This window comes from Brachyistius frenatus, unplaced genomic scaffold, assembly GCF_029030835.1.
Source record: "Brachyistius frenatus isolate BFR_SWC_R1_liver_20210118 unplaced genomic scaffold, ASM2903083v1 Contig_4, whole genome shotgun sequence".
NCBI lineage: Eukaryota > Metazoa > Chordata > Actinopteri > Embiotocidae > Brachyistius > Brachyistius frenatus.
The window spans coordinates 9,577,988-9,707,478 of record NW_027210603.1 but is presented as its reverse complement, the minus strand read 5'-3'; the positions used below and the strand labels follow the sequence as shown (position 1 = coordinate 9,707,478).

The 129,491-nt window shown below is 40.7% G+C and overlaps 1 protein-coding gene across 5 annotated transcripts; it reads right to left on the bottom strand.

Moving 5' to 3' along the window:
• Window positions 1-55,931: 55,931 nt before the first annotated feature.
• On the bottom strand, window positions 55,932-121,877 carry chl1b (cell adhesion molecule L1-like b). 5 transcript variants are annotated; one of them, XM_069714649.1, is made up of 28 exons: window positions 121,714-121,877; window positions 85,283-85,467; window positions 82,553-82,570; window positions 81,587-81,695; window positions 81,218-81,408; window positions 80,422-80,544; window positions 79,702-79,872; window positions 79,378-79,404; window positions 79,146-79,257; window positions 78,766-78,947; window positions 76,411-76,542; window positions 74,882-75,022; window positions 73,854-73,965; window positions 73,396-73,562; window positions 73,149-73,314; window positions 72,912-73,036; window positions 72,449-72,550; window positions 71,940-72,137; window positions 71,660-71,730; window positions 70,621-70,843; window positions 69,059-69,174; window positions 68,595-68,799; window positions 68,341-68,463; window positions 65,207-65,386; window positions 59,871-60,002; window positions 58,754-58,826; window positions 58,525-58,638; window positions 56,585-56,669 (listed from the first exon to the last, which is right to left on the bottom strand). In XM_069714649.1, the coding sequence occupies exons 2-27, from the start codon at window positions 85,383-85,385 to the stop codon at window positions 58,536-58,538; spliced, it is 3,405 nt and encodes a 1,134-aa protein (XP_069570750.1). In that variant the 5' UTR covers window positions 85,386-85,467; window positions 121,714-121,877; the 3' UTR covers window positions 56,585-56,669; window positions 58,525-58,535. The 5 variants fall into 5 exon arrangements, with proteins under 5 accessions (XP_069570721.1, XP_069570731.1, XP_069570741.1 ...); XM_069714658.1 differs by having other exon boundaries at window positions 58,525-58,604; XM_069714620.1 differs by lacking the exon at window positions 58,525-58,638 and having other exon boundaries at window positions 55,932-56,669; window positions 121,714-121,875.
• Window positions 121,878-129,491: the final 7,614 nt, after the last annotated feature.

Sequence of the window (129,491 nt, the reverse complement as noted above, 5' to 3'; positions counted from 1 at the left end):
TTTGAACATTGGCAGAGCAATGCATATATGTTTGGGGAGAGAGTTTCAGTGGGAGGGGGCAGTTATGGAGAAGACTCTGTCGCCAAAGATCTGGTACTTGGCTCTGAGTGGTTAGCATCAGAGGAGTTTTTTGAGTGAGGAGAAGGACTTTGAATTGGATCTGTCATAGGACTGGAAGCCAGTGGAGGTTCTGGAGGAAGGGATGTGGTCACGGGAGAGAGAATGTGTGAGCAGGTGAGCAGCAGAATTCTGGAATGTACCGCAGTTTGCTCAGGACTTTGTATGATGTGCCATAAAGAATGGTGCAGTACGCAAGTCTGGATGTTATGAAGGGATAGATCAAAGTTTCAGTAGCAGCAACAGAAAGTGAAGGGCAGGGAGAGGTAATTATTTTTGTGGTGAAAGAAGGCGGGTCTGGTGATCTGATTGATATGATGTTCAAAATGGTGTTGCTACTGAAACAAATGTTTGCAAATGTATGGGGAGTGTGTCAGAGAGGAGTTTTTCAGTGGTGAGGCAGAAGAGTGTTTTTAACGAGGGATTTGGAAACGATGATGATCATCTCTGATTGTCAGAGTTTGTTTAGTTTTATTTTAGTGAAGCAATTTGTCAGAGTAGAATGAGTTTCAGCAGTGATGGATTTGGTGGAGATCTAGAGCTGGATGTCATCGGCGTAGCAGTAGAAGTGGAGACTATAACGGCAAATGATGTTACCAAAAGGGAAGATGTGCAGTATAAACCAAATATTGAATGCTTTTGAGCATGTCTTGGGACAGAGAAGAGGGGAATGAGGTGCAGTTCTTAATGTTACAAAAGAATTGTCTGATTGTGAAAAATGACCTTAGCCAGGAGAGAGCACTGTTGGTGTTGTTGAACAAGGATTCAAGCCAGCAAGGAATAGCGTGGTTGATGTGTCGAAAGCTGCAGTGAGGCTTAAGGAGGATGAGAATGCTGGGGTGACCAGAATCTGAGGAGATGAAGAGATCCCCAGTGAGGGGGGCTGTCTCTGTGCTGTGAGCAGAAACCAGATTAAAATGGCTTTGAGTTGAGAGTTGACAACACAACAAGTGCTGTTTTTGGTTTCTGCCAACTTCTAAAGAAAACATCTATCTTCTCTATTTGCTAAATGCTGCATCAAAGACATTTTGGCAAGTCACAAAGTAGCACGAGTGTAATTGATAACAATAATAATGACTGCATTTCATTTGGGTGAGCCAGGGTCCTGGCATTTTGCCTGTCTGCCTAGAAAAAAGGTGTATTATGTTCACCAGCTACTCATTAACCTTTTAAGCCCTAGAGTCCCCCAATTGGGGGCCAGGGAGAAGAGTTAGCAAAACTATTATTAAAATATGGACATATATTCTGATATTTGCACATCTAAACAAATCTCACAAGTGTTCCCTTTATTATTACAAATATTTTTTTATGTCATTTTGTATTGCGGTTGCAGAGATATACTCTTTTTATTACAGGTATGCAATTTTCGAGCAAAAATATGTGTGTTTTTAAAAGGTTAACTGTGTCTGTCTGCTATTTGGGGTTGAGCAGGTTGTGTGCATGTTTTTTGTTGTTGTTTTTTTTTAGCTTTTTCTCTGAGAGCAGCTGCCAGATTAAGACAGAAATTAAACGTGTAACCAAAACTGTAAAATTTGGAGCCAAACAACTAAACAATGACCTCAAACTAACTATGAACCTCTTTCAAGCAGAGAAGAGCTGAAGATTAAAGTGTAATTGCCATTTGTTAGATTGTTATGATAAAAATGTCAGTTTGAGCTTTTTTTTTTTGTTCCAAAAGTTCATGCATAATTTCAGCTAACAAGCTCTAAAACTGGGTAAAATGTTTAAAGTAGGAGTTATTTTCTCACATCATTGCAAACAAAGTGTAATTGTTTTGCCAAACCACAACCAATTTTGTAAAATCAACTTTTGAGTTAAAAATGTGCAGTCGCTTCCGAAAATACTCAGGACCCTTTGCTTTTTTGAACATATCATTTTTTTTAAACTTAAAAAAATGTGTTTTTCTCTGATAAATCTACACCAATAATCTCAAAGTAAAAATATGCTTTTACAAATTCTTTGGTTCAACGTTGTGCTGAAAGGTGAACGATCACCTCAGTCTGAGGTTGCTGCATTCTGGAGCAGATTTTCTTTAAAGACCTCTCTGTATCTGGCTCCATTGATTCTTTCATTGATTGTGACTGGTCTCCCTTTTCCTGCAACAGAGAAACACCCAATTGCGTTACGCTACTACCACCATGTTTCACTGTAGGGATGTAGTAGCAGGACAAATATAGGGCTTGAAGTTCTGCCCAAATAGTTCTGGTTTAGACTCATTCAATCAGAATATATTTTTTTCCTCAGAGTCCTTTAAATACTGTTAACAAACTCCAGGAGAGCTCTTACACCATTTGGCTTCCATCTGCTCTACCATGAATGCCCGATTGATGGAGTGCTGCTCATCAAGTTTTCCTTTCAGTGGGAATGGGCAATACCAGGCTTTTTAAGTTCGACACGATACCGATACTTTTAGTGAGAATTTTACCGATACTGATACCGATACTTTCTTAAATGGGTATGTGATTTTTTTTTTTAAATAATAATAATGATAGTTTTCAGAAAAAAAGTTCATTACACTTACATTAATACATTAATTATTCTCATATTATACCTCAATTAACCAACTGTGGAAGTTTCACTGTGATATCTATTTGTTTATTCATTTATTTATACCTGCAGTGTCTGGCCTTAAAATGAAATTGCGATAAAGATGTTTTAGAATTTAGGGCAGATCCCTGGGTTGTTCTCAAATGCTTGAAAAGGTTACTGGTGTTGCAGCTGTGTGGCACCCTTTTGTCACAGATCGTGCATCTTGCTGTGTTTTTGTCGACCGATGAAAAGTAGCACCACACCACACATTTTCTCTCTGCCATTCTCTCCGGCGCTCATGTCGAATAAATTCAATATGCTGAAGAGAGGTATGCAGCTGGCACCTGCACAGTGCGCGCTCGCTCACTCTATCCTTGTGTCTCATTGGTTCCCATGGTCATGTGACCATGACAAAGTTACGAAAAGTAAAAACATTTGAAAGTGATGCAGCCACCCACGTTTTGTATTTATCGATATAATTTTTTTTTTTTTAAATGACGATACCAAATGAGTAGCTTGTAAGTATCCAAGTATCGATCCCGCAGAATCGATACGCCCACCCCTACCTTACAGCAGCTTCTGCCATCTGTGAAGAGAATTTCTGAAGCTCTGTTAAGAGTGACTGTTGAATGTTGGTCCCTTCCCTGACCGAAATGTTCCTTGTTTGATTTCGCCGGACAGCCAACTCGGCCCTGCTGGTTTTTAACTTCTTCCATTTTTCATTTATTAAAACACCTGTGCTTCTGGAAACACTGCGAGCTTCAGGATGATTTTATATCCCTGCCCTGATCTACAGTGTGTCATACCACTGTTTTATTGCAGAGGTATACAGAGAGTTGATTGAACTTGGTGGCTTGGTTTTGTCCTGACATGCAGTATGAATTGCAGGATTAGAAACACTAGTGTGTTTTTCTAAACTATGTCCAGTCCATTCAATTTGCTACAGACGGGTTTCAGAGTTTTTGACACATCTCAAGGATTAAGTAAGCAATCATGATTCAGCTGACCACATTTTGTGTGATTTTGGACTTTTAATAAATATGCTGTGAAAATAAATCCGTTGATTTGATAAATGCCAATTTTGTTCAATTCGAATTGATTTTGCAATACTATAAAAAGTCCAAAAATGTGAGATGTCTGAATACTTTCTGAAGTTACTGCACATGTAAATGGCAATTGAGAATTTCTTTTTACTTTTTCAAAAAGAAAAATAGGTAGGCTTTAGAGGAATTGTATAATCTATTATTTGTAATATATTTTGAAAAATAGAACATTCAGGTCATGTTTGACCTTCTTGGCATAGAAGGGTTAACCTCAAAAATCAATCAACCGTCAACAAGTGTGTCTCGCTACTTTTTATTCAAATAAATGTTATATTTTCTGTGTGTCCTTCCACTCTGCACTCAAAGCAAAATTAAAGTGCTGCTTTTTATCCACTGCTGCCACCACTTTTAGAGTTTCTTGCCTTCTGCTCAAATTTTATTAATTTATTTTTACTTCTCCTCTACTTAAGGAAGGTAATGACTTTGAGGTTCACCTGTTCTTTAATTGAGTTCTGGGCAAAAAAAAACTGTTTCTGACAAAACAACTTCATTTAGAAACAAAGATAAAACCAAGCAAATTAAAAGTGCTCAAGATAATTAAAAACATATAAAAGCTAAAAAAAAGATGCCCTTGAAGCCCTGTTTTAACATGAAAAATATGAGTTCTGAATGGTAAACAGCTACTAGATTAGGCTTTTCTGTACAATATAACAGAAAATAGACTGCATGGTTTGAATAATGTCTCTGCAGGTGTCTTGTTCAGGATGATAGTTAATCCAGAATGTTTTTCTCCAAAACATTAGAAGCTGTATTCTGAATGAAAATGTAACAGTGCTGCTCAACACTTTAAAGGACAATTCTGTTGGTACCAGAATGAGGGTTTTAAGAAGAAAATAATGAAAAATCCTGAGATATGATGGGTTTTTTTTTTGCAAGAGCTCCCTCTTTGTCCAGACAATGAAGGGGGAGGACCTTGGTTTCTGGCCTCATTCTGAGGACCGGGCCAGTAAAGCAGCAGAAAAAAAGAGTAGTCATTATCGTTACGGATAATAACTCCAGTGGCCATTCATGTAAGGACAAATCCCACAGGACGGTACGCCTGCAGTATGCACATCATTATCAATATAGTCAACTCCCTTGTGAAATTCCACCTCCCCCAAAATAGAAAGGAAGTGGCAAGGGTAGATTTCAATTTCATGATCTGTGGAGAATGTGCTCAGGATCCAGGAATACAAACTACACCAAGGGCAAATATGCAGTTATCAGAAGTGTCTATGTAATTAAAGTATTCATTTCATGTAATTACTGGCTAATCCGGTGGGACACCAAGTGTTACATTATGAACTTCCTGATTTTGAACAACCTGGACAAGTGTTGCAGAACTCCAGTAATATTAGATACTTTCAATCAGCTGATAAAAAGTGACTTTTAAATTTGTCATTGCCTGTCAGTTACTGTTTTCATGAAGCCGATTTAGTTTTCTTTCTTAACATAGGAGGACCTCCAGGAACAGAAACTAATTTTCATGCCGATTTATATTTAAACGTTTCCAATAAAGGTAAAGTAGGTATTGTAAAAACATCACAGGGAAGAAATTTAGGTGACAATGGGTGAAAACAAATTGATTGCAGTGTATTGTATGAGTGAACACAACTTGTATGTCTTTGCTACAATGTCCCTTTTTAATTTGACATAAAGCCAAAAGCGTATAGATAAAAAAAAAAAAGTCCAGTATGAGTATGACTGCAGATTTATTTTTGCCATCAGACAACATCATCTGCAGAATACCAACAAAATCTTACTTTGGGGGTATTATGTCTTGGCCTTTCACAACTTCCTGGAGTCCTGTTTTCACTGTGAGACAGTAAAGACCATGCCCTGCCAAAAAACAGTCTGGAACATAAGCCACCTGAAACCTTGAGTTATCCAATTTTCTCTCTCTTTTTTTTTTTTTTTTTTTTTTTACACATTAAACAAACAAGACATAACATGTACATTGACGTTATTTTTACTGTACCAATATAAGAGTGGCATTGACCTTTGTCTAACCCACAGCTAGAAAACAAACATGTCACACTATTTCAAAACAGTTCAATGGTTAAGCACAAACAACACAAAGTTTTTGGTTCAAGTCATTTTAGGAGTCAACAATAATGTCAGTGTTTTTTTTTTTTAAATGTATTTTGTTATGTGGATTTTATTATTGAAAGGAAGAAAAAGGTTTTCGGGTAAATATTAGAAATTCTCCTTTTCACATCAGCCTGAATTGGTGCGTCTATGTTCAATTGGCAGGCACAGCGTCAGTGCTACACTGTAGGGAACAAAAGACAAAGTAAACAAACTGGCATTGCAGCCAGCCATGTCAGACAGCATGTTATTGGTACTGTTGAGTGTGAGGACAACACTAGCATCAAATGTCATATGCAGGATAGCTGACATGTCCTGCAGCTAAATAGCTAATTAAAAATATAGCCTTCAAACTGACATTTAGCAGTGTGCTTTTCCCTGATGAAAGTTTTTATATTGTTTAATAAGCTAAAATGTCTGTGGTTTTGTGTTGTGTTGCAGGGCTCAGTGGTTCAGTGTGACTGTATGCTCTGCCCATGGACTCTAACGTTACAGCTTTATCCAAGATCTTTTTGTTTATATTGAAAAGAGAATAAATGATTTATATAGCAGGTATCCTGTGTAAAAAAAAAATATATATATATATATATATAAAAATACTTTTTTTTTTTCAAATTTGTTTGACTTGAGGAAATAAATGTTACCTTGCATATACTGAACAAAACACGGTATGTTGAATTACATAAATATTAAATGAAAACCTGAATCTTTCCCTAACGTCAATCAAAGTGTTATTGAAGCCTATGGACATTGACTAACAGTGACTAACATTGCCAGGGAGCAAAGTAGATCTTACAGTGACTGCAAAATCTATAAGGGAAAAAACATACAACAGTAATCATTGATTTTTAGGACACAGCACAACTATATTTATTTTGTTTTTGCTCTGAAAGAAGTCTGAGAATTTGATACAATGTATCAAATATAATGGATTTTTTTTTCCCAGAATGTTCTATTAAATGGTAGGATACCATTCTATTAAAAATATTTGTGTTATCATTCTTAAACTATATTTATAATGTTCACTAATTTGTTTTTGTTTTTCCGGAAGAAATGTTTATCTTTAATGTTCCCAGATGATTTCTAAACACTATACACATGTTTTCTTTCTTAAAATGTTTTTATAATTGTTTAGAATGTTTTTAAATGAACATTATCCTACCTTTAAGAAGAACATTATGAGAACAACAACAACAACAAGAAATCATTCTGCTGTAGACTTTACTAGAGCATAGCATCATATCTAGCTAAACGAGTTGTTGTCTAGTTAGAATGACTAAGTTCTCACATTACAAACTGCACCTGGGTTCTCCTGGAGGAAGACTGAGACTCATTTTCAGACATTTCTGTCTTTATTTGCTGCTGTATGAGCTCAAACATCACTGTTACCATCCATCAATCCAAAGGACAATTCCAAGTTTAAAGAATTTTCTCCCCAAGACATTCAAACCAAACACAGAAAGTTAGTTACTGACTAGTACCCTGAAACAACAAGTCAAAATTCCAAAAGCTCCAGTGTTACTACCTCGTATGTACCTGAAATTGCTGTAATTCTAACCATCATATTACAAGAGTGCTTAAATCGGTATGTATGTGTGTGTGCTGAGTAAGGTGTACGTGCGTTAAGACAGAAACACTCCAAGTCAGCTTTTCTTTCAGCATTGGCAGAGATCTATTATCCAAACAAAGACCAAGCTTGTCGTTGACTTGGCTGCTGTTATGATAGAGGGCGGTTTAGTCCTGAATTCCAACTACATCTCATTGATTGACTGTGAGGAGAAAATAAGTCAGCTGCCTTTTGAAATCCTATTGGCATTTGCATAATCACATTCGTTCAACAAGGGTTAAATTGAAAACATGAAGGGCAAAGACCTGTGCTCTCAACTACTTTAATGTTTGAGCCACAATACGAACGCACACCATTTCCCCCCTCCTATTCGATCACAAACAATCACGGAGCAATGTAATGTGTAATGTATTCGATTATTTTGTGGTGAAAACAGACTCTGTAAAGTGTAGACTCACCTATCCTCACTGCGTACACTCCACAGCAGATTTATAATTACAATTCATTGTGTTTTAATATCTGATAGAGTACAAAAGTCCTGTTGCATTGTATCATCATTGTGGTCTCTCAATGAACATCTGTTGTCCTTTGGGATATTCACTCCCAGTTTTTCGAATCATTGTTCATGTGAACAATGGGTCAAATGACTTGGCTACTTGTAGTGATAAACCCACAGGGAATAATAACCCAATTGGCATTTCTACACAACCATAAAGATTATTTCAGCACCTTTCCGTTTGTTTTGGGTATACATCCTGCAATTTAAGCATTTTGATTTGCTCTTATTTCTTTCTTTAGCAAAGATTTAAAAAAAAGAAAAGAACTGATAACTAAATAGTGGACAATATAGCTAATGAGCAAGACATTTTCTTGGTGTGCTAGTAAAGACTAAAAAACGATTTAAAAGAGAGTAAACAGGTAACGTAAACAAAAGGACAAACCCAAGACTCCCAATGTTGCTTTTTGGATCATCCTTGTACATGGCAACCGTTTGCTATCATCTTCTTTAACACAAGTACATAATGCTGTTGAAAATCCTCCTTCCTGTCCGGGCCCAGGGGGCAGAACTTTGCCTCTCCATATTTGGCCACACATGAACTGATAAGAGATCTGGATCAGGCCCTGCTCAGTCTCTCCCATTGTTTGCTGCAACATGCTAATCTCCATGTGGTGTTGCCCATTGTTTTCCAGTTGACTGGATGCATTAATTGAGTATACTAAGGATATTGGTTATTGTTATTACTGTTTCTATGTGTCTTAGTAAATGTATAGTGCTTTGAATTAATTAAGATATATTGGAGGATCTTTGTGTATTATTTATTGTTTCATCTGCCTTCCATCTCTAAAATCATCTATAAAAGTTGACATCAATGAAATGTGTTAATTTAACATTTTAAAGATTGCCATGTCAGTTATCTTACCAGAAGTTGAACAGTTGGCTATATTCATTTTTATCTCCATTTGTTCAATGGACAGATGTGTCCAGGATGTGTAAAATTGGCACAGGGGGTAGGGTTAGAGGCAGTAGATAGGGGAGAAATTTTCCTCCAAATTGATCTTTCTGCATTCTGTATCATCAGTAAGCTACCCACTGGCTACATTCAAGACTATAGTGTGTTTTCTTGGAGGGTGTGCTTTCCTATGACAACTGAACCTCTGGAATGATGTGTGCAGGCACTGGGGCCAAACATACCTATATCTCATTGGGAGCTGCAGAGCATTGCTGCAATGCATCAATGTGGCCCGAACATTGGTCCAGGGAAGCTGCGCTTTGATCCCAATGCATGTACATTAGGATAGGAGGTCTATCCACAATTTCAATAATCACATTGTAAAATTTTCCAACTTAACGGTTAACCTCAACTCTGATCATGAGTTCACTTCTGTTTTTTCTACAGTTAAATTGCCAATGTTGCATTTAACCAAAGAGCTCCCTTATTCCCGGTTGAGACAGGTCCTCAAATCTCCCCCCCTTCCTTTGTCCTTTAAGTAGTGACCGTAGTTTTTTTTTTCCAGTTCCCTTATCTCAGGTTGACAAGTGAAAAAATAACAAAATAATAAAAGAAAAATTCAAAGCCTTGTAAAAAACAACAACAGTGTGATGGAGTGTGATGAGATCTCAGTGGCTGAGTGAAGAGGATCTGTAGTGAAACCACTGTGTTTTCTCTGCTAATCTGCTGTATGTCCATCTGCTGTTTGTCCAACTAACAGTCATTTTCTTTCAAAAATCAACAAAAAACAACCCTTGCAAGTAGTGCAACATTAAATTATTCTTTATGAAAATGACCAGATTTGGAACTAATATCGACAATGAACTGTTTTGAATGGCTCATAAACAGTCACCCATCGGTTAGCGATCTGACGTTTCAAAGCCGTCTGGTATTATGACTGTCATATTTGGCAAAATAATTAACATTTTCCAATTTCGGAACCAAGAGTGACCATATTTGGGCGAGCAAGGGAAGAACGAGGGATGGATCTGACAGAACCTGAGGACGCAATGCCTGCTCACTTATAGCCTTCTGGAAACCTGAGTACACCCAGGCCTTTCAATCAAACCAGGTAAGCCCCCAAACATGCCTCTCTTTGAGGCCTAATATCTAATTCATTGTGGTATCATTTTTAGAATGATCATGAGAACACAAATTAGGAGTGAATTTAGCTGTAGTGGGAGTCTGTTCGGTGCAAGAGGTCTTTGGGAGCCAGCCCCTGGTGGCCCTTGGTTACATTGCACTTCAAAGAACGTCCACATTGGCCTCACTTTTTAGACCCAGAGGCTTTGTCCATGTTTACATACAGTTTATGACACAAGCGCAACACAGATTTTTTTTTTTCTTAGATGTCACACTAAGCAGCCTTATTTTTTAAAAACAGCACTGTAAAATGGCCACAATTACAAAACTTTATAAGTTTGTAAATAAATACCTAATTAATAAAATTAAAAAAAAAACTCCAACAAACACTATAGTTCAAAGATTTTGACAGGCTTCACAGTTCTGTCTTTAATTATGTATTTATTTATTTATTTGTATATATATATCTTCTATAGACCTTCTGTTGATCTTTAGTTTAACATAGTTTTGCATCCACAGTCCCTTTTATTCATTCGTTCAGGGAATAATTATTTACTATGGTATATCAAACTCACCATTGATAAATAATCTGTTCATGGCAGTAAATCCTTCAAGGCAATAAAATGTGAAATTATATTCCCCACCATTTTCTTTTGGCATTTCTTGCCTTTTGAATATCCAAAAGTTCACTGCTTGAACAGGCCAAAAGAGCCGTGGTTGCACAATCCAGCTCAGCAAATAAAACCAATCGTTTAGGCAGTTTTATATCTTGTATGTTTTCTAGTTTAGCATGGAGAAAACAGAAGATGTGAAGTGTGTGGCAGAAGGAGTTGAAAGGAACCTTCGACAGAGCTCCGCTGAGTCACAGTAAGCAATGTAACAAGGAATATAACTAAAAACGTTTGCTCTTAGATAATAAGTGCATTGATGTAATTATTTTTCAAAGAGCAAATGACATGTAATATATTCAAGATTTTCAGTAAACTGCCCAACACTGCAGGATGCACAGATGCAGTCAATTGACACATCTGCACTACAAATCCAAATATTGCCTCTTTCCTGTGGCATAACAACCACCCCCATATCTCAAATAGGCATTTGCCTGTAACTGTTCCAGATTTGGATTTTGATGTTCGTTTGACGTACTATTACTAGAGTCTTTCTTTTCTGATGTCACCGATGAGCTGCACACACCCATAGTCCTACATGCTGCACACCGATAATAATGATTCATGGCATTTCCTCCCACTCCGTGTGATTAACACTTCAGAGAAAATAGACAACTCAGAGATGCTTTTTATATCCAGACCTTTCAATCAGGTTTTGACCTGTCTGTAATAAGTGACATACAAGCCTGGCTGTGTAATGTATGTGCTGCCTCAACAAATTGCTTCACAGGGGACTAGAAGAGAGACTTTCTTTTTCTGGCAGATGAAACCCATGGAGACCGAGTCTTCTCCCACTTACTTTAACATCAAGCTGTTCCCAAACTCAAATATAAAAAAGCTACATTTAAACACATGAATCACATAACGGCTTTTTTTCTTTAAACAGCTGCGCAACTGCGAGGAAACATAAAGACACTGACTGTGTGAAACTCCGCTGCCATTTGTCACGTTATTATGGCTGTTGCAGCTTTAATCAGAAAACTACTCGGTAATGCGTCGGTTGTGGCTTTAAGTCGCACTTCTGTCTTATTACATCTCTGAAATTTGATTTGCCTGCTGAGGCAACACAGGTTTCTCCCTCTAATTGTCTCTTCAGGGAGAGAGGTCTTCATGTGTGAAGGAAGGGAGCAAACATGGGTTTTTGACCCACTTTTATCTGCCCACAGATGAGACATGGTGACAAACAGAAAATGCTCTTCTTTTTTGGAGTGGTCAGCTCTGTAATAAGGGACACTGAAATCATTGATAAAGCATTGCAAAACATTTCATCTGTTAAAGGGGACCTGCAAGATTTGTAATTTTGGGAATACAAATATTAAGCGGAATATATTATGAAGGGTAATATAAGTAGCACAAGCATAAATAATTTACCTTTAGTAGGGCAAGATGGAAGAATAGTTTGTGTTGTGATTATTTAGAAAAAGCTCAAGAGGTTTCTTATTTGTGTTGTAGTTGTACGGAGTACTTCTTTACATATAATCACACTGTTAATTAATGGGAAAATAGACTTCAAGCACTTTCTTCCCACTTTTAAGTGGTGCACATACATAATGGGTAAATTAGACATAAGCTTTATATATGGAAGCAGTGTCAAGTGGGACACAATATGCAGTCCCCCTTTTTGTGGGATTTTGCATTATGTGCTGTTCCAGATTCAAAGGTGATGGATAATGCATCTTTTTTTTTTCTTATGAAAAGCTATCTTTGTGACAGTGCCTCTGCTATCTTGTCTGACTTGCCTCCCTGGAGCATCCGTGAGGCATCTCTGGGCAGGAGAAAACGCACACTGGGAGAGGGAGATTTGCTCTATGTGTTCCCTCTGAAGCACTGCAGTAGATCCTCAGACTGATCTCCTCTCCTGTGTCCACATTGAACACCACAGATGACTGAGCACCTGTGAATAGGCCTTCTGACAATCTGCCACAGGGAAAAAACAAAACAATAAGCAACAACTTGAAACAATTTCATATGACCTTGAATTGAGTTGACAGCATGTTATTTCTTTAAATGTGCCGTAATAGTTATGCTGATTCTTCTTAATGGTTTCTAAATTTCACTGAGTGTGCTGTTACCTGTCAGCAGCATCAACTCTCCTTTTGTTTTGCACTTGAGGGTGTCCTTAGCAATTACTCCCGAGAACTGTTAAGCCTCTTTACTTTTAAGTGATTTTTCTTCTTTGTAATGACACTGATGATATTATCAATAAGTAATATGCCATTTTGGACAATTTAGTGTCACAACGCCAAACATCTACTTTTCATCTGTCAGGCTTAAGGACCACATCATCATGTAGTCTCTTGGCCAGTTAGAGCCAAGACAGTGTGTCTGTGCAATGTCTGATGCTGGGATCCCTGACCATGACACCAACATGACACAAGGATTTATGGCCATCCAAACGGGCAGAAATCCTCGCACACACATGAGGATAAAGGTGCCCTCTCGGCCCCCAGTATCCCCGGCAGACCTCTGCACTGCACTGTGAGATCCAGCTCTTCTCTCAAGCTGTGCCGGCCTCTTCAATCTCTTGCACCTATGAGAGAGGGAAAAGTGTTCTGCGCTTTACTCACTCTGGTAATAGCCTGTGGCAACAACATGGAGCTAAAGGGGAGCAGCTTATGGGCAGAAAGGTTAAAAGAAATCTTCCTCCTAACAACTTCCCCAGGCAACAGCTTGTAATGAATAGTGATGTTGTTAATGTTACTGTTACAGCTTGTTGTTATTAACATTAAAGCAGCGCTTAATCAATATGTTTTATATTAACATGATATGAAGTGACCATGTGGAATGTGAGAGGGTCACACATATCAATGAACCCACGGAGAAATATTTTTACAGTTTTTAAATAATATTTATAAGCTGTTGATATGGTGAATGTTGTGTTTTCAGTGTTTTTACGATCCAAATGTTAAAAACTGTCAAAAACAAAAGTATATGTGGAAGAAAACAACTTTTTAAGTGCTTAATGGGAGAATTTGACATTTCCTGACTTATTTCCTGGTACTATTACCCAAAAAAGAAGAACAAAAACCCAATATAACAAAGGACAGCATGCTCCTATTTATTTTTGCTATGATTGAGAAAAGCACAGAAAGCTGAATAATCTTCTTTTGGAAATAACTAAAAGCAAGGAGGAAATAATTTTGCCTAATAAGTAGAAATTTAGTTTGAATGGAATCAGCAGTAACAGTTTTCTGTCTTTGCTTGCTTAAATGTCCATCAATTAAATTATAATAATCTGTTTGTGTTTTCAGCATGAATACTAAAAGTAGTGCTGTGTATAGACACAACTGGGTTAGCATGTCAGCCATTGCTATCGCACACATGGACAGACTGATACTGCTGGTTTCAAGGGCCTAACCTGCTTCCCAATTCCCCGTCCGATCCCACGCAGAACCATGGGCAGATAAAACAGAAGCGAGGTATACAGCGAGCCAGAAAGCCCAGCATGACAGAGGAGGGAACACCGAGGCTCATTAAGAGCAGCCGCCTGGACCTATCCCAGTACTCAGTCTAGGGAGTAAGAGCCAACTCGCTCCATTACAGGGAAGAGAGAGACTTCTAAAGGGCATGACCATCTGGAGCAAGCCTCAATCATTTTTTCTGCACTGCATATGGGTGGGAGGCAGAGCCCAGACTCATCAAGCAGGTTGATAATCAGGTGCCACCAAAACTCATTCATGTTGCTCTGCATAGGGTCAATTGTGGCCGGTGGTGAAATGTAGCAACTGGATGGAATTGAAATGAAAAAAAAAAAAAAAAAAAAAAAAAGCTCTTAGATGATTGCTATGCAGGGTACGTGTTCTCTCAAAACCCCGGTGTGGGTGAAATATTTTTGTGAACTCAAAGCAGCCCCGTTGTTAAAAGCAACATGGCTATGCAAGATAGAACTTGCACAAGTTTTTAAGTAGGAATAAGTACAAGGAAGTGTTTTTTCTTCACGTCATTCAGTGTCCAGCAAATGCCAGTGGAATGCTGCAGGGTTAGGTGAAAACTCAGTATCCAGTGTTGGGATGACATTCATCCCCCGAGGACAAATGGCTGCATATGAAAAATTGATGCCAGGCAGAAAATAGAGTCCGATATAGAGTGAGGGTGACCATGAGACTGGTACAGTAGGAGTCCAAATTATAGTAGCACAATTTACCCAAATTAATTATTCACTGGGCAGGAGCCTGCTATCAGTAACAAGACACACAATTACAAAGATACAAGGTTGGGCTTGTTTAAGGGTGCATCCAGAAGAAAACTAATGAGGGCAGACACACTGATTGATGGCAGAGTCCAGGGGCTATTTGTCTGCCCTCTGTGTGAAGTTCTTTGCGGAGAATGCGTCCGGATTAGGCTTTTGCAACAAAACAAAAAGAACGAATGAGAATACTCACAGTCATAATGTTTTCCTGTGAAATTAAAGAATGAGATTCCTCAAGAAGAATCTCCCTCAAGAAGAATCTCCCTCAGTGACATATGTTACGCAGTGTAGTGTTGCTTGACTAAATCCTTGGAGTCTGAAAAATAATTACCTCTTCAGAGTTACACCACATTATGTATATACATGAAGTGCCCTCAAAGTGCTACTGCAGTAACCCCAACTGCTTCTCAACCCAGGGGAACTGTTCAACATGCTCACAAATGACAGCGAGCCTTAATAAGTCAGCTGGCAACCTGACTGCATGGAACACTGCTTCCGTGCTCAGGGCAGATACATAGATAATCAAAGCATGACAGTAGGTTTTACATTTCAAATAACCCACGGTGCATTACCAGCAGTTATTTACAGTGTAAGCACTGCTCATTAATTTTTAAACAGGCCCTTAAGGTCTGGTTGACAGACAAAGCTGGCAAGCAAAAGCAGGGCAACGAACTGTTGTTATTTTTCGACACACAATATGAAACATAGTAATGGCACTGAGCAAAGTGCTGGTGAATGCATTATTAATGCATTGATGATGCAATATGTTAAGGTCATGGCCATTGTCTCTGCACAGTCATTCATCAGATAGAGTGTCTCAATGTACAATGACACATAATATGGGTGTTCAATTTACTGTACATTTTAGATATTCTGCTGATCCCTGTATTCTGAAAGCCAGTATAAAAAGCAATTTGTCTTTTGTTGGATTATTATTGTTGTTGTTTATTTAAAAAAAAAAAATGGATACTGTTCTTGTCTTCCCACAGGAGAGACAGAATGGCAGCTGTCTTTTTTTTTTTTTTTTTTTTTACCATGAACCTGATGCTACTGGAAACAGACGCCGCAAATGAGATTGCACAGCTGCCATGTCTCCATCCATGCTGGTGTCATCGCGAATGTCAGCCGAGTTGCACGTACAGGTGCGTCCCTGCTCAGCTTTGCTCTGCTCTGCGGAAGTGAGGCTGTGACAGAGTGTACTTTGTAATCCTCTCTTTCTGGCTTTCCCCGCAGCAGCTTTGTGATCTCATTACCCATGCGTGTCTCATTATTTCCTGTCATGGCCAAGTGGCCCACCACTCCTGCTGTCGACACCTCAAAGATCCTCCAGCCACCGCACGCCAGCCCCAAGGCCTCTAAACAAAGCAGGGGCAAGGGGTGAGGAGGGAAGCTGGTGGCCTGTGCAGGAGCCACAAATCATTGATGAGGGTCAGACTGTCTCAAACTCTGAGAACTCACCTTGGTTTGGCTTCTTGCAGCCCTATAAATGAAGACTGTTTTGCTCTCTGATGGATGAACTGCAACAAAATAGAGGAGCATTGTGGCGTTATTTGGCCATGGTGAGGCCTGTTTTAAATGGCCGCAGGCTCACATTATATATGAGGAGATGTTTGCTATAAGTACCACAATCAGTGGATTTTTCACTTATCACTTGCAGCACTATACATGCGTAACAAGGTCAATCATACTAATTAAACTGGATGGAGCTACAGCTTGACTATGTTATGTGTTGTTTAATGAGGTTGCTAATGATGCTTTAAAAGTGCTCGCTACTAGTGCTTAGTTCACTCTTTAATCACATGGCTCTATGACTAACTTCAATACTAACAACATTTGTCATTCTAATTGCAAAGATGGAAGTCCATCGAGCGGTGCAAAGAACACAAAGGACTGTAGAGAGGATGAGACTGACTGGATACTGAGTGTTTAAAAATGCATCGTGCTGTGTGGTCTGAAAATGCTTTGTATAAACAGTCCAGATATCACAGCATTCCATGGAAACTTCAGAGGCTGTGAGCCTTTTGAGGAGAATTTTTCTTTTAATTTATGGGATATAACCTAATAGTCCTGTGTGGTTCAAGTTACAACCCACCCTGATGTCAGCCACTGGTTTGTAGTGTGACCAGGTGTCCCACTTAATGTGGGACGGCACAGCATTTTTTTGCCTTGCCCCACGTCCCACACATTGAGAGGATGCCAACATTTTAATTGGCTCTAGCTTTTGATGAAACTGATAGTTTATATTTTATACATCACGGAATTAAACGTACAAATACATGCACAGGTAAACCAGGACAGCACATTACTAAAATACATGTTCATTCAGCAGGAACCTATAGATACATACCAAAGAAAGCAAAAACAAACAAATTTGGATAATTCTTACTATATTTAATTTTCTCAAAAATGCACCAAAAGAAAAACCTTTTTAATAGTGAATGTGTTCTGCAGTTTTGTATTAAATTCAGTTTGATTTTTAGACACAGTCAGACATTGATATCTGGAGCGACCATGTAAGGCGCTCGTATACTCATCCATTAAGGTTCAGAGTTTCACACCAGGAAACTTTGACATGCTGTGGATAGGAGGAGATGGAAGCAGAACCACAGACACCCAACTGTCCAATCACGTGCAAACTTCCTGTATCTGTGAACGTGAGCATGGAGGGTTGTATGTTTTCTCTTGTCTCAGTGTTGCCATAATGTAAATACATTTGTAGCCACTGTGAAGTGCACGCAATCAGTTGTGTTATTCAAGTATTGGGAGAAACCCTGGAATTACAACTGATCTGAACAACATCTCACAACAGCAAGGTTCATTGTGAAGACAGCATGAAGAGCAATGCAACCAAACACGGCAGAAAGCTGCATCTAAGAAAAGATAGCTGCAGTTTGTGTGCACTGCACAAATTGCAGGTACGACGTATTGCCTTCTACCTCAGGATATTCAATTCAATGCTGCTAAACAGTGGGACATCTCAAGATACTGGAGCAGCCGTAATAAATGCAACAGGTGAGGCAAAATGTCCACTGATTAACTGCAACAGTTTTGACTTAGCAGATGAACACATTCTTCATGGGGCTGTTTGATGTCAGTCAAACTGTTTATACATGGGTCCAGTGCATTTTAGTCGGTCTCCATCTTTGCTGCCATCATTACGTGACCACAAAGTGACAAGCTGAGCTGCAGAATATGAAGAAAACTACTTCAAAGAAAAGGAAATACAGCAGCTGGAACACTATTTCTAACTGGGTGACGAAGGTAGAAGGACATTGTTTTATTCTTTTGACAGAATTATATCTCAAATTCACGTCGTGAAGCGACAAGTACAAGTGAAACAGTAGCTGAAATAAGTTCTGCTGACCACACTGTGCAGAATCCCAACCATACAGGTCAGCAGACTGTGGTGGTGAGCTGGCACCACATAAAACCATTTACTGTCAAACTTCACCTTCCTATTATTTTTACTGTAATTACCTCATGTGGGAGTTTGTAAAGTTACATTCAAATGAAATACATTTGTTTAGTCCTTCACATGCTAACAGACTGACCTGTAACCCTCAAAGTTTATTGTTTATTTATTTTAAGTTGGATTGACTAATACAAACTTCAGATTACCTCTCAGCATTGGTAACACGTCCCACTTTGTCCCACACAAACATACTCTTTGACCCACATTTGGTTTGTTAAGATCTGGTCACCCTACTGGCTTGTGAACTGCAGTTCAAAACCTATCCATTGCCATCTGATAGCACATCCCCAAATATTACTCTAGTTTGATTGTGATGCCATGGGATGCAGTCGGATTTCCAGTTTAGGCTTTAGGCTTTCAATTCTGGCTCCAAATAAATGGCGACAGTCAGGATGCCAGACTCTGTGCTTTAAAACAGCAGTTCACAAACCAAAGAGAGATGCCATAACGGGTTTCCACTTGCAGCAGCAGGTACAAGAAAGGACTTTGAGGCAATGTCAATATGCAAAGTTATGACCTTTAACTGTTATGTATCTATCAACCACACTTTTTGCACCCTCCTCCCCCCTCCATGTCAGAAATATTAGTTCGTTGCCTAAAGACAATGTTATGCGACAATGGTAACAAATCACAGAGCAATATATGTGTGACATGTATCTTGCCATCACCATGGGTTCTTTCAGCATGAACGAACAACAACCAGCCAAAGTATAGTTTCCGACGTGTTTATTCAAACACAAACAACCCCAATGACTGTCTGCTCTCCTGCCCAGCATCTGAGCACACGTCCCACGTCCTTTCAGCAGCCAACCTGCTGCTCAGTGTCCCCAGGAGACCCACTCCCCCCGAGAGCGGGAGAGGAAGTCGGCCACGGTCATCTGCACCCCCGGCTTATGGACCACCTTGAAATTAAAAGGCTGTAACGCCAGATACCACCAAGTGATCCGGGCGTTGGTATCTTTCATGCGGTGGAGCCACTGGTGCGGAGCGTGGTCTGAACAGAGGTTGAATGGGCATCCCAGGAGGTAATAACGCAGGGAGTTGACCGCCCACCGGATGGCCAGGCACTCCTCCACCGTGCTGTATCTGGCCTCCCTCTCCGAGAGCTTCCGGCTGATGTACAGAACAGTGCGGTCAACCCCCTGTACCTGCTGGGACTAAACGGCCCCCACCCCTTTGTTCAATGAATCAGTCTGCAGGGTAAATGGAAGAGAGAAGTTAGGTGTGTGGAGGAGTGGTTCCCCTCAGAGAACCAGTCTTGTCCACCTGAGGGCGCACCTGCCCACCGCCCAAGTGGTACCCCAGATACTGTACCTTCCTCTGTCCAACTGCACACTTCCCTGGGTTAGCGGTGAGCCCAGCCTGCCTCAGGGACTCCAGCACCGCGCCCACCTGCTGCGCCCCCAGGTGGTGCTGTGGACGATGACGTCATACGCAGTGTGCGGACGTAGCACCCAGTCCATGAGGCGTTGAAATGTGCCTGGGGCACCAAACAACCCAAAGGGAAGTGTGGTAAATTGGTATAACCCAAACGGAGTGGAGAAGGCCGTTTTTTCCTTGGACTCTGGTGAGAGTGGAATCTACCAGTAGCCCTTGGTTAAATCCAGTGTCGATAAGAAACGCGCAGTGCCCAGTCGGTCCAGGAGTTCGTTGACCCGGGGAATTGAGTACGCATCAAATCGTGACACATCATTCACCCTGCGATAGTCCACACAGAACCGTACAGATCCATCCTTCTTGACAACCAAAACAATGAGGCTAAACCAGGCACTGTTGGACTCTTCTATTACTCCCATCTCCAGCATAGCAGCGAATTCCCTCTGAACAACTTTTCTTTTGTGTGTTCAGATAACCTGTAGGGTCGCGACCACACCGTCACACCTGGAGAAGTCTCATGTAGTACCCTATGAGGTTTGTGCGTCCTTGGCAGCGGGGAGAACACATCAGCAAACTACTTTTGCAACTGGGCAATGTCTGTTCTCTGGGTCCCAGAGAGATGGGCTTCACAAGGGAGCGAGGCAGGACTGGTCGACTTTGGAACCACTGGCCACCAGCTCCTCTCTTTCGGATACTGCGGACACCAGAGAAACAGACTCCGCCTCTCTCCGTGCTTTTAGGAGGTTGAAGTGGTAGATCTGTGTAGCTCCCCCACTGTCAGAACGCACCACCTCATAGTTGAAATTCCCCTACTCGCCGTGTGAACACAAAGGGCACTTGCCACTTGGCGAGGAGTTTCGAGCTGGAAGAAGGAAGCGATACAAGTACCTTTTCTCCCGGTGTAAATTGCCTCAGCTTGGCCCCTCTGTTGTACAGCCGTTGTTGACGTTCCTGGGCCTGCAGCAAATTCTCGCGTGACATTCGACCCAGAGTGTGGAGTTTTGCTCGCAGGTCCAGGACGTATTGTATTTCACTTTTACCGGGGCTCGGACCCTCCTCCCAGTTTTCTTTAAGCAGGGGGAGCACCCCCCGTGGATTCCTGCCAAACAGCAGTTCAAAGGGAGAAAATCCCGTGGAGGCCTGGGGAACCTCCTGCACTGCAAACAACAGAGGATCAAGCCATTTATCCCAATTGCGTTCAACTTCGTGAATAAATTTAAGGATCATGGATTTTAAAGTCTTATTCAGACGCTCCACCAGACCGTCAGTCTGTGGGTGATACACACTGGTCTGAATAGATTTAACGTCCAGTAATCCGTACAGTTCTCTCAGTGTTTGTGACACGAACGAGGTGCCCTGGTCAGTCATAATCTCTTTCGGGATTCTGACTCGGGAGATGACCTGAAACAGAGCCTGCGCAACACTCCTTGCAGAAATGCTGCGCGATGGCACTGCCTCGGGATATCGTAATATGCGTAATCCACCAGAACTAACACAAAGCTATATCCGTGTGCACCCCTGTGAAATGGCCCGATGAGGTCCATGGCAATGCGTTCAAATGGGAATCCCATTAATGGCAGAGGATGCAAAGGCACCCTCGGAATGGCCAGCTGGTTTACCAGTTGACACTCCAGGCAGGATGCCCACCAACGGCACACATCCCCCCGGATCCCCGGCCAATAAAATTGGGTCATTATCCGTTGCAATGTTTTATAATATCCCATGTGGCCAGCCATTGGGTGAGCCACCTGGAAAATGATTTCCCGGCAGCTTTTCGGCACCAACAACTGGGTGTTTCCCTGTCCTCTTTGTGTGTCACGACTCACTCTACAGCCTGTCCCTAATCACCGAAAAGTGCGGATATAACTGCTGCATCAGAGCGCACCAACTGGCCATCAATTTTTATCACTTGGTCAAAGGCAAAGTGTCATCACGAGAATGCTCAAGTGGAAAATCCTCCATAGAGTGTAATTCAGGAGCCGGTGGAGTCTCCACGGGAGGCTCCCCTGGTTCCCCCTCCCCGTCTTCAGTGTCGGACAACCTTGTGCCACTGCTGAGCACAGCACACATATCACTCCTGCCGGCAGTGTCCGGGCCGCCCACACCTCCAACATTCCTGCCCTGACATCTGAGGGGCCCTCTGTAGGTTGGGAAAGATTCCTGTAGCTGCAGGGACCTGTTGAGACAAGATATGAGGGAGAGGGTGGGGCGGCGGAGATGGTAGTGGCCGAGCCAAGAGCTGTGGCTGGACCCTCCTCCGAGGGTCCGCCGTCTTCCTGACCACTGAGGTGGACATCAAGGTGGTCCTCTGCCAAAATGATGGCAGTCTTCAGTGATGCCGGACGGTGGCAGCGGACCTATGCTGCCATTTTGACTGGCAGACCATCCACGAACTGTTCGACCACCACCTTCTCCAGCAAGGCATGCTCCTCCACCAAGCTCCCCGGTTGCAACCACCTGGCTGTGGCATCCCTCAGCCGCTGGGCATGAGCGAAGGGCCGGTCCTTTGGCTCCAGCCTGGCTTTGCTCCTTTGGTGAAAGGCCCAGCCGGTCCAGGGTGACTTTCGTCACGTTGGCATAGACGTTTCTCGCATCTGGTGGAAGCCCCAGGAATGCAGTTTGTGCCTCCCCCGTCGGACCTTTCGAGGAATGACTGCGCGTCATTAGCTGCAGTCATTTTATGTAGAGCCAACCCCGCCACCGTAGAAGAGGCTGGCGGCAGCAGAGCTGCTGCTGACCGTGCTGCAAGCCCCTCGAGTGCCTGTGCCTGCCTCTCTGCCTGGGCCAGCAGCGCTCTCAGGAACTGCCTGTTGGCCTGGTCATGGGCCATGACCGGCTGCGCCTGCATGACCATCTGTTGTCTGTCCGTCTCCGTGCTGAGCCACACGTTGGGCGCCAGAATGACAGACATCTTGCCGTCCCTGTGGGTTTTTTCGGCACGAACGAACAACAACAAGCCAAAGTATAGTTTCTGACATGTTTATTTAAACACAAACAACCCCAATGACTGTGTGCTCCCCTGCCCAGCATCTGAGCACACGTCCCACGTCCTTTCCACAGCCAACCTGCTGCTCAGTGTCCCCAAGAGTCCCCCTGTCCGGTGTCCTACCAGGTGATTTTATGTGGAGAGAGAGACAACCAGTGATTCACTGCAGCTGTGCTAATTAAGCCTCTTCCAGGCACCATTCCCTGAACCACTCCCCCAATCAATCCCTCCTGCAGCTGAGCCCAACCATGCCCCACTACCACTATATATATATTTATAGATCATAAAACAATGGTCAGAGAGCTCAGCACAATCCCCAAATCTTTACAAACTGACAGTTTATAAAAAATAAAATAAAGTAATAACACTTGAAACATTTGCCCATACTGGATTTCATACAGACATGTGTTTGTATCACAGAGCAGGTCATGTCAAATAATGCACTTCATTGAAATTAAATTTCCCTCCATGTGAAACTTCAAAAAGTAGTTATTCTCTACTGTGAAACAGAGATGGACATTGCACGTATTGCACATCACTTCCTGTGCACCCAGGAACTGTCTATAAAAACATGGAAAAAGTAAGTTTCTAATGCTGACGAAAACACAACAAGAATAACTACAGTTCAATAAAGGAGAGGTTACATTAGGAGTGAATAAGAATGTATTTAAGTCAAGATAGTTTTACGTATACATGTTGATGGTTAAACTAAAGGCCACTACCAACAGCAATGTCCCAAATTGATTTAGGAGTTTGGACAGGACCAGGCAGCCTATTGGCTGGAGGGCTGGAGCAGAGTATTTTTTTTATGTAGCAACAACTCACAACGTAAAGCATCTCAGGGCACTTTAAACCAGAACACAACAATTTAACAATTCCCACATGACTGACAGCTGAAAGGAAAAACTCCCTTTTAACAGGAAGAAAACCTCAGACTGCTGGAAGGGAAACACACCCCTTAACAGAATAAAACCATAAACAGTTTGAAGGAAAAAAAAAACTCCCTTTTAACAGCAAGACACCTAAGACATAAAGAGGCTCAGAGCAGCAGGAAAAAGCTCAGACAGAGATACGAAGATAAAATGTGAGGGAAGAGATCTTCCATATTGAATTCAATAATACGTTCAGAGAACAATCTTACATACATTTTTCGGACAAAATTTTATAAAAGTTGATTTAAATTAATATAAACAAACAAAAACAAATATACGTATTGCATGTATTCTGTACAAATACATGTAATACTATGTGATAACTTCCAAACACATTGTCAGCAAAACCTTTGTTAAAAAGTACCCTTGTCGCACAACGTTGCCCTGGAGCAACGGAAAGAAAAACTGGATTTCTGAACATGCAAAATTAATAAAACTTCATAAAACCTGACAAAAGCCTTCTTTACACCTTCATACACGCAAATATATCTTTTTTTTATTTGGAGTTCATGTCATTTAAAATTAGATTACAAAAGCCCTGTATGTTACCTTCTTCTCACACTGTGTGCTCCTGTGACCATGTGTCAGAAAAGGATGTCCCGCCTTCAAATGATGCTTGATAATGACTCCTACACCTTGTTGGAACACTATTTAATACCTTTTGGACCATTCTGATTGGTTACAATCATGTAATGAAACATGTAGTGGACATGGGGCTTAAGAAGACTTTGCGTTGCCCAAGGGCAACACTGTGCAGTAGATTAAGCAGTCAGTTTTTTGGAATAAAGGTTTAGTTCAGCAAATACAGCAGTACTGAGTCAAATGAATGAGGTTGTATTGAATAATTTAGCCTCTGTGTGGAAACTGCTACAATGAGTCAAGAGAAGAAAAAAAACAGCAATTGTTATATCTAAACTTTGTCACAGAGGACACAAGTGAGTTTGTGGCTACAACTACAGCAATATAATGTATGTAAGCAGAATCCTGCTGAAACATCAGGTCACATTACTTGATCACGCAAGCTCAGTGCTTTTGGTTTTTCCTGCTCAGTGGTTCTTTGGGCACTATGGTCGGTCCAGGTAAAATGTGTGTCATCCTCTTGCATTAAATTTTGACTGCACAAGCAGCTACAAACTTGGAGCTTTCTAGCAAGAAAAAAGGAAAACGAGAGGCATCAATCTGAGAAAAACCGCAGGCATTTTTTTGACATCAAATCACTACCGGGTCTGTATTCACAAGAGCTCATTCTACCATTTCCAACGCTTTCATGATGCAATGGAAGCATATTCAAAACCTTTAACACAGAATTTCCATATATATCTCTTTGGGTGCCTGTTCTGGAGGAAAATGAGTTTTTCAGGCCATGTGCAGGAGTTCAGTCTACATGATGTGATAGTAAGTGGTATGTTTTGACAGCATGTCCCTGTACACACTCCAAAAGCTGAAAATAGTTTTTTTGTGCAATTCCAAACCCATGTCCCAAGTGACTTAAGTGTTGCCACAACTGGTGGAAGTGTGGATTTGACAGTTTCAATAACACAAATCCCTGAGAGAAATAAAATCTGCTTTTAAAGGTCTGCATGGCTTCGGTTAAATTGTTATTTGAAATTATAATATGCCAGATGCAATTGAATACTGTTTGCTGCTGAATGATGTAATGACACTTCATAACAACTAACTCATGCAATTAGCTCAGACTTGACATGAGTCAGTAAACCACTTATAAGTCCAACCCTAAATGTGGAATTTAAGACTATTCACTTACTTTTCATTTTGGTATACATTTTGTATAGCCTATTATGAATTAGGGTTGTCTTCACAATGCAAGCCGGCATGGTGACCACCCCTACCCCCTACCCTCGTCCACACCAACAGACATTTGCCTTCGAACAAATGCTCTACCTGCTAAATGCTAACTTTATACCATAGACTGTATATAAAAGTGGACGTAACTTCCGGCTCTGAAAAATTCGGACGATGCGGAAGTGCCTTAAGCTGTAACACCAATGGGTGCTGCTAGAGGTTGGCTCCAAAAAGTCTGTCTCCATAGACAGCCATTCAACTTCTCGTAAAATTCTCAGTCAAATTCTCCACAAGTTTTCTGTATGTCATTTGCCAAAATTCACTCTTCCAGATTTGTTTTCTGGCCGTCCATCTGAAAATAATCCTTTCATTAATTATAAAATCAGCTTCAAAAAGCTGGGTTTTGGGGGATGTGTCTGTTTGATTGACAGGCATGTGGTTCAATCAGATTACAGGTATCGGTGGGCGGGACATAGTATCGCAGAGTTCCCAATCAGATAGAGCCAAATCCCCCTCTCGCTCCCCCCAGCTCGCCCAGATATGGTCACTACCAGGTCCAAACCGCTCGGGACAAGCAAGATGGCGCTGGAAAAACTCACTAACTTGAGGCTTCATAATGGCCATTCACAAACCAGTGGGTGACGTCACTGCTGCTTGCCGCTTATCCTCTGTTTGATGTTAGCTTCTCTCAGCGCAGTGTTTTGGTCATGTGGGTTCATCACAATGAGCAAACTCCTGTCACCTAAAATATGTAGTAATTGAATCCATTTCCAATATAAAAAATATAAATGACCTGAAAAACTAACAAGAAATGACAATAACAAAGCCACACAATGGACTGTAGGACCCAGACGTTCTCCACCTAAACTAAACCAGGTGGTGAAACTAAGATAACAAACAAATAAAATGAAAAAAGGACAGCCTATGCTCCAAAGAAATAAAGCAACTTAGCAAAATATGTCACAGGCTGCTTCGTCTGGACGAGCAAAGTCCTTAGCCTTCAACATCAACATTCAACTAAGCTGGGTGGGCAGTGCACGCCACTCAGCATGCATCAGAAATACCTGGAGAGAGAGCACACAAGGTGGGAGCGTGTAACAGTGCACCTTTAAAAACAATCAGCTGACTATGCCAAGGATGCAAACAGCAACTAACAATTAACACTGCTTATGTAATTTGGATAACATCTTTATGTGCAAGATATTTAAGAATATACAGGGAGTGGGAGAGAAAATAAAGATTTACTGTGAGTGACACTGCAGCACCACCGGGGAGTGCGTGAAAAGAGATTTCTGACTGACATCATGAGCGATGAGCACATTTTTCAAAATGGGATCAAGGTCAGGGATGTTCAAGTTCCGTGCATACTTAACGGGAGGTCTGACACGTGTGCTCTGGGGCCATGCGATGCTTCTAGCTGTGGCTCTTTGCTTTTTTTTCCACTGCTGGATGATAAATCAGAGCAGTGATTCAGCATTGATGCTGATACATGTACCATTTTACACGTGAAATCTGTCCTGGAGAAAAGAAAAAAAAAATGCTATGGGGCATATTATGTGGAACATAAGTCCTAATCACTAAATGAGTAACATGTCATTTGATATAACTATTCCAGCAAAGGTGTGTTTGCTGCGAACTCTCCTTTAAATAAATGAGTCCTTTAAAAATATCTGACAATGTGTTGTCCTTTCTTATAAAAGACAAGTTAAAAATACATTTTCTCTGCATGCTAGACAGAGTGCACAGAGAATGGACTCATTGTGAATTCAGGTTAGATGTCTTTATTCTCTTTCTACCGTCTTTTAGCCTCCGCCATCTGATGGAGGGTCAGAGATGATACGTTCACATGCAGAAAGACAGTGGCTTTTACTAGACACAGCTGGACGATAGATGTTGCATTATACATCGAGTCTGGATAGAAAAAGTCACATATGATCTGGAGAAAGAGATTTTATAACATGCAACCTGCAGATATATGGAGTACATACTCCTATGAAACAGGCTGTGTTGTTCAACATACTTTAAGTTAAGAGACAGTGGATACGAAATAGCTGCCTATGTATCTCAAATCCTATTTTGCAGATGACAGTGGCAATTGCTTTTTCTGCTTTTATCGAGTGTTTCAGGCGTACTTAGATGCGCAAAACCCAAAACTGTGAAAATTGTCAGCAAAAGCAAAATCCCACCCCACAGCAAATAAGGCGTTTCCCATTTCCCCAGTGTCAGTTGCATAAAAACAGTGAAGATGCTCTGACAAATCTTTTTCTTCTTCATCCCCCCCCCCCCCTACTTCCTCAAATCGACTGTCAACGCATCCTGGAGAATATCAATTTTATGACATTTGTAGGCAATTCAAAACCTAGACGCTGTCTAGAAAAAGCATTGATATCCACAGAGATACTGAGAACTGTTCCCCACAACCCAAAACCCACAATTGGAAATTTCAGAGAAGAGGCAATTGCCTCAGACACAGCTCAAAGACATGGTTACTGGACTGTTCAATACTAAACGAAGACTTTTTCTCTGGAGACCACTGAAGCCTTCCCAGAGCGCAGCGCTGCAGACTTCTCCTCTATGGCAGCCTTCAAGGTGCAGAAGATAAGAAAAATGAAAAATGACACACTGGGAAAGCTGAGCAATCTTGTTGTGAAAAAGTCAACATTCTGACTCCAAAACATTGTTTATGTACATGTTTTGTTCTTAGGAACTATGCCTTTTTTACTTAATGATACCTCAAAAGGTTTTCCTTATGAATTCATGTCCCACCTTTTAAATCCTGTTAATATTAAAAAGGTGTTTCATTTTAAAGTTGTTGTGTATTGAAGATGTCTTACTAAACTGTGTTACAAAACATTTTAATGTCCTTTCATTTGCTTTTCAAAATATGTTTTGTAGAAATGCCACATCCATTGGGCCAATATTATTTGAAACTTAATTTCAGACCTATATTTCCAAGATCTGAGAATTTACTTGCAGAGGCAATGTAAATCCGTGTGAAACATGAACCTCTATGTGGGTTGTGTTTCATTAATTATGTTAATTTCACATTTAAGTACATTGTACATCCAATATGAAAATATTTAAAACTTTCCCATTTTTCATGGTAACTACAGTATGGTGAAGGTTATGAAAGTAGTTTGACAAAATTAGCACAATCGAGAGGTAGAGATAGGTTTGTTCAGAAAACAAAGATACATTTTAACGACTGTTTTTTAATTGGATTGAAACTCCAGTGTCCTCCATGGAACTCAAATGTCCTACACAGTCATACTACAACGCTAATTGTATTACCAAATTGAAATTGTACGTGGAAGTTGAACACAAAGTTTAATATGCAGAATTGTCCAATCTGGTGGCTGGGCATATAAAACATAAGTGTTGTTTATCATAGGCTAAATAAAATGTGATTAAAGTCAGGAAAATATATCGGTCTTAACATTATATGGTTGAGGTCTGGTCAATTTTAGGCGACGGTAACCACTTAGTTAAGGTTAGCCATATTAACCTTAACCCTGGTTATATTTTAATGCATTCTGGCAAAGGAATCAAGACACATGCTGTGTGTACCTAAGCATTATTTATTTTTTTATTGTTAAATTTAGGCAGTACTTGATTAAGGGTAAACAAAAAGACTGAAGTTACAGTTCAATAAAAGTAAAGACTGACCTGAAGCAAATCCCCGGGATGTTTTCAATACAGAGCCAAAGTGACAATCCTTCTCCAAGACCTGGCTTGCACATGAAACAATCAAACTGGCCTTACATGTTGTTCAACAAGTTGGAAATCAAAATGCTTTGTAGCTGTTTGGAATGGCCACACAGGAAGGAGTGCACAATATAGCCGGCTGTCACACAGACGAGGGAAGAGCAGACTGTATTTGAATATGGGTATAACAGGACACATCTAGAGACAGATTAGTCTAGTATAGACTGCCGTAGAAGATGTCTATAATGTTGAACTCTGTTGTTCACTGAAAAAGTTGTGTCAATAAGGAATAAAACAGCGCTTCACATCACAATAATGTTCCATAGCTGGGTACCATGCTGTACACAGTAAAAGTGTGCATTGTTCCTTTGGCTAACTTTACAATGGAGTTACAAAATATTACTGCTGCTTTTGTTTCGGCTTCACAAACAATGACGATACTCAACACATTGTCACCTGTCTTCAAATCACATCTGTAATTTAAGGATGCCAGTGTGACTGTTGAAAATTGCAGCTATACCTACAGTAGATCTCTGAGGAGAGAACCTTTTTATGTTTAAAAATGTGACATACAAAAGAGTAAAGCTGCCATTTCTGTCCTAACTTTGCTACATCTGGCTTTCACACATGATGTGTCCCATTGCCGTGTCTGCCTTGTTCGAATGGATCCAGGCTCAGATCGTTGTACCATACCCAAGTGCCATACGTAACATTCACACTTACCAAATATAATGGACTTTGGGCTCAAACCTATTGTAGTATGGCATCTAGTATGAGGTGTGAAACCACGCCTTACTGATAGGGCACTGAATAAGCAAAGAATGCCCGCTTCGGTCAACTTTGAAAAAGGACAAACTGATGTTGTCCTTTAAGTATGAGGAGCTGTTCAAAGGCAAAGAATGGCTTCTCACTCAGGCAGCAGGAGACCAATTTTATGCAACCAGCAAGTTAACGTGTCTGCTCACTCTGTTCAAGCCTACATCACATTTTTTCATCTCTGGTTTAATCGAGTCTAACAACAGACACAACCAGATTTCTGAATTCAATAGATCTCAAAAGTTAGTCTACTTGCTATAATTCCCAACTCTCACAACAAATCATGACTTCTCTCAAGTTCAGTTGTTTTATTATATTCCCAGCCTCCAGTGGCCTTCTAATTAACCTCATTTCATTCAACCTGCAGGCAGTGATTAACTGGTGAATACACCCGCTTAATAGCGTTTTATATAAGCATTATTTTTTATGCCCAATCTTGAGGCAATGATGCAATTATGCTCATAATTATGTGCTATTCTTGCAGATATATTCCACATGTTATTTGATTTGATGAATTTTGCTTTGTATCTTTACACAATGTTCCACTTCACAGCACAGAGGCACTGAAATACAAGTTGGGAAATGAACAGGATTACACCTTTGTTTCCAACCGATGAGCTTGGTTCAATTTGTGAAGGGCAACAATCAGGGCATCTCACCCATCGAGCAGGAACCTGAGCTGGAATCACAGCTCTCCATTTTGAAATTGGTTTCACAGAGGGCTTGGTGTTCCCTGCATTGGCAACCGTGTTAAAGGGAACGAACAGCATCTGCGCTACCAGCTGAGTTGACTTAAGCCTCCTGGCGGGCATTTTATTTGGAAAGCGACTGTGATGGAGACAACACAACACTTCCCCACATTTCCGTGTTTGTTTTTGTATTACATGGTTTGTTTGAGTCAAATTTCTGTCTGTCTGTTTGTCTCTTTTGGACAAGACGCACAATGGTGGAGGTCTTTGGAAACCTGTTGCTTAGCAACAATGGCAGTGGTCTAATGTATTTTTTTAAATGGTTTTATCAAAGTTTGTCCGAATGGTTTGTGGAGCAAACATGGAAAAAAGGTACAAGACAGAACCGTATTAGAGGGCAAATATGTTGGCACCCCTCTATTTTTTTGGAAGCATTTTACAATTTGGTCGCTTTGTTTCTTTAGGGCTTGAATAACTTGTGTTTTTCCAAGTAGGTCAACACTAATAGCAGCATTACCTATGTATGTGGCAATGCACATGCACTCAGTGCACAGAGTGGCAGAAGGTTTCTTCACAATTGCCAATTGGACATTGACAGCAAAGAACAACCCAAAAAATAATGGAAAAAAGAAATGTGCCAGCAGTACACTTCAATAGAAATATCCAGACGACTGCTATGAGTCATTGTAGTATAAGGCACATCACAATCTGAAAAAATGGAAATGTTAAGAATGTTGTAGGAAACAATCAGAGACAAATTCCTCATTTAGATTAATAAGAAAACAACTATTTCTAAATACAGTGAGCTCCACACAAAAATGTATCTGTTATTCATATATATAACAAGAATCACATCAAAATACCAGCTGGAATATATTGAATTCTGTTTATTTGCCTCAAACTCACATTTCATAATATGAACCCCCCCCCCCCATTGATCTAAGGCATAAACTGCTGTGCACAAAGGCTATATTTCAGAGACGAGGCAAAAAAGCAGTGTCTTCCAGCGTACAGTATGAAGTATAACGCCATCCTCGTTGTGAGCTCCCTACAGTTTCATCAACCCATGAAGGAGATGAATGATGTGTGAGGAAGCCCTGTGGAAAGCTATGCTGTGGTGGCAGCTCCGACTCTGTTTACTGTGTTTGTAGTCACCAGGCCCACAGCCATTTGTCACACTATTGGCGCATCGGCATACAGTGGAGCACACAGCCCGAGCTGCTCTCTCATTCATCAAATCGAATGCTGATAAAAGACTTTTGACTTAAATTAGACAGAACTAAATAGAGCCGTTGTGTGTTGTCCTGACGTGAGCGTCCTTTGCTATTTAAATGCCTTATTTCAAATGGCCCACTTTGTTGTCCCACAAAAAATACACAGTGACACAAAATTATCATTTAAATGAGACGTAGTTGTGTTATTTGTAACAATATCGTTATCTTCAAATATGCCAGGCATAAAATTGCAATATGATGATTTCTCCTCTAATTTGAACAAGTCAGCGTGACAGTGTGATTCAGTTTTAGTTGAGACTGGAGTTTGAGTAAGTAGTTTCAGAAAATAACAATACCGTACTACTGCAACTGCCAATATAATAAGCATCTGTGTTGGAAAATGCTCAGCGATCCTACCCTTAAGAAAAGCATTTTGGTGTCAACAAAAGAAAAATAACTTCTCGCTGAAATCATGATTAGAACATTGCACAATATTCTGAGAACAATTTAGGGTTACTGTGTTTGTTCAAAAAAACAAAATGTAGGCAACTCAGTACATGTAAAATTACAGAGATGAATATTTGCAGTGCTGCCTAACTTAAGAGACAGAAATATATATTTTAGGTATCTTTAATGCAGCCACAACATTTACAAGATTATTTCTTAAGGCAAATTAAATGATGCAAAGACTATCTTATTATTACACTTGGTGACTAAACAAGACAGTGATGTTTGTAATACTTGTCTAATTAATAAAAGCCAATTATTATTATGCTTCATTTGTCCTTGCAATTCAGAAATTCTGAAGCTGTATTCATTTATTTGATTATCTGTTTTTGTTTTTATTTTGGACATTGCGTGACTAGATTAGGTCTGTCTATACTCTGCTGAGGATTGTTTACAGCCTAATTTGACTACGGGTAATGCTGAAACTGAGGATTCCTGTCTGATCCTAGTGTGTTTCCCTCTATTTTGTGTCCCCGATCACCTCTCCTCATGTGTGCTGTCATTTCCATGTCTGTTTGTTATTGTATGCCACGTGCTTGTGTTTTGTTTTGTGTTCCTCACAGCATCCTCCTCCGAGCTCCGCCCACTGCCACGCCTCTCTCTCCGTCAGCACAGCTGTGCCTCATCGCCTGAGACTCCCGGTTCTGACTCCCCGTCTGACTCCCGTGTCCTGCCGTTCAGCGTCGAGCCAGGGGCATTCACCTGAGCGAGGAAGATTCCAGTTCGTTCCACGGAGATCAGCTGTTGAGATCTTGGCAATCCTGTGCAGAGCCTCGGGCGTCACACAGTCGACTCTGCTTTTCCGTCCAGGTCGAGCCTCGGGTATCACCTGTGCGATGAAGGCTTCCTGTCTGCTGCGCTTGTGGAGAAACCTCGGGATTCCCCCAGCGAAGCCACGCCCACGCTACGAACACGTCTGCCTGCCTGCCAGTCACGATCCGTGACGGAGCCAGCTTCCGGCTCAGGAGGAGAGAGGAGAGGAGAGGAGATTGGAGATTGATCTCCTCGCTGAACATTGGCCTCCGGCCTCCATACGGACTTGTATGCTGTGTTTTCTCTGCCTACTGTGTGTCAGTGTTTGGAGAGAATAAAGGACTTCCTGGTTCGTAAAAGACTTATTCCTACTGTGTCTGCGTCTGGGTCCGTTAGGACACCATATCGTAACAGAAACAATTGGATCAGGAGTTAAGTGAAGCCAGGCTGCAAAACTAAATCCTTATCATCAGCAAAACTGTGGGCCCAAGTGGATCTAATTTTGCTCAATGCTCCACTATGTTTTTTGATGCTGGGCAGGTAGCCCAGCACAGTTAGTTTAAAGAGATATTTTGATTAAAACAGATGCTGCCGTTAAACGGTTAACAACCCCCTCCCCCAAATAAAAGGGGCTGAAAGACAATAAAACACTGCATAGAGCTGAGAGTGCTTTGGAAAAGACTTGTAATTTTCGGTTATTTTGTGACAGCAAACCAAGCGGCAACCAGCAGTGACGTCACACATTGGTTTGCGAATGGCCGCTGTGAAGCCTCGAAGATGAATCCAATAGTGACCGTATTTGGACGAGCCTGTGGGGAGCAAGCAGGGGTGGGGGGAGGGGGTGGGGGGGTCTGACTCAATCTGATTGGAAACCAGGTGACAATAATACATCCTGTCCACCAATAGCTGTAACCTGAGTAGGTGACCTATTGGTGGACAGGATGTATTATTGTCCCCTGGTGCAGTCGCACCACAGGCCTGTCGATCAAACAGACGTGGCCCAAAAACGGTCTTTTTGAAGCTTATTTTATAATTAATGACAGGATTATTTTCAGATTGACTGCCAGAAAACTAAGAAGAAGGAGTGGCTCTAGCTAGCAAAACCAAAATAACTCGTGGAGAAATTTTATTGACTGAGAATTTTATGAGACTTGTTGAATGGGAGTCTATGGAGCCAGAGGCTTTTTGGGGCCAACCTCTAGCGGCACCCGGTCATATTACAGCTTAAGGCACTTACGCATCGGCCTCATTTTTTCAGAGCCGGAAGCTACTTCTACTTTTTTATACAGTCTATGCAGCAAACACACTATTTTAGCTTACCGTATCCATTGTTAACACAAACATATTTTTGTTGCAGCTTATAAATTCACAATAGGGGAAACATTAGCAGCTCCATCTGTAATGATTATCAGCAGTAGATTTTTTTTTTTTCAAACGCTTCAGTCTATCCTCTGCCTGTGGCTACAATTGTCATTGTTTATACGGAAATATTAATTAATTCAGCATTTAATTTCCAAATATTACTGGAGAAGTGTTATCTTGGGGAATATGAGTGACCTCCTCAGACAGAACCAAAACATGATTTTAAAAACAAAAAAACAATAATTTCAGCTTTCAACATTCCCTTTTGTCTGGGGTGCAGACTGTATGTGCATGAAAAGGCAGAATAACAAAAACTTACAATAAATTATACTTGTGTGCATTGAACATGACAGATACTGCATTAAACTTTTTTTTTTTTTTTTTTACAATGCAGGACTTTTGTTCTCGGCTGTGACATATTTAAATGTGCTAATCCATACACTGCAAACATTTTAAAAATTCATTGTAACTCCTGCCCCCCCCCCCCCCACACACACACACACACACACACACACACACACACACCACCAAGTTGATTTGTGGTTTCAAACAGTGTTCAGTCATCTAATCATATCTCTGGTTGCTGCCTGGTGATGCTCTTAATGACAGAAGAAGAGATCGTCATATAGAACAAACAAAGCTTTGATCCAACCAGACAGAATCAAGAAAAAGAAGAAAAAAAAAAAGTCGGACAAGTGACAAGTCTGTGAGCACACAAGAACGGGTTGCTAAACATACTGTGTAACCGTTCTTTTTTTACATTTCTCTAAATGTAAATTACTTTGTAGCAGTTTATTTAAAACTTACAGATAGGTATCATAAATATATTTTTATGTAGATGTAAAAGGTTTACTATCTTGACATTTAGTTCTGCATTTTTCTGTTTCGTACTGATTGGTTTCTGGATTCCGTGGTCGTGTGTTTAGTCTCAGGTCTCCCTTAGATTGACCTCTTACATTGATTGTCCTGATCTGTTACACCAGTCCCAGTTGTTATAAACACCTATCAGCTGACTGATGATAAAATCAGTTTGTTGAAACAGTGTCCAACTCTATGTCCAAAAAAAGCTTTTATTTTGTTGCTTCTTTGTTGCACTTTGTATATTTTCACATTTACACAACCCAAAAGCCTATTGCCTTATTCATTTACAACCATTTTATAAGCCTAAAACACTGAGGAGGACGACAAAGCTGCTATAGGACAGGACATGATACCTTAATAGCCCTCAAAGGGAGTCTAGTGCATTAGAGCAGCAAAGGAACATAGGACACTAATGAATGATAAACAATGTGCATAAAAGTAATAAAACATGAAAAGGATAAGATAATAGAATAAAAGAGCATACAACAGGCCCAAAACGGCATGAAAGTGACTGTATTTATCCTGTTTAATAGCAGCAGTATATAAGATTCCGCTTATTTATTGTTGACCACCTGCAAAGAATGCAAATAAAAAACTAAATCCAAAATATAATCAAACGGATATGATGTCATTGAAACACAGGTCCAGATCTCCCAGTAATGTGGATCTGAGACTGACCTTGATGTAATGCTCCGCAGCATTGTAAGCCTCATCATTTTTGGCAGATTTGTGACTTGCTTGTTGTTAATAAGCAGACTTCCGGCAAGTCCTGTTGAAGGATGCAGCTGTTCCGCCTCCGGATCGGACTTTGAATCATACCATGTTCCTCTTTTTTTAACCAATTACTCTAATGTTGGAACAGTGAAATTTTGGGGGTTCAATATTGTGGCTAAAGTCCAATCAGCATACTGCATGTGGTGATCTCAACAGGGGAATTCCAGTCATGGACACATACAATTGGTAGCAGAAACAGTCTGGGCATATTTATTAGACTTCTGAGAGGAAAGGCAGCGTGGATATTACACCAGCAAGACCTTTTATCTTCTTTGACAGTATACTATTTATATTTCAATGCTTTGTACATTGTGTTCAAGTTATAATACTTTTGATTTTAATGAATTCCTAACCTCCTCATCAAATTTTCGATAGAATATGCTTGGCAGTTTTCAGTAGGAGTTACCTCTGGAAAGAGTAGTTTTCATTGTTTACAACAAAGTTCACAACAAAGTTCACAATTTCCACACTGGATTGATACGTGTGTGGTATTCAGAGGAAACAATTCAGCATGGCATCAAGTATTACTGTGTGAATTCCATTAAATTAATATTGTAGCCTCACAGTTTACTGAGCACTGTCTTTGTACTATGTCAGAGCTGAATTAAGTTACTTCTAATGCAAAACAAACACTACCTTCTGCATCACATTAAAAGTTCAAAGCACTCATTGAAGCCAGCTGTAGTAGCACTATTAGTAGAATAAAAGTAGTAGTAGTAATATAGTAGTAGTACTAGGAATAGTAGTATAGTAGTAATGTAGGTCAAGTAGTATAGTAGTATTAGGATGAGTAGTAGTAATGTATTAGTAGTATAGTGGTAATAGTATAAAGGCAGTAATTGTAGTAGTAGCGGTAGTACAGAAATATTGGTAGTCATAGTTATAGTAATAGTAGTAGTGCGAGTGGTAGAATAAAAATATTAATAGTAATAGTGATAGTATAGAAGTAGTACAGAAGTAGAAGTCTTAGTCACAATTGTAGTTATGGTAGTAGTGGTACTGGTAGAAGAAGTACTAGTAGTAGTGGTAATGTAAAAAATAGTGGTTGTAGTAGTTGTAGTAATAGTTGTAGTGGTGGTATGGAAGTACTAGTAGTAGTTGTAGTAGTAGTATACTAAAGTTGTAGTTGTGGTTGACAGGTGCATAGTTTCTTTGACACATTATCAGCCTTAGAAAAAAAAATAACTGTTGTTCCCTGTTATTTTCCCAGAGAAGCATCTAAATAGCCCTGTTTAATTTTAACAAACTGGCAAAGTAAGAAATAGTTTACTGCAGTGGAAAATGCCATGTGCATGAGCAGGTGTTGTTGCGACTAGGTAGTTGTGATGTGATTTCTTGCACAAACTTTTAAGATGTTGATAAGCCTTAAACATGATGTGGCATCTCAATTATGAGCTTTTGTTTTAAACTGTTAGATTATGCTCATGTGTAAAGCTGAGAACAAAGAAAACAATTTTCTTTAAGCAAGAATTCTTTATCTCTCAGTAAACAGAAATAGTCATTGCTTGAGACTTTTGCTCCTTTGTCAATTCAAATACCATCTGCCTAAACAGAGTTTGGCTGCCCATCTGTTTGTTCTCATTTAATTTTGGTTAATTGTAAAGACAACCACAGTGCAGACTGCTTATAACTTGACAGGTAGGAAAGGTGAGAAGTTGGCAGCGTGCCACAACATCACAGCCACTATGCCAGTTATTTCTTTGTGTGATACCCGACAGTATGTTACTGTAAACAGAAGCTTTCAGGCATTAATGATAATCAACATGATTGGTGTCATGGGTGAAAGTGTAAGACGCTTCATAACATGTTTGTAACAACTGGGGGATACAGACTGGACTGAAATGCACAACTCAAGGCACCAGGGATCAGTTAGGGTCTTTACTGGTGAATGCACCAGGTACAAAACAACAAGGCAGTTGAAAGTAAGGATGGAGCAAAAAGTCAGTCAAAAAACTTGGAACACTTAATCGCAAAAGTCATTGCTTCCCCCTGACTCATGTGTATTACTGTATTCTGCTCTGTTTGTGCGTAGCAGGAGCATTCTTGTAACTTTTTAATCTCGTACACTGTCTCTTCAGGCCCAGGTGAATGTTTTTAAAATTATTTTCTGTTTGCATTTTTCTTTTTGAACTTCTCATCATCTGGGAGAGAAGCAAACCTTAGCTGCTTGACAAATGATGCAAACCTTGTTTCGGCAGTTTTTTCCTCCATGGCAGCTAAACACGACGTTAAGTATTCGGCAGTGTGCTACAGGTTCAAGTGGTCTAACCAAACACTTGAGGGCCTGATTAACTCCAAAGGACACAACTACATAATATGAAACACTTTCCATTCAGAGAGAATATCTGATCTTCAATCCCTTTTAGACATGAGTTCCAGAAAAAAAAAAAAAGGTCTTATACTTGGGCCAACAGGTCATTTATGTGATATCATCTTGTTAATGTGGCACAGCAAACAAAGATAATTATGAAAATAGCTTGATGATAATGTGAATTTACAAAAAATATTTGTAGAGTTTAACAGCAGTAGCCCCAATGTGAGCAGAGTGCAACACCTGATATACGATTTTAGCTGCTCAACAGTTTAGGATCTCCTTTGTCATATTTTTAGTTTAATGATGCGCCAAATGTTTTAAATGGGTGACAGTTCTGGGCTGCTGGCAGGCTAGTTCAGCAACCAGACTCTTCTACAACGGAGCCATGCTGTTGTAATACATGCATAATGCAGTTATTTTACTGAAATAAACACTGCTTTTCTTGAAAAAGACAACACCCAAAACCTACATATATCGTTCAGCATAAATGATGCCTTTCCAGATCTTAACCATGCCTGGTGCACCAATGCACCCACATGCCATCACCTATGCTGGCTTTTGAAGTATGCGCTGTTTATACGCTGGATGGTCTCTCTGCTCTTTAACCTGGCGGATGCAGTATCCGTGATTCCCAAAAAGAATCACAAATTTTGTTTTGTCAGCCCACAGGACAGTTTTCTACTTCATCTCAGTCCATTTTAAATGACCTCGGGCCCAGAGAAGGCAGTGGCACTTCTGGATGATGTTTATATATTTTTTTTTCTTTGCATGGCAGAGTTTTAACCTGCGTTTGTGGATGCAGCGATGAACTGTGTTCACAGACAATGGTTTTCGGAAGTGTTTTAAACCTATGCAGTGATTTCTACAACAGAATTGTGTCTGTTTTTAATGCGGTGCTGCCTGTTGGCCCCAATCCCTCAGATGGCTATCCAATTTTACAGTTGTAGTTTTTGGCCTTGACCTCGCATACAGAGACTTCTCTGGATTCCCTGAATGTGTTAATGATATATTTTACCGTCAATGATGAAATCCGCAGATTCTTTGCGGTTTTACATTGACATTACTCTTCGATTGTTGCACTCTTTGCCCAGGACCAGCAACATCTTTCACTTTACACAAAGACATTTAAATTAAATCTCCATTGGAATTTAATTGTTACTAGCGCTCTTTTGATGACATCACATTGTTGTGCCCAACCAGCAACCAATCGTGACTTGGTTTGTGAACCGACCGGAAAAGCAATGATTTAGTTGCAAAGCCAAACACCACTAGCCTCGTGCGAACTAAACCCAATTTGACTGGATGAATATGGGGTCTGGCCATGCTCTACAGGGAATCGTTTGCAAGAGTTTCATCCTACTGGGCATAGACCTCGGGTTAATTTGAACCAGTCAGCATTCGCCAAAATCGGCTGACAAGCTGCAGCTACCAGATGGCGTATCCTCTCAAGATTTTTTTTCATGAGCACTGAACTTCAGAGTTTTTTTTCCAGTCACCGAAAGTCCCAAAATCTTAATGCTTCGCTTATCACTGTCACCAGCCGTCCAATTATGGTGAAGGAGGGGCGGGACAAACACGGTTAACCACTGACCCTGGTCGCTGATTTGTCCACCTCTCAGACTGGCTGTGCAAGCGCTAAAAAAAGAGCCGAGTTACCAGACTGTAATTACACCGATAGTCTTAAACTGATTGCACACAAAAAATGGCCAAATTGCTTGCAGGAGGTGATTTGTAAGATCTGCAGCAAAAGCTGGTGGTCAAAGCAAAAATAAACAAAAAGGGACATTTTATTTCAATTGCAATTTGTTTGTATGACAAATAATCATCCAGTAAAATTTAATGATTGTGACTGCTGAGTGGTAAGTGCTATGATCCAATCTAAAACCTTATTGGTCATGTCAGATACACTACAGAGTAAGCTTTAGATGGTCTGGTCCCAGACAGTGACTGTTAGAGTCTGGACATACACACATTAATTTGTGCACATTCACTTCGGACAAAGAAAGGGAAACATAATAAAAGGAAGGTTATGGAGGGGAGTATTTGTTTTTCAATCCATCATCCTTCGAGCCAAGTACCCGACCCATAGCCTTGTATAGACTGTGTGAGAGAGTGCAGTCAAAGGCTACGTAAGGATGAGCACCAGTCATGCAGCCAGCAGTGCGTGGAGGCCCCCCCTCTGAAAACATCTTTGACATAAAGCATTTGTATTGGGACATAATGAAATACGTTTCTTCATGGCAGTAAACCGGTCCTTGCTGGCTCAGCAAACATGAGATGATAAAAGGATGGCTGATGCACATCTGATTGTGAAATCTCCACTATAGGGAGAGGATAAAGTGACTGTAAATCAGCCATAAAATTGCCGATGATAATCCAGTAAATATGTTAAGTGACTACAGTCATTATTGCCACTCCCTGCCTGACCCATGGTATACATCATTACCTTATCAATGAGATGGAACTCCATCTTTCTTGGAGGAAAGTGTTTTATTTGATTTCCACAACAAAGCAGTCATTAGAATATTATTTTGTCTTCTTTTTTTCCCCTCAACTTTATCTCCTTTTTGTATTTCTGCAGATACAAATATAACTCATACTTGTGTTCCCAATTCTGTCGGACCAAGAAAGAAAATAAGATATTTATTATTATTCTGATGAGGCTAAAATTACAACCACTCAGTCATCCGTGAAGTTTGAACTGTACTTTTATGGATTAACCTTTTACATTTTCTTCAACATTCTGAAGACACAAAAATAAACACAAAACCTCAAATTGATTTATGGACAGAGATCAAGTTAAGATATGTGAGCTGTGCAGAAGCAAAACAGTAGCAGCAGGATTCCGGTCAGTTAGACAATGAAATCAGATAATCTGCTCCAACATCAGATAAGCGTCACCTGTTAGCTTTTTTCATCTCCTCTCATGTAGAGAAGATCAATGTCAACGAGGTCATGATTCCTGAAAATAATCTCTCCTTCTGTGGCCCTGCTGCTGCATTATGATTCCTTTAGAAATTGTATTTAATGTAGTGCTGGACGTTTTTGGCTGTCTAATGTAGTACTGCAACTCCAAAGTCAGTCTTGGCCCAACACAGTATAACTGAACATATTCTTAGTAATCTGTTTGGTGGTAACAGATTGGTGGTAAAAAAAACAAAAAAACACTTCAAATCTATGGGCAAAACTCATGCACATCAGATGCTGAGTCTAATAAATAATTTATGTTGAAACAGAAACTGTAAGAAACCACAAAACTCATAGGGAGTTTCTCAAGGGTGCATCATGGTTACACTGTATTTTCTGACACTTTGTCATCAGATCATACTAATGACTGTTCCAGCGTCTAGGATCCTGTGAAATTATATCAAGGACAGAGTCCTCCATTCAGAGAATATTAAAGGATACGTCAGGTGATTCCTCTGTGTCCTTGAAGTACTGACTGACTGTTCAGTAATACACTCATGGAGCACAAGAACTATTTCCACTACAAATCAAATAATTTTACTTCAAAATCAAACATACCAATATATTTACAAATAATGGAAGTTACTAGGTAATATCAAAAATAAAAGACACATGCTCTTTTGTAGTTATATGGTGGACACTAGAACGTGTTTATTCAGTGCATACATTTGACAATCTGTTGGATCTTACAACATGTTTAGGGAAGAAAATTAAATTACCCTCATTCCTTGAGCAATGAACAGGTCATGAATTTGTTCATTATTCCCAAAAAATTGTTACATTCATAAAATGAAATTTTTTGAAGACATTTACGTTTTATATGTTGCATTTAAATGAACAGATTCAAGCATAAAGCTGTAACATTTAAAAACCTGGTAAAAAAAAAATAATTATCTTGGTTTACCCTTCAAGTAATACTCTTGAGTGGGTTCATACGAGCATTATTTTAATCTCTTTTATTTTAAGCTTGCATCTTTCACACAATGCGTTTGTTTTTCTTTTGGTTGTCACACTGATACTGTGTTATGGTTCCTGATAATTCATGTTACAGAATTTTTTTGGGGGGAAAAAATTGTTCAATAAAAAAACAAAAACATACCAAAATAAGGGCTCCATAACAGAACAAGTAGGTGATAATGCTCCATCTGGCTACAATTTGCCATCAAAGAGAAGAATGAATAAAGCACACCTGCACCCTCGCTAAACTCTTCTATTACGTGCTCTCAATGAATCTCACAGCCTCGGATGGATCAGACTTAGAAGTCGATTTGCATAAGAATGAAATAAAAATTCAACTGGTATGAGGGGAGTACAGTTTTAAAACCTTGGAAAATCAAGGTAGGAGTAGAGGATTACGTAAAGATTCTATAATCCTCTCAGTTGATTATATTTCTCTGTACTCGTCTTAAATGTTCTGACTTTAAAGAAGACTTGCTGTTTTGACCAAAACGGTCAGTACATTTGGTCACAGATCAAAACATGTAATGCAGCTGCCCTTCATACCACATAATCCTGGAATGGAAATGTGTGTTCAAAGTTAATGCATGCAGATTAATAAACACAAGTGGATTAGATGTAAATATGGTTTCCTTCTATTTAAATTACAAACAAAGACATGTTTTAATACTTTTAATGTTTCTGGGATCCAGCCATACAGATATTGTCTAATTTATTAGCAATCCCGATCTTTTGATATCGGGGTCGGCTCCTGGCTTTCAGCTTCTAGTTCAGTGTCAACATACGCAGGTCTCTGTCCAGTATTACCTTCTTTGGCACCAATAGTGTAACATCACCTACTGTAGCGGATGATAGCATCCGCCTGATGTCTTCATGACTGTCCAATGACTACTTCTGATGGTCTACTTTTAAATAGAAAGACAATACAAAATGTTTGCGTCCAAACTTTTCCTCTTTATTGCAATCACGGCACAGTCCAGTTTTGCCCGGGTTTGCCATAGCAACCCTAGCAAAGTTGTCCTGGAACGACATATCAAAACATTTAATTGGAACTGACCGATGAGAGCAAGTCCAATATTGACTCCCTTTTTTCAGTTTCCACCTCCTCCTGAAAAAAATATTTGATCTTTGAGCTGCTAAAGGCTCCTTTGTGTCACCAGCTTATTGTTGACTTTATCTGTGTGTTTGATGATGGACAGGCAACATACAGAAGCTGGCATTACAATATTCAGATGCTGCCTTATCATATAAAAATATCCCAGAAATATTTGTGGACATTTCATGTACATTTCCCAGCATGAAATATAATTTATTTTTATAGAACCTTAGAATTGTTTCAAAAATGTTAAATCAAGTTTTGTAAGTTTCAGCAATGCTTCTATGCTCAACATGTATTTGTAAGGACGCTCATGCTGTCTGCTCTGGCAGAATGGAAGAAGATAAATGAGGAACGGATGCCGTGCATAGCACATTTTTTGAGCAATTGAGAATCAGGATTTTAATGTGTATGCTAGAGATGAACCATAAAGCCAAGAGTGGCATGTCAATGCCTGTTGGAAAGGGTGCCACAGCCCGAGGCCATTTTACTCAGAAAATAAGTGCGTAAAGGACACATAGTGGGTTCTGACGAGTAGAAATCTCACCTTCTGAAGTTACGTGGGCTGTTAATCAAAATTCCTCCCTCAGTTCTCTGCAGATTTTCCACGACCAGTTTGTGGTGTCCGTCAGCAAAATTAAAATCTGCTTTATTATTTCTTTGACTACTATTTCATCGGCTCTCTTTTCTCTCTGAAGGTCAGAGTACTCAAAGCTGAAACTGCTGTGACTGTTGTGCACCAAGCTGATCCTCTCAAAGTAGGAGGGCGTTTCAAAGTGCCATGTTCGGAGCTCAGCTCAGGGCTTATCCTGCAGTAACTGGTGTGAAAAATGTGGACCGAATCTTTGAAAGACCCTGTTCTTACCTCTTCCCCCCCGGGTGAGGCAGCCCGTGCGTGTGGTTGGCGCGTGCAGGCAAACTGGCCGCAGATAACACAGGTCCTCGTCTGATTGGATTGGAGCAGAGGAGCCTCCTCAACAACAGAGCAGCTGGGAGCCCGAGGAAAGGGCCGCAGTGAAGCTCTGGCCACTCAAGACAAAAAGTCATTAGTCTTACCCTGAGCTAAGACCAGGGCCCAGAGGAAACACCTCGCCTCATACCGAGCAGAGTCAGAAAGAGGCTTTTTCTGATTGATTACACCACAGCAGTTTTTAGAAGATAATATACATCACTAACATTAAAAGGGTAACTCTATAACGTATATTCATCTGATCGGGACAAAATGGGCTGCGCAGCAGAAATGCTGACCACAAGCACCAGAGAGGATGTTGGATTTGGACTTGTTTCAGAAGCCAAAGACTGGTTTGCACCTTTAACTCTACTTATTTGAATGGAAGTTTTCATCTGCACATTTGATGCTCCTCTGTGAGTTGTTTTCTTTGTTGTTTTTGTTTCTTTTTTTTTTTTTCCCCTCTTCCTCCCCATTTTGGAAAGTCATATCTAGAAAAGATTAAATATCATTAGGCTATTATTTTTCTTCCATTATACACATAAATACAATTTTGTTTTGAAAGAGTGTTGCTGATATCAAATCCCCACAAAGTCTAGCCTGGCTATCTGCATTCCACTTCCCCAGATGGCTCGTAGATTAAACTGCTAATGCCCTGAAAAGCGTATGACAACAGATACGGTACATTAACATGTATTACCGCACACTTACTTTGAGAAGTCTATTTGTCCTTTGCAGAGGGCATTGTATCCAGGGTCATAATTGTCAAACCCAAATAGAATGAAACAGGATTTACAAGGAGCCATTTGGACAATAAAGACATTTGTTCAGTACCCTCAACAGTGTTTCAATAAATAATACAAGCAGCTCTGAAATTGCAATGTTATTGAATATGAGCTCCAGGCAATTCCTGGATTACCCTTTTTCCTTGTATATCACTTCACATTACACAGAGATGAAGAGTATTTACAGTGTAGGAACATCTGTGTGGAATTTAATCGTTTGAACTTTTGACTTTTTGGAATAATCCACTTCTCTGGCCATTAAATTCAATTCAATTTAATACAACTTTATTTATATAGCGCCAAATCACAACATAGGTTATTGTAAATGCAAGTGTTGTGACAGTAGTCTTAGAATTTAAGGTATGTCGGATCACGTGGGTCTGTCCTTTAAAAACGTATTATTATATGTGTAATTATTTTTGATCGTCATGCCAACAGCAGTTTTTATGTACTCCATTTTCATAAAGTTTTGTCAGGCTGAATTTGGCTTCAGTGGTTCTCGTGACCAGCAGGTCCCGGTAACAAGATCTACCCACATTGTCTTTTATGAAATCGAAATCACTAAGTTCTCCATTTCCTTTCTCATATTTTTGCTTGTTTGTCTCATAGTTTTGGTTTTATATTGTCACTCGTGAACATAGTATAGCCGTAAGCAACTAAAGAGACAACTATTTTTGTCTTGAGTTGGTCTCTAGCACCCTAAATCTGTCAAAAACGTTAGCTACTGTTAGCTAATGCACTTACATTTAAGAGCTGATCGTGCCATATTCAGTAATTGTCTTCAGCTTGTATGCTTCCGTAAAAAAAAAAAAAATGTATATATATTATGTGATCAAAAGTTGAACCATACTTGGTGGTGACTAGCTAATGTAGATAAACATATCTGCAACTGACATTACAAATGTTATACCAAGTGCCTGTGCTACTTTGCTTACCTGTGTTACTTTAGTACAGTGCCTGTAGTTGTTCTTCAAAAATCCACCAAAAGAAATACATATTTGAACCAAAGAAAAAATAATCTGCTATCTTTTTGAAGAAAAACAAGTTGTATCTTCTTTTGTCCGTCAGAACAGTGCAGAACAAAGCGCGAACACATAGCTGCAGACAAAATGAGGAGGAGAAGTGAGGTCAAGTATGAGAGCCACCTGGATTCAAAGAGGCTGACGCTTCACTCCTCTGACCTGGCAGTGTTGGGAGGCGTCCAGGGAGAAGCAGAGCTTTCAGAGATGTCTAATATAGACCCATCTGCTTTCCTCCCCTGGGACCCCTGCTACCTTTGCCCCGCCATGTGTTCCCCCGTAGCCTACATTTCCAAAACGGTGCCAGCCGAGTCCACATTCAGCATCTGTCTGTGCTAGATACATCAGTCTGTGTTGGCCCGGCTCGCGGCCCCTCCACGAGCGCTGAGAATTTTCTTGCTCTCGAGGCTTCCCGCACCTCTCCACAAAATGATCACCTCCACAGAAAGCGCTGTTTTCCGTGAGAGTTTGAATTGCACATCATCAAGTGCTGCACTCAGACAGTTGACATTGCTGTGTAATCATCATTACCTCACAACTGCTTCTCAAGTAGGGTCAAATGGGAGTAAATGCTCGAGTACCACACAATAAATGCTATGTAAATGCTTCAACGTTCAAACTGCTCCTCGGCTGAAGAAGTCTACATGCAAAAGCAACTTGACTGCAACACTAAAAAGAGAAAGTCTGTGCTAAACATACCCTATTTATTTCTACGGTTCGTGATCTTCTAAGAAAATGAACATGTGATAACATTTGTCTTTAAGGTCCAATATTTGACATTTTTTCCAGTCTTGATATCCAAGAGAAGATGGTTTTAAGTTTCACAAACCATCTCAATTTAGTTTAACATCTCCTCTCCTCGGCTTTTTTTTCTGGAGCTCTACCAAACACAGGCTGTTTGGTGTCTGTCTCTTTAAAGCGCATCGATATCAGTGGCTCTCTCTTCTGATTGGCTTTCTCTTTTTTTTGAGTGACACACGCCTAGGCCAACCGCAGGTTTTCTTCAGTCTTGTAGTTTGCTATCTCCGTGAGGGAATGAGCATGAGGTGTGTTCTTCCAAATAAAAAGTTTGACAGCAGGCCATGCTGAGTGTGGACATATTACATGCAATGTGAAACAATTAGCCCATTAATCAATTAGTTGTTTGGCAGAAAATGAATCACCAAATACTTTTTTAAATGATTAATCGTTCTGAGCCATTTTTTTTTTTTTTACACTGTTGACAGTGTTAGAGCTTCTTTGTGGTTTCTTTAGTCTTACTTGCCAATAAACTGAATATTTTTTGGTTGTGGATGGTTGGTTGGGACAAAACAAGACACTTTAGGCTGCACCTTGGGCTTGGTATAACTCCAGTCGACATATTTCACCTTTTTCTAACTTTTTAAAGACTAAACATCATAGAAATAATTTACTTGCTTTTAAATGTTTTATGTGTGAAATGTTCTGATTGGTTGTACCAAATTACATCGTTTTTTCAATGAATCTTCCTGAAAAACAACATGTAAAACAAAGTGTTACTCCAGATGTGACTTTCTTCATAAACTTGACAGCAAAATTATCAAACTGACTAAAACATATGACTATGATTTTTTTTTTTTAAACATGTTATATGTCGACTAATTCCTATCATACACGTAATGGTGTAATTTATATTTATTTCAAAAGGAAACTGTCTCTAGAGGAGTGAACAGTAGCCTGACAGGCCCTGGTTCCTAATTTAGTCCTACAAATGTTCCACAACCCCACATGGATATTCAGCATACTGGAAAGGACAAGTCTGTAAAAAAGAAGTTTTGCTGTGTTTTTTCTACCCCCATTTTTTTTTTTTTTTTTTTTTTTTCAAGAAGTTGCTACTCACAGGGAAAAATGTGTTGATGAATGAAGCTCTCATACAAAGTGAGTTGCTGACAGCTTTGGAGACCTGGGGGACCAATTCATTTGCAGCGCAAGTGCGATATGTTGAGATCAGTCCCTTAGATGTCCCAGATGCCTGAGCGCTTTGAAAGAGTCACAAGCCTGTGCTGGCACTGGAAATTCAGCAGCACTCCAAGTGAATCATTGCTTTAGAGTGGAGCCCTCGCTGTCGCTGGAATGCAGGATTTTTCATTACCTGACTGTATGAATCAGACATCCACTGGTTTAATTTGCTTGTATAATTTTTGATGGAGGCAGCAGTAGGCCCAGAAGTGGCTTTACATTTATGTATGTTGGGGAAACTGTTGGGGACATGTCATAAGGTGATCAAGGCCCTCAAAGAATGGAATAAAAACACTGTTAAACATTTAACAAGTTCAGAAACTGCTACTGTTGCGTGCCAATGGGGTGCAGCACATTGACGTGCACAGAGCTATAACCTCATGCTCAAGTATTCCATGTTATGTCACGTTATGTCACTTGATCAACATCAATACTTGATTTAAATGTTTTTGGGGGGAACCGGTTGTGTGTACATTTGGCCATGGACTTGAAACCCAAGCAAAGAGCACATGTTAATTTGGGGTCAGATTTTGGGCACTTGAAAGTCGTCACCGTTGGCCAAATCCAGTGGTGAGGAACGACTACAGGATTTGGTGTTGCAAGTGACAAACCTGTGCATTTTCAACATGCTATGAGTGGGATCGTTGTCATGTTGGAGAACCCAAGTTCCATCGAGTCACAGTTCAGGTTGTTTGGACACCTCAGAACAACACAGTGTAACTTGGTGTTGACAGCCTGACCCTGACGGATGAATTTACAGTGTACAGTGCAGATGCCACTTGAAACACCTCGCCCAGCTCATTGCGTCATTGCTGTTGGCTTTCTGAGGCATATAAATGGCCTCCATTGCCAATTTCCCAAATCTGACACAAAATTTGATGTGCACTCTCTGCTCTAGTCAATGATGACCAATGATGGTCGCAAAGACGTGTGTAACTCAGGCGTTAATTTTGGTTCAGCGATGTAACTTGAAATAATTACTCGTAATGGTTATAGCTACCTCGTTCTCCCTGCACAGTCTCTGAACTTTTTAATTGCCCCTTGTTTGTAATTTTGTAAATGTAGCTTGTTTGCTGTCTAAGTAAACTGTTGGCTGAATGAACAGCTTGACATACACTTTAAGAAATAATGTGGCAAACTATGAAGGTTCACAAAGATATTACAATATGTTGAAAATAGTGCGAAATGTGCTGGGATTCTAGAGTGTACAGACTGTCTTAAATTATTACTGATTACCACGATAAACACTACACATGTTTTAGTTTTAGTTATTTGCACGGGTGTGACAATAAATGTTTTAAAAAATGGTAAGGGGCCCCCCTGTAGCTGGATAGGGGCCCGGATGTTTGTGCTCCACCGCTGTCAAGGTACATAAAGTCTTCTGGCATGAGGCAACACCATGCTGACGTTTTATCACTCCTCCACCGTGAAATGATAATTGGATCCACTGTTTCCTTTTGGTTTCATAATCACGGCCTTACGGCATTTCTTTTTCCTTTTTTTTGGTAACATGGGAAGGAATTGATATGGCAGGGGGAAGGGGTTCATTTTTCCTCTTTACTTAATGCAGCTATTTTTTCCAGTGCAAGACCTTCGAGGCAATTCTGACATTCATTTGAGTCTTGTATTATTTATAACTCTGATTTAGATGAAACACTGTTGGAGTGCTTTGTCTGGAGGAAAAAAAAAAGGCTCTCTCACATCACTGGGGCTCTTAAAAGTCCACCTTGTGCTTTAAGTCATTGACCCTCCCTCTCCTCTATTCATCGCTCAACAAATTGTGATGCCCGGAGAGAGACTTTCTTTTATTCCCTGCTGCGAATCCATTAGAAGTACAGAGACACAACAGAGTATTTTTTTAAGCCTTTGACATTGCCATTGTAATTGGCTGAGGTCATGGCATGGTAGGATACATTGCATTAAAGACTGATTACACATAGGACTTTATATGAATACAGAATCTTTAAAATAATTATGCAACCTCATGACTTCATGCAAACCACACAATGGGACTCAAACACATCATCACACATACATATGTAAGGCTTGTAAATACAAAAACAGTGAGCAGATACAGTTTCAGGAATCTAAATACTGGTCACCAAAGCTTTACTAGTGAATTATACTTCACAGTTTCAGTTCACAAAAGAGACTGCACATAAAAGTAGACATTGTCTTCAAGTCTTAAAAGTGAAGCCGCTGTGGAAATGCCATATATTGCAATACCACTTAGGAGTTGGCTCGAAAAAAAAAAAACCTCATCTGTTTAAATGGGAGTCTGTTTGAGCCGTAGACCTTTTCTCCTGAAATAATGTCTTATTCTTTTTCCACAAATCATTATGCTCACATTATTCAATTCAATTCAATTTAATTGTATTTATATAGCGCCAAATAACAACACAGGTTATTTCATGGCACTTAACACATTAAAGTTGTTACAGCAAAACTTTACAGCATTATACAGAGAAACCCAACAATTAAACAATTCGCACATGAGCTAGGAGGGAAAAACTCCTCTTTCAGGCAGAAAAACCTCCAACAGAGAGAAGGAAAAACTCCCTCCGACTGAACCAGGCGGCCATCTGCCTCGACTGGTTGGGGTGAGGGGAGAGAAGAGTGAGGGGAGAGAAGACAGAGAAAAGGACGGTGTAGAGATGTTTTGTAAATGCACTCCTTCTGGTCAGTGTTGTGGTCCTTCTGGAAATAATTCCATAATAAATTAGATATTAGGTCTTAAAGAGAGGTATGTTTTTTGGGGGCTTGCCTGGTTTGATTGACACACGTGGGATGTTTTTGATTTCATCATGTACCATCCGTACCATCACAGATGCTGGCTTTTCAACTGTACACTATTAAGAAGCTGGATGGTCCCTCTCCTCTTTAGCACGGTGGATGCAGCATCCACGAGTTCCAAAAAAGAACCTCAAATTATGATTTGTCAGACCACAGGACAATTTTCCACTTCGCCTCAGCCCATCTTAAATGAGAGCGGGCCCAGTTAAGGCGACTGCGTATCTGGACCATGTTTATATATGGTTTCTTCTTTGCGTGGTAGAGTTTTAACCCGCATGCGTGGATGTAGTTATGAACTGTGTTGACGGATGATGGTTTTCAAAAATGTTTCTGAGGCTAGACTATGATTTCCACAACAGAATTGTGTTTGAAGTCCGACATTTTTGGAATAAAAGTGGCTCAAGCAGTCTTTTCCCCATCTTCACCATTCAGACACTCCGCCTCTTTGGGATGCTCTTTTTCACGTTACTCACCTGTTACCAATTCACCTAATTAGTTGTGAGATGTTCAATGAGGGGTTTATTTTAGTATCACAACTTTTCCAGTCTTCAGTTGTTGTTGCCAGCATACCATTAAATTAATGCAAGGAATTAATTTACATTTTACACGGCGTTCCAACTTTTTGGAAACAGGGTTGTACATCACTTTAGTAGAAATAACAGATGCTCTACAACAGGTTATTTGTTAGCCTTGTTTAAAAAAAAAAAAAAAAAAATCCCTATAAAGAATATTGAGCTTTTTTTTGTTTTACAACTTTATATGTCAATCTCTGGTTACAATGAAAAGACGACTCGGATAAAACAAATCAATCAGATGCTGTATCAACTTTTATACATCTGATATGCACTACGACATCAGTCACTGTATTATGTTATATATAGACTCAAGGCAGACTGTTTTACAATCATCATAATTTAATATTCACCATTAAGCCCAGTTCAGGTCAAAGATTTGCGATGAGACAAAACTGTTGCAGGGAAAAGTTTACAGTTGTATGAACCGGCCCGTCTCAGCTGGACTGAAGCCGGCTGACGCTGTCACCTGCAGTTCAGTTCACCAAGTCGCCAGTGAGCAGTCTTACAGTGTAAGGTATGTCACTCCTATCTACAGCCAGTCAGCTTGTAGAAAAGTCACAGTTGCAAACTGTCAGCGGATCACAATAAGTTTTGATCTGAACAAAAAGAGGATCACCTCATCATTTTGTTTGAGAAACAGCCGCGGCTGTATGACACCAGTGTTGCGAGTAACCCACTATCATAATCCTCATTCATGTTTTCAGATGCTGCAAAAGTGAGCTCAGAAAAGAAAAACGATAACTCGGCAGTTAAAACAGACGTACATAAAATCGATTCTGTGCAGATGTTATTCCTTCTCGTATTGCTTTAGCGTACAGCGGCCCTGACTGCATCAATGCGCCCTCTGTTGGAGTCAGACCCATTGTAGTCAATGTCCACTTAAATTCAATGACGTATTGGTCACTTCCCCATCATAAGAAAATGGCAACTAAAGACAGTTGAATGCAGTAAATACATTTTGGAGGTTGTCCACTACCTCAAGTTGTGCTTAGAAGTGTGCACTTCACGGACATAATGGACCGCACAAAACAATTATTCCGAAAAAACAGTAACTGTCATATCGCCATATGGGCATCCCTTAATAAATCCTTTAATTTTCAACTAACTTTGTATTTATTTATTTTTTTTCTGAGGCTTTAATGGTCCCAACATTTGTTCCCTACGTTTGTTGCAATCCAGTTTCTCTGCACAGAGCTATAATTATTATGTTGTGCAATTAAAGCTATGTATATTCACCAACACTGATTGCATGCAGACAAAACACCTCCAGCTGTTTACGTTGTTGCCAGAGAGCTGAGGACCTTTGTTGTGGCTACCAGAGGGTCCATTATCAACACCTGAAGGTCATCAATGTGAGAGCCGAAGCCTCTCAGTGCCGCATCTAAGGCAAACCTGGCTGAGTGATGAGAGAGTATTGGAGGCAGATGTGACCCACGCAGTGAGAACCCTCACGCTGATGCTCTGCGCTCCCTACCATCAACGATCAGACATGATTACAGCTCTCGCTCCTTGATCCGGGGCCAGGCTGAGCCCACCACTTTGATTTCTTGCAATTCTCCCCCAAAGCCAAAGTAATCAAAGCAGACGTTCAACTCGGACGGAGACTTGACCCTGGCGCGACATTTGTTAAAGTGATACGGCAAATGGGAGCAATTTGTCAAACATTTTCCATTTTATTCAGAGTGAATGAGGACGTTTCACCAGGTACTGCTTTCTCTCAACTCATATTTTACTGGTGACTGGAGGTAAAGGCAGAGATTTATTCAGTCGGGTCATACAAAACAGCACTGGAGGACATTAATAATCTATTGTCAGTGATGGCTGTGGCCAGACACACAGTCAGACTATTAACAGGATGTAGGAAAGTAAAGCAATTTAATGACATCCCCAAAAAAAAAAAAAGACAATTAACATTTGTAACATGCAATGGCTGAATTCTTACAAAACATTGCAATTGTTATGATCATGTTGCTAATATTAATGCTCAACAATGTGATGATTGTGTTGTGAATGGCAGTATACTGAAAGTAAGGCTTGTTAAGACTCATGTAACACTTCACTACAGCACTTCGGTGGTGGATGTCCAATATCATGCAAACAGATTACAAATGATCAGATTCAAAAAAAGGGTGTCACAGGTGGTCAGATTTTGTTTGAGAAAATAACCCTGACGAGGTCATATTGATGTCATAGCGGGTAGTCTCAGTTTGCTTTTCTTGAGAGAACAAGGATTTTTTTTTATTTTTTATATTACATGTAATTATTTACCTGCATTGGGGAAATGTCGGATCATGTGTTTTTGGACTCATACAAAAATTGGAATGTCCTGCTTTAATTTTTTTAAGGGTCCACTTGGAAACGAGGTAGTACATCCCAAGGAGTTATTCCTAATAAAGAATTTCCAACGAGTATTGTGTATGTGCAAGTCCTTAAACATTTTAGAAATTCAATATTATTTACAGTTTTTCACAATCGCGAAGACACATTTCTTGAGACCTTCCACCCGTTTCTCAAAACTGTAAGGACAAACCCTAATTTTCAAACTACATTCACAAAAACCTCTGACTCTTCTCACAAAATCAAGACATTCACCTGCAAACAGTTTCATCTGTGCTCAAAACCAAACTATGTCGTCAGATCATGTTTCAAGCCCGTCGAAATTAAAACAGTACTGAGCAATACACACTGCGTCCAAAAATATAAAACACAATGTTCAGGGCATGTAGCTCCAGAAAAAAAAAATGTATAAATGGTTTACAATATGGTGAATGCATTTTGGAAAAAAAGGAGAAAACATTTCATAATTTCATTTTCGTACAGAATAAAATTAAGTAGTGTAAAGGACAAAGACAAAATGTAAATTTGCAAAATGTTCAGTTTGAGGACAGGGTAAATGAAGCCAAGGCTGACTGTTGATTCCCTCCAAATTTTCAATACTGTAACTGCTGTTTCTCACGCAGTCTAATGGTGTTGTTTTGAAGGACCATGTCAACTATGAGTTTTTTTTTTTTTTTTTTTTTTTTTACTGTTGGGAGAACACAGGTGTCCTTCCAACCTCACATGGCAATTTTTCAATTCTACGAAAAGGGAACATGCAGTAACAAAAATCGACATATAGTACCATACCAAGAGTGATGGACTTTACCCCCTTTGCTGTATATTGGCAAAGTGATGCACTGAAACATCTGTATACAGTAGTTATGTAAACGTTTAATGACAAGACATTTTTCTTCTCTGAATCTCTGGATTTTGGTGGACACAGACAATCTGTTGATGTTGGCTTTTGCATGAAATGTCTTTCTTTCCCCGCTCCAGTTCTTCTTCAATTTTGAGTCAGTGTTCAAGCACTGGCACTTGTGTTTTAATTGTTGAACTGTTGTTTACTTGTGGTCACCATGATGCACCACAAGTGTATCATAGTGAAAACTGTGTTTTAGCGAGTGAGAATGTGTTCAGACATTTGCAAAAAAGTCAACTGTGTCTAAATCAGTGAAAACAGTTTATGGTTTATCCAAAAGAGTTTGCGATTCAATAAATGGGTTCACGCTACTGAGTATTTGGTTCAGAGAATGCGGTTTAGTGTTTTAACGATTCAGAAAAAAACTGGATTAGAATTACTGTTTAAAAAAACAGCTCAACATTTTGGGAAATAGGTGAATTATATACCATTTTTGTGCCAGAAATTTTAAGAGCAGATCAATACTGGGTTTGTGTCTGCACACTAAACATGAAGCTCCCGCGAGCAGCCGACTATCTTAGCTTAATTGGGGAAAGAGGGAAACAGCAAGTCTGACCCTCACTAATTTTCATTCAATCCCATTTGTGTATTTTTTGTGTATTTAACTTTAGACAGAGCCAACCTAGCTGTTTCCCATTTTCAGTCTTTAAATTGGAGCTAAGATAACTAGCTGCACCTTCATTTTTTAGCAAACAGATATGAGAGTGGTATTGATTGCTTCATTTAACTTTTGGCCTAAATTTCAAACTATCATTTCAATATTATGTGATTACTTGCCAAAACCATCTTCAAAAATACCAACTATTAGCAACTACTATCATTATAACATATTGTAAAATAATAATAAACTGGATTCACCAGTAATTGTACTGGTTTTAAATTAGAATGTTTTATACATTTTGATGTTTTGAAATGATTGATTTATTGGTCTGGTAAATATTAACCTGTAATAGATCACCTTTTTTTTTGTTTGTATTGGTGCTGCAGTGATCTGTATTGTGATGTTACAATAAATAAAGACTGATGCTTGTGATTTACCTTTTCTAATGGATGTGCTCATGAACAAAACCGAGTAACTGAATAATATTTCCTTCTAAAATCACAGGAAGATTTATGACTCAATAATCAAGCTTTATGATATGCAATGATATGTGAATTTCCTCGTTATTTTGTCAGGTATAAAACCACTGGAAAAAATAAGTTAATAAGCAAACGTTTATACACATCTTACATCATATTCAATCCATTTCAAATATAAAAGGTCAGTAATATTTGCTCCAATTGAAAAATATCAACCTGATATCCCCACTTATCAGCGGCCAGCTACAAGTTGACGTCAGTGGCAAAGCTCAATGCGATGACATGGAATGGGGACAGAATTGTTTTTAACATTCGTACAAATAGTACTGCAGTTGAAGTAGTGGAAATAAAAAATACGAATCAAATCCAAGCCATCTAAGTTTTTGTGTAATAATAATTATAAAAAAAAAACAAAGACACTCCGCACATAGAATATACACTATATATACACAGTATTTAGTAATGGTCATTGTGTTGCAACTTGACAAAACAGAGCTTTATAAAATGAAAATGGCAGTGTGCAGTTGGCAACGACGCATTACGTTTGACACAGCTTGTGCTCAGTATGGATAATGTCTGTTTCCTTTTTCATTTGTTCTTCCCAGCAGGTTTAATGAAAACGGTGTCCGGGGTGGGATGGATGCCGCTCCTCATGCCGGGGTCTGAACGATGGCTTTGATCTCAGAGGACACCCTCTTCTCCTTTCGCCCCGCGTACTCGCCGATAAAGGAGCCGTCTTCGTTGAACTGAGCGTCCTCCTCACCGTAGTCCACCAGGCTGTCCCCACTGTCCCCCGCTTTGATCTCCCTGCTCAGCGAGTGTTGGCTGCCCTTCAGCGGCTTCTCGTCGTTGTCGCTGTGAGAGAGGCGCAGTGGATTTAGAATCACCTCATTTCACCCATGGCTTCACTCTGTGGCTTACTGGAGAGGACGGGGGTGCAAGCTGGAGCTATCACTGCTTCTACAGAGAGGGTCTGTGACTGACATCGGCTTTTACCTCTGGCTAACCAATGGGAAATAATCACACAGATGCACATGTTGAGACAAAATTAATAGCAGGAGTGTACGTGCGTCGATGCATTTGACAAAGGGACAGCTGGAAGACAAACGACACATTGAGGGAGACATTGAACTGGTGCACATGCTGTGGTCCTGTGATGCATTTTAACTGTGAGACTATTACATACAATGGACTATGTAATGTTGTTACGTGATTCCCGGTGATAAGAGAGCTTTTGAAATGAACTACCAGTCATTCGGGAGTGGGTTGCACCAGCCAGCTGTGCACAAATTCAAACTTTGCGGAATTGGAGGGTTGTGGTGATTGACACGCCACTAAATTTAAAGGGTTGCACCACACAAAACTGATGTGGAGATACATTGCTACGAAACATTTTCTCCAACTAACTGCTGGGTGTAACTGTTCACCAGCTAAGTGGACCAACTGACAAAGCTAATATTAGATTGCTTATCACCGGCAGCATGTTAGTTTAGCTCAAAACAAAGTCAGGAAACAGGGTTAAACAGCTACTGTATCTTGGCTTTGTCCAAAGGCAAACAAAATACATCTACCAGCGAAATGAACAAACTAGATCCTCCCATATAACCGTTCCGAGAATGTTATTTAATGTTCTGCTTCCCAGGAGACTTTTTTTTTTTTCTTTCTCCCCAGTCGGTTTATCCTAAAGGCAAGATAAACATTCTCTTAAAACATTTTAGTGTTAATATACTTAAAATGCTGTTCATAATATTGTCAGAACATTATGTCCGAACTCTTAATGTCCACATAATGTTATTGCTTTATATAGCGTATAATACCGTGCTTGAAAACATTAAACAAATGTTTTGTGGTAACGTTCTTAAAATCCTTTTAAAATGCTTTTGAATGTTTTTAGAGAGCGTTACTTGTGTTTTGCACACCGAGCAGTGACTTACAGCAGTCTTGTGGTTGAAGTAAGGATGGGAGGCATCCAGCCCAGAATCCAGCTGAAAGATAGTACCCGCTTCAGCCTCTAGCTAAACTAATCTGCTGCTGGTGGTATTTTTAAATTTCCCATGCAGACATGAGAAGGGTCATAATCTTCTCATCTAAATCCTTGCTAAAAGGATATTAGCATACTCCCCAAAATGTTGAACTTGTTCTGCTTAAGTTTTCAGATTTGGAAATGATGTTGCCATGCTAGAGTTACGCTGGTGATGCTGCAACCAAGCATAGCAAATCACTAGTTTTGGTAGGCAAAACTTTAGTGACACATTTATAGTATACGCTGGGGCAACTGGCTCCTGAGGTGAACGTGACAAAGTATAAATGTTCTCACACTGAGCCACTTTTGACTTCATCACATCAGCATTTGCTGTGCTGTGCAGACCCACTGATTGGAGAATTACACTGGGGCTCACACTGCGGTAGACTGTAATGAATTGGATTAATGAAACGTGCCCAGATATTACTGCCCTGTAGGTGAGCCGCTTTCAATTACACTGATTGGTTTTAGCCTCTCGCCATGTGCCGGGCAGCCGGCCCGCAGCTCCATCCTGACCGAAAAAATGGCAACATCTGAGCGGTGCTGTGGCTCCCTTTATGATGCAATGCCTTTCACAACAACACAACCACCGTATCTAAGAGCACCACCTCCTATTAAGGGATGCTACTACTCTGACAACACTGATGTGTAAACAGCTCGGTGATACCACCGCTGTTTATCACATACTTTCCAGTTACTCAGTCCATCAAATGTCTTCTGCAGAGGAAGTGTGAGGCTCCGCGTGAACCTCGCGCGTGCTGTGTTGTCTTTTCAGCGAGAGGAGAAATGCAAAGAAAATTACTGGGAGAAGAAGATGGGGGAAGAAAAAAAAAGACCCTTGGAAAAGGAGAAATTCACACCGTTGCGCATGAATTGCAGTGAGGTGGTGAAATAGTGCTCGGAGGGTGACGCTTACCTGTATTCACAAAATGTGTCGTCATTCATGCCCTGGGACTCTACGTCTGGGTGGAGGTCTTCTTTTTCTTTTACTGCTCGCAAAAGGAAAAGAAGATATCAGTGATTTCCTCAAGAGACGACTGCCGACGAAGATTCCAGACTGTTGACACTGTGTGAATAAGTTTGAGCGTCTGCCTCTGATTCCCTGCACTTGCTAAATGAAACAAAGATGAATGCGAGCCTTTTGAAAAGAATGCAAAAATTCTAATAAATGTTACATTTTATATTTGTCAAGTTTTCCCTCGTGCTTGTATCTAATTGTTATATTTGTCTATATTTAAAACAAATTGTAAATACTGTATCACCTCAACTGCATAGTCCTATATGTGGTTGAACAGAAAAAAACGAAAAAAAAACAGACACGGCTCGGGTAAATGAAAGACGAGGTTGTTGGAACTACGGGCGATAACGAGAACTTAATGAGGAAACAAAAGGACAGAGCTGCATCGCGCTCTTTTTTTCTGCTGACGAGCGAAGCGATCGCTGCCCAGACGACAACCTGATGGCCATTAGCTGTGAATAATAAAGCCGACAAGGACTCTCACGTCCCCAATAGCAGGAATAACATTGAGATACCGCCAAGCTGATGTCATTATTCCATGCGCGGCCGCCTCGTGAAGCATTTTGCATTTTCTCTGGCTGTGGGCTGCGCTTTGTTTAGATTGCTTCTTGCTGGAAAAAGCTCCCTCTCATATCCATGCAAAGTTCAAATACTGGACATACAGTAGAACTGCTCATTTTCCTATCAATACAGCTGCCTGTTTCATGTACAAATTTGCATCAAAATGAATTTTCAGGCCCGGGTAAAAAAAAAAAAAAAAAAAAAAAAAAACTCTCTTAAGTATTCTTGTGATGGCTTCAGGGATGATTGATCATTTCTTTCATAGCAACAAACGGCGATTTAGAAACATAATGGTGCTCCAAAAATCAATTAGTATTCAAGCAAGGTGATGTGTGTGTGTGTGTGTGTGTGTGTGTGTGTGTGTGTGTGTGTGTGTGTGTGTGTGTGTGTGTGTGTGTGTGTGTGTGTGTGTGTGTGTGTGTGTGTGTGTGTGTGTGTGTGTGTGAGCACTTACCGGAATACTTTCCTCCTTTATTTCTGTTGACAAAGCAAGCGATCAACACAATAAGTGTGAGGAGAGCGATGGCACACATCAGGCCGATAAACCAGCCCTTGGTGGATATTCCTCCGTGGATGCTGGCCTGACCTGAGGACAACAATACCCAGTGACTTTGACTCGCCTTGGCCTTTTCATGAGGACACTTGATTGAATGTTTACATCGACAAAGCCTATCTGATGCAAAGGCAGAAGGTGGCAGGGCCCGCTGCTGATGGAGACGATCCAATATTAATATTAAACAGCTAATCCTGCTTGTCTAATTAATCAAGTAAGGAACGCTGTACAAATGTAATTCCTCTTAGTGAGCTAAATTAAATCCCAGTGACACCGTGAAGGACCACATGCCACGGCTTGAGTCACTGCTCAAGGACACGGTGGGAGGTCAATTAGTTCTGCTATTTTTGTGCCCCCCCCTCTTTTTGTTTTTCTTTGAGTTACTTTGGTTTCCCTCCTCACCTGTGGACACGGTCGTGATAACATCTTCAAATATACTAGAATTATCAATCCATCTGTTCGGAATAAGGCGCACAGTGTACCCTGTCTCAGGTTCGAGCCCGTCAATGATGTGGAAAGTCTGAGAGGAGTTTAAAGGCCTCTGATATCTTCCAGTGACCCTCACCTGTGCAGAGGGTTGAATGATCAGGAAGGTGTCAGAACACATGAATGCACACAGCTGGCTTTGTCTAATGTAGAAAACGATTGAAAAGACATAACACATACGGTTACAGATGGTAGATGTCTTTCACCTACTGCTCTACTCTACTCCAACATCCCCAAAAAAGAAAAAGGCCATGATCTTACAGTTGTTGATATATACAATATAAAACTGTGTGTGCTCTCCTCCAGATACCCAGCTGATATTTGCGAAGCTGTCGCTAACAGCTGAGCTAACTTTCAACAGGGCCGGTACTGCCAGGGAAAAGAGAAGAGATGAGGGAAAGGAGAGAAATGGCGAAAGGGCTGTTAGTAAAGGACAAAGCAGATGAAAGTGTTTAGGAGTGTTGTCATTATGCCATGAAGGATGCTGCGCATCACTTTCTGTGGAAGAGGTGAGCCTGGTTGTTCCTAACACTGTTGTAAGGAGGCATCAATTACGTCTGACAGAGAGGGACAGCGGGTCACTCTCACTACAGCACACATGACAAGACTAATGTGGATATGGAAATGGTACCACAGGTGATGCCTGCAAAGTTAAATGAACATCTACTGGGACCTTAACGGAGATTTAACATGAAGACTTTTGGGTGATAGACATTTCGCACACCTACACTTATTTAGAAATTGTCTGTTAAGCTACTGATATATAGAAACTTTACCCGTATAACACTTCACGAGCAGCAAAACATTCTGATTCTAGGTTCATTTTATCGTTTTGTATTTGTTTTTATTCTCCCTACATGATGATCTAAATGTCTTCCGCATATCGTCACTCTAGAAATAGAATATTTTCACTCAAACAGCCTAATTCAAAGACGTTTTATACAGCAGCAACTACGCGCAGCATTTCCCAGGGCCCATAGTCTGAGTCAAAAAACCCAAATATGCTCAAATGGTGGAAAAACAACAGAACTTTAGAGTTGTGAAACTGGACCCTACATTTTTTTTTAATTTAGAATTCAATGACAAATTATCAAGTGATTAATTTGAATTGTTTCTGTTCATCTAAACTCAACTCATTGACTAATTGTAAGAATAACGATACGTGATTTACAACAATCAGACAACACAAAGAAGACAAAGTTGTCAATGGTAACTATGCAGGTCCTGGTTATACTTATCAGTGAGCTTCATTAATCATGTTTTTTGATGGTGTTTTGTTTTGAAAGCAATAACAAACCGTATGTGTTCAGAGCTACATCTACCGCAGACGTACGCATTGAGTGGTTGATCCTGATACTCAAACAGGGGAAGGAAAAAAGCTGCTAATGTCGTGACTGATATGCATCATCAGTATGGGAAACGTGTGCTTTGACAGCAGCTGTCTAAGTTGGTCAACAAAGCACAATCCACTTCATTTCACCACGGCAAACATGCAAATCTTCAGCTGCGTCTCCAGCTCAGGTGCATTATTTGCTCAGGTGATAATTCAGTTGACAAGGACACCTGCGTCTGCGCCGTCCACCCTAACCACTGCAAATGACACTCTCTCACTAATGTTGATGGATTAGTCTGCAACTATGGTAATTCTAGTCATCGGAACTGCGTGATGACTTCGACTGACAAGGGCTCCCGAACTAAAAATATCCCGAGGCTGGCCGCCGTGTTTTGTCACTGCGCTCCTCAGCTTGCTATTAAATGCTGTAGAAAGCAGCTGCTCACGCAGCAGGGAGCTGGTGCCCTGGAAGACGCCCCTTCAAAGTCAGGAGGATTTTTTTTTTTATGAGGAGAGGACAGAAAATATTCTGATATAGGAGCTTTCAAACAGCTTTACACTTATGCACTTATCTCAGTGTCCTGTAAATATCACCTTCCCAGTATGAGCTCACGCCTCCCCCGGCGTGGCCCAGGAGGACGTTTCTCCTCGCTCTTTTCTCTCAGCTCAGATGTTGCCCCGGGACAACTTCCTGTCCCAGAGCCGTGTTACTGTTTACCCACTTGAAGATTACATGGAAATGTCAGGTGACCGTTGGGTCAATACACTGCCGTGTACAGTGGGGACCGGGACCCGACAAATCAATCACTAACAATTAGACATATTTGTCCTGTTCAAGTGACTGCACTCAGCCGCAGTCGGATCAGGATATGGATCCAGTGTTCTAGATTTCCCTGCGGTGCAGCACGGAAATGAAACCCAGGAAACAGTAAAATACAGCTGTTACCTTACATTCCATCTCTCTCTCTGATACTGGAGGCAATATAAACTCTCAGATAAAAAAAAATACCTGATGAAGTGGTACTGTATTGGTGTTATCAATTTGATCCAGCAGCCAACCAAACAAGTCCAGCAGTTATCGCACCAAAATATTCAGATAAAACATGTACTTGTTTCCATATCTCCCTGTATTAATTTCACAGGTTTGGATTCAGTCTGTGGTTGGATGCTTGTCGTGTCAGTATGTGCTGCAGCTCTACCTATGGAGGAACGAGTGGGTTTGGTCACTGGGGACTTTGGAATGCTTGGAGGTGGGGGGAAGGCTGACTTGCCTGAAAAGAAACACAGACCTTGTGGTTATCAATTGGGATAAGAGCTCAGAAGGGGGACGTGGTAGGGGATACTTTCTACTGTTAGCACACATGCTAGTTTCAGCTAATTTCTAGGATTAGTGACAACACGTCCACAGTGAAACCCGATCTACAATTTGAAAACTACATTTTGCATCGGTTTACTCACAAGGTGAGATGTGGGTTTTTAATTTGACTTAAAAGCAAATTAATTCTATTTTTGTGCTTCATTAAAAGGAGTGGTGGGTCTGATGCTCATCCTGGGTTTGGCTCCTAAAGCATCATTTGTTATCTCAGCTTGAGTTAGACGTGTTGCACTGAGCCTGCCGTTGCTAGGATAAAAGTCAATATTCGTTTACGGTCACTAATGAGCCAAGATTAATATGAATTTATAATTGGGTTACTCATTACCATTGCTATTCGAGTGGAAGCCACAAACTTTATCTGAGAAGAAGTTGACATGTTTCTAATGAAAGGAGGCATCAGAGTGCTCTCTGCTGATGGCAAGGGCAAACAGCAGACAAGGTCAATTATGTGAAGAGGAGCCAAGTGTTTGGGCTGCTACAATCTGCAGAGGACAAATCAAAAGCCGAACTGGTTGATACTCCTGATGATTTGTTCAGGCCTATTGCAGCCACACCTATCGACAGTTTTACATCTAAAGCATGCAGCCGCTATCTAAAACAATGCTTATGACTGTTGAGCATATCATACCAACATAAACCCAATTTTGACATTTATAATGACAAAACCATTGTGATCATGTCATCAGTTGCAGTATTTCTCAGCAGGTTGAGAGCGTCTGTGTTAGTATGACATGCCACAGTTGCTGCATAAGCACAGCTCTACATACTCAGGCCAACGGTGAAAGCCAAATTGGAAGCTGCAGGGGGAAAAAAAATAAAAGGAAAGAAAAAGACAGAGGGGAGAAGTATCGCAAGGCTAAGCAGACATACGTATTGACACACACACTTATTATACACACCGTATGATTAAAGCTAATTCTCAAAGCAAAGTGCTTTTTAGTGGCACGTGAAAAAGCAAGCAGAGTACCATTGGAAGAAACAGCACTGACATATATGCACATGGTGATAGTGGAGTTACTACAAATAGCTTTCGTGCTCAAAATCTTGAGACTCTCGAACGTACACACATGTAATAGCTTTACAAAATCGCAACTCAGTACATAAAAAAATGAGTCGTTCTCCCTGCAATCATTTTTCCTGGTATTTCAGCATGCAAATAAACAGCCCCTGAGAGCCCATTAGCCTTCTTTCTCTGATTGTAAGGATTCCTCCAGTAAACACCAAGTAATCACCTGCGTATTTAGCAGCTGCAGTGTATTTCAACATACAGTTTTGTGTATAGATTTGACATAAGGAAGCATGGATGGCATACAAACTCTTTTAAGGTGCATTTATATTATAATTTATGCTGACAGTATCTGCTTCTGCAGTCCATTTACTGAGTCTGAGGGGAATCCGCATACAGTTTCCTGTTTCATTTCCCGTCCAATCGCTCACACGCCACGCAACGGCACGCCCCCCATCACACCAGCTCGGCTTGAGTTTGAGCCAGCTGAAGTATGGCATGCAGTCCTCAAAAAAAACATATTTTTAATTGGACGGACAAGATTACATACTACGAGCCGGCTCATTTTGATTACTTAAACACCAACTCTTTCATGATCACACAATTCAGTATGAAAACCTTCAGTTTCCCTCCTGCTCAAAGTAATTTTCTTTCTGGAGCTGATCGTTTCATAGCTCGAGCTCTCTGCCCAATCAATAAGCACTTGCTCTCTCATGACAGTGACAAATGAAAACCTCCACTGCAGCACATATGAAATTGTTTATCCAAAAATATAACTTACATGGAGATATGAAAAGCTTGGCTGCTCTGGCATACATCATATTGTGCTCGTTCAATACCATTTTGAAATAGGGAAATGCTTTCGTCACCTGCTTTGCCTCAGCCTCAGTTTGGCCGAGCCAATTCTGCTCTTCGGCGCTCGCCTGTGATCTTATGTTCCCCTCAGAAAGAGACACACTCACCTGCCCACACACCCGCACATTATCCAGACATACACAAGCCTGGTCAACTGGCTTCCTGGACCTTCCGCCACTCACTTGTTTCGAGGGTGGTGGTGCTCTCCTCGCTGACAACAGGCCCGCAGCCCACCATGGTGCAGGAACGCAGGTAGAACTTGTATTTGCTCACAGGTTCCAAGTCGCGCAGGATCCACTTGGTGGTGTCAGGGTTGCTGATGTCTACTGTCTGCAGTGGCCCCATTTCCTCAGTTTCATTGACTAGATATAAAAATAGCAACAAAAAATTGTTAATGTTCATGTTTTAGATTAGAGCTAATTTCTATAAATGGTATGCACTTTTGTACTGATACCCCACATATATAAACTTGATTAAGTTGATTAGAATTGTTTCTACTGACTGTCTGACGTCTGTAGTTGGCTCAAAAGACATTTCAGAAAAAAAACAAGTCATTTGCTTTTTTGAGCGGGTCAGGCTTAATGTCCCTTTAAACACATTTTTGTGTTTAACAAACAAGCAGAAGATGCCCTGCACAATTTACAACTCAAATGTATTTGTTTTTTTGGTGTCTGCACTTTGTCCACATTGTGATGGGATCACATTTTTCGCAAGGTAAAGCAGCCCAGTAGGTAGGGCGGTGGCATTTATGTTCTTTGTAAGAAAAACAAACACAGCAGGTGTTGAGGTGACCTTTGCTGTGAAAGAGGTGCTACGTCTCTCCGGTAGGAGGCAACAGAAACAATGACAAGAATGTATTGGTCTGCTTCCCTCTTTGCCTGGACACCACCCACTGTTATCAGTCATCATGATTTTTTGTTTTGTTTTGCTTCTAGGGACAAAAACATTACAGTTTTGGTAAATTATGCAATCCAGGCTGGTTTAGAAAAGAGGCCACAAGCATCATGTTTCTACCCTGTGGAAACGTTACTTTCTCACTTTCCCAGAAACACTCGGGCCCTGACAGTTGGTGCACACGATCTTATGGAGTGAACTGGCTGAAGGCTGTTTTACTGACTGCAGCAACAATATTTCCAAATAGTCTTCAGCCCAGTGGGCCAAACACGCTTGGCCTTGTGTAGTATGAAAGATACCGAGACTCTCCAACACTCAGACCTGACAGCAAGCGTAAGTTTAGCTCAAATGGGAGAAAAACAGAGCGAACTGAAGCCAAGGTCATTTTTAACTCCCACTCGTGCCGATATTTCACCGCAAACCTCACTACAACCATCTTAAATGATCCAAAATGTGAGTAGATTAATCTGATTCAACTCACAAATGCTAATAAAGTCAATACATTATATATTCTTCAATGTTTCATTTTAAACTGAGTAAATGTAGCTACTATGCCACACAGCAAAGGATTATGCAACATGTCTTTTAATTGTGTATACAGTAAACTAGAATCTGACCAATCATAGTCAGTTGGCGAATATTGGCCAGTCACTGATATTTATTGTCTTATATGAAAGCTTTTTCTCACTTTCATCATGCAGCAACAGAAGTTCGGTTAATTATTAAATTGTACTTTTTCTGTTATTTTTAATTGCACTTATTTAAAATGATTACATTCCCAGTTCACTGTTTCAATGCGAGTCATTTTAGACAATAAAGTTGATCATTATACAGTAAAATGTTCTGCCTCAGTTACATATAAACACGTGTTTGATACCTCATTTCAGTCGACATATCGATATTAAATATCCCGCAGACATACTGTATCTTTTACTTCCTAATATCAATATCGACTCTACAGTAAACTGCTGTAAACAAACAGGACAAATATTTTGAAAGAACAGATTGAGAAGAGATTGAGCCCTCATCTTCACTTTTCTGACACACTTTTCCCTGAGAGGCAGGCAGACTGCCAGTCTGGTGCTGGCATACTGAGCCCTGGGCTTTAGAGTGGGTTAACAGCTCTTTAAGGCGGTAGGACTACTGTGTGCCACCCACTCAATGGCTACAGCAACTTAAGGATAAATCCAACCTTTAGGTTCAGTAATTTATGTAGTGATTCTAAACTAATACTGACAAAAACTTGTATTGGTGTGAGTATACATTTTCAAACCACTATCATTACCACTCCAAAGTGTACTGGTAGAGGAAAACATATATAATATCCACATCTACTCTTGTGCATTCCCCACATCTAGTGTATGGATAAAGTGGCAACTTGATACTTTGACCATAAGGTTTTACACAGAAAACATGTTATTTCACAGCAGGTTGGCTGAACTATTTAAACCCCTTGGTGCTCCTCAGTGTGTTAACAACCTGTGAGATGTGAGGCTTTTAAAGGCTGCTGTAAAAATGGGCGTGGCCCTAAAGCAGCAGCACTGGAGCTTGAGGATCTACTTGTGTCACTTATGATACACTGACAGCTGGCTGCATTTTCCTTCACATTTCGCGCATGACTTCCTGCAAGGGGACTTCAAAAAAAGTCACACTTCAAAGACTCCATCAGCTTAATTGCTGTGGAACAATGAAAACGTCCTCTCCTGAAATACTGTGACGCTTGGTCCTCTTGTGCAGATGCAAATTAAACTCAATTAGCCGGGAAATGCGGTACTAAGACGTTGTTGGAAGTTAGTCATTAGCTTCGTTATGACTTTTGTTTCAGGATGGAAAAGTGTGTGCACATGGGGATGTGTTCGGTGATGATGTCTCCTGGGACTGTGAGCTATGCTGACGATGTCCCCTGCAGTCAGGATGGGGTCAGTAAAACCGCACCTTAACAGACTGTGACACAGTGGCCTTGGTCAGCAGGAGCTGAGCCATGATCATGACTCGCAGGCTAGCAGACATCACCCTGACATGTTTCCTATACACACACCATGACCCAAGCCATATTAGAGCAGGGCAATGATTTTTCTTCCTGTGCTGAGGATCATGGGTTAGACAATCACCACTCTCTTAAAGACTTGCACATACTTGTCTGTACCCCCACAGTGCAATAGAACACAGAGGAAGAGTCTGTGCATTTAAAGCAGTGAAGCTATACAGTCACTGTAGCCAAACTGAAATATTTGGTCTGTGTGCTTTTGTATACTCAATTTATTTTTTTTCTTTAGAGGCTGGGAGCTGAAAAGAAACACTGAGGGATGTAAACACTATTAAAGAAAAGGAAAAAGAAACACTATCTTCTTGTAGCAATACGGGGGGATCACCATTTTATCTGAGATGATTAAGTGTAGGGACGAGGCATAGGAATACGTACTGAGCTGGTATTCGAGGAGGTATCCGGTGAGAATCCCATTAGGCTCCAATGGCGGGGCCCAGACCAGAGAGACAGTGTGCCTCTGTACATCTGTGACCCTGAAAACAGGATTTTTCTCAGGGACTGTAGGGGAAAAAAGGTAATACACACAGTAAGCAGACAAATTCTGCAACCCAGTTTCCTTGGCTATTATTATATTTTCTCTTCAGTAGTTGTGAATCAATACGCTCCATGCTGTTTTTCCACAATCCTACCTCCCTCTGGGGTTTTGAAGTTGACGGGATGGCTGCCTGGGCCGTTACCCCGACCGTTGAAGGTCATGACGAGGAGGCTGTACTCTGAAAAAGGTGTTAGTCCCGGTACCGTGGTGTGGTTCCGATCCCCAGGGAACATCAGTGTGTGTTTGTCTCCATGGCTTTTCTTTGAGTCCACCAGACTTCGCAGACGCCACCAGTTTATCTACATCAGGAAAGAGACACATAGAGGCATCCTCAGCGGCGGCTACAGGGCATCAAACTTTGTACGTAAATATGTATATGTGTGAGAGAATGCTGAATGAGTTATTGTAGGTTATTTTTGTGGTGGCGTGAGCGGGAAAACATTGAGCTGACCAGGTAGGAGACAGAAACGGGTGAGAAAAGCAAACGTTATGAGCAAGGTCAGGGCCATTCCTTTTAAACTGTGTCTAAAAGAAAAGGTCTGCTTTTTGAGGTATTACCCTGTAGCCTCCCAGATGTCCATGTAACTTGTCCTTGTGTACTCGTGTCCAGCTAACCTTGACCACTGAGCTGTTCATTACCTCCACAGCTATATCATCAGGCGCAGCAGAGGGAACTGCAAAGGCAAACACACATTAAAATCCATAGTAAACTGCAGTTAAGCCAAGGAAAAACAGTACTGAGGCAGGCACAGTGTAAATTATTCTGAAATAGCTTGATTTTTATATAAAGCCAAATGAGAAATTTTCAGCCAAAATAAGGCAGAATTACAGAATAAAATTCTATTCAACTAGCTATATTTTGTGATCACCTATTTACAGGAGCCCCTATCGGAAAGGGATTTCTACCCAGAGTCACAAAAACTAATGGTAAAATGGTAAAACCATTGAGCTAAAGGGGGTAAATACTACAATTGCTAAGACCACATTTGACAATGATGAGGTGTCATGACCTGAGGTGACCTCCTGGGGACAAGTCCAGAAGAAAGCTAAACAAAGGAAATATAGTAAACTTCTGCACACACCGTTGTTCTCTGCAGTTGCCACAGTACACAACCCTAAAACTAAAAGTCAAACCCAAAGCAAATGATCTCTTTCACACGTCTACTTTAATATTGCAGCTGAAAACGCCAGAATCACGCAGAGGCAAAAGTTTAATTCATTAAAATCGATTCAATTAAATCACAACTTTTCTCTATAACACCACATGTCTTTGAGCTTCACTATTTAATTTGCACTTTGGCAGCTCTAAATGGTAGGAAGAGGTGAATATCCAGAAACTGTCTAAGTTCATGTAAGTACTCTGCAGACAGCGTGATCACCTTTACACACCAAAATCATCTGCGTTGTCCTTTTACTAATAATAGCAACAGAAAAACAAAAATCGATTGTATATAATGTTTCTATTTTCCATTTACGAGCATCGTTCACTGTATCTTTTGTCAAATTTACACTACATGTAAAATAATGTTATATTTTTTTAAAGGTGCATTAACTGATATCACAGTCATCTGGGAGTGGACACATTTTACAACTAGATCAATAACACAATGTTATGTTATGGCTAACGTTACCAAATTCTCTCCGTTTGTATCCTTCCTTCCAGTTTGATATTGTTTAGTTACATGCTGATGCCTCAAATAGGCAAATTGAGAATCTAGCAACATCTAATGATGTGGAAACACTGGTCGTGGCTTACAAGTTGGCAACCATTTGCTCATTTACACATTGAGCTGACAGGAAGGTACGTCAAAGAGAAAGGGCTTTTGCTTAGCAGCAGACTCTGGATCACAACATCTTACTAATGCTAGAATGTAGCATAAATATAGAGCAAGTAGAGAAGAGGGAATGGTGATACAGCTGTATGCTTACTACCATCACTCTTCTCTAATCTCTGTTTTCAGCTTCACAAAATCGTGCTGGAAATATTTGGGTGTTCTGCTGCTTAATGCTCTGCATGTTTACTAGTTAGTCACTAACTAGCCTTTAGTCATGGGTAGGTTGTGTACAACTAAAGCTGTGCAGCTTTAGATAAATTGTTGTCAAGAAAGACCAAGACTCACAGTCCTCTCCCGAGTAGCCAGTCACTATGTTGGGCTCGGGGCCCCAGCCCTGATGGTTCCTGGCTTGGATCTTGATTTCGTAGGGAACGAAGGTTGGAGTTTTCTTCACCACAAACGAGTGTCTCTTCACCATGTGTTCCTTCCAGTCCTCCTCCATATCCTGTCGTCTGTAACTCACCTTGTACTCCAGGCCGGGGCCATTGTGCTCGATGGGTAGCAGGGGCTGATTAATGGAAGATAAAGAAAGCAAAAGTAAAAAACAGGAAGAAAGATGACATAAAGGATTTCATTGAGACGTTCACAGTTGCATAAGATGCTTCTTGTATTTCGCTGCTCAATGTCACTGCCTCCATGGGATTAAAATGACAAGCTAGCCCTTTGAGCTGTGCTTGGAACACTGGCAGCCTTTTTTTTTTTACTGCTATCTAATGAAACAATGGAACAATTGACCTGGTCTAGCAGCCAGGCTTTTCTTTGATAAAGGGCTTGCTGAGACATTGTAGATGAGAAGATTCATTCCTCACAGAAGTCAGACCGTGAGAAATAGAACGAGATACTATTATCCACAAAAGCAAATCATTAACAGAGGGAGAGCTCATGAATCCAGGATTCAGGAGCTACGTTACCATGACAGGGCAACCAGATAATAAGTGAAAGAGAGATTCATCTTTCTACAATAAAGGCGAATATATTACTGTGAGCGTTAAAAGAACATTTCCCTTTTCATAGCCTTCCTTCCTCTTTCTAATCAAAGAGAAGGAGCAGCTTTCAATAGATACTGAATCATGGTAATCTCAGAAAATGGCTTTCCTAAAGATCTGAACTGCGGAATGAAATATGAAAAGTGGGCTGTATCTATTTCTTCGATTCCTATTGGTAATTGCCTATGAAACATTGATACAACTCCATCTCTGATCTCTTTGTGAAATTCTTTGACTGCCAAAAACTGAAGTGGAAGTGAATAATTCACCATGCAAAGGTGGTCATATTGCAGAATTTGCAGTAGCAGAATCATAAAAGACCAAACTCTATCTCTTACCTCCCAGTTGATATCCATTTCATGTGGCAAATGACCTTCGATTTTGATATTTTCAGGGTTCTTGTCGGGGGCTGTAGAATAGAAGGAATATAGATTTTGTGGACATTGTTAGTGCAAGAAATCTCCAGTGAAACAGCCGCACAAGAGAACAAGAGGAGAATCAATTATGATGCAGGTCTGAGTGTTTTAAAGTTCACAGAGCAGCAGTGTTGGCAGCTCGAGTGGCCGGGAGGACCTTATCAAAAAGTACGATAAACATTAAAAAGAGGAAAACTCAGACCTGCCGGGGGGGTTTTGTATCTCTCTGTGGGTTCGCTGGGACGACCTGTCCCAACAGTGTTCACACCGGATACGCGGAAGCAATAGTCGACGTGGCCGTGGAGTTTAAGGATGGCAGAGTTGTGGTTCCCGGGTACTCTGAGCAGCTCCTTCCAGTTGCCTGGCTCCCACTTGCTTTCTTCATACTCGATAATAAACTCTGTTGACAGGCATAAAGACAATAGGAGCATGTCCCTCACCGCAACGATTCTTGCCAAAGGATTTCTTATCTAACCAGCAGCTGTGCAGAAAACTCCTCAAACCCTGCTCTGGGCTTGTACATTCCTCAGGGATACTAATCATAACGCACGCTTGGCTGAATCAATAATTGATTCATATTGTACAAGATGGTATCGAACAAATCTATGTACATGCAGAATGATGCCCTAAAATGTGTATGTCATATTAATACCATTCACAGCAGTGTTTAAGAGTGTGCTGACACCAGAACACATGGATGCTCCCTTATACCTGTGGTTGAGCTGTTGTGTTCGTCACCAGGGATCCATTTCAGTTTCACACTTTTGCTCTTGTGTTCAGACAGCAGTAAGTTCTCCGGCGCATCGGGGACATCTGAAAATCATCACAACACCATGGCTTGGACAATCACACACACATCAATCTCTGCAGAGAGAAAAGGCCAAGGGAACAAATGTTCAATCAAATCATCCCGAGAGTCAGAGGATGTGGAACGAGCTGCATCGCTGGACTGGCTGCCACTGTTTCTTTTCGACTGTAAGATGTCAACAATATCTGGAAAGGGCGCTAGCCAGATACGGCACTGCCCTAATAAAGCCATGGTCTACGTTTTCATGCTCCTGCTTTGGCTTCCTGACATTTTGATCCCATCACGAATGTGTCACACATTAATATAGCACCAGGGGTCTCTGATCCTTTGGCCTGTAGCAGAACAAGGACTCATATGTTGTCTTACCTAACACCATGAGCAGGGCTGAGGCCATGTCTCGGTCCACCGGACTTTGCGCCACACATGTGTACACACCTTGGTCTCGGTGGCTCACATTGATGATGCGAAGAATTCCATCCTCCACAAGGTATCTGTTGACAGAAACATGGAGACAGAATATTGATTGAGAAAACTGAAAAGTGAAATGACTTTCCAGATGGGATTAAGTCTGCAATGCTGTAAAAAAAAAAGGCAGTATCATACCTTGAATTTTCAGTGTAGTTGAGGGCAATCTCCATATCATCTTTTTCCCACAGGATCTCAAAGTCATTGGTGAAGGACTTGTCGTACGCTACCAGGCATGAGAGTTGGGCTGTGGTACCTATTAGGATCTGCTGGTCCTCCGGGGCCACGACTATTCTAGTGGGATCTTCCACAGGCAGGACAGTGTTAGTTACATTTCAAGGACTGTGAGTTGTTGCAAACATTTCTTGCAGATAAAACTGTTCACCTTTTACATAAAGCATGGCGTTAACGGCAGATGATCCCTCTGTGTTTTTAGCCAAACATGTGTACTGTCCCGCGTCGCTTTTCTCTACGCTGTAGATCTCTAGCGACCCGTTGTCGTGAATGGTAAACCTGGGTCCTTCCACGGATTCGGAGGAGTCGTCTCTGCTCCTGGAAACCATTCAGAAAAAAAAAAAAAAAAAACCCATTAAAGGCTGAACTAAAGTTGTCTCAGGTCAAATTAAATATGAACACAGCTGCAGTCTAAACAAATCAACTGTAGCAACAATGAGGAAATAAGAAGTTGCTGAATAGTACATTAGAGTTGAGTGAGAGCATTGTTTTGGCTTGTTTTGAAGAAACAACATGTCACGGATACAGAAGTGGGTTGTTTAAATCGACCAGTTGAGATCTACTGCTCTCTGCTGGTGTATAGCAGCTGGGAGGAAACTGTACACTCACCAAGTGATTGTGGAAGGAGGAGAGCTGAAGACCTTGCAGTGCATCATCACTCCCTTCCCTTCCACGGCGGAGTAATCCTCCCCCTCGTTGGTCAAAATCATGGGGGGCAGATCTACAAGGATGAGCAGTAAAATCCAAGCATCATTCTGACGTCGTTAGAAAAGCAAAGTGCGGATATTCCACCGTGAAGGAAACAACATGTGGCTCTTAATTACTAGTCAAAAGCAGCACTGAGTGAGATTTGGTTTGCAGTTTTAAAACCTGATAGAACAGGACTGGAATGAGGCAGATAATTGTGGGTTAAATGAGGTGACAACACTGTTGCCTTACCTGTGTGTTAATTGTGAGCTCCATTTTGTTAAAAAATGATTCGGCTGTCAAGTTGTCAGAAATGTGCACATGTGCAAACGAAATCAAAGCAGAAAACAATGGAATAATGAGTTAGCCGAGCACGTGTACCTTATCAGTTGTAGCCAAAGCCTTCCATTAAAATAGCCTGTCTCTCCTAATTGTTTACAAGGACAGCAACTGGGACTTAGCATTCAGAGACTGTACAGCTTTATTAACTCCTGTGTCACCAGCGAACAAACTCTTTGCGTTTGCGCAGAGTGACGGAAAGCAACACGCTGTCTTTTTTTTTTTTTTTATCTGCATTTGTAAAGCAGCACATGTTTGTCTTATGCCACTGAAATCAGTATGGAATTGAGGGAGAACTTGTTAGCATATAAATGGCAGGGAACGGGGCTTGTTACTCCGCAGGGAGAACCGCTAGCCTGAATGAAGGAGTACAGCTTGTAGACAGCTCTACTTCCCTGGGCTCCTCACTGCTTTATGGGCATATGCCGGCATCAGTGCCAGCTCTCAAGCTTGACACATCAGTCAGCAGCTTCCCAGTGACTCTGCGAAGTCTGACACTTACTCACAAACACTGTGTGTAGATTGTGTTTTCATGTAGTTGAGAAGAACCTGATGGGGAAAGAGAAGTGATGAAAACTGAGGCTCACAGAAATAAAAGCTGTTGTACTTACTCATAATCATGATGTTTGCATTAGACAGAAGGGTGCCATGTCTGTTGGAGGCCTCGCATTGATAGACTGCGCTGTCAGAAGCTTTGGCATTATGTAAAACTATGGTATCATCAAATGTCCTCCTGTTGGCAGCTGGGAACTCTGTAATAGACCAAAGATAGACTCAGTGAAAACAAAAGTTATAGATTAGGGTTGGGAAATATAGCAATCATGTATAGTCGTAAGATATGCGATTTTGGATATGGTCATCCCTACAATATTGTCACAATATCAATATCCTGTGAAAAAATATTGTGATTTTTGTTTTGTTTTTCCTTTTTGCCCAGCTCTATTTCAGATCATCACCAACTGTTAAACATAACTGGATTCCCCCAACCTCACCAACATGACCCCCTTTTTAAATGTAACTGGCTACCAGCGGTTCTGTCATCTCCACTCTGTTTTGGCATATTATAGATGATTGATGAAGCTCATGCGTAAATTTAATAAGGAGGATCTGTTCCCTCATGTTACAATTGTATTCCTCTGTGGGTGTGCTTTTCCTACTGTTCTATTTTCTTCATCACTTCCCATGCTTTCAAGTCACTCATTTATAATCTTGTCATCACCATACCTGACCAATGATCTCTCTGCATGCGTTGCTTGAGCTGATCAGTCTCTTGTCGCTGTTTTTTTTTTAAATATCATACATCCTGTCAGTTTGTCTTTCAGACGTCCTGACGAGCAACCCTCTTCCTCCCTATCACCACCTCATCTGTCATCTCCGCACCTACCCCCCCCCCTACTGTTCAAGGCAGATGACCGTCCAAGTCTGAGCCTTGTTTTGTCTGAGGTTTATTCCTGTTGAAAAGTAGTTTTTCCTCCCAGCTACCGCTTATGTGGGAATTGTTGAGTTGTTGGGTACATAAATAAAACATTTAAATATGCGTATTCTGCTCCATCACCTCCAGCGTCTAGGCTCCAGGGGTCCTGTCCTATCTCCTCCATCCATTTGGGACATCACTCTATGAAGTGGCCTCTCATCATTGGAGCCCAATCTCCAAAATGTATAACTGTCACGAATTCAGTAAAAGAATTTCACTCCAAATGATCTCTCCTTTTTTTGAATTACTTGTTGAATTATGTTTTCATAACAATCTAAACTTCCTGAGAGTCCGATTGTTGTCAACGGTTAAAAAGTTAATCTCCGAAAGGTTGCACTTATTCATGTTGCACTGTACTACTACTAGATTATGAACTGTAAACTATTCCTGTTCGCAGTCACAGTGAATCATTCACGGTTTGCCTCTACAGCTGTCGTCATGAGTGGCAACCTGGTTACACAGAGTGTTGTAATTGTCTTATTTTGTCTTGGATTGCATGTTTGCTGTCCCAGTAAATATATTTTTAATTGAAAGTGAGTGTTTGACCTTCATCATCGACTTTTGGACACCTTCTCCTCATGTTATATGTTGTATTAAAACTCATGACTAGCTAGTAGTAAGCTTTTAGACAGTGAAGTGAGTCTCTAGTGGGGCTGCGGGACTGACCCTGCAGAGGTGCGCCGTTTATCCTCCATGTCATCGTCGGCTGAGGAGTCCCGCTGGCAGAGCACTTGATGAGCACATCTGAGCCGATCATACTGAGCTGACTCTCTGGCTCAAACACCCACTCTGGAGGCTCTGGGAGCACACAAACACACACATACACAGCATGATGTTATCAAACTGACGAGTGTCAGTACAAGGAGGACACTAAGCGCTTACAGAGGGAGGACACCATCACAGGAACAGTTATGCAATATGTATTATTCACAATTAAATAATGCTGTTCACTACCCAGGACGTACAAAAGGCTATTCAGCTGCCTACTGTCTCACCAGAATCACTCTCAGCACAAAACATGTATTAGATGTAATCTTCTAATGTAGATTGCTTTGGAGTTGTTTTGTCACATAAACCACCACACACACAGATGACATAATATTCAGCATAACATAGAGCACGACAGAGAGCCATAAAATAATTCAAACTGAAAGTATTTACAGATTATCTAATTAAACAGTAACACCTGCACAAGCTGTTAGTGTGTCAAAGGTTATATGATGATCCAGAATAGCATTGCAACCACAGCAGTGTGCATAATCAGGCTCATTTCTCTTAATTCACATAACATCTACAACTGCAATGTGCTCAGTCGGTGGTGCAAAGTAACAAAGTACATTTACTTGTACACAAGTACTGTACAATTTAGAGTTACCTGTACCTCACTTGTATATTACAATTTCATGCTACTTCGTACTTCTGCTCCAAAACAATTCAGAGGGTAACACTGCATTTTTACTTTTACTTTAATAAGTATCTGACTGCTATGATTTATTTTTTATTTTTTTAGACAAAACTTATGATTAGCTTAGAAATGCAGCTATTAAAGATCAACAAACTGTTAAAGATTAAATCTTTTTGGCTTAAATCCAGTATCTAGATGGATGTCAGATATCTGTTAGTTGTTCACAGTTTAACTGCATTTCATTGTTAGTCTAACTAAGAATTTGAAGTCCAAAATAGTTAGTGTCAAATATTTTATTAAAAAGCCCAAAGTCAGAAGTGTATCAGAGCCTTGTTTATATATATATATATAAGATAATAGATCAGATAATAGATCAGATTAAGTTCAGATTCAACAATTGTACTATACTATTACTATACTCATGCATCAATATTATTCAACGCACAAGTAGTATTAGGGGCACTAAAGGAACAAGTATTTCAAATAAAAGTAAATAAATAAAATACATTTGAAATATTGAGAACAAAGTTGAAATCAAAATCAGCTTCAGTAACAAGGATATTATTTATCTTTTAGGGCATAAAGACAGTGTGGTGATACGCTTTAGGTATTCAAAGGCACTGCATCTGTTCAGAAGGATAAACCACGCACACTTGAAATAAGTGGCCACATTTTTGTAAACTGAAATAGACAGATGAAGAGGTATTGATGTATTGAAGCAGGTCTATTGATGGTTACACCTGCAATCAGTTTCCCATTTTCTGTGCCTCTGTTAGCGCACATTCCTCCAGTAATCCTCCCAAGCATGTAATGGACGTGATAGAGTAGTTTGCTCTTGCTTTTGTTTGTTCTGTCGGTTTCCATCCACACAAGGTAGTGACTAAAATTACCAATACAACAACTGATATCAACATACTATAGCGCATTGGGACAACTTAATAAATCGTCTTTTTGCGTCTTGTGATACAACTTATCATTTTTGTATTGTGTGCAGGTGTAACTGTCAATACAACTGCATCTGTCTTTTTCAGTTTAAACAAATGGGGCTACTTCTTAGTTTGTGTGGTTTCTTCTTCTGAACAAACACCATTTTTGGCACGTTTTCAAAGTCCCAATACTTATTATAACTCTATGTTTATATGCTAAAAGAGAATAGCTTATGTTTGCACGAAAGCTAGTCATATTATTCATCCTCAAAAGTTTGACTTTAAGCTTAAAATGTCAATTCAGTCTAGAAATGCCCCAACATTTTATTTCCTCATTTTTTTGTTCTTAATTTAGATCTAATACGCCATTGTAGTAGTAACTATGAGATAATTTAAAAAAACATGTAAAATTGTCTATCAGTGACAAGGCACATCTTTATTTAGAATAAGTACTTTTACTAATACTACAATACTTTGCTTGTTACATTTTTGTCAGCTAATGAGTTAATGTACAACTTTCACATTGTTTTACAAGAACCTGAACACTTCCACCTCTTCAAGAAGCACAATATACTTTGTTTTTAGAGCTGCTGCTCAGTAGAGATCAGTCTGAGATTGGTCTATTTATTAAATAGCATCTATCATATTGTTTCAAAAATGTTTGATAACATTACTGTATGCTGGTGTTACCTTCGACTGTCACAGTGAAGTAATGGACAGCTTCTCCATGTGTGTTCTTTGCCTTGCACATGTACTTCCCGATGTCTTCCTGTTCGGCTCTCGGTACAATTAGCAATTTCCCATGATTCTCCAGTTTTGCCTTAACAGGAAGTTGATGGCCAATCTTCACCCACTCGACCTGTGGAGTTGGACTGACAGATAGCCGATAAAACGGTGAGTCTAGATTTAGTTGCATGTTGCCCATACATGACTAAATATCACAATGGAGTCGTTTTTAAAAATGAGTACACCAGCTTTAGTTGAAAGGAAATGGTTTACACAGTATGCTAAAATAAGATTTGGAGTGAAATTCCTTAAACAATATTAAAGTTGATGACAATATTACTCACAATCCTTCAGCAATACACTCCAGTTTCAAGTCCTCCCCTTTGACCAGCTGTTTCTCTGATCTGGCACCAGAGGGCGTCAGAAGAGAGGGTCTTCTCTCCAGAATTGCATTGGCTAAGAAAAGTACAACAAATAATTGGAAGGGTAGAAATCAGTAACATAGCGACTCACCTGCCTAGTACACATAGCTGTTTATACATGCGCACAAATGCTCTCCAAAAACGTAAAACTTACCACTTTCAGAGCTCATGTCACTTGTTGCTGAAATGGAGGTGGATGAGACCAAAAAAAACAAACAACAACAAAAAAAAGACACATTGAAAATGAGGACAATGTTGATGCATCATGACAAACATCACCAAGATCAAAACCACGACATAAAACCAAGGAGATGAACATAAACAAGACAGCATGACACTAGGATGGCTTTTGAAGTGCTGCTGTGAATCACTGAACATGTTGGAAATGATAAGCTCTCAGAAAACAAATCAAAGTTTGCATCATGCTGGTTTGAGAGTCAAACGATGCACGAGCGACGACAAAGACGCTGACACCTACTTGTGTTGACGATGACAGACATGGCATTCTTCTGAACGATGGTTCGTATTCTTGGGAAGGCGGCGAAGCAGCAGTAGTCTCTCCTGCTGTCCTTCTCCACAGCATGAGAGAAATAGAGGTCTCCATTTAGGCCCATGGACACCCTCTCATCCTGCTCAATGTGCTGGAGGTCTGAACACAGGAAGATAATGGTATGAATGTCCAGCCCCACAATCTACACCAGTAAAAATTGTGATTAGGCATTCATGCATAGTAAATATCGATGTGTCTTCCACGGCTGCTGTGAGGTACCTATATGTTTAAAACAACATTGTTTCACAGTATCCTTGACGACATATTCTGTATTGGCTTTCCAGCTCTTCATTAAGCTATATAAGAGTTAAACATTTAAAACCAACACCTAATAATTAACAATTTTCCCAGAGTTCAGCCTGACATACTTAGTGCCCCAGGGAATGTTAGCTCTCTAATTTAATTTAAAATGAAGTTCTAAAGCTTTGAGAAGTGTTTATGTGCACAACAGGAGTTTGTAATGACTGACCCACCCACAGATCAGTGATGTTTAGCGGTTCATTATTTCAGGAAGTGAACTTTTTAAAGCTTGATATAATAACGTATGTATTATGCTGTCCAAATAGTCAAAAATACAGCATAACAAGTGCATTTAAGTTGTAACAGTGAAACACTTTCAGTTTATTATAAATAAGAGTTATTACTTACTGATAGTCATCCAGTAGATCTGTAGAGGAGGTATACCGTTGGGTGGGTCACATTTTAAAGTAAACGGCTGTCCTTCCTCCACCATAACAGGATCAAGTGTCTCTTTAGGGAATTTTGGAACATCTAGTGGAAACAAAACAACCTACTGTGAGTAAATAAAATCAACATGAATGAATTAAATATATTTTGCAATGTTCCTCTCCTCCAGAAGGTGGCAGTAATATCATTCATGGACTTTATGTGGACCATTTGTTTTCTGAGCTCTGTATCATTCAGTATATTTAAGCCTGTGGTATTTTTTTCACTCTTCTTGGCCTGCAGATACAAAACAGACATCACCCATACTATTGTGCGTGGCCTGTTACTACTGCTGAGCAGTTGAAGCCCAGCCAAATTTGGTCAAAGTCCCCTGTTGAGTACATTTTCTTTTAGAATTTATAGACTGTACTTGTGAAGAAAATGAAAAATGTAGCAAAGGAAATGATGGCGGATCATTTGATGCATTTTCTGGTACAGAGTTACAGATGGGATGCTGCGAGCGGTGGAGTGCTCGGGAGCCCCAATGACTTTCTGCCACGTCCAATACAATGTAAAGCTCACAATGGAGAGGTGCAGTCATTACAAGGGGCTCCCAGTCCTGAATCACTTTGAAAGCACTGTAATAGAGCACCCCTCTCTCCTCCTCTCACCCCCTCTCTCACACACACACACACACACACACACACACACACACACACACACACACACACACACACACACACACACACACACACACACACAGATGCAGGTTACTCACTGGGCACAATGAACTCAATCTCCGTTGATATAGCGATCCCTAGTTTGTTTGAGGCATAACAACGATAGGTTCCCTGGTACTCTGTAAGGTTCCCATTATTTGGTATCTCAAAGGTCCCAGAACTCTCTTCTTTCATCAGGCGGGGGTCTAGAAAGGGGAAGAATTCCAGGCCATTCTTCGTCCATCGGAATCTACATAAAGAAAACCAGTATTGAAATGTCGAGTCCCTCAGCTCAGACTGCAGCAAGCTCATTTTCCAGAGTTCAAAACCAAATCACCCAAATGCAACATGATGATAAACTGTTGTTTGTTATTGGTGTCTGTTTGGATGCTAAACAAGCTAGCAGTGACGCAAGGCTCAGTACTCACTCTGGCTCGGGATTCCCTTTGGCTTCACACGTCATGGAGAAGCTCTCATCAAAAGGGAAAGCGATGAGGGAGCTGGGCGACTGAGCCGTGATGGTGGGCATCTGCTCAACTGGGCCACAAACAAACAAACAAGCATGAAAATGAGGCACAATGCAGGCATCAATACAGAAACCTACTCAGAAGTATGTCATTTTCAGCATGATACTACAGCCAAGGTTCCCAGCTTATTTTGCTTGTGACTAACAACCATCCCAGGTTTTATGGCTTTGAACTTTTCAGATTGTTTATTTGAAAGATTTTAATACAAAACAACAATTAGTGGAAATAATTGTATATAATGTTGACTTATGTGTTGTATTTAGATAACACATTTAAATAAAGATTGCAATAATGTTTTGATTTGTATTTAAGGAAAGTTTAAATAAACCCAATTAAACCCAATCTTTGGCATCTGAAAAGAAGTACCCTGTGACCATTCAAATTCAACTTGGGACTATTTAGGCGGTCTTGACCCCCAGGTCTGTAAAATAGTGTTGAATATTTAATGTTCAATATGAAGAGTTATATCCAAAACATTGATTATTGATGACAATGTCAGTCTAAATATCTGTAAAACTCTCACAATTCTACAAATAAACTTGATAATTTGCCATTTAAATTAATCATTTTGTTTGACTGGTTTTGTTCTGGCATAAAAGTCATTTGGTGTTATATGGTCTTGAGGACAGTTGTGACGTGGTGAGGATGGCTACAACATGGCATTAATAGTATGATTAGGCATGAAGGAAAAGCAAATGCCATAAATTCTATGAGCTAAAATAGCAGCATTATGGAGTCATGACTGATGACACATGAGATTCAGAACCAACACATTCTGCATGGCTGTAAGTAAAGCTGCCACTGAGCTCAAGAGCAAGCCAGGAGGACGCCACTAATACCAGCTACAATATAACAGAGTGAACTTACTGTTTATGTGACCTAAGACTATATAATCCATGGCAGCAGGGGGAAAATAAACAAAACAAAAACAGTCAGCAGTTTGGGAATAATCCTTTCTAGTCACAAGTACTCTCCATACATGCAGCTGTTTAAACACACACACACACACACACACACACACACACACACACACACACACACACACACACACACACACACACACACACACACACACACACACACACACACACACACACACACACACACACACGAGTAATGCAAAACAGAAGACAGAACTAAAAAGATTTTCTCTGACAGTGAGCCTGAAAAAAATGTGTTTTCCTTTTAAGAAAACCTGTTTGAACTGTTCTTTATCAAACCCTTAAGAGATTTTTCTGAATAATTTAAAGGGAGAGGTTTGATATGTGTTTCCAAGGAAACAGGGATACAAACGCAGATCCAACACAAAAGCAACCTGATTCAAACAAGATAATAGTTGTAAATATATTCATTTCACAGAATACTTGACAATTGTAACAGTTCTCTACGGTGTTATTTATTTCCCTCTAAATTATTCGACTTTTTTTGTGTATATGATAAAAGCACTTCAAGGACAAGTTTTCTGTCAATGAGCAAAAACAATAAAATAGTATTTACATATATATATATATATATATATATTTTTTGCAGTAGCTTGTGCGATTCTAAGGTAACGGAAACATAACATTAGTTTCATACACCAATAGAAACATGATTATGAATGTAATGTTCTATTTCAGCCAGTAAGGCCCCCTGAATCACTAATCACACTAAACCTTCAAGTGTCAATGAATTATGTCAGAATTAAACTGATTTGTAATAGATTGTAAACCATTATGCAACAATTTAGCAGAGTCCGCTAATCTTTTACCATATACTGATTTCAAGTCCATTACATCTCCTTGTTTTCTTCTCAACAACGATATCGGGACAAATAAACATGACTTTGCATGACATGAAGTCTAAAAATGACTTCATGATTTGAATGTTTACGGTTGAGTGCTCACTAAATTCACCATTTTTAGTTTCTTAAAAGATACATGAGCAGCTTTGTATTAGATGTCCCTGCGCTTTGTATTAGATGTCCCTGCGCTTTGTATTAGATGTCCCTGCATGCATTGTCTGAGGGTTAAAACTCTTCAAATTCTTATTCTACGGCTGCGTCTAAAATCACATACTTACACTTGCAATTTGGAGTGTATAAGTGTGTACACACTGTCAAGTATGGAAACATGCAGTGCACTGTGAGTACCAGGATTGTGTATGCATATCAGTCAAAAAGTATAAAGTATAGAATGCTGGAAACTTTCCCTTTGTCAAATGACATACATACACGAATAAATAGTGCTCTTCCACAAGAGGACTCTTCCTTGTGTAGTGCAGGAATGTTGACAGGGTAGTTTCAATCTTCACAGTGCTGTTTTGCACTGACTGTAAATGACCTCACCATGTGAATACATCACAAACCAAAATATCTACAACTTTAATTATTTTATCCAGAAATCCCTGTGTTTTTTTGTCCTTAGTTTAACACACTCAATAAACACACTGATTCTTCTGTCCAGCAGCAGCAGTGAAAAATAAACACTTTAGTTCAATGTTGAGGAACAGCTGCAGCTTCCTCAGAGGCTTTAATTTGAAAATTCTTTGCGCCCCGCCCCTTCCTCTACGTAGCCAAGATGGTGACCGTTTAGGGTGGAAAGTGTCCAGCGTTTCACACTTCTTTTTTGGACCGTTTTGAGTGCATCATCCTGGTACTTGTAGTGCACTGCATGTTTCTTTACTGACAGTGTGAATGCACTCAAAATAGTGAGTGTTAGTGCACAAACACGCCATTTAGAACACAGCGTAAGTATGTGTAAATCCAGACAATGTGATTTGAGACAACAGTAGAATATCTAAATTCACACACCAGACAAGTAAGAGGACTACATTTAAGTGAACTAAAAGAAGCATGCAAATTGAGACACATTCATAGTGTACTAAAAAAAAAAAAAAAAAAAAAAAAGAGCAATTAGTTTACAGTTGGTTTTTAAAAGCTCGTTCACGCCAAACAGCTACCTGCTGCTTTCGAAAAAGACACTAAAGTGCAGTGAGAGAGAACCACAACAGTGGAGTTGCACCTGGACACCTTTAAGATGAGCTGAAAGTCACTTTAAAGCTCCGTAACGTCAGGTGGAGTTTCAGAATCAGCAAATAATTATCTGTAAATGTATCACTACTTTTCTCAGTTTTACATTGCTTTCACATTTACATTTGACATAATGTACTCTATTATAGCTGCTTTAAGTTTACTAAAACTTGTTTTCTCAAGGTCAATGAGAGTAGTTATGCTTTTTAATACTCCTGACAAAAATGTCCAATGCTCACCAAAACTATGAAAAAAAAAAACGATATCTTCTTAGACCCCTTAAATGTACCTCTACAACTATTCAGGCAGTTTTGGTTTTTGATAACTTTCTCTGAGATTTATGCAAAATTGTGTATGCGGTGCTCATAACATTACAGTTAAAAACATAAAAGTAATTTTGTCAGAAACAATCTCTTTGTTTAGCTGGGTAATCCACAGTTTGTTTCAAGATGGCGGTTTTCCATGATGGAAGCAGTCCCGATGAAAACAGTTTTTGAGAAGCACCTGACGCAGCTGTGTCACAACCCGCATCCTTTGTAAGAATGTGCGGTGAACTGGTGCTATGCTAAAGTACAATCAGGACTCACCTTCCAGTGGGATGTCAATGGCTGCAGTCGAATGAAAGGCACAAATACAGGTGGTGACCACGGCCACAACGGCGAGCAGTCCTGGGCTCCTCTGCAACCTCATGGTTTCACTGAGATCTCAGGTGTTCACAACAAACAAGTGCTCTCCTCGACGTCCTCAGTTCATTCCTCTGACGATGCGGTACCTGTGAAGGCAGCACAGACGGAGAAGGCCCCATGAATCCACCCACGTTGGCAGACAGAAAGGCAAACCCAATAAACAACAAATCCCCCGTGACCGGGAACACGACTGCTCTCTGCTCAGTCAGGCATAGCCAGGCGCTGCGCACATTTTTATTTGCATCAGCGGGAACTCTTGTTCTGCAGTAGAACAAATTTTGCTGTGACAAAGAAATATTCACATTAGAGTCTCCTATCATCCCCTTCTCCTGGGACTCGGATTGTTGTGTAGTCTGTAGAAGTGTGCAGCACAAAGTGTATATTTAATGCGACAATGAAAAGAAATAAATAAACAAATGAGGCAGCCTGTGGATATATTAACGCATGGCAGATGTTCAACATTACAGAAGGAAAAATACATTTATTCCAAAACCAAGCCAAGATTGAAATCATCATCAACATTACCATCAGTGTTTGGCCGATTTAGTCACTGTGCTGTTATGATCTGTGGCTGCATGTTCCTGATAACAATGACTCAAAGAGATTAAGAATGCAGCAACAATTGTATCTATTATTGCAGCACATAGTGCTGCCTGAGGGGTGTGAGACATAAAAAGCATATGTAGTTAACAGTCAGACAGAGTAAGCTGTCTGCACTCCAACACTGGCAGGCCGCAGAGTCCAGAGCACTGGATCATTTTCCAGCTAACAAACCAGAGTCTTAAACCATAATGACCTCGTGATCGGTCCAGAGTGCAGAACGAGGGGATGGAAAAGAGAAATGTACGGGAATTCTTATGTCTCAGAGCAGTGCTCTGTAAACCCTTTGGGCTGTCAGTTCATTAGTCCTCTGTGTGTTGGCTGTGACTGAGCTCAGCAGGTCATGCCAAAGTAATTAGCTCGACAGCTAACATGAACCATAATAACAAAATAGAGAAAACATTTGAAACAATAGAGTTTAAGAGAAATGTGAAATTATAGGTCTACAGCAGGGGTGTCAAACTCATTTTAGTTAAGGGGCCACATACTGCCCACTTTGATCTCAAGTGGGCCAGACCAGTAAAACCATAGCATAATAACGCATACATAACGACAATATTTCTCTACGTTTAAATCATTGGCGAAGGTTTTTGGATGATAAACCCTATTTTAAGGTCTTTCTACAATAAACTAGAAACATAAAGAGCAAAAACTCAAGACATCAGCCCACTGTTTATCTGCCCCGGCTCTCCTCTGCAGATTCCCTCGCTTTGTGACGCGTTTGACGTCAAACGAGCGCTTCTTCCTCCGGAGCAGACGTCGCATTTACGCTGTTTTTGAAGCAATTACTGGATCGATTAAAAATAAATTTACAAAACACTAGTACTCATAAACCTCCATGTTCTCATAGAAATGCAATTTATGTCTTTCTGTAATTTTCACACTCAGCAAAGTCATCCGGCGGGCCGAGCTGGACCCCCTGGCGGGCCGGATCCGGCCCGCGGGCCGTATGTTTGACACCCCTGGTCTACAGGGAGTCTTAGTGGCACTCAAGCAAAACAGAAAGGGCTTAACATGCAAAGGGCATCACAAGGACGAAGTCCAATAATTGCTAATTACTGTACTTGTGTTGATAGGAAATCCAATTATTGTCAAAGGAGGCAGGTATGTGTTGTTAAGCACAAGTAATCAAGATATGAGCTGTACAGTGACTTGCAAGAGATCAACCAGCCGTGCAATGTCTTTAAAATAGCTTCTTAACAATGAGTCCAACTGCTGCTCTATTCTAATCTTCTTTACAAATTCAATGAGCAACTCTGAGGTCAAACTCCTGTTCGAGAGTTGTAATTGAATAATTGACCACAAAACAAAAAGAGACTATTTCCTTCCCTCTGTTTCCAGATGAACCTGCACTCTGAACTTTTCAACCATGCCTGGCCCTAATGGTATTAACTGTGACTCAATGCTGACCTTTTTGGCCCCTCCCACACACAGCATCACCGCCAAGGTTTGAGACACCACGTGCTATGTATGATAGACATGAACCCCATTCAATCACAATTCACGCCTATTGACTTTATTTCCAGCTGAAGATTTGAATGTCAAAGTTATAAGTCATCTGGAGAAATGCCTTAGGCTTTCCTTTGTCTCTCATTTTCCCAAACTTGGTGATTTATGTTGCTGAACACAGATTGAAATCAAAAGGTAAGGGCTTTGCACTAATTGGCTTGTGCTTTGTTGTTTAGATTGGCCTGGTTAAGAGGAGAGGGTGGAGGGTTACAATCCCCAGAGGAGAATGTGTTCTCATTGTCTTGTTCTGCTGGCCAAAATCCTTTACCAAGCTAACAACTCCTTAGATGGATTACACTTTGTTCAAACTGTGCCTGATCATTTGCCTTCTGATTTAATTTGTTCTCCCCTCTTTAAACATTTATTGAAAACCAAGTCAGCCATCTGGTTGAGGGAGGTCCCCTTAGAGCTTAACTGCTGCGGGTGATGATGTCTACATTGAACTCATGGGGTGCGATGCCTATTGGACCTATATGCTGCAGAGGAGAACGGGGCCTCCCCTTCAAGCTCCACTGATTTACAGACGGCAGGCTGTTCTTAATCCCCGCCCCTTTCAGGAGCGATCACACCGGCCTGAGATTGATGGAGCCGGCGGGAGGTTAAAAGCTGCTCGCTGTGGGAAGGCCAGTGTGAACCCTAACCTTCCTTAGCCAAGACTCAGAGGGGACAGAAGCTCTGAGGTGGAGGGGGGTACACGGAGGGAAACGAAGCGATGTGGGCCAAAAGAGATCTGCCTCTGTACTTTAAAGCCCTCTCTGAGTGACAGATGTAGAGCACTCTGAGAAACTTTCTCCTTGTCAACAAGACCAAATCACTTCTGAATGTGGACCAGTTTTAAACAAAGGCGTGGTAACCTAATTTTTCACATCTTTAATGCATCGGCGACAATAAACGCTTCAGACCTGGTTTCCAAAGTCCCAATTTCCCCACATCTTGTCATGAGCTAAACACTGAGTTCAAAACGTTTTTATTTTTTTTCATGGAGCAATGTGGCAATGAATAGAAAACAACATTAATTGTGATAATCAGTTCGTTGTTTCAGTCAAAAATGGTAAAAAAAAATTGCCAAAACTTCTTTGCTCTCAGCTTCTCCAAACAGAGGAACTGTTGCGTTTTCATTGTCACAACTCAGCGAAAACGGTTTTGGACTGTTGGTTGGACATTTACAGATATCACGGTGGAAACAGGTATTTGATCAGATCGTTCCCCTATTTGTTGACATTTCACAACTAGTAATGGGAAATGAGTCAATAAGGAAAATAATCAACATTTCTTTAATTTGGTCAATCAGCCTGGCATGCATGCTTTTGCTATTTCAACAAGGAAATAATAACGTCTTCAAATTGCATGTTTTGCCTGATCCAAAGGTTGCCTCAGTCTAATTGCTGTCATCTTCGACACTGTGTGTTATATTGGATGGCGATGCTTCATGTGACACATTTAGTGTGTGGTATTTCCGCTAATTTGTTGTCACAAGATTTTGGCTTAAAGAACGGTTTATATTCCCTCTATGTTTCGTGTCAGACATCTGTAGCCACGCCCCATATCTTAACTGTCTGATCCACACTGCCGACGTCTGCTTGTGTCATTTATCCACGGAAGCTCTTTGCTTATAAAGATAACTGTTGAGCTTGCGTTGTCTTTGGCTGACTGTACCATCCCCCATGTGCTTTCACTTCAAAAAGTGTCCCTTATTATCTGTTCGTGTGATGCCATCCACACTATATTTCAAATGTTCTCATCGAGAAAATTCTTAATGGCAACCAGTATTTGTACTGTTTCTATCAGCCAGAACCTTCCTCAACCCAACATTCTTATGTTGGCATGTTAATTCCAAGAGCTCTTCTTCACATTATAGTACTGTATACTGCATCACTGCGTAGCTTTCGCTGACTTTCAGTAAGAAACAATACTGGCACACCTCCACAGTACAACTGGCAAGCTCTGTCTGTCTGTTTCTTGACTCCTATGGTTTAGCCATCTGGTGTCACTTTACACCTCAAATCTGTAAACAAATGTCAAATGCAGTATGTAAAACAAGTATCACAAACTGTAAGTAACGTTTAAGTAGTCCAATTAAAAGTAGCACACCAGCGAGCTGTTTCCTAGAGCATTCTCCACACTTGTGGATGTGTTGTTCAGTAACGAGGTGGGGTCCAAGCCCAGCCATTCAAAGTTCACTACAGTAGGCTGTGGCGCTGGCACCATCTGCTCCTTTCTCACACAAAGGCAAGAGAGAGGCAAAGAAGTGTGGGCCTACTGTAGTTTAATGTGCAAACCTGTAATAGGATTAAGCAGATCCTCATCTTGTCAGGCTGGATTAAAATATTCTCTTTGCTAAAGACCTGCGACGGGAAGACAGGGGCTCCACACTCCCCTCTCGCACTCCTGATAATGCCTCCACACTGATTCCCATTTGATCATTCAAGAACAATTAAGACAACGGCCGAGCTGATTAACACTTAAGCGGCAATTGACTCGCATTGCTTCTGATGTGTGTAATGAGTTGCAGTTTCTTTCAGTCGTCGAGTTGTACTTTTTGTCCAATCAGCTGCTCATTTGGCTTGCAAATCTCTCACACTGTGTAGTTTTTTGGGGAAAAAACAAGCCTGTAGAAACTTTTTTTTTTTTTTAATGTAGAGATGCATTTTCCTCTGTTTAGAGATGTTGTTTTTCCCTCCACGCTCTGCTCCTCTTGTATTCTAACCTATGGCAACGATAAGCTCTATCAGTATTCTTCTAAAAGCTCAGCCGTGCAATTCATCTATTATTGAAATGTTAGTGAGGAGAGAAGAAACAGAAACAAGGCGCTAAATGAGATTAGGAAGTGGGAGCAATATATACGATAATATGCTTGTCTAATTGAGATTTGGCTCGATTTCACTGCACTTCTGAAAGCATGACAGTTCAATTACCACACCATTAATATGTAAGGTGGTCTACAGCTTTCACAGGCTGAGGGGCACTGGGAGTTCAGCTGGGCGAAGGAGCGACAGGGTGAGGATAGAGGAGGGTGGAGGAATGAGGAAAGGCTCTCAGGTGTGGAGGAATGAGGCTCAGTTGGAGACAGATATAAAGCGGCTGCACGGATGAACTGTGGGATGTGTGACCCCAGTGTTGTGTCTGAACTAATGATGGCTGACCTTCGTGACCCTGCATGAACTCCCATGACCAGTGAGAGAGGGGGGCATGGGGACTACATATAACCTGCGGTGACCCTGCAGAGCCTTACGTGGCTCCAAACAGAGCTACAGCAGGATGATCATGTCACCAGCTGGCAGTAGACATCGGGGCACATGATCTAGTTAATATGACGAAATAGAAAACAAAGAGCTGAAGAGGTTTTCAACCACTTGAGGTTTTTATCTTGTTGGTAGTATCCATTTTTCAGAGGTTTTTTTTTTCCACGCGAACAAAACAGCATAAAGAGTTCCCCAGCCTCGAATTAGCTGCTTTTTTTTGTTTGTCCGCAATAAGTTTGTCTAGAGGGGGGAAATAAGATTCTGCTCATAATATTCAAAGGAAACAGAAGCATAGGAATTTAAGAGAGGCAAGAAACAAACATGCTCCATAAAATCGCAGAATGCCCCTACAAACTGTGATGCATGGGCAACAATTGCTAGCCTGGCCATGCCAGACAATTGCAGACAGCTTCAGTTTTCACTGCAATTAGAGTCTGAAAAACCCTGCTCACATTATTTGCTCAGGAACTCCAAAGTGCGGACCAATCAGCGACCAGAGTCGGTGGTTAAGTGCGTTGACGTTAAAATCGATCGTCCTTTTCTAAATGGTAGTGGCAGCAGTGGGAGTGTTTTGGCGTGTACCAATTGGTTGAAGCTGCTCCAACAGTTTAAAATGAACCCGAGGTCTACGCCCAGCAGGATGCAACAACTGCAAATGATTCCCTATGGAGCATACTCAGACCCATGCATTCATGTAGTAAGTTTGGGTCTGGAACGTCAGGTTATAAAATTGTGAAAAATGAATTGTATTTAAAAGTTTGGGCCATTATCCTGATTCTACACTGAGACATTATTTTATTTTACTTTAATTTCGATTTCCATCTCTAACACACAAACAGCACTGTTGCTTACACCATGTATGTACATAACTGGGCGAAGACGAGGCGATCCTACACTTGCAGTGATTAAGTTTTGAATCTATCTATCAATTTATATCCTGCTTTCATACATATAGATGGCTTTCGAAACACATAAGGATGACTGCACACTTTGCTTTTTGTTTACTCCTGTTGGCACAAATTGGTGATTATTGTATGCATTTTAATGTGGGCTCATTTCACATTAAAACCATTACTTTAATACTAATTAGGCTACTGTTTTTTAAAAGTGCCCCTCCTCGCCCCTGTTTTTGAGACAGTGAGGGCCAAAGTTGTCCCCAAATATTTATTTAGAGTGCCTACACTGCAAAATAGGAATCATTAACTGTATGGAACAAACCCTTCAGTGTCTTCGTATGCAGTAGAAGCTAACCTTTATTTTTGCGTCGGATTATGACTTTTAATTAAAAGCAGTAGCGTGATTTATGTTGATTAAAACGCTTAAACTGATCACCAGAGCATGTCACATGACACGCTAATAAATCATGCAGAATGTATGTGCTACGTACATGCCAGATGCTGACAGAGTTCTCACTCTGAACCAGGTAATATGTTTAAAGCAAAAGAAAAGGTTTCAAGAAGTGCACTGCACCTGTCTGCATCACAGCTTACAGCTTCTTCTTTTTTTCATTTCCCTCTGATCTGCTCTCTTTGAAGTCCCACAGGAGTACCCCTTGCCCAGGACAATAATCACATTAGCGTGTGATCCTCGCTGAGTAGCCAGCAGAGAGATGAATTCACAAGTCGGTAGTGCAGGGGACTGGAATATTATTTTGTGTGAACTAACACAGCGTGCTTCTCTCCACATTCATCCACTTCGTCTGACTGATGCTGGCAATTTCCCCAGACGAAACTGTTCCACGGCAAGACATGATCGATGGCTCTTATATCCCAAATCCTCACCTCCATCAGACCCCGAAGCAATTTATTTCTGCCAACAACCAAGAATTTTTGATGTCCCCCTGGAGGCAGGAAAACAACGTTTTTACAAACCTTTGCTGCTTCATCCTTTTTTTTAATCCCTTCAGGTCTCTCATATTCATAAAGTCAAAATTATAATTTCAGCCTGTGAAATGAGAGGTTCTCTGCTCACTCAAATTTAAAATTTGAATTTCCTGTCCAATGCTGGAACGTGTTACTCCGGGTAAGCTGTTTGACACAGCTGTCGAATATGTGGCCCAGTTCCTGCGCCTCTTCGTTGCTTAATAGGGTCGAGGCAAGGTTGTGTTGAGACATACCGTATGGAATAAACTGAAGCCCAGAGACACATCATTTCAAATCTTTAAATTTGACACGGCAGAATCTCAATATTTACATTGGCTGCTCATTTGCAAAAACAAAGACATTTCACCAATAAATCTACTGTTGAGTCTTAAGAAATGTTATGTGTCTGTGAACCATTAGCAGCAATTTCAAAAGAGTTGTTTGGATAAATGCCAAAAATGTCTGTCCAAATATCAATGTTGCATTAAATGCAACCTGAACATCTCAGACACAAATTTGCATCATATTTCAACTGATAGCTACGAGTAACACTTGGAGCTAACATTCTCTGTACTTTCAGGATAACCTGCCTTTGACACACTTTTTTCAAGACACTAAATCAAAGAAAGCGATAAGCTTCCAAGAAAAACACTATTCCTGAATGGACCACATGCTTAGTGAATGGAATAATTGAAGGTCCACAGTGATGCACCTGGAGGTCAGTTTAAAAGTCATCCCTGCATTTGTTTGGAGACAGATTGATGTAAATTTGCCTTGGCAAGAAGCAAAGGACAGAATGAACTGAAGTGAGTGTGGATACAGTCTATATTTGTTTAGTGAGTGCTCTGGACATCACCCTGACATGGTGTATTGTGTCTGTCTAGTCTCTGGGGAATTTTGAGGCTTGTTGAAGTTAAAATAGTGAACTGTGAGCCCTTAAATATGACTAAAGACTCACACTGATTAACTATCACATATCATTACTCTAATCATTGCATGTGCAATATTATTGACCTTTACTTGTTAGTCAATAAAGTCAAATCAGATTTCCTTTAGTAATTTGCTTGAGGGGACTATTTCAACAGATTTGACATAGTTCTTACAATGGAATCTTCATAAATTGCTAAAAATCTACACACACACAACTGCAAATATTATGTATAATACTTTTGGTTTGTCAGATACTGTATCTCAATTGACATGTGTGTTTGTTTATAGGTTGACTGATTAATCTGTTGGCTGATTTTATTGGCAGATATCAGACTTCTAAGATATCAGTATTGGCATATACGTTGTCTTATGTGAAAACCTCTTTCTTAAGAACATATTGCCGAAAAAGATGCTTACGGTTATTTAGAAATTGTTCTATTTGCGTTTTCTATTATTATTATTATTATTTACAGTTATTTATATTAAAATAGTCCCAGTGAAGTTTATTGTTTCAGTGCAATGTTGTCATTTTGGACAAAATAGCTTATCATTAAACTGTAAAATATTCTGCCTCAATTCCACTGTATGACAAAGATTGTCATACAGTGAGTGATTAATATCCACATCAGAATGTTTTATTTTTTTTACTTCCTAATATTGGACTTGGCATTGGCTCCCAAAAAAAATATATCCAGAATCGCCTAAGCTTTACTTATGTTGAATTGCTGGGTTTCTCTGTATAATATTGTAAAGTCTTGCTGTAAGGACTTTCATGTGTTAAGTACCATGAAATAACCTGTGTTGTGATTTGGCGCCATATGAATAAAATTGAATTGACTTGAATTGAATGTTCTATATTAAGTTTCACCCTAATATATAAGTACTATATATCCAATCTCTGTAAAAGAGGCATGAAAGTCCTCTAAAAAAAAACCTCATTGTTACAACTCTGGCTCTGGTTTGGGAGTTTGAAACTCACTGCCACGCCAAGTAAAGGAAAAATAGTTCAGCATTACGTTATAACGTAAAAAGTTTGCGATATTTTGTTATATCAGGATATTGACAGGTTATAACATGAAAATTGTTCAAGTTAAAATGGGATAAATTATTCGAATAACATAAAATGTTTCTCACTATAAAATAGTAATTGATACCATCATAACAGGACACGTTTTACATTACAATACACGTTCAAACGAGACAAGTTCCAGTTCATGCCTGGGTTGAGAATTGACAACATTCTGCTGTTATTGAGCAGGCTGGATGATATTGTGATGAGTATGCGTTTAAAATGCATGGGACTGTACAGAAGGAAGAATTCTCAATTATCAGCTGGAGGGCCACATCGCCTCAGCCTAGGACCAATTTATCATATCATAACTTAAAGCATGCTTTAGTATAGTATAAAAAACATACATTTATTGTATTAGTGTGACACATTTGGATGTTGTCGCCTGAAAATATGTTATTAAACCTTTTTTTAAACATGATACTGAACTGTTTTTCTTTTGCGTGGCAGTAAAAGGGATCTATAGAAAATGTTGGCATTTTCACTGACTATGATAAAGAATCAAAATATTAATTAAAAAAAAATGAAATAGCAAATTGTTCTACCAAATAATATGAAGCTCCACTTCCCTATTTAAGTTTCTAGCTTTTGCAAAAAGCAAGAAAACAACCAAATATAGCAGCATTACTTGTATTCTCTAACTCTGTCAAAATGTGAATCATAACACAGTGATTTTTAGTAGAAAATAAATATGCTGACTGTCTCCTCCTGCACATTTAAAGGTCAAAACAGGAACCTAAAAGTGCTGTCACAGCTTTGTAGACATACTCGCATACTGTAGGGTACTTACAAGATTTTACTTCATTCTCAGCTATGGTCCCAATGGGAGGAGGAACAATTCCTTCCCAGGTAACATCCACAATAAAAAGAAAGCATGAGTGAAGAAAATTCAGATTTTTTTTTTCAAAAATAGAGAGCGCTGAGGCCGTTCTGTGTTGTGTCATACAGGCTGCAGACGGAGTCGAACAGAAGCACTGTAGTCACATATGTTGCCAAAGCCTGTAGCTTGGCAAAGAGGCTCATTAAGCCACTGACAATCATTCCCACAAAGCCCGATCTAAGGGCTATTCACCGGGTGTGTACAAAGGAGAGTGTAGGAATGCAAGTTCCATCTCAACCCACCCCCCCCCCAGCATCATGAAAGACGTGTGCTGCACCTGAATGTTCAATGAAATGAGTTTATTTGCAACGATCAGTTGAAAAAAGAATATGAATGGTATCTTGGGAGCACAGATCACCCGCTGTGTGGAAATCTGTTGAGTTTTGCTCCCGCTGCAATCTTCTTCTGTCAGCCGGTGACAATCTACTTAATTGCTAATACTGCTGAAGATTGTCGCCCAGCATTAGTCTGGCATTGTTGAAGCTTTTACGCATCCTCCTCTGTTTTATTTCCCCACTGTGAGCAGATATTTGGGTGAAAAACTATTGATTTTCTTTTATTCTGGGTATGTCTCGATTGAAGTGGACCTGATTGTTCCACACTGCTGAACAGGCACCCCACTCCACGACCATACAGATGGACCTGAGGGGAGGCTGGGTGACATGTCAGAGGAAAGCTCAGTGTGCAGAGAGTGCTGAGACTGTCGATAAGAGTCTTCCACCAGCAGCCCAAAAAAAAAAAAAAAAAAAAAAAGGAGTCTCTCTCCCACGACACAAGGGGGGGAAGGGAGGATGATGTATGATGTGGACCCTAGTCAGGGTTTTAACGGGGAGAAAGGCAGAAAATGAAAGAGGGGAGGAGGGTCATGCTTGAATTATGCTGATGTGGGCCGTAAACGTGGTGAAAAACCAACCAAAGGCCCGGCTGCTTTGACGGAACTTGCAGCCACAAATGACAAGGTTGTTATCACACGAGCCTCACAAATGCTGACAGTTAGTAAATGGGGAGACTGAACATCTTTATAGGACCCGCATATGTATTCAGTCATTAAGCAGCTTCGTAGAGTGTTTTTAGATGAAAGGTTTTGCAACCTTTCATACCTAATGACGTTAACAAGTACGCCGATGGCAGCGTTCTGTTATTGAATAGTGAATATCTTAATTGAACACAGCTTTTTATACTTCTCATCTGTAAGTGAATGGAGTGAACAGACTGACTTTTCATTTAATCTAGCTTGAGGTTTTCATTTAGCAAATTGGGTTTAAAGGGAGACAGCGAACTTGATGAAAGAAACGCTGATACTGGAGGCTTAGATTCAGAGCTGTCGGAGGACAGGGGGGGGGGGGGGGGCACTGGTCTATTCATAATGAGCGCAGCCAGCCAAAGTCAGTAACTGAGAACACTCACACGCCTCTGCAACGCCAGCGCCAGGCCCTCAGAGCCCATAAGCACTCTTTGAGCTACAACAGGATGGAGCTTCCATTATGGCCACACAAACAGAGGGAAGCCTTATGAACTTTGCACAAATGCTTAGTGCTCCGGGGCTGGACAGATCTGGAAGCCGGGCGAGATGGGTAGGTACCGGGGCGGGCTGCCAGTTCCGAAAAGCTTAGTGTTCATGCACTCGGGCCAGACAAACCTGACATTGTCCTGGGCACTGCCCCGGAGAAAGCTTCTTCCCCTTTCCCTCCGCCACTCCGGCTCATTCACACTTCAAGCCCAGCTGATTCACTGATCTGGACATGACTTATAAGGGCAAGAACGCAAACACTTATTCAACTGTTAAAACGCAAGACAAAGTGAAGACAGGTCACACAACTCAGTAAATTCTCATAAATTTAAAATGGCTTATTCTCTGCTGTCACCGCGCCTCATTGGCACCTGACGTGTCATTGGTCATACACTCTGACTTCACATGGGTCAGACTGATTCACAAATTCAATTTAAAATGAGATAATCCGCTGCGCTCTCACAGAAAATGTGTACAACAGCTTTAATTTATGACACGTCTCTTATCTCCATCAGGCAGCAATCACTAAACGTTATCTGACCGCTCCAAGATTGAGGTCTGCAGCCTTATCATGTCGCTGGAATTAAAATAATACTCTCTTGACCTGCTGCCCTCGCTGGGCAAGACGTGGCTCAGTGAGAGCACAGCAAAACAACACCGGGCCCATTCAAAACTGAGGCCATGTTGCTCCCCCACCGCCTGCTTTGAGAGCAGAGAGAGAGAAATGCAGGTGGTTCCACTTGCAGTTCATGGCCCCACTAAAATCTTAAAATGTAGCTATGTGGTTCCAGAGCACGCACTCATGTGGTACCTGAAATTCTCCTTCAAACCTGTCAGGATGAGATAAATCTTGTAGCATTAAAGGGAGTTTAAAAAATGACTTCAGGGAGAGCCATCAATATGCCTCAAGGACAACCAGATTGCTGAGAAAGCATGAAGGCTGATTTGCACTTTTCTTACCATTTGGCAAATATGCTGGATCCACACAGAGCGAGGCTTTTAATTGAACTTTGGGCATACGGCCCGTTTCACCGAAAACTCGTCTGTTAGTCAGTCTGTCAAAAACGGTCAATAAGCCTCTAACCTGGCACTCGCAGACAGACGCAGGACAACCTGCCTTCAGCTGATACCGAGTGCTACATGCTCTGCACTCTCAATCAGTACGACAACCTATGCATTTCTATGTATGGTTTTCTCATACGTTGTCACGGCAACAGATGCCCTAATCTTCATACTGATCACTTGGCATTGAAAGTTGTCCTGGGTTGATGCATTGCGGGGCTGCTTCCTGCAGCAGGCTACCATGAGCGAGCTTCTACATTTATTTCAGGTCAGTTTAGGAAAAACCATCAGAAACAAGCTTCGACTCTATTTGAACTCAGCAAGGAAGTGAGCATTACTGCCTGTGATGTGACTGTATATGACCTGTGACTGCAAATGAAAAACAGACAAAATTCCAGCAATGAAATCACCCATGTTTATGTGCAAATCTCCATAATCTGTGACACTTTAATAGTCCCTTCAATTATTTCCAGATTGGCACTGACAGCTAAAGTATTCAGCGCGGCACACTACAAAGACACAGATCAAACAGCAGATATCCAAAAACAGATGAATCAAAGACAATACAAAACAAAAAAAACAATATTTGAGGGCAGCTTTGCACATTATGCGGTTTATTTTAACTATAATTAACGTTTAATACTGTAAGAGTGGTGCAGCTTAAGAAGTGTCTGCAGGCATGTGTTAAGTGCTTCCTGGTCTTTTAAGTAAAACGCTCACAATTGTGAAGCCGGAGCTGACAGGAGCCCTGTGAGGACAGGACAGAGACTGTACCAGGCTGTTATCCTGCTCTCTCAGCCAGACTGCCGGCCATCAGAGCATCACAGATGGTGCGCTCAGCGATCGTGGCAGTGATCAGGGGATCTCTACTCCTGATTAGCACACCTACTGAACACAATGTGCACAACAACGTCTGTTCCGTCTCCGGCTGCACAAACCTGCAATAAGCCAGGACTTTTACAAACAGTGGAAGCTTTCTCTTTTACAAACTCATCATAACATCACGTAAAATCATTTTTATTTTCGTTCAAATTTGCAGAATATTTGCATGTCAGGGAAATTATGCCATTGAAAGTGCAGTGACGCAATTCCATAATTATTTATTGCGACACAAGTTTTAAGTTTGTCTGTTAAACATTGTAGTAAACATACATTTGTATGTACTTATATGAGAAGGGAGCGTTAATTTAGTAAACCAGAATTTGGACAAAAGCAGACTGGCTCTTATACGTTCTTATTTTCTCCCCTAAGGACAAGTTCAGATGAAGTGTCTACTTAGAACTCAATTTAGTCATGTTTCCCCCAAGAATCAATAAGCCATTTCCCCCAGGTCACATCTAGCAATGGAAAAGGCCTCTGCCCCACAACTATTTAGAGTGTGTACACAGCTGACCGAGAATACAGAGGCAAACATAAGATTCAAAATGAATTCATTAACATAAACGCGGTGTCTCTCGCTGAAATGTGTCGGCATGGTAACCAGGCTTGACTCTGCTTTAAGATACACCCTGGACACACAGCCACCCAAATGGTTGGAGGGATCAGTATAGACACGTTGGCGCGCACACACACACACACACACACACACACACACACACACACACACACACACACACACACACACACACACACACACACACACACACGGTGTGCGCAAACACTCACATACACTCACATAAGCAGAGAACCTGTTCACACAAGAGCACATGCTAGTCTGAATCAAATCCCCTTCTCCAGAGAGGGCGGCTCAGTTGTAATTTAATGGAAAGTTCCTGCAGGCAGGCAGCTAAATAAGAAGATGATCATCTCTGTCAGCAGCAGCCCACCTGTCAAGAGAAAAAGGCTCATCAGGAGACACTCAAGGCACCAGCAACATGTTCTCCTCAATAATATTATGCCAACAAGTCGGATTAATTATTTCCGGAAAACAGGCTTTTTTCCAGCTATAGTCCTACGACAAGGGGAAGCAGGACAGATAATTTAGTCACACGCCCACTCAAAATGAGCAGCAAGGATCTAATATCCTTTTAAGGTGTGTCTTGCTGCCCACCTCTCCAAACACTCACCTCGGGGTCAGCCCTTTAGGACCACCGAGGCAGAGCAGCCCGTCGCGCTACACGGCTAATCCTGCGGTGGAAAATGTCGGTGGGCTCCGTCTCACATGGATGCACAGCAAGAGATGAGGAGGCAGGACCAATGTTTGAAACGAATTAAAGATATGTGTGTGCGTGTGTGTGTGTGTGTGTGTGTGTGTGTGTGTGTGTGTGTGTGTGTGTGTGTGTGTGTGTGTGTGTGTGTGTGTGTGTGTGTGTGTGTGTGTGGGAGGGGGAGGTGGTGTTGGGGCTTTTCAGGGCGAGGCCTCGTCTGTGTGTGTTTTTGCACAGACATGCTCATCAATAGGCTGGCTGCACAACTTTTCAAACCTCATCCTCATGTGTGTGTGTGTGTGTGTGTGTGTGTGTGTGTGTGTGTGTGTGTGTGTGTGTGTGTGTGTGTGTGTGTGTGTGTGTGTGTGTGTGTGTGTGCGTGTGTGTGTGTGTGTGTGTGTGTGTGTGTGTGTGTGGGCTAACAATATTGTCTAGATGTTACTTTGCCTTAGCAACAGCTAAAACAGATTCTCCAATATGTACCCTAAAATCTGTCAGTTTAGGACAACCCACCACACAGCAGCACCACATATTTCTTACCTGTATTTACTTTGGACCACGGGAAGCTGCGCTGGTGGGAAACCCGTATCCCCATTATTCTCAGAGCCTCTCCTGATAGCTAATTAGCCGACGTCAGGTGTAGCAGCCCACAGGCACAATTCCAGAAAGTACACCAGGAACCACACAACCATGCAGACATCCCTTCTGGGTTCACTTGATGGATTGAACTTATCAGTACCTAGTTACATTTTTATGCTACATATGTTCCAGGAAAATCAAGGGGAGCGCGGGTTTCTTGGGACTCTGGGTTTCAGCGACTTATAAAACTTAAAATCAATATGAATTATTCACTGCGTCTGGAGGGGGTCTGTTGAGGAAGTGCAAGAACCTGACATTTGCCTAGAACCCCACGCATGACGCGGACGGCTTCATAAATTACAGGCCACGCTGGAGAAATTTATGGATGTGCGTGAGGCAGCACCTGGTGACTCGGGGGCAAAACAGGCACAGCTTCGTCGTTAGGCGCAATGAAGAACGACCAATAAAAACGGCAGGTTTGCGTTCCTGTTTTACAATTCATGTGCACCAAAAGTAGAACGAACAGACTGCGGAACGAACCACAAAACAGGAAGTTTAACAACAGGACAATGCGCGTACACCGTCATATCCACACGACATCAAACCACGATGACAGATATGGTTTGTCTCACCAAATCATGAGCTTAAGGCTCCCGGTGTTTCTAAGAGCTGCTGCCACTTGAAAGGACACTCGAACAAATGAAACAAACGCCTGCTTCAGACTGAAACGCGAGGCACACCCAGAAAGTTATCTTTTCACAACTTGAAAGGACACATGGGGCATTTATAAAAAAAAAAAAAAAAAAAAAAAAAAGAATCCAGTGAAAGGAGCTTTTGGAGTCGGTGCCTTTGTCAGGCTAACATCAAAAGCTCCGTCTGAAGACAGAATATTGCTTTGTGTTGTCTTCATGTGGGTGGAAGTCTGCTGTTTGTTGTACTAAAAGTCACATGAAGGAGAACTAACTGCTGTGGATTATTTTCCCGACACGGGCATTTTTTTCGACACTAATTTGTAACTTAGCTTGACAACTGTGATACAAATTTTCCAACCGGTACTACTGTATAAAGATAGCCAAAGGGCGTTTTCACACCAGAAAGTCTGAACCAAGATTCATGTTCTTGTTACATTTTGTACGCATGTGAATCAATTCAGTTTGGTTCACATTGCAATTTTGCAAGCGCACTTAACACACTTTTAACAACAGCATGACATAAGTGCGTCCCTGTACTTGAAATGGATTGGTTTGTCGACGGCGCGCATGTTGTCAAAGTTGTAAGTTTTGGTCTTTCGATTCATTTTTCAAGCTGAGTTTTGATTTTGTTTGGTCGGACTAAATTAGAGTTAAATGCCCTCCTTCTTTTCCCATGTGCTGCTGGGGCCCATTTTTAATTATTTTCTGTTTTATTTTTTTCCTTTTCTAACCTTTAATGACTGATGATACGCGCACAAAATGTCCTGTGATTGGCCCGAAAATCTAAACATTTCAGACAGTTCCTTCGCAATGCAAACAAACCGAACCGTGGTTAAGTTTGATCCTGGCTGAGACCACTTCTTTTGGTCAGTGTCAAATTGGACTTAACTGTGATCCTAGGTACCTTTCACACCTGGTATTTCTGTTCACGCCAAACTGAAAAGTTAGAAGGTCCAAACCCTAACCCGGTAGGTGTGAAAGTACACTTAGGGCCTGATTCACTAAAGGTCTGCGTGTGTACAATCACGTGCAAACTCCACACCACCCGCAAGAAAATGTCCAAGCAGATCTACTAAGGACGTGCAGTGAGGACTGCGTCTTTCAAATGTGCAATTTAACACACGTTGTCCATTTTGCGTGTTTGCCTGCATGCATATGTGATATTCGGCGTTTCTGCTTGAAGGTGAAAAATACTGGGAGGGAACATGTAAATAGAACAATTTAGCAACCGCAACGATATTTACTAAACCTGAAAGTAGAAACAGGAGAAGTGATTGCGTGTGTGTTTTAGTACGACTGAAAGGCACGTTATTCATCAGGTGCACAAATCTGGAGAGACGGCTGCTCTTATTATCGTGGTGAGAAGGGAACGCGGGGAAAGCAAAGAATACGTTGAGAACGTGGTTTTACACCCGTGGAAAAAAATTGGAGATGACAGAGGGAAAAACTATTTGGACATATCATTTGTCCAGCGATGACATTTCTGAGTTATTGAATGAACTGAATGATGATTGACAGCCAACAACAAGGAGGAGCCACGAAATACCAGCAACTAAAAAACGTCCGACTCAGCATGTTCTTGCCTCCGGGTCGTTCCAGCGTATCGCCGCTTGGATATCCCACCCAGTCCCGTTAGTCAGGTGTGCTGTCACAGGTCCTGAATGTGTCCTGCAGAATTCACAGGTAGCTTCATAAGGCTACCGAGCACTCGCGAGGCACTGAATGAAAAGTCCTCTGCCCATCACAGAAAGATCTGGACCTGCTGATCGGTGTTTGTTAGAGGATCTCATCCACCGTCCCTCCTCTTTTATTTGCTTTTTTTTCCGCCATTTTTTTTTTTCCACAGTATTGACTTTCTTGCTGATAACCTCCTAGGGTTTTGTTCTTGTTATATTTATATTTCTTAATTTCAATGGGATCAGATTTCCTTCTCCATTTCGCGGTCGCTCTGTTTTCCATTGCCGAAATCGCTTTTAACATAATCAGGCCCCTCATTTAAATACAGCGATTTGCACCTGATATCAGTGACACAAATACTCTTAGTAAATCACCTGCATACCGGGTGCAAAATTAATGTGCAAACTTTTGGAAAAAACACGCAATTTGAATTTGATGTTTAATACTGTAAGAGTGGTGCAGCTTAAGAAGTGTCTGCAGAATTTTGCAATTTAAATTTACAATTTAAATCAGGCCCTTAATGTCTCCACACCTCTAAAAGTAGTGCCATTTCACAACTGAGGATATTTAAATCAATTGAAAAACAGTTCAATACAGCTGGTTTTCCTTCCTGCTTTTTTTTATTCAAAATGCAGACACACGTATTTCTCTATACTGTTTAAAAAAAAAAAAAAATTTGACTATAAATTCCATTTACTCAATATTAGAGAGCTCAAATCAGAGTTTCCAAGAACATCCTCATTAGAGACTTTAGAATAGTATTGCATACAATGTCAAAGAATTAAGACTGGCATCCCATTAACACACAAAATTGCCTTTTCCATACATATTTACACTGTATGGCATGACTCTATAAACACATTGACACTGAGCTTTGGAGTAGAAAATTATGGCACCCTCTGTAGGCCAATCAATACTGTGTGTTTGTGCGCGTTGACCTTGGCTGCATTCAGAGCATACAAAGCAATTCATATTATGCAACCCTCGTAATGCCATGCAGGATATGAGTTTAGTTTGGTTTTTTTGCTACATGCTGTGTAAAGTTTCAAGTTGTGGGAAGTTTAGAAGTACCATCAGTAAAAGGATCTACATTTCAAATGAGCAAAGAGGGAGTTCATTCAGGTCTCAAGAGGCATCAAGTGGTTCGCGCAAAAGGAGACTGGCTTCTTCAGGTTGTGAGTGTATGTTCAAGTGCTGATGGAGCGACATCATTTAGCTGCTATGCTGCGGTCTGTAGCATCTGCACTGAGTGGGATAAAATTCAATTTTCTTAATCATAAAATCGAACCTACAACAGACTGAAGGAAGGAAATGGAGATAAAAATCATTAGTGTTGGCACGCCATCTGTATCTACAGACTCTCCAGCTTTAGATACAAGCTATGTATTATGACCATGCACATTACTACAAACACTGGGGCAAGAGAGATTGTGTTGTGTGGTTTGGAATGCATCCCAGTAGCAGGTACACGTATGGGAAGCTGGGCACACAGATGATTTCCTGGTAGCTACATGTGGTGGCTGGATAATAAGGTTAACTGATGATTGAACACTGCATTGTGAGACCAATAACAGGCCATCCAAAAGCAAACAACACAAAAGTTTAGAGCTACGTTAATTAAAAGGTACCAGGGACCTTAGTCTTAATATTTCTTGCGATGGTTTGGATAATGTCAACAGATTAGATTGAATACAAAGCCAAAGATGTGGTGGCAAATATGCAGTGTACAGTCAAAGTACAAAGGAACAATGAGAACAAAAGCTGGTTCATCAAATAGGATGTATCACTGACGGGCAATTGTTGGATAAAAGTGATCTTTTTGTCATGGCACAATAGCAGAATAACTAGTATTAGACTTAAGAAAGGTAGTCTGAAAAGCAGCCTTTAGACATTGTGAGAAACATGTAGACTACTGACTCATATTCCCTATATGAAAATAAGGGTGTCCTGACCAAAGTTTTTTGCCTCAAATCCCAATCCGAGTCATTTAATATTGATTATCTGCGATACCGAGTCCCAATCCTGAACTTGTATTTGCCTTGGCAATCCAGCAGCAGAGTTCACACTTCAAGTTCATTCAAATTATTAAAATCAATCCAATGTGTATGCTCATAATTTGATAACTCTTCAGTAAGAACATATTGCCCGCATCCAAGTTTTTACATCAGCTATCCATGTTTATTTAATCACAGTTTTCATGGTTTCTTTACAATCACAATTTCACTTCAAAGTGATGTAGCAATTTAACTTTTACAGTCACAACATATTAAATCTGAACCACAGTTACCTAAGCTTAAAATCATCACATCACAGATATTACAGGCTGACGTGCTGCTTTAGTTAAACGTATCTCCACACTGCATATAATATTTTAGTCGCCGGTGTTCCATGCCAGAGTGCACCTCTGCATCTTGCCACAAGATGTGCTCTCTGTTTAAGTCACCTGTGTGCCAGCTGATATAAAACAGAAGACCAGGGCATAGTCAACACCTTTTAGTTAAAAAAAAACAAAAACAAACCTTGATCGGCGTAGATCTTTGGGATCAGCTCGGCACATCCCCACTAGAGTCCAATATATCTGCTGGCTATTTAAAATATCTGTGATTTTATCCAATCACAGATGTATCAGTATTGGTGTATGTTGGCTGATATCAAATATTTTTTTAACAGAACATAATGCTGAGGGAGATGCTTGGCTTGAATCAGAAGTTTTTTTTATTTGTGTGTTTTTTTTATATAGTTGTTTAGAATGATCAAACTCCGGTGAAGTTTACTGTTGTAGTGAACTGACGTCACACTAGGCTATAAAGAGTCAAATATCCTGCCTCCATTACAGATCTTTGTCACAAGAGTCAAAGCAACGGATAATGTATGTTTATACATACTGTATGTGCAGTATGTATATAGGATACCTGCCAATATATCGATATAGGAATCTATTTACTCCCTAATATTGGAGTGGCAACAGCCACAAAAATCCGGTATCGGTCAGGCTAAAATCCGATTACTACTACTACTCCCCTACTAACTCTTTTTGAATATCTACTGTATATAACATGTAAAAGTGACACAAAAAGCAGCACACAGAAGCATTGGTGGATTTTCTTTTTGGTATATGTGAAGGTCTTCGAACAACCTAATGACACTGTTGAGTGCAAGACACTCCTAAACACAGAGTACCATTTAGTCCTGTTAAAAGTGGCATTGATGGCACTTTGTCAATCTGTCGTCCGAGTGTTGCACAGTGCCTCTGTACCAGTGTTTATCATGTATTTTCTACCTAAACATCCATAACACTACTGGCAGTGTAGTCCAGCGAGATTCCAGATTAACCCCGATCAATTCAATAATGTCAGTCTAATATTTGTCTTGTCAACAGGTTTGTTTGAAACAGCTGCATGCTTTGGATAGTGAAACAACATATTGAATCGGGAATTAAGAGAGAGAACTGAGGGGGAAATTTGATGTACTCCGTTGTCTAATCATTCCAGTTGATCAATACCACATTGGACCTGTTCCACAGCTTGACCAGAATGTCACTCCAGAAATACCTTTTGAGCTGCTGACATAACATCAATCCAAACGAGGCCTGTGGGCTGCAGACTGCCTTCCCACTGCCTTACAGATAAGGAGTAATTACATTCCCAAGCAATCACTAAACCCTGCCAGCCCTTCATTTACTTTCTCGCAGAAACTTTCTACAATACAGAAACTTGTGTTGCCATCATTTACAAGTGGGAGCACATAGTTACTGGAATTCAATATAACCCAGTGGAACAGTTCAATGCCAGCACCTGCGCTATCGGTCACTTTACTGCCTCTTTTTTTGGTCTTCTTTCAAACCAGTCAACAAAGCCCATGACTACACTGTGGTGTGCTGTTACAGTAACAAACCACACAACGCCAGTCACTTTTTTTTTCGATGTTTCAAATGTCAGGGTCTGTGCTCTGATCCAAACAGAAGTTTCAGTGATTGAAAACAGTACAAAGAAAAGAAACCGCAATGTTCAGAGTGACATAACATGCGTGCGTACGTCCTCCATAAGGAAAATAAGTGATTCAGAAGTCCCGTTCCCCAGGAAACCACCCGTCTTGTTGTCATACTTTTCATGTTCTGTAATGTGTCTGGCTTCCTCATAAGGTCCCCTGCTACAGCCACCATTTGGGGTGGACTATGCCATGTCGTGACATGGGAACTCTTATAAACGTGTTAAGAGCCGGAGGCATTAGCATTTTGGACGGTACTGAATAGAGGCATTTGTTCCTCTTCCTGTGCCTCCCTGAAAGACTCTATTAAAGGAGGTTTAGGAATTGCTCTGTTTTGGACATATTGAAGTTGGGACAGCATGGAGAGAACATCTGACAGTAGATTTTCCAAGAAAACATCTTGTTTTTTTTCGGTGACACATGATCATTTCCTTTTATGATTATTTTGTATGTAAACACATAAATGTCCCTGATAAAATTATACATGCATTAGAAATATTCATACGTTCTGTTTTTTATTAAGCATCTTTAAATGACTTTATGCAACACTGTTATGCTTTTGCTTCCAGTTCCTGTCTAAAATTTAAACCAAAATACAATAGTGCAATACCTGATATTATTTGCCCTAATAGCAGGTTAGTGTGTGACTGAAAGCAGTTTAGATCAAATAGAACAAGTCAATAGGAGCAGACTGTGCTTCATTTACGACCTTTTCTACCTTCAACAGAGGTCATGTCAAATGCATGCCTTTAACAGACTCCACAAAGTTCATATTTACACTTCAATTGGTGCTCCACCTGTTTTCACATACCCACAGATGAAAGAAGTCATGAAGACACAAGTGCTTGATGGATTCCAACGTGTTTTTGTTTTTTTTAGCAAAGTGGTAAATAGACCAAGTGGAATTCGTCTCCTCTGTTGGCTCCATTAACGAAGGCTTTGATTGATCTCGGATTCTATCTCGTGCTATGGTCACAGCAGGATCTGTGGTCAGTGTGAGGCAAGCTCTCTGCTGTCTGCCATCCTCGCTTTCATCTCCAAACCTTCAACAGTTTATGTGTTACATGTGGAATGACTATCTCATCCATAATGCATACTCCTCAGCTGTGCCTGATGATGAACAATGGTCGCCACACTGCATCTTAGCAACATGAACACCTCTCTGCAGACAGCTTTGATTCTCTATCACCACTCATCTGTGGTGGGTGCGTGCTTAGCTCTTAATCCAGAACGAGGTTATTGAAAAACAGAATTGATAAAAACGCAAGTGAACTAGATACAGTAAACCCCTCAAACTGGCAACTGTTAAACCACATCAATACATTTAGTTTTGTTCTGTTATACTGGGATGGAATTTGTGAGATTTTACAATAAGGAGATTAAATACTGCAACTGATAAAAGTCTGATCTCTTGGTAACAGGGGAGGAGGTTGTGTGTCATCAAAAGATAAAGAATATTCCTGTAAAAATGTGTCATCTTTACTTCAATACCTTAATAACAGATCTGATCATGCCTATAAACATTTTAAAGAGAAACTGTAAAGTAAAAGGTTTAAACAATCGCACTACCCTGTACTGTAACCTTCTGCCACAGATCCCAATTATGTGTTTTTGGTTTTGCCCCAGTATATCTGGATAAGGCTAATGAGATTAACACTATTTGTTGGCAATCAGTATAATATGATTAAAACCAAAAATTAGAGCCAGGCTGATATTAGTGCCGGATATTGGCTTTACAAAGACAGATTGGTATCAGAGTGAACGTGAAATGGCAGAGCAGCAAACCACAGATAAGAATATTATGAACATGTTTATTGTTCAGCTTTAAAACAGCCTGTTTCACTCCTGTCATTACTCCATGACAATCGGCATAGCTGATCCTTAAAGTACTTTTCTCCTGAAAATCATTATCAGAATTGGCTTCAGAAGTCCCATTTTGGGCAGGTTCCAACCCCAAAGCAGGACTGGGGTCCCCAGCCTGTGCTCCATATGGGGAATTGATTTCACACAATATGAGTATTGATTGTCATCAGGTAGGGACAGAGCACAGCCACTGAGCTAACCAGAATCAGTAATGCCCTACTTGCCAGAATCACATTAGATTAAAAAGTTGAAACATGAATCATGAACTGTCTGCAGTGAAATCCAGTTAAATCCTGCACCATCTTTCTGCATCTCATTTGGCTGAGACAAAATAAAACAAATATAAGAGTCAGTGATAAAAAACACACTGTGCCGTGGCATATTTTTCAAGGCAAGGACAACAGGGAACTACACTGATTCAATTACACCTACAATGTACAGTGATTTTCCCACAAGCTCTCGAGGTTGAATTACTGTCAGAGCTATTGATTTGTAACGTGTACATTTGGGGGAGGGAATAATTGTGTCTAAAAGCAGGGAAAGACCCATGCACAACGACTGCAGGCTCTAAAGAGTTCATTTGAATGGCTGAAAATCTATACTGCCACAGAAAAAAAACAAAGACTATGTCCCCCTTTGCATGTAATTGGAAAAAGATGGCCGTGTAAAGCTTTTCACCATGACTGAAGAAATAAACAAACATGATGAATGTGCCTTGTCATGACCCTGTATTGATTTTTAAATATTGCATTTAACACTTTCTTAAGAAATATAGGTAATAAATCTTCATTCCACTGAAATATGCATGCAGGTTTACATTATCACCTTCTGAGGCCGGAGAACTTTCCATTTTAAGATGCTTATTTGAAATCTTAAAACACAATTAGGAGTCCAGGGACAGAACACCCGGAGCACATCAATTTTACCAGCCCCATCCCCCAGTTTCACACTGCCACCACCATTTGTCTCTCCTCGCTGCTCCCCCCTTCTCAATATTGAAACAAGTAAACATCGCCATCTTTTCCAGCCTTTAAATGAAGATAAACGAGGACAAACTCCACAATCAGCCAACTTTGATGATTCAACGGTGGTAGAAAGAGGACGTCACCACTAATGTATTCGTGCTGGTGGCTCTTTGCTACAAAGGTTTCTCCCTCTTGCACTGGTTTAAAGCGGGAACAGGAACGGTGAATTCATTCCTCTGAATTAATTCATGTGTTCACAGCCACAAGTCTCCGATGAGCCCTGTGAATGTGCCGAGGCAGCAGAACAAGGATAGCCATTAGTGTCCACAGCAGTGCAGCTCTAATGATGATGGCTGTGGACTTGCTGTGCTCTGCATTCTGGGCACCCGAGCTGCAGGTCACACAGGGAAGGATTCTCTAACGTTCTCTTGTGTAGGTAGTAGCTGTGCTGCATTTACTGGGTCAAGACAGGAACCAAATGTCTCAGAACAACACCTCTTTGATGCGCTGAAGCACACGCAGCTTTGATCAAACCTGTTTTTGTTTTTTTCTCTCTTTCTCTCTTGCTTTCATGTAAATGCTTTCTTCTGCTGTTCAGTCTAAAAGCTCTTTGTTATAAAAGTAAGCACTTTGTGCGAAGAGGATGCATCTAAAATTCAAGCAAATCAAAGTGATGGACTCCGGTGGCCGACAACAGCCTTCCACCTGGGCGCTGTTTAGCGACAGCGACAGAGGAGCAGAGGTACACCATCAGTTTAATAGCACCGGCTCCTGCTTTATCACAGCAGCAGGAAACTGGAGACATGCGTTCCAATGAATCAGCCACTGTGTGGGGGGGCGGAACGCATTTTGGACCGCTTTCAGCACTTATTGAGAAAAACAAATCCCCCCCACCCCCTCCTCCCTCCCTCACCCGACTCCCCCCTCTAGTTCCCTTTGGTGCCAGTGTGGGGTCGGGGCATCGTAATGGAATCCCCCACCTAGTGCTCTGCTTACGGGTGGCTTGATCAGTGTTGGCCTCCCATTTCACAATTCACAAAAAAACAGGCCGACAGACGTGACTCCACTGGCAAATACACGGGCTGCTGGGAACAGTACGCTTCTCCAGCTACAGACAATACAATACTTCATTCAGAAGATGAGTATTCATTAATCACACCACATATTTTGTGTATTTCTATCTCTCTTGGGTAGTAAACATGCAGTCATAGAATGATGTAGTGGGGTCCAGGCCTGGTTGGATTATTTTAGGTTTTTGACTAATTCATTCAATCACAGCTGTTCTAACATCTGTGTTACAGTACCCCATAGGGAATGTAGCTTACAGCTCCAATGTCAGCTATGATCACTGTGTGTAATTTACTGCCAAATATTGTGAAATAAGTAATTATCTAAACTTAAACTGAGAAAAACATGTTGAGGAAATTTGATTTGAAGTGGCCCCAGTAACATATTTAAACAGTACAGATTTTTTCCTCAGAAGTGCTGCCATCACCAATAGTATGTTATTAATTATATCACACATGAAGTGTAACAGTGTCCCTGTAGTCCTTTAAATCGCTGCGATGCAGCGGATCACAGTAAGGCTGCTGTGATTGCTACAAAATCCTCCTCTTTTCACTGTGACGCTAATATGCCTCTGTCAACTTACAAGCGGAGCATCAGCCTGTCTTTGTGAAGTTAAGACACACTCCCACACACGCTGGAGAAGACTCATTGTTTCTCACTCCGTTTGAATAGTTCTTTACGCTGAGTAGCGAGTGAGAGGAAGGATGTTGTTTACTTCACGACTAAGATAGTTGAATCGACCGCAGGGAGGAGCGACTTTGGTCTAAACAGTGTTGAAAAATGAGGGTTTTGTAAATGGAAATAAAAGAGCATCCACTGCTGGAAAATCTGCATGAAGGTTCTTTGTGAGCCAGCAAACTATGTCCGAGCTCACTGGAAGGAATGCAGTCTGATCTATTATGAACGGGGGAAGACTCTGCCAGTGGACTGCCCTTCATAGAAAGACACAATACACAGGGTTAATAGCAGTGCTTCTGGCACACTTTGGACCCCTGCTAAAACTCCATCACACTGCAGGTGGTAAAGAAAAAGAGCAGCTCAAGTATTAAAGAGGCCGTAGTGTGCTAGTAATGACATTCGACACGGAAAAACAGAGGAAGACCTGCCTGTAACCTTCAAACTCTCCACACCTCGTCCACTGGTAAACCACAGGAAGAAGCAAAGCCATCTGTAACTTTGGTTTGGCTGCAAATGGGGAAGTGGGGGCTGCTCACTGCTCAGGGATATGATCCAAATGATTCAACAGCAGGTGAGTTACACCGCACAGCAGTGCCAAGAGGCCTATACAACACCAGCTCAAGAAGAAGGGAGAACCAGACCTGCAGACTGTCTATCATGAAGGTGTTGGCCTGTGATTCACTCTCTGAAAAAGAATAATCACAAATCCGTGACGTAGGGCACAAACTGTGGCTCAGCTGGGGCAAGTAGCTGTTTAGAGAAGGATTACTGAGGTGTAAAATGGTTTAAAAACAGGAGGTATGAAATTACTATCTGTCGTGAGGGGAAGACACACGTGAACTCGTCAACTGTCAGAAAACTGACAGACCTCAAGGCTAATAGTGTCAATTATATTCGCTTTCTGGAGTGTTCTCTGCGAACATCCCCTGTCAAACTGTCATCCCGTGAGCACCATGGGCCCCTAAATTATCATGACCCCTGCAGAGCTGGCAGGCTGTTGTTTGACTATTTTTATAACATGGATAAATTGCAGGTGACATCAACATGACTTGAAAGAGCTTCGGATTAATACCTTTACTTTTTGTTGAAAACGTGCATTAAAAAGGTGCTATTCCAGTGGCAGTTGAGCTACAGGGGACAACAAAACTCATTTTAGCAGAGGAGCACAAGATAAATATTTGAAAGAACACATGTCAGTCTGCATTACAAGTCAATCTGAAATGTGGTGTCGAACAAGCTCCATAAAGTTCCAAAACTCTATCGAACAGAGCTTTACCGTTGCTTTACAAATCTGTCAAATTTCGACTTAAATTTTCTCTCCAGTGTGCGGAAATATTTTTTTCTGCAATTAATTTTGAGAAAAGCCACCATGCATGACTGACTAGAATTTAATCTGCACTTCTCTGAGAATTTGTGAGACCCAATTGCTCGGTGGCTGGTGTGTGGCTTTAGTGCACTTTGAAACAAAGTTAAGACCATGATTTCACTGAGTAATAATCCTGCTCCGGTTATCATACTTGTGGCAAATGCAAGAGAATTAAAGGTAAAGCCGTTGACAAAACTCTGTCACTCTCCAAATAAAATAAATCACGGTGGCATGAAGTCAATTTAAATGCAAATGTCAATGTTTAAGACAACAAACTGCCGACACTACTGTGTCTCAAAGACTTGTGGTGCTGAACGTGAATCGAACAAACGGAGACCACCCAGATGTTCTTACCGGGAAAGATGACACGCTGCCTCGGGCTTGTGACGACCAACAGGAAACCGGAAGGGTCAGAAGAAAGCCAAAGAGATGTGAGCATCCACCGAGGCAAAAACAAAAAAAAAAAGCCTGCTTTGCATGTCACATGAAGACTGATGGAAGCATTTCCAGGCTGAAGCCCAGGATATCAAAGACGGATTTCTCCAGGATCACCTCTATTGATCTCTTTTTGTTTCTTAAATCCATTGCTTCAAGCCTTTAAGCCATTTAAAATTGGCAAAGCACTCACATTGAAAAGGTGCAGGGTTTGCTCATACACAGACTTTTTATTTTTATTTTGTTGGAGCTGAAAAATCCTGCCTCAGACTGATGTGATTCTAACCTGACATGAACTGACAGTGTAGTAAACCCAAACCAGATTTAGCACAGATTGTTGAAGTTGATTTGAGATTATTGCCAGCACGTTATTAATCTCCTCTATGCAAAGAATGATTTAAAGTCTACCTAAAATAATTTATTAGGGAGAGTTACACAAGTGCATCCCCAGATAAGAGGATTGTACCCAGATGAATGTAGGCAGGCAAGTCAAAATAACTAATTACTGGGCTGCAGGGCACTATTTTTTATCCATACCGCATTTGTTCCTCAACAGGATTAATTTGAAACAAACATATGTTTCTTCCCAAAAGTGTTTGCAATTCTCCTTCATAGTAAATTTGCATTTTGATGTTATTATGCACTGCCTTAGTGACAGAACAATGCCATTATTATTTGCCTTCTTTGGTTGTGCATTTTTGTTACATTTATTGTACTGTTCATCACTGATATTGTGTATTTTTCGTGCTGGAGAAACTCACAGTTCACACAACAATCGATGTACTGTGTTTTCTCCCTCATAGGATCGTGACTGATAGAAAGACCCTGCAGCTGCATTTCTGTGAAGGAACAAAGCATGGATGCTTTTTCAAGAAAAACTTTGAAAGCACTGTATGAAGAGCTTTGGGTAAAACCAACTGTGGAAATTGTGATCAAATAATTCAACCAACTTCAGCGCAAAGGACACACCAGGCCATGTACATTAAAAAAATTTTAAAAAAAAAGATCAAACTGAATCGATGTTATAAACCACCCTCTTCCATGAGATCCAAGCTTCTACATTACAGTGTTTACATGTTATGTTCTAAAAGGAAAAGGTTTCCAATTATAGTGGATGCTAATCTGGTTGGTATTTCATAATGAGCACTACAGTCTAGTTGTGTTCAGGAAAGTCTGCATAACACTGATTATCTAATGAAATTAAAGAGTATTTACCCCAACCACTTGTGTCTCTGAATGAGTCAAGTTGTGACTAAAACAGTTAGTAATTAAGCACCAAGCTATTTTCTTTAAGCCTCAACATCTTATGAGCTGTACCAAACTGGAATGGGACCTCGTCACTGGTTTCATTTGACCCGCAAAATCATCCCCCGACACTCATTAGAACTCCACTGTAAACTGCAGAAAATGTTACAAGGTTTGCAATCCGACATGAGGCAATAAAAGCATGCTCTGCAAGAAGTCTCGGTTTCCACCCAAAAAATGTTTTAGTTGTAAAAATAATGAGGTCAAAGAGGTCTGTGGTTCATAGCTGGTGGTCGGTGGATCACACTTGTAAAAATGGAGATCGGAGCACCCCCCAGCTGATGAATTAATTTGGATTCGTACCAGCTTGGCAACATTCTTCTTCTCAACATTTGCTCTGTCTGGGGGTGAGTACAATAAGAAATAGACATGCTGAGCTCTGGCTCTTTGTAGAAGACCCTTAAGGACAACTGCAAGGACTTTTATTAACCATCCCAGCTGTCAAAAACGACTGAAAATGTTCATTATGAGGAAATTAGTTCAATTCTGGCACATAAAAATTACTGCTACACGTTTGGAGCAACATACTGCAATGGCGTGCCTAACACCCAATAACATAACAATGCTGCAGCACCAACCTATATCTATTATACATTTTAAAAAGTGAAAAGGTCTCTAAAATCGTGTTAGGATGAAAAGGGTACTGCTGTCTGCACATTCTCCACCTACGATCAAACCTGTACGACAATTTAGAACAATTGGATCAATGCAGCTGCTGCAACAGAAAATCACTCAATTAAACTTTTTGCTCGCATCCTAGCCCACTTAGCAAATTGACCACTCAGCTGAGCCTCTTTGTTTTTTTGCTTCTAATCACGCTTGATCTGTTCTCTAATCTTCCATTTGGATGATACTGCTGTGCTTGACTCCAGGCCTCAATGGGCCAGTAAACAGGCTCTTAATATGCAGAGCAGGCACCGGGCTCGCATGCTCATACCACTTCGACATACATGGAGCTGGACTGGCTTGGGGCTCCCAGCAGTCCACTTACATTGCCCAACGGAGCCCAACACTATGTAATGAGATCCCAGGGGAAGCTTCAGGACACAGAGCACTGCTACCCTTGCAGCATACATGTGACAGACACATATTACTCACCTACTTCTAGACAGACTCCAACAGCACCTAAAGGATACATTATCTCGTACAAACCATCAAGTACGGATTTTACGTTACCACACCCCCTATTTGACAGTGATTTTGTTCTGAATATGCAAAGAGCATTTGGGGCATTGCATGAAAAACTGAATCTCTATGTGCTAGTGATTTTTATTACATGATGAGGTTTTAATAAACAGAGAATAGAGTGATCTGTGGGACCTTTAAATTGACTTAAAGTCTAATAAAGCATGTTTTGACTCCTTACTTGCATTGGCCACGGTAGCTGTGTGGCTAAATGGATGACTGATGTTGGTCTGTTGGTCCAAAACTTTGGTCCAGATTGAAGTATTGATTGCCCTGATATTTTTAACAGGCAATCGATGTCCCCCATCCTCTAACTTTTCCTCTAGCTTTGTGGGTTTGAGAGAACTTTCTTGACAACACCTTGTCAGGATTATTTTTGTACAACTGGGTTTCTGGAGGGTTTGGATGCTGTGGTAGTGGACAGGTATTTGACTTAGAACTACGCATTTTCACTTAATTTTGGACTATTGGCATTACAATAATATGTAAACATGCACTGTCACTAAACATTGGTAAAGCAAAGCTTATAGTGAAGCTATAGTAGCTTAGCTGCTGTGAAAAAAACCCCGTGTGTGCTGCACCTTTGACCGAGTCAAAATGAATGACATTCTCTTCAGCCTGTTAGGTTCAACAGAATGCTAACACAGTAATCTAGGGTGGTAAAGATGGCAAACCAGCATGCTAGCATAGCAACTGTTAAGCTCAAAGCACTGTTCTCTTTTCTACTTAATAAATGATGCCACGTTTCTCTGATGCGTTGTGGAAATGTGTCGTAAAAACAAAGCACAATATGTGCTGAAATAATTGATCAAAAAATCAAGTGGTGAGAAAAAAATGTTGAGACCTGATTACATCTACATTATTCATCAAGTGAAAATGCAAACCTTTCAATATGACGATCTGCTACTGTGATTTATGATTATGCACTGAATGTTGTTGGGCTTTTTGGACTGTTGGTTGGACAAAGAGCAATAAGCAATTTAAGGTGTGGGGAACTGTGAGGAGCAACTCCAACAAATTCACCGGCAGACATCACAGAATCATGTCTGTCTTGAGGTGTGTTTCATTTCTGTCCCGGTACGTCCTCTGTGTCCCCTGCTTGTCACATGTGTCCTCCCTCATCCTTGGCGCCCTTCACTTTCATGTCCCAAGGGTCCCCCTGTAACCTTATCCATGCAGCCACGCACAATACCCTTCATGGGACACAAAGCCAAGGATACCAGGCTCCTCAGTTCCGTTCTCTACATTTGTCACTTCTGTTCCTCTGCTCTTTGTTCGTCTTACCTCCGTATGCATGAGTTATCCCAAATTGAGCCTGCAATTGAAATGGAAATCATCCCTGTGTCCCAGTGACTTAAAGGCAATAACTTCTTCCTCCTTACGGCATATCAGTCATGTTTGTTGCTCCTGGGAGAATCTTATGGTTGTGTTGCCCTTTTCACAGAGGTTTTTAACATAAACATTGGATTTAGAGGATATGCACCCTGTGACTCAACCACGGCGTTATAAATCTGAGCACGCAGGCAAAAACCAGGACAATAAGATCGGAAAATGAGTTTGAAGCTGACAGCAAAGCACAGAGGGATTAGTATTCCTCTCATAAAACATCCCCTTATTGGTTATGGTTTTCATGTGAGCCTAATCTAAGTTGATTAATTAAACATAAAAATTACAATTCCAAAGCTAAACGAGGCCAAGTAACACATTACATCCCACTGCCTCTGCAGGAAAAGTCCCATTAAAAACATGTTCACAAACAGCCTGGAGGTAAGGATAACGCCACGGCAAGTAGAAGATGCATTGTCGCTTGGACATACCAATAACGAGGCATTCGTATTTTTTTTCTGAATGACGACATGTAAACACAAAACATTATGAAAGACATGAAAGGCTTCAAAGCTCTGCAGCTGACAGAAAAAAGAAAAAAAAAATCACAATATGTCAGGGTGAAATGTTCCATCAGAGAAAACAGCCTCGCAGAGAAAGGATGATGACAGGCTAAACTATAGTTTGAGGCAGGGAGGTGTGCACAGCACATCGCCGGCATTACGTACGGCTGCTGCTGACCTCCTGTGCCCTCCTGCTGGGGAAAGAAGCACCGAACACACCAGATAACATTGACCTCACTGCAGGTTTGTCCTTCAGTATTAACTTCACTGATTAATTGTCCGTGCAGCGCGAGGCGCCATTGATCATGTTCACCCAGTGGCCCCGATGATGATCACCACCTCTTATCTTTTGCCGCTCCATCCCCCACCAGAGGCAGCGAGGAGGGAATCATTTTTCAACACTCCTCTTTCTCTCTTTCCTCTCTTCTTAACCAGTCACAGGTATCGTCAAAAATGCCCCCCCCCCCCAAAAAAAAAAAAAAAATCGGGTAAATAAATACGCACACTGCCAGATAGCAGGAGAGGAAATGAATATTTCATGTTACCAAACACATTTCCACAACATACTGGCTGGAATGTGCCTTCCCAGCTGTCATCGGTGGCAAACATGAAAGAGGAGGGCTCAGGTACGGCTACACTGCAGCACTCTCAACTGCCTGCAGCTAAGGGAGCACGAGTCTTCACTGTAATTGCTTATAGTGCCGGAGCCTGAGCCGAACCTCAATTAGTGCCTGGGTGCTCGCTGGGCTCCACACCTTCTCGGCATACCGCTCCGGAAAAACACACTTCCATCTTAATACTACCAGGTATCACGTTATTGATTATCACAGTTTAGGATTACACTCTGGATCTCTGTGAATCCGCTTTTTGTACCCGTTCACGACAATACTTCTTTGCGATTTCTTTTTTTCATCATCACCTACAACACATTGTAGATAGGGCGATAACAGCGGCCTAAATGGACAGTTAGTCTGATACAGCAATTCACTCTTGCTCACTGATGTCAGGCTGCTTTTTTGCCTAATCTCTAACAGCCATTTGATACTCCAGATTCCATCCCTCTGGCTGAATTATAACCCCCGAATTTAATTTCTGAGGCTGATAAGAGATGCATCTCCTGAAGATAAGAGACGAGCAAACATTTTAGAGTGGTTTAAATGCACAAATTAACAGGCAGGATGTATCTGATACCAAACCCTCTAAATCAAATATAGAGAATAGAGGTTCTAGTCCTCCCTGGCTCGACTTTCAGCCACATATCACTGAAACTGTGTGCCTCTGGACACACATCTTTCAGTCTGCTCTTTTCAATGCCAGGTGTATACAGTCTGGCCACAAAGAAAGGGCTCTCTGTCTTCTTTCTATTTCTCCTTTTCACTCTCAACCAACCATTTACCTCATGCAATACACGGGACAATACAGCGAGTGCACGCATATGCCGTGAGTGCAAACACACACCTGTATGAGCAGATAAAGGCAAAAATCCCAACCTGACTCTGTCGTTCGCATCTTCAATGCGCTCCTTGCCTCTGAATGTGCTCCCAGTTTCAGCAAAAAGACAATACAGCAAGGTGGAAGCTCAGTTTTATTGTTCATTCAATCTGTGTGCAGCAAAGACAGATACCACACTGCGGGTGTTTATCGACATATGAGCAGATATTTGTCATAAACTCTCAGTCAGCAGCAGAGTATGCAAGCCCCTAACATGAATGGGTCTATCTGCAGCCACAAAGGATGTCCTGTTTGCTGCATTTTGTCATCTAAATGATTAAAAAGGATGAAAAAGATCCATGAAATGGGCCAGGTTGGAGCTGCATATTAAGTGGTGGAGGGGGGCTGGCTGACATGGACCGGCTGGGAGATGTTCGACACTTTGCTTGTCCAATTACTGGCTCTCACTCAAATTGTTTGGTGAGAAGCATTCGACCTACTTCTGGACACAAAGCACCACTGCCCTGAATACAGAGAAGCTGGGGACCACGTGTGATGACAAGTGCTATTAGAGGCTCTTGTCTTTGGCCTAGAAATTAAATTCAGGCATCTTACCTGATGTGTGATAATTTGGCCTATGAATACTGGAGAACCCATTTGCTTTTGGCACAACTTGCTGGGATGAACAGGGGACAACATAAATAGGATCTGCAGCTTGAAATGAACAAACTCACTAATGGCAGTCTGACCTTCACAAGGTCTTCGTGTTTAACATGAAGCAGCAGCAGGACCAGTATTAAAAGTAGCAGCAGGACTTGTTCTAACACAAATACCAGCAAGAGTGGTAGTTACAGTGGGTTTACTGCAATAGGAGTGCATTTCTTCAATTGATTTCTGGAAAATTAACTGTGTTACAGGCAATATAGGCCAAGCTGATAGTGTTGTGAACAATTCAAAGAAAGCATCAAAAGGAATACAAGTATCAAATTATGGGTAAACTATGGAGCATTTCTCTGTTTCATGGGATTCCCCTCAAAGGCATCATCTGTAATGAGAAGCCACAAAACAACACTGAGGAAACTAACATTTAAATTTGCAGCACTTCTATACAGTGTGTGAAACATTTGCATACCTTGTAAATATTCATACTGAGGGAATCAACTAAAAAAGATATCATGTCAACTACGTGAGATACAGCCGGTTTATGAATGCAACAAACGCTCAAGCAACAACTGTTCCGTGCACATCCCCACCGATCACTAAAACTACAGATAGCAACCACAACACCGATCTTCAGATTTAAATATCACTGTAATGTGATTTTAATCACACACATTTAAGTCTCATCAGTCATTTTAATCTTGGGCAAGCATGCTCTGCACTTCATCAGCGATGCATGTAATGAAGAGCAATTTCCTTAAGTGTGGAAAGTGATTAAAGAAACCATCCGGTGTTTGTTCTTTGAAAACACGCTTGTTCTAAAACACATTGTCACAACCTTTCCAGACTGCTTCTGGTGCCATGTGACACCACTTACCTTTTTCAGAGTAAATCTACAGAGATGGCATTGTATATACACACACACACACACACACACACACACACACGCGCACACACACACACGCAGACATTACTGTAGTTCAACCATCAGCGGGGCTTCTGCATTTTTCCTACTCCACATAACCATAACTCTGTGTCTGTACATCACGTGCAAAACAAAATGCATGCATTTCTTGCCAATAGAGAATGAGGCAGCGCTCTTCAACCACACAAGGATGACAAGGTATGATTCAGTTCTGCGGTTCAGTATTCAGCACCAGTGCCAGAGATAAGCAGGCTGAGATCACTGCTGTGTTATGAGCTGTGTAGTGGGAAATAAGAGGGACAGCAGAGTGTGATATCCAGTCTGTGATTCTTATCAGGTAACACCAGTGTGAAAAAAAAAATAACTTTAATCTCAGGCTCTCATTAATTTAAAAGCATCAACTCTAATACCCCTGCATCATGGAGGTGGTCAGGTTTGTTGTTGTTTTTTTTTCTGCCAAAAAAGAAGAATAAAAGGTAGTCCGCACCCTGACAGGTTGAGACTAAACTGCAATACTGGTTACTATATTCCACCCGTGGAAAAACTGAAAATACGTGACAACATCAAAAATCCTTCTTTCCCCCGATTTTTATTTTTTATTTTTTTTTCGAAATTTAAAATTCCAACCACCTGCCACGGGGTGCATCAGCTGAGTGCTCCGCGTTCACAGCTCGCCAACATGTGTGACAAGTAAAACAACTAAACACAGTCAACACGGAAGAAAAGTATGATTTTCTTTTTCTTTTTTTTTTCCCTGAAGCTAAATGGAAATGCAGAAATTGCGAGAAGAAAAAACAAAACAAAACAAAAACTCACCCTCAGGTGCAACTCATGGCGCGGCAGTCGCTTGCGAAGTTGAAACCGTCTCCACCGCTGGAAGAAAAAGGCAGAGGGAGGTTTAACCCGTACGTAACGCCGCTTCGCCTCGTAGTTGGTGTGAGCCGGAGTACCTCCGCTCCTCCTCCTCCCTTGGATGCTACTATCGCTCCCCTCCTCCTCCTCCTCCTCCTCCTGCGCCTCTGTTAGAGAAAAAGTAATAGCGGTTTCTTCCTCCTCCTCCTCCTCAAAGACAGACTGAAAAGAAAAGAAGGGACCCTATCGCAGTCAATAGGTTTCACAAAACCCCATGGCAACGCAGCAAAACCGTGAGCAACTTCCCCACGTTGTGACCGGGTTAAAGCTCCCCCCCCCCCCCCCCCCCCCAAAAAAAAAAAAAAAAAAACCAGTGGCACACATTATTCCTGAGCTTTCAGAGTGAGCAGGTTTTAATGGGAGGAGTAGAGGGGGGGGGGGTAGGAAGGCGCCAAACTCTGCCGGTGAGGATGCTGTTCAAATATGAATGAGTTAATAACTTTCCAATGTGGCGTAGGTCCAGTACATTATTGACGTCATAAACAAGTGTTTCTGCTGCAGTGGGTACGAAAGTATTTAGACCCCTTTACATTTTTCACTCTTTGTTTCATTGCAGCCATTTGCTAAAATCAAAAAAGTTCATTTTATTTCTCATTAATGTACACTCAGCACCCCCATCTTGACAGGAAAAAACAGAAATGTGTGCAAATTTATTAAAAAAGAAAAACTGAAATATCACATGGTCATAAGTATTCAGACCCTTTGCTCAGTATTGAGTAGAAGCACCCTTTTGAGCTCGTACAGCCATGAGTCTTCTTGGGAATGATGCAACAAGCTTTTCACACCTGGATTTGGGGATCCTCTGCTATTCTTCCTTGCAGATCCTCTCCAGTTCCGTCAGGTTGGATGGTGAACGTTGGTGGACAGCCATTTTCAGGTCTCTCCACAGATGCTCAATTGGGTTTAGGTCAGGGCTCTGGCTGGGCCAGTCAAGAATGGTCACAGAGTTGTTCCGAAGCCACTCCTTTGTTATTTTAGCTGTGTGCTTCGGGTCATTGTCTTGTTGGAAGGTGAACCTTCGGCCCAGTCTGAGGTCCAGAGCACTCTGGAAGAGATTTTCTTCCAGGATATCTCTGTACTTGGCCGCATTCATCTTTCCTTCAATTGCAACCAGTTGTCCTGTCCCTGCAGCTGAAAAACACCCCCATAGCATGATGCTGCCACCACCATGTTTCACTGTTGGGATTGTATTGGGCAGGTGATGAGCAGTGCCTGGTTTTCTCCACACATACCGCTTAGAATTAACGCCAAAAAGTTCAATCTTGGTCTCATCAGACCAGAGAATCTTATTTCTCATAGTCTGGGAGTCCTTCATGTGTTTTTTGTCAAACTCTATGCGGGCTTTCATATGTCTTGCACTGAGGAGAGGCTTCCGTCGGGCCACTCTGCCATAAAGCCCCGACTGGTGGAGGGCTGCATTGATAGTTGACTTTGTGGAACTTTCTCCCATCTCCCTACTGCATCTCTGGAGCTCAGCCACAGTGATCTTTGGGTTCTTTTTTACCTCTCTCACCAAGGCTCTTCTCCCACGATTGCTCAGTTTGGCTGGACGGCCGGGTCTAGGAAGAGTTCTGGTCGTCCCAAACTTCTTCCATTTAAGGATTATGGAGGCCACTGTGCTCTTAGGAACCTTGAGTGCTGCAGAAATTATTTTGTAACCTTGGCCAGATCTGTGCCTTGTCACAATTCTGTCTCTGAGCTCCTTGGACAGTTCCTTCGACCTCATGATTCTCATTTGCTCTGACATGCACTGTGAGCTGTAAGGTCTTATATAGACAGGTGTGTGCCTTTCCTAATCAAGTCCAATCAGTTTCATTAAACACAGCTGGACTCCAATGAAGGAGTAGAACCATCTCAAGGAGGATCAGAAGAAATGGACAGCATGTGAGTTAAATATGAGTGTCACAGCAAAGGGTCTGAATACTTATGACCATGTGATATTTCAGTTTTTCTTTTTTAATAAATTTGCACAAATTTCTACATTTCTGTTTTTTTCTGTCAACATGGGGTGCTGAGTGTACATTAATGAGAAATAAAATGAACTTTTTTGATTTTAGCAAATGGCTGCAATGAAACAAAGAGTGAAAAATGTAAAGGGGTCTGAATACTTTTCATACCCACTGTATTTAGTTGTGAGGTTTGTATTGCACAAACACACACACACACACACACACACACACACACACACACACACACACACACACACACACACACACACACACACACACACACACACACACACACACAGGAATTACAGTAAATGCTTATCCACTCTATTTACCCACCCTGTATCACACCTCTACACAACGGTAATCCTTCCCTCTGTTTGTCTAAAGAATGTCCAGTGCTGTTGTATCTTCACTCATGCTCCTGTTTATTGTCTGCTCTTTGTCACACTTGACTAATTTGAAAAAGGAGAGAACGTGACACATAGTAATACCACAGGCTGCTGGAAGCTGCCCTTTAGCCATTCCACCATTTCCTGTTTCCAGTTAAATGTTCAGCACCTTCCTCAAGGGCACCTCCATAATGCAGTAATAGCCGAGTGGCCAATAATAACAAAGTGAGACCACTATTTTATCCCAGACAGTCTTAATCCACTATCCTATTTTGCCTTTCTTTATTATTGTATTCTAAGAGAGGCTCTCAACAAAACAAAACAAAACAAAAATAATAAGTCAGATGTTGTGTTAAGTTCTAATTAACCATTACAACATGGCCTGAAGATACTGAATGTTTGACGTTGGCACCAATTTTTATTTCTGAAAATAAATAACATAATAAAATCTGGTGATTCTAGCAACTTAATAGCCCTCTCCATGTAAAACCTTTTTGCTTTAGTGGTTTCAATTGTGTTACTTTAAACAGCATGCATTTTTCTGTGCTCACTTTAAATCTAACATGCAGTCATAATGTTGTGACAACGAGTTTGGAAGCCACTCTGGTCACGCTTCTGGTCTCATTTCATGCTTCACAAATACAGCATTCCCTGCATGGCTTGTGTATTGGGTTGCATTATATTAACAGGTGTTCATATTGTTGTGCCATCCTGCTCTATATCAACTGTGTTCACTCCTCTCGTGATGTCAGCTCATGTACTGTAGGACTAATGGTGTCTGTAGGGATCTGTGATTCCAGTACCTCTGACAGCACAAGATCATTAAGAACTCTTTGCATCAGCGAAGCGGGCAGTAAAGGTCAGCTAGAAATCAATTTATCCAATAACCTCAGACCCACAGACAGAAATGGAGTGCATTTCTAACCTGGAAATTAGAAAGTGGGAAGAGCCTCTCTCTCTCCATTGCCAATTAATGTTTGTAAGCTCACTTTCGGTCATCTCTGACTCAGTAGGTCGGTCAGTGATGTACATCTATTTTTTTTTCAGACAGCGTGCCTGGATTCAGGAAAAGATTTATATTCAGTGACAAAATGCAGGATGTGAATCAAAGAGAAAAATCTTCTTTTTTTTTTTTTTCATTGATCACAATGGAGTGCCTCCTCGCTGCTCACATTCATCTTCTCCACTCATTTGTGAGACTGGATGTCAAGAGACACCTGCGACTCGTGCTGGTCTGTGATGAGCAAAATTATTTATTTTAACCCAAATCATGATCTTTTCCTTACAATGAGGGGTTTGGATGTGTAACACAAAGGCACCTTGTTTTTCTCACAAAGCAAATTGTGAGCAGGCAGCAACCTACTGTGAGTTTGGCATTTTGGCCATCACCATCTTGTTTTTTTGGAGCCAGAATTGACCATATTTTGATGTGCTAAGGAGCGAGTAGTGGATCTGACTGAATCTGACTGACAACCCGAGGGAATTATGCCTGCCCACCTATAGCGGAAACCTACCTCTCATTGTGGCCTAATATCTAATTATTATAATTATTTTCAGAAGAACCAGCAGAACAATGATCAGGAGTGACACCACTATGACTTATGGAGAAAATTGACTGACTTTGTATTTCATGAGAAGTTGATATTTTTTTAATAGGAGTCTACCGGAATTAAACGTTTTTTTTTTTTTTTTTTTAGCCAGCCCCTAGTGGCCCTCAGGGATATTGCACTCAAAGGTACTTCCGCATTGGTGGCACTTTCCAGACCCGGACGCTAAGTCCATTTTTATATACAGTCTATGAACGTGACATTGACATGTTATCCTATAGTGGACAGACAGGTGTATCACACATTGGTATTAAACTGTATTGCATTAGGTTACACAATGTATGGATTTGCAGTCTATTTAGCTGTTTTGATAATATCTGCCAGTTATTTATCAAAATGATTTTAGTTTATGTTGTTCTTTTATCCACTGAAGAGAAGAGATATTTATTATTGGCTGGGTTTAACTAGAAAATAACTTGTTGACCACATTGAGACCACATAAAGGATTTGAAGTTGTTCTAAATGGCCACATTCAAGAACAAAAAGCCAACTGTATGGGTGGAGACTCAAAACCTTTTTCATTTCGAGGATAATGGTCAAAGTTTTCAGACCAGAACCCATAGTGCTGCACTCAGTTGTTCACACTAAAAATAGGAGACATTCATTCACACTCTCCTTACTTTCTCATACCTCCACACAGCTGGACAAATGTTGGCACAATAACCTGTGTTCAGGAAACTTGAACAGGGAAGGGTCACATTCGGGCTAAAGCTCACAAAGTCACTGACTGCAGGACACTGAGACAGGTCATCCCACCTGTCTTCTCCACAATGGATTCATCTTCATCCAACTGGCTCCAAAGAAAAAACACTGAGATCGTTTTGTTACACAAAGATGGGAAATGAACAGATTGACTTGAATCCAAATAACCTGATTTAGGGTATCATAGTCACACTGAGTGGATTACACAATGGCTTGACTGAGCAATAAATGGAACAGGATACCTTTGCGAGGTGCTCCGTGTTACAGTGAGTGCTCTTATCAAACAAAATTAGATTTGGTGGAACATCTGCTTCCTCTTGTTCAGCCGGAACTGGCTCATCTGGAAGTGTTAAATGTGATACAATAGCTTCAGGCCCTGTTCTCAGCTGACCTGTAGGGTCCCCGTGTTAAAAGCTGCAATTATATTAGAGTTAATTCCTATTTTCAGATTGTTCATTCCTAAAAATGCTTTAATAAAGGCCTTGAAAACCTATTTATTATGACTCAGCTTCTTATTATGAGTGTTTTAGTTATTTCACATTGGATATTTCAACATTTCGGTCTTCGTTGAGCTGACAGGTGTGAGGTGTGCTGGGCTGGACTGGAAAAAAGATAATGTCATTCAATCTGGTGTCAGTTATTGAATTAAAGTGTAATGAGTTTTGCGGGTTGTTTGTTTATATCAGTCAGATCTAATCACACCGCAATCGCCACCAAACTATACTATTTATGGTCGACAGTTACACCAATAACCATTCAGTGTATTTACAATCTGGAAATACCTCCTTCTAAAGAACTCTCCATTATTTGTGGCAGAGTCCACCCTTACCACATGAGATTCAAATCGCTTTGAATGTACTAAAGCTTACCAGGAAGCACAGTCCTGCATTCAGAACTTTACTGAAGCGAAAGTATGTGTATATATTATATTATATTAGTATAAATATTTGCAGAAAATTTGAATTAAAGTATCAAAAGTATTACTATCATATTATCATTTTGGATTGATATTTCTGTTTCTTTAATATGTGTGTTGCATTTTACTGCTGTCGATGTTTGAGGTTAAGCTAATTTTATCTCCTTTATATTGTTATAGGTTTAGTTTAATCTAAAGAGATGAATCATACTCTATGAGATCATCATATGTTTGTCGTGCCGCTGTGGTCCTGGTAGGTTTTCATGAATAAAAAAAAAAAATAGAAAAACGGTTTTCAGCTTTCTAACGATGCATTTGCTAGCGAATCCAAAAGGGTTTTTAAAAGAAACACTTAATCTTTCAGTTTATATGAAACATTTGAACATTAACACAATTGGAGATGACTAGACTGGAAGGAAATGCAAATGTGTAATATTAAAAGTAGCTAGTAACTAAAAAGTACAATATTTGGCTCTGAGATGTAGTGGATTAGAAGTGTAAAGCTACATAAAATGAAAACATTTAAGTACTTGAGTAAAATGTACTCAGGTGCATTCCACCACTGCTGTTAAGTCTTTATAACTATGTCAGATCTGTATTCAATTGCAAATGGAACATCCTGCCTATATTTCCTATTAAAACCATTCAATTGGGGAACTAAACCTTTATTCTGAAGTCACAAGAAACACTTTGTATTTTTCACAGCAGTTTGGCCTGACGCTACTATTCAATTAAATCTGTTTTCAATTATTTATTTTTTTTAAACATTTAGTTTTTGAGCTTAGCAAGCTAATAAAGCAAAAAATAACAGACCTGGGGAGCTGTTCGACACAGAGTTTCAGGTAATGCTGACAAGCACAGACGTCATGACTTTCAAAGTCGTCAGACCGCTCTACTGTTCACACTACATCTTGAGGTCATTGTGGTTTGCACATTACAAGACTGATCGGTGACAGGGGGTCACACATTGCAAGATCTATCACCGGGAGGAATCCCTGACGGGTTTGTGTGGTCTCCAAACCAGGCTTTATCACATTACATTTCATTTCATTTCACTGACGCTTTTATCCAAAGCGACTTACAACATACCGATGGTACACCATCGGGAGCAATTTAGGGTTCAGTGTCTTGCTCAAGGACACTTAGGCATGTGGGTAGGAGGAGCTGGGGAGGTGCATGTTTTTTGGATGTTGGGAGAAAGCCGGAGCACCCGGAGAGAACCCACGCAAGCACAGGGAGAACATGCAAACTCCGCACAGAAAGGCCCAGGACCGGATTTAAACCCGGAACCTTTTTGCTGTGAGGCGACAATGCTAACCACTGCACCACTGTGCCGCCCATAAACACTTGCAGGAAGTTACTCAAGAAATAATGCAATAGCATGCTTGAGACAGGATTATTTTCTTCCAAAAAATTTGGAGGAACAAATTTTTAGTCATGAAACTGTATTTTACTGATATATCTTAGAGGTTACAGACAAGTTTTTGTTCTAAAACTGTTAGAAACAGGAACAACTATGAAGAAGGAAATGTTCTAAGTCATTCTTTCTGAGGAAATTCACACAATTATATTATTTTTCCAGGTTTTCCTTCCACTCAGTGACTTGCCAACTCATTGGCAGCAGGCCATCAATGCTCTCTTTCACTTTCCCAACAAGGTCACTTTTCACACAACAGGATGTGGACTCCCTGACAGGCTCAGATGTTTAGCCTTCTTAATATCTTTTGGAAATCTGTGATGAATCTGTGATTTACCTCTTAACTGGGGCGTCTGTTGGTGATCTCAAAAAAACGTTGGCAAAAACAAAGTTTACATGAATTCAGCATAACAGGCTGCTCACCTTTAACTCCTCAGCATGGCAGCCAAGGTTATTGTTCCCTGCTATTGTGTGAAAAACCTCTCACGTCGTCATGGACAAAATTGTTTTACACAACAAGTTTGTTTGGTTGGCTTGTTAACACCAGATATAGCAGCCATTCTTTTGTTGTGTTCCTGATGAAGTTGCATTCGCTGTAGTATTGAACCGCATCTGTAACCATGGGTGTTACCACATCAGCTGGGATTCACATGTTAAGAATTCCAAATTCAAGCAGAGAAATGTTTAATTTAAATTAAATTA

Coding starts and splice junctions, on each gene's coding strand:
- chl1b (XM_069714620.1), bottom strand. CDS start 85,385: ATGAGGTTGCAGAGGAGCCCAGGACTGCTCGCCGTTGTGGCCGTGGTC. Junction 69,175..70,620: donor TGGCTACTCGGGAGAGGACT/GTGAGTCTTGGT, acceptor TTGCCTTTGCAG/TTCCCTCTGCTGCGCCTGAT. Junction 68,800..69,058: donor GACATCTGGGAGGCTACAGG/GTAATACCTCAA, acceptor TTCCTGATGTAG/ATAAACTGGTGGCGTCTGCG.